The sequence below is a fragment of the Falco peregrinus genome, chromosome 7, assembly GCF_023634155.1.
Source record: "Falco peregrinus isolate bFalPer1 chromosome 7, bFalPer1.pri, whole genome shotgun sequence".
In the NCBI taxonomy this organism is placed as follows: Eukaryota; Metazoa; Chordata; class Aves; order Falconiformes; family Falconidae; genus Falco; species Falco peregrinus.
Window position 1 is genome coordinate 44,908,796 of NC_073727.1, and position 144,179 is coordinate 45,052,974.

Below are 144,179 nucleotides of genomic sequence, written 5' to 3' on the forward strand. Positions count from 1 at the left end.
GTAATGGTATTTCATTGGGCTTTCTTCCCTTGAAAAAAGTTCCTGTTGGTTCTACCAGAAACTCCAGGTGGACACACATGTGTGCTTCCAGTCCCAAGTCTGGTGGCTGCTACCAACTCTGACAGAAGAATTAAATTTATTTCAAAACTAACAATGAAAAGAAATGGGCTAATTTAATTACTCGACACAAAATTAATTTCTTCATATTACACTGAACACATTGCCTGTACTTATAAAAGAGAACAGATACTACCCAAACTCTTTCATGGTATAAAATACCCAAGTTTATTCCAGCACATCTACCTTGTTCTATATTTAGGTACAATTCCCCACCTGAAATATTTGCCTGTTTTAAAAGCTGGGTTTCTGTTCACCCATATTCTCTGGTTTCAGATGCTTAGAGGTTTTAAGTCTAACCATATCATTTTGAATTTTCACTATGGGAACTCTTATAGACACTGTTATGTTATGAGGTAGAGGGGCTTTGGGGCTTTTTACCTACTACTATTTGCATTCTGACCTTTAGCTTTGGCTTAATTAAGATTTTAATAGAAACATGAAGTAAACAAACTAAGAAAATCAGAATATATAAAGCACAAGTCTTTGTGCTTTCATTGTACCTTCAGCAAACTATATGAGATTATAAACTGTGTAAAACACAACAGAAAATACAAATTCCCACTTGAGAAAGTAATCAAGTATGTGTTATTCATATACAACTTCTTAAGAATGGAATTAACTATACATCTATACTTAAGTCCTACTACTGAGAGCAAGTATGTGTTTAAATGTTTTCTTGACTCAGGATCAAATTTTAAAAATACTACTATTTTTTTACTGAGACAGAACAAAGTTTTAGGGAAATGGCATTGTGATATGTCCCATGACTTTTAAGGGTAGTTAGGGGTGTCATCATTAAAGAGAAACATTGTAAAGTTTGTGGATCAGCAAGCTAACTAAAAACTAGTATTTCATTGTTGAACCTTAACCTTGGTAATTTATTGTTAACTTATCAAGACTCATAACCTTGGGATTATCATTCACTAGAAGCAGACAGGTTCAGAATACCACATACTTCTTGCCACCCAAACATCATTTTTTGGGGAGATATAAGTGGATTTTATGACTACTAGCCTTAAAAAATTCCTTACCACCTACCGGTCCTTTCTGTTCAATTCCTAAGGATCAGAAATGTTTCACTGCGGAGTGCTCAGATCAGCTGGTTACTGAAGTGAATCTCCATCTCCCACTCCCGTGCAATGAAACCTTTTAAAATCTATTTGCTCTAGCTGCTAAAGAAGGGGGATAAAATACATTTAGCTCCAGGAAAAGTGCTAGGAATCTTCATCTAGCTTGTGACAGAAGAATGCATTTGGTGAAATAGTAAAATGATAATACCAGTTTATTACTGATCTAGGATCAAGAGACCACCAGGGTAGCTCAAATCCATGGGAAGATCTCTCAAAGCACCAGAGCAATAGTTTGGTCTGATTTCATCTGTCTAGTGCCAGTGACATTCTTCTTCTCATTTGAGTCAATGGACTTTTGAGTTTTGGTGGCTGTTGGCACATAGTACCAGCTTTTGAAATACTGATTACTCAGCCAAAGTTAACAGAAACAGCTGCAAAACAAGATGTCATTATCTCTGGGTCTTGCTCTGAGTGAGCTACAAGTGCACTGCCATCTGCAAAGAGCAGTTCTTTAATAAGGGGACTTCTGAAGCCTTTGTTTCTGCATATAAACAAGCCAAATTATAAACGTTGCTTGGGGAAATCTGAAACTGGACTCTCAGAGATAGACTCTGTGTTTGTTCTATTTGTTGCTACTGCAAAAATAAATCTCTGTAACACTGAGATTCTGTAGCTCTAATCACATTTTGCAAGCCAGATTTCCATCCAAATAGCTAACTGAAGATGAGCACTTCTTCAACTAATTTGATCTGTGCCAAAAAGTTTGGGGATTTGGTATTTGGTTTCTTGGTTTGGGTTTTTGGGGTTTTTTGGGGGGTTGTTTTTGGGTTTGTTTTTTTTTTTGGGGGGGGGGGGCGTTGTAGTTATTTGGGGGGGGGTTAATTTTCATGGGTTTTTGCATAGCAGCATAGAAAGGTTTATTTAATTCTTTAAACTCTTCCTAATAGTGTCAAATAGCATTAGACAGCCTGGTAGTTATAAGCAGCCGTGGCTGTAAAAGAACCGTGGTATTGCACAATTATAGCTAAGAAAGATTCAAAAAAGTGTTTTGCATGATGCAGACCATAAATATACAGACATCTCCGTAAGTGCAGCACATTTTTCTGACCCATTCCCCAGTTGATGCTACAAATGTAAGTGCCTTTAAACTGCTGAATGCTGCTGCTTACAGAGGAAAAAATATGTATGACCAGTGGCTCAAACACATTTTAAATATTTCATTTTGTATCACATTGAAGCAATGCTGGGGGCATGAAAGAAGATCATGACTTTCTGATCAATTTGAGGAATTTGGCTATTGATTTGTTTTAATGATAGCCTTTGATTTTGTTTTATTTTTTAAGTTGAAGATAGGCAAAGGCTAATGTTACTTGAATGTAATCTTGAAGAGTCTATGACCATGACAGATGTTAAATGTTTTGTATTCTGCTGGTAAAATATGAAGTTGACTGAAATTACACAATCAACTAATAATTATGTAGACTTAATGCTGGAAAACAAGGAATGTAACTTCATGTCCATTGAAGCCAATAGGAATCCAGACATTAAAGATCACAAATTTGAAGTGAAATGATTTTATTAGATTTATATGGACCCTTTGTACCAGAAAGCTTTCTCACATACATGTTGTTCTAGATCTCCACAAGCCCATTTATAATGCATTCCTCCATCCATTTCTCTTTTTTCAAAACTCAGTGACTTTTCATTGGAAAAACAATGCTAACAGTTTTAATAGAAAAATAATGAATGTATGTTAATAAGAAAATTGTTTGGGTTAAGAAATGCAAAGAAGCATGGAACAAGACACATGATACAGGGAAAGAGGATAGAAAGGCCTGGAAGAAAAAGTCTTTGCGTGCAATTGCAGGGCTCTAAAATAGGCACAAGGATTAGGCAGTGGTCAGAGCAGAGCGCTGAACAGCTATTGAAAGAAAGTGGATTTATAAACAGAAGTTCAAGCAACAAGGAATGGCTTCAGTGGAGGAAACTATGGTAAATAGGAATGGCTGGGCTCATTCAGAGCTGTGGGAAACATTAACAGAGTCATAAACAGCTGAAGTCTTTTATTAATTTAAACTTTTTAAGCATAGCATTTTCAAACTTGTAAAATTTTGAAATCATATTATTCATTCTCTGGTATATGGATAAAACTATTTCCTTTCATTTCTACCCATTATTTAGTTCCCTTTTAGTCAGAACATCTGAGTATACTTTCTCTACACCTACCAAATCTCTAGAAGGAACTTGCTTTGATCAGTTTCACAGCTTCGGTCAGAGTTGAACTGTCTTCCTAATATTAAGCAGGTACTGAAGGCTTACTGTCTTCAGCATGGAGTCAATAAACTCCAACATTTGAGCTTGAAGTTAAACGAGTCTTAAGACTATTTCCTAAACATGGAGGCTTTTCTGAATTGAGGCCTTGAAATAGAGCCGATGCTCTTTCAAGCTGTAGAAAGATACCCAAGCAGTATTTTAAACATTGCAATTAACAAATAAAAACACTGTTAACACTTCATAAATACATTTTATCTTTTTTAATACTCTTTTGAGCACTGTTTCTAAAGAAAGGGATGTAAGCTCAGTTTCTATAAAGACTTCCAAATTGCAGTGTACTCAGATATTTAACTTGGAGTTACAGCTACGTCTTTATTTAGGTATCTAACTAAAACTGGCCTGATTTTCTGAGGGCAAGACTATGTGTAGGTAGCATTTTTATTCGGACACTGGGGATAGTTGGAAAAATATTTTTTGAGACCCTCAAGCTCTTCTTCAAGCCTTAAATGAAATCTTAAACATCATGCTAGGTATCAGTTGCTCTTAATTATTTTAAATTAGCTGAATAATTCGAGATAGGTCTGTTAGTGTACAGAAGGAGCAGAGAGGGATGTTTGCCAGGGAAAAAGTGATAAGGTAGGAGCAACTGTAAGAGGACACAGACTGCAAAGATTTTGCTTGGACAGAACGTGATATAAAATCAGTGATACAAGTGTCTTGGGTTAGCCAATAACCTTCAGTATCAAGAAGAGTTATGTCCTCAAGTTGTCAGACTTCTCCTCCATGACCATCAGGATCAGACCCAAATAGAAGTGATGGTTTCATGAGGAGTGACTTTCAGGGGGGTTAATACTCACCTTGGTCCTTATGATCCATACTTGGAAGCTTCTGTCCCAGAAGTCAAAAAGTAAGCCATGCAGCCGTGACTGCTACTGCCATGTTGTTAAATCAGTTATGTTCTGAATACAGGTTCCTGGGAGCTGAGATCGTTTTGATGTTCCTATGCTCTTACGGCTCTCATGCAAGTTAGCTGTTCTGGGCTGCTTCCAATCCTTTTAATTTCAGCCTTACTGACATACACACTGTTTTGGCTTTAGGGTTGGCAGCATTCCACTTTGAGATCTAGATGGGATACACAGGTATCTAGACCAGTTTTGTGAAGAGAATTAATACGGGTCATTGGCAAGGCACAGCACCACCTTAACCCAGCCTTGTGCCTTTTTGTACCACCTTGCCAGGTTGCTGTGGCGGAGTGGTAAATGCAGCGATGTGCTCTCTCTCTGGAGATACAAACATTTCTGGATTTGTGGCATGATTTGATGGGATCCGGATGCCAAATATGTATTTTTCCAGTGCCATAGCCTTGAGGTGGATTAGGCTCCAGATTTTTAAGGGGCAGCAGGGATGCTAAATAATGTTCTCTGTTGAGCCGAAATTTGGAAAGTGGAGTTTGGAAAGCTGGGACAAACTCGCTGGCAAGACCTGGCAGGATTTAGGATTCAGAGTCAGATTTTTAGAACATGCCGAGCTTGATTATTACGGTGGCAACCAACAGATCCATGCTGGTTCCTTACATTGGCATCCTGCCTCGGGTGCCCGATATCAAAAAGTTTGCTGGGCTGCTAAATCCCTGCGTCCTCTCGGCGGCAGGAGGACAACGAGGCGTTAGACAGTGGTTTATACACGTTTGGGGTTTTTTTTCCCTTTTTTTTTTTTTCTTCTATTTGGACATACCGATGTGGGGACGAGAATAAAAGCAAACAAGAGCCCAGCAATGCCGGCGTTTCGCTTCTGACGGCCGCGGCGCACCGCTCCTTCGGCTACACGCTCCCAGGCCACGGGCTCGGTGCTGCCGCACTGCCGCACGCCGCGGAGCAGCGCCCCGGGACCCCCGCCCGCCGCGGGGCAGCCCCTCCGCACCCCCACCCGCCGCGGGGCAGCGCCCCGGGACCCCCGCCCGCCGCGGGGCAGCCCCTCCGCACCCCCACCCGCCGCGGGGCAGCGCACCGGGACCCCCGCCCGCCGCGCCGGCGGGGACCCCGGGACCTGCGGCGCAGCCTGGCCGAGCCGCCTACCCGGGGAGCTCCGGGCCGGGGCGCGCCGTGACTCAACGGGCCCGGGCCGAGCGGGGAAACCCCCGCTGCCGCCGGGCTCCGCCGCCGCTGGCAGAGCGCATGTGCGAGGCTCCCGCCGCCGCGCCGCGCCTCGCACCCTCCCGCCCTCCCTTCTCTACCGCCCTCTCGCCCGCCCTGCCTCCCTCCCTGCCTCCCTCCCTCCCTGCCTCCCTGCCTGCCGCCGCCTCCCTCCGCCCGCCGGCTGGGTGCTGAAGTTGGGCGGATGGCAGCAGAGCAGCTCCGCTAGGGACGAGCCGCCGCAGCCCTTCCCGGGATCGCTCAGCGCCAACTGCACGCAGCCGGGCGGGGGTGGGTAAGGCGCTCCGCGGTTATTTCAGCCTGAACCGTGATAAACGGCATCAAAATGTCTGCTTTATAGTGATGCACGGGGTGGGGGGGTGGACGGACACGACACGGCGGGGGGGACACCAACCGAACGGGGGGAGGAAGAGGAAGAGGAGGTAGGCGGGAGGGAGGATGGATGGAGGGCGGTGGGGTGCCACAGAAAATGCATTCACCGGGGGGACGGGCCGTGTGTCAGCGTGTGTGCGCGCGTGTAACAACGGGCGGCTGCGGAGGCTGCAAGGGGCGTGTGTGTGCGTGTGTGCCCCTGTGTCCGTGTGCCCCTGTGTCCGTGTGCCCCTGTGTCTCCCTGCCTGCGGTCCACAAAGGGGTGGGGAGCGGTGCCGCCGCGCGCTGCCCGCCCGCGCCCTCCCCGCCCCCCGCGCTCCGTGCCGGGGGTGCCGCGGCTCAGCCGGGCGATGCCACGGGGCATCCGCCGCGCCGGGCGATGCTGCCCAGCCCGGGAGGGGGAGGGACCGGGCCGCCCCCGGGGAAGCATGGGCTGGCGGTGTGACAGCCGCCGGCTCGTAGATGAGGCAGCGCTCCCCCTGCCTTTCCTCTTGACCTTTCCCTCCCCGTAACGCGGGTCTACTCTGCGGGGGGGGGGGGGGGGGGGGGGGGGGGTGGATGTTGTAATTATTGTTGTTGTTATTATTTTAATTCGAGGAGCCGGCGGAAGGTGAGGGTGAACGAAGGAGTCGTTGCTCTAAGAGCGAGAGTTGCTTTTCTGTCCCTCGCTCCCCCCCTGCCCCCGGCCCCCTTTCTCGGCTACCCCCACCGGGCCGGGCCGGGGCCAGGGACCCCCCGCCGTGGCGGCCGGGGGAGGTGGCGGGGCCGCCCCCACCGCGAGCACCGGCGCACCCAGCCTCCCCCGCCCGCCGAGCCCTGCGGCACCGCCATCCCGCTGCCCCGGCCTCCTCCCACCCCTCCCCGGGAAATGCCGGCGGGGGGGCAGGTGGCCGGGCGGGTCCGGCGGGGCAGGGGCTGCCCCCGGTGCCGGTGCCGGTGCCGGGGGGCGCGGGACAGCGCGGCGCCGGGCCCCGAGCAGCGCGGGGCTTCCCTGAGCCCGGGGAAACACCCGCTGCCGCCGCCGCCGGTGCTGCGGGGATGCGGTAATGCTGCCCGGCGCCCGCAGCCCGCCGTGTGCGGCTCCTGCGGTTCTTCACCTCGCCTTGGGATGCACCCGCCGGCAGTTACAGAGGGGCTTGCCTGGCTGCTTCAGCTGTCAGCCCCGTGTTGCACAATTGACAGCTACCTCTTGTTGATTTAGGAGGAAACCTTACCCGCACGTCAGGCTTAGCACTGGCAGGGGTAAAATTGAGGATTTTCGGTATTTGGTTTCTTCAATCCTCTATCTGGATTTTCACCAATGTGTGTCATAGGTTTGCAGCCAGATGCTTTTGCAAAATGGATGAAATCTCGAATACCCTGCTAGGTAAATGTAAGCAAGTTACGTATCGTCTGGCAATACTGTTATGGGTAACAGGTGATAAATAGCTTTCTACAAATGTTATATTCATGCACTGCAAGTGTGGGGAGTTCTACAAAGGAAGTTAATTCTTTTTCATATCGGTGGATGCTGGTGTCATCATCCTTACGTAAATCAGTAGGGAATTTTCCTGTGGCACAAGCCATTAGGCAAACAAATTATTTAACCGTTACAGAGAAACAGTGTTACACATTGTTACCACTTTTGTCAAATGTGTAGATTTATTTTAGTTCATATCCACAATAAGCAAATCCTAATAAAATATACATGTGCCCCACCCCAATAAGTTTATGGCCTAAGATGCAAAGGCTATGATACGCACAAGTACTTACCTCCCTAAAATACACGAGCATTAGACATTTAAATGCCTTTTCCATCAGGGCCTTGGATCCTTTTAAGTAGCCAAAATAAGAACGTAATTTGATTAAAAGCATACGATCAAAAAATTTGCTATAGTGAGTTGAACATCTAGTCCAATATCCTGGCTCTGACTACAGTCATTAGCAGATGCTGAAGGGAGAAAAACGGAAGAAACAGGATTGGTATACAGCAATCTTTTCCTGGTATATCCTTTCAAGTTCCAGCAAACTGTAGTACAGGGATTTCTTAAACTGGGGTTTACTCCCAGATCATCATATTTAATAAGCCCTTGAATTTCTCTACTCCCTTTTTTTTTCATGCATTTATACCTTGGTCTCAACCACATTCTGTGGCAGTGAGCACCACGATTTAATTATGTTTTGTGTGAAAAAGTACTTCCTTTTGTTTGCTGTGAACCTGCTGCCTGATAATTTCATTCAGTGCTCCTTAGCTTTCTTATGTGACAAGGAGCACATACTGTGTCTGTACAAAGCACTCGGAGTGTCCTCTCACACCAGAGCAGGTACAGCACTGGCAGTTCAAGTCCCTTCATTTTATTTGTCACTGAGTTGAGAGTTCTGCCTAGGGGTGTAAAGCCATATGCACTCCTCGTTTTTTACATTGAAATCTACAGATAAGAATAGTCATGCTTTTTCTTATTATGCAACATGGATGTTTGTGCATAAAGAATTGCCCTGAACCCATGAACTCATTTCAAGAAGGCTACTGAAAAGCTGTCTGTTGAAAATTAACTCCCTGCTCTATTGATTTGAATTGAAATCTGACTGACAACTAGGTGAAAAATTCCCTATGCTAATACAGTTTTCTACCTACCCTGAAAAAAAGATGAAATGTTTTATTTTCAAACTGCAATTCTTCATTTCCAAGAAGTACACTAAATAAAAAGTGCAAGTTATATGTCAAGGGGCATATATCTATGAACTCGGTACCATTGAATTAGCATCACTTTTAATTGCTCTGTGTGATTGTTCATTATAAGGATGAGCATAGTTGCAAAAGTAAAGTTTAAATGCCCCATAAAATCTTAACTGATCTGGAAGGAGCTGTGACAGAAGTTCTTCTCCCCAAGAGTACTACTTAGTTCACATCATGCATGAGGAGCACTAGTACTGATCAGACCAACATTGCAGAAAGCTCCCCTGATCTCACCTCAGCCCTGCTTTGATTTCCTCACAAAAATAATAGAGGAATAAGAGACCAGAGAACCACAAAAGCACAGCCTGGACCCAAAGACCCAGAAGTTCTCAGAGTTTGAAATCAGCAGCAGACACAATTTGGAGCAATGCAATCCACAGCAGAATGTGGACAAGTGGAGAACAGTAGAAACCCACGTGAGTTGTGAAATCCTTCACAAAAAATAAAACGCTGGGAACCTCAGATGCAGTAATCAGCATCTCCCTAAAGACTAAAAGAAGAAGAGGCTGAGTGGTATCATTATGAAGACAGGATAGGAGGGACGTCAGCCAGTCTCAGACTTAAGCCAGTTTCAAACTAAATATGGGAATGATTTTCCACTTATGAGTGGCATATATGTGTTTATATATGTGTGTGTATATATATCTGTGGCAAACCATATATATATATATAATCTATAAAATTCCCTTCACAGAAAATATGTTAGCTTGAATAAATTTTACAATCCTAGTATCTTTTAAATAGCACTTTCTTTCTTGTATGCTTCACACGCTTGCCTGTAACTATGAAACATATGGAGGTACTTAGGACTGTGCTAGAAGTGTACTACGTGATACAGTATTAGCTCTTACAGAGATGTTCATCACAGTTCCATTAGCTTCCTCCTGATCATGTCTCCATGATGTCAGGTAGAGATTTATTTTGCACTTGTACCAAGGTCTCAGCTTCAGCTTTTTTAATGAAAAATACATCCTAACCATACTTGTAGTGCTTACTCTGTGCACACAGAACAAATTTTTTAAGAACGTAAAATTCATGTGCTAATTGGCTTGAGTTAAAATTAGTTAAAAAATAAATCCTTCAAGAAATTTGGCATTTCTGTTGGCTTATTCTTTCTCCTAAGTAGTCTTAATAATGAAGTAATGCAATCAAACTTTCCATATTGTTAAGTAATTAAAAGCTTGTGCGTAGGGTATAAAAACAAATGAATAGATGAAGTTGTAATTAAGTTTATCTATTAATGATTGTAGCTAATGTCTATAACTATACAGGCTGCAAGTAGGCTTGTGTGGGTAGTAGCTTCACTGCTGACTCCTGGGGGGCTTACTGCACCCTCCAAAGGAGCTCAGCCCTTCAGCTCAGCACCTCTTCAGGTCTTGGCTATAGTGGGTCTGAGACAGGGAGCTGCATGCACATCTGACTCCAGTCCTCCAGCAGGTTAACCAGTTCAGAGAGATCTTTTCTGCAAAGATTTTCTGTTTCAACTCAAAGTTGGGTATCTGCTCTCAGAAGGTTTCCCTTGGCGCTGCTGCTGTCTCTTAACATGCACAAAGGAAGCAGCCATGCAGTGTGATGGTGGCAAAAAACCTAGGGGAACGCTTAGAAGCACACAAACAGCTGAACTCGGGGCCTACACTGCTTCTCCTGCCCAGCCACCATCTAACTTGCGCCTTGAATAAACATGGGTCCTCCAAACCAACACAGGGGCTTGATTCCCTAGCATGCTTTATCTGTTTTGCACTGCTGCAGTGATGCAAAATAGATGTAAACTCATTTTAAATGATGGGTATGCTTTGAATAATTTGTGCTGTTCTGGTATATTAATGAATCTGGGCTTAAATTTTAAAAAAAGAATAAAAGTATTGCAAGGTTGATTCTGTCATATCTTCATGTAACTTTTGAGTGACAGCTTTGCCTTTAAGTTCCTTGTTTATAAAATATTAATTAAATGCTTCTTACCTTTCATACAATCGAATTTTTCATACATTATTTACTTTGTAAGCAAATGGTAGTATGTTCTTAGAAATCAGTACATTTCTAGACAGAATGTATGTGGGGAATAACAGGTGGGGAGGTGGAATAGAAACAAAAAATTAATAAAATCTTAAATCCTAAAGCCAAGCATTAAGTATTACTTAAAGACACTCAGACATCTTAAACACTACATCTGCACTGTATAATCTTTCTGCATGCAAAAATACTATACATCTAGCCTAGTTTCTTCAGTGAGAGAGGGAGTAAATTAGTGAGTGATGCATTAACACAGATATGCAGCTTCTGCTACCAAAGCAGCTTCACTTAAAGCAGCTTGGCTGCTCTCTCCAGTGATGCCAGCCCTGTGCTTGGTGAAATGCGAGAGAGATTGGAAGCTGGACCACTCTGTATAGCCCTAACTCTATACTTACAGACTAGCAGAGAGTATACTAGAGTGATGCTGCCTTTAAAGGAAGACTGCCGCTCTGTCACGGCTCCCTGCTGTAAAAGTCAACTGATTATGCCACCTTGCTCTGTAGTTTTAGTTAAGTGCGAGTCCAAGCAAGACTTGGTCTTACTGTTTTAGGAAGGCTGAATATGGCTTTGCTGTGCTGTTTTGCTGTGCTGTGGTATGCTGTAACAATGTCTTCATTTAAAAGCAACTCTTGTCAGTTACAGTAAAATAATCATATGAGATAAGGCAATTAAACCACAGGAATCATACATGAAAGCTCTCATGCTATCCTTGGCACAGCATTTTTATGCCTACTGTAGTTCAGACAGCTTTCAAACGAGAGAGCTCGAAACACTGGGCACCCCCAAGAGGCAATGTGTCCCAGGGATATCGCAGCCGCAGCAAGGAGCTGCAGGAAGTCCTTACCTTTCTCACAGTACCACTGGCCAGCTACTATCACTATATGCACACTGATGTCCTAAAAGCCTAAGTTAGAGGGAAATCATAGAATCATGGGATGATTTGGGTTGGAAGGGACCTTAAAGATCAGCTAGTTCCAACCCCCTGCCATGGGCAGGGACACCTCCCACTAGACCAGGTTGCTCAAAGCCCCATCCAGCCTGGCCTTGAACACTGCCAGGGATGGGGCATTCACAGCTGCTCTGGGAAACCTGTTCCAGTGCCTCACCACCCTTACAGAGAAGAAATATATAGTAAATTTTTAATACCATTGTTACTGTTTATCATATATATAATAAAGAACAACCTTCTGGAGTAAGGAATTTCTTATCCAATCCATCTTGTTATGACAGAACTTCAGGCAGTACATGCTCTCCGATACTCAAATTGCACCAGACCTTTGGGTAGTACAGATGCTGACTTGTCAGTGATTTGCATCATATGAAAATCAAGAACAGTGAGTAATAACTTCCTGTACAAGGGCTTCACAAGTAGCTTTCTTATAATGAATGTAGGTGGGAAGTGTGGTCCTAATTACTCAGTGTCCAAAAAGTACTTTTATGTCCCAGTCCTATTATCTTCAGAAATTACAAAGTCCTAAAATATTAATCAGGTACTTCATAGCTTTCAAGATGGGTCTGGGAAGAGAGGAGTGAGATGTATAAGTTATTTTATCATTCAGATAGAATGGTTTGAAAATATATCCAGAAATTATTTTGATGTTTAACTCTTAAACTAGTGTGTTGGCATGGAGTTGTCATATAATGGTCTGATAATCTAATCAATACAGATTGATATCTGATAATCTGGAGTCTAATTTGTAGCATTTTTTCACTATTTTATGTATGTGTCCAAATATTTGTATAAACCCTTGCTGATCTTCACAATGTAAAAACCCCAGATGATAATAATAATCAGAGTCTCAGCTGTATGGTAAGCATTGTGCTGACTGGAATAGACTATGATGTTTTCAAATTCATTCTGTGATTATTTGATATGTAAAATCAAGTCATAGACCCACCACAAAAAAATTTAGTACTGGTGTGGTGAGGGTCTTGAAAAGGATAGAGAGAATACTTCTATGTAATGAATGCAGCAACTTCATAAATTATGAGGTTATGAAAGAAGCAGCTTTGAGTTGATAGCTCATGTAGGACTGGGCATTGGCCAGTGACTCAGTATACAGTGATTCACTGTACAGAAATCTGACTGTTCATTGGATTTGTCCTGAGCTCCCTCTGCAGAAGAACCATCCCATATGGAGTATCTGTCTCAAAGCCTATGTCTGCACTGCAAATGGCAATGTAGGGTAGAGATACCTGACAGAGGTTGGACACTTGAAAAATCTAGTTAAAGCAGCACTGAGTCCTGTGCAAGAAAATGACCTTATTTTACCTCTACTGTCTGTATGTCATCTTGCATCCTGCAGTGTAGGCTACTGAGAAATAGAAATCCACTCCTGAAGTTTTTCTATTTTTAAGCTAGAGGGCTCCTGAAGGCACTTAACATGAAATATGTTCCATACTCCAACCGTTGCCTTAGCTGTTCTTAAACCTGCCTCAATTGATCAATAACCCTCTTCATCTGAGGACATCACAACTGTTGTTTCAATAGCAGTCAGTGAAAAATACAGAAGTAACATGGATTCCACATGGCTGTCTAATCTGTCTGAGATTTTGCCTTTATGTAGCCAAGGTAGCACAGCTCTTTTGGGTGCAGGATTGCACTGAGCACTTTGTTTACTTGCCGTGACTCTCAGCTGTTGTCAAAGAGTCCCAGGTTCTATCTCTGTAAAATAAAACCCTGAGCTTGTGCACCAGAACTTGATCATCTATGCACTAAATCATTAGAATGGCCCCAGACCTGGCTGGAAAACTACAACAGTCCAGGAACCATTCCCAATAAAATGCTTGTATGAGGCTGTCCTGTTACCCAGAGCCGGTCAGTCTAATTATATGAATATAACTAAATTGGCCATTTGGCATCAGAGCCAGAGAACAAGCCCTGGAATTGCTTAGCTTTCCAGTACAGATGCATCACATGTCTCCAGGATATCGTCTCCAGCCTCTGATTTTGGCCTGCATCCTTTCCTAGGTGTATGATATTAGATTCAACCAAAGTAAATCCATGTTTGCTGTGATTTACTTACCAATGGATCCAGATCACCTTAAGTCAGTGATTTACCCTTGATAGTTTATATTGTTCCCTTGATATTTGCCTACTACAAACAGTAGTGTTGGTGATTTTTTGTAGTTCTTTGTTTTGTTCATAGTAGAGGGGAAGGTTGTTAAGTAGTATAAAAGAACATATTCCTGAAGGATCCAGTTAGAAACACACCTGCTTAATAATTATTCCTCATTTTTAATTTCAGACCAAGATTTATCAGGTTTTAATACATTTAATGTTTATCATGTTGATTTTTGCCATGCTGATTCTACAATCACAATGTTGTGCGTACTAACAGAAGTCAACATATTTCAGTTAACAATATAGCCATCAACTTTAGCCATCAAATTGGTAATCTTGCATAAAATATTAATTTATAACCATCTCATACTGATCAAAAAAATATATAGTTTTAAATTTTGTATTTAGCATAACTCATATTGAATGGCTTTAATTATATTGAGTTCATTCAAGTCCTTCATGTGTTTATTATTATTAATAATCTGTCAAATCTGTGGGATGAGGTGGATATTATTTATGTTCAATTCATTTCTTTCATACATAACAGGAGAGAGAATTGTTTAAGCATATTAACTAAGAAAGTGTAAAGTTTAGGAAAGGGGAATGGCTCGTATTTCTATGTGCATGATATAATAGGAAAATTATATACCTTGTATGGCTTTGCTTCTACTGCTTTTCTTGGTCAGGCATATAACGCTGTGACAAATACTGTGACCTGGTTTCATACGATGTGTAAAAGCACGTGACATTTCAGGATTTTTTTAAGAAAATAGAGAATCCAGAAAGTTCAAAACAGTAGAGGAGGAGGTAACTATCTTTCATGTTATTATTATCTTGAGAATCTAGACAATTTAGTAAGCACTGAGATACAGAACACATTATGAAAAGGCTGCTACTAGCTTTCCAGATTTCTAGGATTTAGACCTAGTGTTTTAAGATAATTGTCCCATCATGCCATCTTTTCTACAAGCTCACTTTTCAATCACATCACCTCTGCGTGCTGGGACAACAGCACTGCTATATCACAGAAAAGAAATTCAGATACATATAAATTAAACAATTACAGGATCACACAGTAAAACAGTGGCAGATGCGGAAATCAAATATGAGGGGCAAAATTCCAAATTCTTGTTGATTTCAAGGGTCAAAATTTAATGTTAAGAATCTTGTGTCCCACTCCACTTGACAGCTTCCTTTTTACCAAAGTAATGCTGTTATATAAAACATCAGAGAGAGCTTAAGATCCAGAAAATCTCCAGATCCAGGAAGTCTCCAGGACAAAACTGGGAATTTGCAGCTGATCTTTTGAAAAGTCAGTCTTTTCAATCAAACATTCTTTGACATTCTGAAGATGACCAGAGCAAAACCCATCCAATATAATTACGCTGTTCCCTTGAACATGTAACATGAATATCAATATGAAAAGTATTAGTTATGGCCATATTAGGAAAAAAAATCCTCAGTAAGCAAAAAACTTCAAGAATATGAAGACTTTGGATAGTTGAGCAATGTAGCCCTACATTTAAAAAATGAGAAGGAGAAAATGGAAGCATGTAGCAGGTGGCATGATACCTTCTGCATGTATCTCCTGACATTCAGCTCATTGGTTCTTTAAAATAGTCGGGGATTTTTGTGATCCATTAAACCATTACCTGTAAATCTGCCATCCTCATAAAAGGAGGTAACTTCAATACAGTAAATAACAGATGTCCTAGCTTTACCAAATAAGGTGTAAAAAAATTCTATCTGCATTTCTTTTGGTTTGTTAGTTTTTATGATAAAAGATCCTGTAAGATCACAGTTATAATACACACACAACAAAATGTTTTTACAGGTAATAACAGAGTGGACTAACTAGTCAACTTATGCCTAATTCTAGTATAGAATGCAGAATACATTTTCTAACCCCAAATTACTCTGAATTTTAACAAGACTGCATTCTTGGGCTTGATCAGAGCTTGGTCTATGGGAGATGCTTTAATCAGTCTATATCAGCATATACTTTATATATGCTTATATATAGCTCTTTGTAATTTAGCCTGAGATACTTCGAATTAATTGTCTTCTGCTTACCATGGTGAGAGAACACATCCATGGGCTGTGGCATAAGTTACCACCAATCAACTTCTCCAGTAAATATCGGAAGTGTGCTGATGGCCCAAGTAAATGCAATGTAGTTTATTTCTTAATTAAAAGAGGTAAATTACTGTATGTCCCCCCCTTGGTTTTTTTTGTTTTGGTTGTGGTTTTTTTTTTGGGGGGGGGGGTCGTCTCTTCAAGTAAATGTGATCTAAAATAACTGTAATGTAAGAAGACTAAATTTGTCTGAAAGTGTAATTTATTGCAGACCCAGCTCTAGATGGGATTTGGTTGGTTTAAGGTTCCTAGAGGTTTCAAAACTCCAAATAATTTAATTGCTACTAATGTGTAAGGCATTTTTCCATTAACTTGAATGGAATTCTATGGCAGAAACTTCTAACATGCAATGCTTGCCATCAGTCATATTTCAAATGTGATTGCAAGGCTCTATTTAGGCTCTGTTAATTAGAAACTTCTGCCGGACTCTCAGATCGTACGCAACAAGGGGACTGAATGCCACAGCACCTTGACTTTGACTGCACCCCATGCTGTGAGGTACTAGCTGGGATCACCTAAAGACAGTATTTTATGTTTTAAAACTGAGTTGGATACTATTCATACAGCAGACTTTCTTTTTTTTTTTTTTTTTTTTTTTCCCTATGTTAAACCCCAAGCTATGTAGGTGAGAGACTGTTTTAAATTGTGCTGGAGCCCTGTCCTGTGAGGTACAGAGTGTATCCAGCCGAGTGCCAAGCAAATCAACTGCTATCAAACCAGGCTGGCAGTGTGCGCTCAGCAGCATTCTGGATTAGACTGCTTATCATTAGTATGGCCAATTCCAGCAGGTGGCTTAATAGTAGTTTTAGGAACACTGGAAAATAAGAACACAGGCTGGAGGGAACACCCTGGCTAATTGCATCCCATCTCCGGCTGTTTCCAGCAACTCGTTCTTACCTTTCCTTCCTTTTCTGGATCAAGTTAAGATTAAAAGCAGGAGGGTTTTTTTTACATCTATTCTTACTCAAAGGCTGTTCCAGAGCTCCTGTTGAAAACCTTTTCCTCACTTCCAGCTACATTTATTCAAAGACAGCTTATTCCCCATTTGTTCTGGTGCAATCATCCATATTAAATTGGCCTTCCTCCCTTCCATTTATCCACCTGACACACTTATCTCCCTCACCTTTAAGTATTTGTTCCAGTAATGCTCTTTAGATCAAACAGACATCAGAAGATGGAGGGAACACTCAGTATGCAAAATCTTTGTATCTTGTGAAGAAAGGGGTCTCAAATGCCATGGCAGCAGCACTCTTTCCCATCACAGAACCCCTCTCCAGATCTTCCCCTTCATAACTTCATCTGGAGCTCTCTGGAGTATGAATGCAGTAGGCTGTGTGACTACTTCATGAGCATCCTCTCACTCCTGTTTATGTAAAGGAGATCCCTTGCCAAGGAACATTCAAGGTTCCGCTAATATCTGAAGAAAACTGCCGCTTGAGTTTCAGTGCTGTGACGCAGTGCGATCCTTGCTGTGAATAGTGGCTGCAAAACGCATCAGAACATGTGTGTAAGGAAAGACTTACTGACATAAATTGGGGGGAGAGTGTGTGTGCGCGCTAAAAGTGTCTCAATTTTTTTCTCTTTCACCAAAATACATTTCCATGTTGATTTGGATACAAAAAAGCTTCAGTATCAGTATAATTTCTCTTTTCAGACAAAATGGCTTTTTCAGGAAACTCTTCTGTAAGTTACTTATAAGTGCTTCTCCATCTTGGCATCTTGTAGGACTAGATAAACAAACAAAATATTAATTTAGAAATTTAGCTATTAGTCTAGAAGAGCAGAGTTCCAACAGTAATAACTATGCAAATGTTTTGGTTCACCTACATGAGATTGCACAGGACAAACAAAAACGTCTATCGTTTTGATTTGTTGCTGCATGAGTCACCTTCAAAAGAAAAATCAAATCACACGAGAAAATTAAACATTTGTCAAGGAAATGAAGAATCTGGGCCACTAGGATGAATTGGCTGATGATTATTTTTAAGAGTTCAGTTCTGTTATGAACTAGGTGTTGATCCACTTGCAGACTTGTATGGAAACAGATCATGCTGCTTTATGAGGGTTTTGCACTCACATCTAAAAAGTTGGGTTTACACCCAAGAAGAGGTTTGAACTGACAATAAGCATGCTGTATTCTTTATTCTTCTTGCTATCATCCTACCTGTTACTATGCACTGAGAAAAATGCTTAGCCCTATCTCAGGACAGGGACCTCCCTAGGAAAAAAAATCTGTCTGTGCCCAAACTTATGGTGGCTGAACAATGACCAAACATCTGATGTGATCAGCAGGCAGATATGCTTGACCCAAAAATGCAGTTATAACATGTCCTCAGTTTACTTTTTACATTTTTTTTTTTTAAAAAGTATTGTTCAAACAAAGCCATTCGGAAACCATCTAAATTTGGCTTCCAGACTGTGTGAGATTTTGAATGCTTTGTCGCTACTTCTGAGCGATGTATAATGGAAATGTAAAGGTCGGTACTGTTAGCACATTGAAAACATTTCTATCCACATCTCCTTCCTAAGATGTTCATGGGTGACATAGCAGTGGGCAACGTGTTGTATTGTCTATGTGTGTCAGAAAACAGTTCCCTGATCAGAAAAGGCAGCTACCCCAAGGCTACCCCAAGGCTGTAGGTATGCATACACCATTTGTTAAAGGCCAGTCTGGAGCTCAGACCCTCCCAACAAACGTGGGGACAAGACTGAGCTGGTCTGGTGCCCAGGTGATAAGCACTTATTTTCTGAGCGTCCAGAGGATGGTTACTGCATCAGGCATTCCACATCCCACCCAGGCTGGAGTGCCTGAGCCTCCCTGGCTCTGCTGCTGTCATGGTGTCACACACAGGCACAAGAAATACTGTCATCTGGTTCGCAAGACAACGCTGTGGAAGGACCGTGGGGACTTGCCATGCTTACAGCTGGCAGGGACCTGTGGGTTTTATCCCCTTGTAAGCAAAGCTTCTCAAAGGCAGACAGAAAGTTTCCTGAGCATATGTTTATTCTTGCTAGGACTCTAATCTAATCTGCAACTTCCCAAAATCAAAATTTCAGATGTGGGTTTAGATGGAATATCGTTGGCAGGAATATCTAACCGTTGTCTTTTCCCAGAAGTAATTGGTCGTAGTACAATTATAGCAATAAGACTATAAGTTAGGGAGAAGCCAGAGAAAGAAAATTCGGGAAGTTTTGAGACATTCAGATTGTCTTTGAGAGGTATTTATAACTTTTTCCAAAATATTAATGAGAATGGGAATGTTAGAAGTAGATCTGCAGTGGTATAGAGGGTCAGTGACCAGGGATGATTTCTAACAATAAGAGCAGACACACTTTCTTAAGGTGTTTGGTGCTACTGCATTGTGAAAGAGGGAATAAAAAAATATTCTCCACAAAAGTATCATAGTGCTTGCCCACAGGTCTATCCCAGTGAGGAAATGTGTTAGTTCAAATCAATAATTAGAAGGAAAAAATCTTTCCTACATTTCCACACAACTGAATGATGAACATGAACACAGGCCTTCACCCTAGCAGAAAAATCTGAAAAATCTCACTTTGTGACCAAATGTGCAGGTGGTTCAGTTTAATTTTGACTAGTTCTTTTCACAAGACTACAAAAAAATTCCCTGCAGGAGGAAGTGCTTGTGTCAGCTCCACAGAAAACAGAAGTTTATCCTATTCACGTAAGTGGGCTGAATCTTCTATTGAGATGCTAAATAATGTTTCATTGCCTTCCATACAGCCCTTCCAAACTAACTTTTTTATGCCACGTTTAAATTCATTGTGAGCCTTTTGCCCCTGGCTCTCCAGCTGTTTCCCTGCTCACATCCTGAGTCAAGAGCTGCTGAAGTTGGGGAGCAGGAAGACCGAATTATTGACAGGGATGGTCTACAGAAAACTTTAGAGAGTGTGTACACCTCAGAATTGGCTATCCAGATCTTCCAGGAAAAGGAACAAATCTCAGGAGCAGAAGTAATAACCAGCACAGACTGAGAGAACACAGAGATGTTAAAAGGATCTTTAAAGCGTGAAAGGGCAATAAACAGGCATAATAGACATTGAAATTGTAATGGTAGAGAACAATGAAGGTACTGAAGTGAGAACATGAGTCTGGGTGCTAGTTAGTGAAGAAAAAAGGGGATTAGTGAAGAAAGGTGACTTAAATGGCTACAGTGATACAATCTTGGAAGTATGGAATAGGAGAGTAGGACGCTGAAAAGTAAAGGTCAGGGGGCAGAGAGAGGCTTTTTGCTATGGAAATAGTAAGGAGAGAGGGATTTTAGAGCTCAGAAAAATGAACAACAGTATTTCGCAACAGATAAGATGATAAATGAAGGAGAGAGGTGTTGATCATAACTGAAGTTTAAAAGGTTGGGAACAATGCGATCGGAAAGATTATGGTACAGAACAGAGAAGAAAATTTGGAGAGGAGATAAAGACTTTTCTGTCTATTCAACGAACTTAAATTGCCAGTGCAACATCAAGGAGAAGAAAGGCATTCACCAGTGGGCGAAAGGCTGAAAAGAACAGTATCTCACCAACAGTAAACTGCCTAGATGGGTGCCAGTGTAGACTTAAGGCAGTAGGGGAACATGTTGTGGGAAAAAGAAATCCATCATTAAAGATCTAGAAAAAGAAGCAGGAGATACTGAAGAATTTTCTAGTAAGGACTGAGGGGAATGGAAGAAATGCATTATAGTCACTTTTTAAAATAAAACCTGATTTCTAATGGCTTTTGATTATTAGAAGATGTTTGTAGCATCTGAGGTGTTTATAAGTACTTATAAGGAGATGTTTTTTCAGCCCAAATGTTAAGAAAGGTAATACCAAGTCCTGCTTTAGAATGAAGTGTTAAAAATTAAAATAATTTCTTTATGTGCAAGAAATAGTGACATATGGACAACAACAGAACAACAACAACAAAACCGCAAAAAACATGTTGAGTTTTCCTTTGCTATCCGCAACTAGAATTTCTTCCTAAGGCACTCAAAACTATGTGCCATTCAACTAAATCTCCTTGATCTGGAGCTAAGAAGAGATTCGAACTAACAATTAGATAACACTTCTATTCCCTTTCCTCCTTTCTGATCCTACCCCACACTCAAAACAGGTTAGACTCCTCTGACTAAGTAAGAACAGACAACCTTCCTGAATAGAAAGGAGATCAACTTTTCCAAAGCAGTGCTTTCTTTGGATCTGGAAAACTGCACATGAAGAGAAAGAAGGCAGAAAACTTTTGATAGCAATGAAAGCTCATGACATTCCTAGATTTGCTTTATGTGGCAAATCTACTGGAGACCTTTCTTACTGACAGCATGCTTTCTATTACAAGACCAAGGTGCTAAGGAAGAAGGTACTATTGAGCAAACTTCAAGTCTCCCAAAGGTTCTGTTGCTCTTACAGATAATTCAAAATTTCATTGTATCCTGATCAATGCCCTTAACATTTAAAAACCAATTTTGTTTCATTGTTTTTTAAAAAAATGCCATTTTCCACCATCTGAAATATCCGTAATATTATTTTTCATTAATTCTGTTTATGGAAGATGCATAAATATTATTGTAGCATAGTTATTGGCAACACTGGTGGCCTGAGTACAAAGTCTCTGATAAACAGAAAGTGGCCATTTCAATAATGTCTGAATGTACATTGTGGGATCAAATCTAAGTTCTCCAAATTTTTAGGGGCAGAGGCATTACTTATTGCCATTCGTCTTGAAGAAAACATAGTTTATAGACAGAAGGGAAACAAAAAATGTAATTAAAATATTTCACTTAATTTAAACATTTTCTAAAGCTCCATTTTACATGCAGCCTTCCAGGACAAGGTTGAACTACCCTAGCATAGAGGTAGCAAGGACAAGTTCATCTTCTTTACTCAAGCTGGGGTGACAGTGGATGCTGTGTGCATCTTGGCCCCAGTCTGCTACAGAGATTAGGCATCTAAACTAGGACTTAGTTGGCTTCAGTCATCTGTATCTAAGAACCCACAATAACCTATTCCCCTCACACCCTTAGGTACCCACATTTCCCCAGTCAAGTGCCTTGAGTTCCTAGTACTCATGTGTGCAACTGCTTCCAGCTAACCAAATCACAACCAGCTCTCATCAGAACGTTTTCTGCCTGAAATCCCAGAGGAGCTCAGTCCAGGAGACGTGCTGAGAGTATGCTTCTCATTTCCTGAAAGAGCTGAGCTGATAACAAAACACAAGACACAAATGAACTCTCGTTCCAAAACAACCAGAGAAGGAGGCTGGTCAGAAGGAAGTTTTGTGGTTGTTTCACCTTTCCTGCCCTCACCAAAACTGTTGCCATTTTCTCAATTTTTCTTTCATAAAATAAAGCAGGAGGGACTGCTCTGGCCAGGATGTGAGACACTTGGGTTCATCCCATGTGAATCTGAGGGAATTCAGACCTTCCCTTCCCCATCAGAGGAAGCCTGCTCTAATCACCAGGTTTGTGTCCTGAAGATATTCAAAGGGAGAAATGGTCTCCACTATTCCTATTGACACTATGCTGCTTTGCAAAATCCTACCCAAAACCCTGTAAAACAAATAAAGGGTAATTAGTCAGAGAGGCAGCAAAGTACCCACCATTACAATGTTCACCTGGGAGCAGCAACACCTTGATTTGTGCCCTGTTCTAAGCACTAAAGAGTGTGAGAGCCACATTACTTAATCTTTGCAATATTGAATAAAAGCAAGAAAGCAAATCCACGGTTTCCTTTTTCAAAGCACATCCTACCTAGTCCTTAATGTGTTTTTAAAAGGGATGAATCAGGGTCCTAAACCTAGGAGAGGGCCATGGCTGCAAATCTCAGTCATTCGGCAGTTCACACTGGGTTTCTCAGTCCCAGAAAGGAACAGGGTAAAGGACTGTCTTGATTACCAGGATTACAACTCCTGGTTGTGCAGCAGCTTACACCAGTCTAAGCCAAAACTACTGCTCCTCTCTCCTTGCCACATGTAAGTGGTCACAGTGAAGCAGTTCACAGAGTTAATCCACCTAACAGCTAATCATTTCTTTCTACAGAGTTCGTTTTCTACCCCAACACATACTTGATTTGGGTTACCACATGGTAGAAACACCTCACCAGAAAGCAGGAGTCAAAGGACCAATGTCATGGAATTAAGTTGACTAAAGCTGCCAAAGAGCCTCATACTTGGGGTGCTGCCTTTGGGAATTCATTCTGAGCTGTCTCATCCAGATGCCCATGTACTGCACACAAGGCTGTTCCCTTCCAGGAGGCAAAAAAAACCCGAACCCAAGGCTCATTGCCTCTTTGCAACCAGAGTTGTCTGCTCTGGTACCTGTAAGCCAACGGAGTGGGGACAGCTTTGGGGAACGCAGAGCTCCCCACAATGTACTAGAAGCAGAAGGAGCATCAGGCTGGTTTTCTTGTTTCCTCATCTCGTTAATAGTGCCCATGTGAACTGTGTGATTTTTTTTTCTTCTGATGTTCTAGTTGTATTGGGCTCCAGTTTTAACTTTGGGGGTTACACTTTTGTTTAATATTTTTTGTTACATTATGAAAATACAGTCATATGCAATAGGATTGACATATAACAAATAACTGAACAAAAAGCTAAAAAAGGTGGTTCAACTCATGAACTGTTGTTCAAACAAATGGGAAAATGTAATTAGGGAGCATATTAAAACCAACAAAGTCTGGGTGCCTACCTGGCACTGAGACTAAACCTACAGTAAATGTTACATGCAACAAATAGCCTTACAAGTTCTCTTCAGAGATCTGCAATTATTATTAAGTGGATGTTCAACCTAACCAGACATCCTAGAAGCTATTTATCCTTGCATAGAAGTTCTGCAGCTATGTGGTTATCCTAAACCCATAACAAGTAAATTCATTTCTCCTCTACCCCATAGTTTATCTCTTTTTTTCTATCTGCACTATAATCAAGTCTCCAGAAACTTCACCTGGTTGAAGATAATCACCGAACCTGGATGGAGAGTGCACTGAAGACAGACCTTTTCTAAGCATTTCTTCTGATACAGCATTTGGTCTGGGTGCAGATGAACTCTTTTGGGAGTTGTGTCAGACAACTTTGAAATTGTTGCTTTCTGAAAAGAGACTGTTTTTAATTTTGAAATGCCATGGGGATGTCAAAGAAGATTGTAAGGAAATGACTTCCTAGGGTCAGGACCCACGCTGATGGGGGCAGAATGTGGATGGATTTAGGAAATTCCGCTTGATGTTTCTGAATTGTCTGTCAGTCCCTGCTCCAGAGACTCGTGTAAGGGACAAGAGTCTGTATGTTTCCCTAGTTTGTGAAATTATTAGTATGACAGGGGTCATATATGTGAGATGAAAGCTGTTCTTTAAAAGTCATCACAGGACTGAAACAAATAACGTACAACACCTTTGGTAATTCCAGACAGGGCTCCCTTAATGCAGACAAGGCCACTGTTGTGGCCCCACACAGTAGCTTAGAGAAACGCAAATAGCAAATATTTACAAGTCAATTTTTTTCTTTGGTTATCTACATTTCTTATGTATCTCTCATTATCCTCTTGTCCAAGTGCTTCAGAATCTTAAAAATCCATGCCTCAAGTCCAAGCTCAACTTTTTGACTGTCTAGTCAAAAAGAAAAGACTCCTTTCTGCTCATCCAAAAGTCAATCACTTGTTCTTTCACCTGGACTCAGAAAGCAACGTTTAAGTTCACAATGAGCAGAAAAGGGACTTACACCTGCATCTCTTGCATCCCCTAGGTTTGTGTCTGCCAACAGTTACAGCCCCTTTGATGTGACCTGTGCACAAGTCTGGAGGTACTCAATTCAAAACGGGGAAGATTTTAAAATCATAGATCTCTTTCATGAAATGGAAAACTTATTTTTTAATGAATAACTGAAACACATCATTTCACAACCTGTAGTCTCCAACTCCTATTGAAAGAAGTAACTTACTAAGAGGCAATAAATACAATTTAGTTAGGCTTCTCAAATTTTAGGATAGCCCTCAAGCTACTGGATCATTTTTCCTCTCCGGTTTGTTGACTTGTCTCCGATCAGCTGGGTATGGTGCCTGACTTGGGCAAAAGTGGAACTTTATTAACTATTCATTAAAGTTGTGGTGAACAGCTGTTGTAGAAAGTTCAAAGCTTATGTTCTTTAGTGGAATCTGAACACTTAGTCTTAAAATGCCTCTTGCTCATCTACTGACACACTGCCAGATGTGAATCATAGCGGGGTTGCCTGCTGCCTTCTATGTAGAGTTGGGCACACTGAGAAAGTGTTCTCATCACCAGATTTTCTAATTAGTTAATGTAAACGTTAACTCTGCACTGCTGTTTTTTCCTGAAAGGACTGTTGTGCTTATACACTGTCAGATTTTAAGATACGAGGGAGCAGTGAAGCTGAACACTGGAAGACAAATCAGGTAAAGAACCAGTGTGGTCTGTTAGAGGAATCCAATCACTTACCGTAAGGGGACACTGTTAAACCCAAAGTGCAATAAGAGAGAGGGTTTTATGCTGAACTAAATTTTACCAGGATTGCACCTGGAGCACATAACACATTTCTTCAGTGAAAGAGCATGCTGGTATCTTTCTCTAAGACCAACAGACTAACCAACCTTTTTAAGCCTCCCATGAAAGTGACACAAATGCTCAGAAGTGGGAATAAATGAATAAATGGGGAAGCAACATTTCTATCCATTGCTGCAATAGCTTAGGTGGAAAAGGACACAGCATTAAAAGAGAAAAGGTGATAAAAGCATATCACTAAACTGCTAAGTTTGCCTTGTACTTTGCCATAAAAGCTGGGGATCATCAGGCTGAGTGTTCTGAAAGCTTCTCCATTCATCAGGACTCAAAAAACCAATTCCTACATTTTGTTATGAGTCAAGCCAGCAAGATGTTTTTAATGGGCTTTTGGGCTTGATTTTGGAAATATCATAGTGTCACTTATGGTAAAACTAGAACAAATAATAGCATCTGTCTTGAATATAGCCATCTCAGCCCCATTACACCATAGCAATGCCATTAGAAGCAAACCGGTTTTCCTGTCCTGCCTGTCTATTAAGTTATCTTACAGAGCAATAGCGTTCTTACCAGGAAAATTTGCCAAGCATGTCTGAAGAATGATTAACTGTTTATATATTACTTCAGCTTCTCCATCTATTGCAGTTTCTTATTTCATTTGGTTTATGTTTTGAGTATCAGATCAAAAAATTATAATCTCCATTTGATAAAAATAAGCTAATGTTCAGTTTGCATCTAGGTTAGTATAATGGTAGTTGGGGAATTATGGATTAGTTGCTCCAGATAATTTAGGTTTTCAAGAAGCTATGGTATCTGAGGTTCAGTGCTAGATTTGGGTGTTTGATGTTGCTTTTTCTTGCAAAAAACATTGTCCTGCCACCTTTCCCGAAGTAAGCTTACCAAAGTAACCCATGTAAACTGCAAGCTCATGGAGTAATTAATGTCAGCTGTCACTGAAGAAAATGTTTGATCAAGCAACGGTGTGCACTGTTTAGCATGGGATGGAAAACTGAATCTCTTTCACGTCATTCTGGTGACAGAATCTGACTTGGTGCTGAAGACCAAAGTATTATTCTCTTAACTGCAGCTTAGCCTCCATAAACTCACTTGAACTAATGGACTTTCAGAGCTAAGCTACTAGAAGGGCACAGCTACAGCAGGAAACTGGACTGAAGATTAGTCCTGAAATCTGAGGTCAGTCTGTTAAAACCTCACTGACTCAAGTTGCCATTTCCTGCCATGATAGAGCATAAACCATCTTTCTTTTTCCCAAGTGGCTATGGACTGCCACCAGAGACCTACAGTAGATATCTCTGCAGATGAAGCATAAGTACTGACTGAATGACAATGAAGCAGCATAAGGGAGGATGGAGCACAGAGGAAGGGAGCAGAAAAAGCTGAGACAGCTGACAAAACTGCTTTTGTAAAGGAAAACAAGGTGGGCACCTGCAAACTCCTGCATCATGGCATATGTCATCCTCTTGAGCAAGCAGAGTACACTGTCCTCTGCATTTGCCCGGGAGTAATCCTGACTCATTTAAGAAACGTAGTGTGTCCAAGCTATTGCCTGGCTTTTGATAGAAATAGTCGGTTTACTTCAGTTTGTTCTATAGCAATTTGACATCTCCATTCTCAGTATAAAGCTTCTTGACTATCAAGCAAATAAGGCAAAAATGAGTCCTATACCATTCCCTCATTCTTCATGGCAGCAAAAAATGCAAGTAAGAGATGCTATTCATTCTGTGTTAAGAACTTTGCCCTTCATTCCTCCCATCATAAAGAGAAAAGAGGGAAAAACAAACAAAAAAAGTAGCCCTTTCATTGTATCTAATATGAAATGTATACAATTCAAACTGGAGACATCTGGGGGATTCAAAAAAACCTTCTGCTCGAGATCCTCACTTGGTGATTTCCTGTATAACTGCAGAAAACCCCACCAAACCCTTATGCACTTGTTTTTATGTTTATATGACCAGTTATAGGAAACCAAAACTCATCTTCCTTTCAGGATTATTTGGGAACGTGATTCATATCTCAGGTGCTTGGAGGCTGATGGAAATTCTATGCAAGTGCATAAAGCTGCTTTCTTACCAAACTGTGGCTTTATGGTAGCTAAGATGGAGTTAAACCAGACATACATCTAGGCTACTTATTGGGTCACTGGTGAAATTGCCTACTCTTTGATGTACACTACAGCTGCTCAGTTTTGCCTCTTATCCAACAGCTCATGTAAAGCTTAATTCTCACTGTTCACTTTCTCATTTTAAAATACCAGTTTATATAGCTTTTCCAGTACAAGAGTAAATGGATGGTAAATGGTGACTAATAATTCCTAGATGTATTTATGATTCAACAACCCTAGAAAGCAGCTATGCAAATAATAGATACCTGTCTTGTGAAAGAAGTACCAGGAAAATTTCTTCATCTTTGAAGCAGAACTCTTCGGGCAGCAGGCACTCTGCATCACTCAGTTCTGCGTCCCTGACCCATCCAGTTGTCCAGACAGGAAACCTTCCAGACAGTTCATGTGCTGAGGTACAATCAGGGCTAAATACCTTGGTATAATATTCAGTAAACTTGATTGTGGTCACTCAGTCGCTGTAGGCACAGACAGGAGTAAATTATGTGGCAACTTACTGTTCTCATATACAAGATTTCTTTTTGGTTTACCTTAAACCTCAGCTTTTATAATATATACTCTGCATACTCCTTGACTGTTTGGCACTACTTGCCTGAGCGAAGCCCTAGCTCTTCTTCCCCATTATGCCTAGAGGATCCCATTCCTTCAGTTCAATCATCTACTTGTCTACTGGTGTACTCAAAAGGGAATGAGCTAATTAGGAGATGTAGCCTAGATGTCTGTAACAGAAGAGATTAAATTGTCAATATTTCTAAAAATTATTTTTTTCTTCTCATTGAGAGATCCTTAGAATAACCAACTTGCTTCTAGCTACCATATATTGCTTTAGAGAGAACAGTACAAACCAGTGCCTTTGTACATACTATTGCCATTCAAGTATATTTGTTTTATTAAGTGAAAAGCTTTGACAACCTAAAAAAGCTTCTGTTAAAATTTATTTTAAGTTAAATACATAAGTTGCTGTGAGGGAACACTTGTTTTCTGATGTAAAATAACCAGGTATACCCTACTGAATCAGCAGCAGTCAGCTAATTAGAGCCAAATTTAGGGTATTTGTTCACATCATAAAAAGCAGGCAAACATGGTTTGGGTACAAGAGGAACTCTGAGTGTATTCTCTAAATATTGGTTTGGGTTTTTTCCCAAGTATTTACACATTCTATAACTTGAGCTCTGATTTTTCCTCTGAATTGTTTTCCCATTTTTAGTAATACCACAGCAGTTTTCCCTATTCATGTGGAAGCACTCAGGGTTTTTTCAGCCCAACTGCTTGAAAACAAGATAAATTGGATACCAGAGGATAATACAGCTTTTAAATCTAGAAAATTAGTGATTTATAGGCAAGTGGGAAATCAGTATTATTATAAAAGGTTTGTATTCTTCTTTTAACTTGCTGGGGTCTCCAGGAACGAGTTCACAGAGAGTCCCGAACAGTTCCCAGCTAAAGGAAGAAAGAATTGTCCTGTTTGTGAGCATCTCTAACATTTTCAAAAATGTTCCTGTCCTGACTAGTGAAAAAATGTCTCTCAAATAATAACCCTTCCTAAATAGAAAATGTGAAAATTTGGTTGGATTAATTAAAACATCGGGGGTTTTGAATTCCTTTATTTCAATTCCCAATATAAATTGATTAATTTCAAATCAAAGGTTTCTTTAAATGAAAAATCAGCCTCCATTAATACAAAACAAAACAAAAAACAAAACAAAACAAAACAACACTTCAGTGCAATGCTTTGGCAACTCCCAAACTTTCTTTACAAGAATATTTTTTTTAAGAGGACGACTGTCAAAAACAATTGCTTCAGCAGTCAGTTTCAGTTTTGACAAATGTAGACTTTTCTAATTAATTTTTAATTGAAAAATTCCTGACCAGGCCTATTCTAGATTGGCATGGGACTTGACTAGCAGTTTGACACTGTGCAAAAGAAATACGATATTTTCACAGCCCAAGCAAGAAAAGCAGGCTGGGGAGTGAGGGCATAAAATTAAGGTGATGTTATATAAGGCAGCTTCTTTCCCAGCAAAATCTCAGTGAGCAGAAAGCGTTACTGACTTTGATCGCTGCAACAGCAAGGGGAACTAGTGTGGCCAAATTGGGATTGCTTAATGCCCTGGCTGTGGAAAGCATCCACACTTATTAATAGGCCCTCTGCGGGATGTAGAAGTAGTATATCAACATGCACTGTGCTAGTGGTTAAAAAGTTGAAAATTCACTGGAAATGGGTGTCATCAGCATCTCACTATGATGAAAAAAGGATTAATATCTAAATTTCCCTTTACTCCCTGGAGTAGCCTTTGTGACGGTGATACCCACTCAACAGCTTATGTTCTGCTAATTGCAGGGCTGCAGAAAACTGTGGAAGTGCACAGAGCTGCAACACTTCGTGTCCCTGTTGAAACACCTTAACAGAATAATTACTGTGCCAGTTACAAATTAGGCCTGCTTATAAAGCATCTTCACATTTTTAGGCTAAATTTTTGAGAAAAAAAATGACAATGGGGGTGTTCTTTGCCGCTGCTGCACCTCCTACCACCTCTGTTACTGCTGCTACTACCACAACTGCCTTGCTAGCAGAGGAGGTGGTAAGGTGCACGGAGCCAGCAGTGGTACTTGCAGCAGGAGCTGTACCTGTGGAGGTGCAAGAAGTGCAATAAGAGCAGTATCAAAAGAGTCAGGTACATGTAGGATGAGTGGGAATTTCTGGACTCCTAGGGAGAGGAAATGAAATGCTGAAGTGAGTTAAAAACCTTTTTATTCCTCCAAATCAAATCCTTTTCTGCTAGAACACAACAGGACAATAGTGATTACAGTCTCCCTGTGCAGTTCCAGCTTTCTAGCCACAGCCATTTTGGGGGCAGATATAATTAATCTTTTCCTCGTACACTTGAGAATGCATTGGGATACTCTCCAAGTCTCATGTTCAGCAGACACCTTTGTTCCCCAGGGGGGATTTATTCACTGCTACAAATCACTCACTTGGAACATCCTAATCAATATGTTTCAAGAGAGTTTGAATAAATGATGTTGGGAAGCTGTGGTGAATAATTCTTCATTTAGAAAGAAAACAAACTCTCCTTGAGAGAGAATGCACCATGTGTAATTTTGGAGCAGAACTGACAAAGTGGACAGAGACCCCCTAGGTACCTAATTGACTAAAGCCGCTGGTCTTCAGTGGGAATTTTAGGGAACAATAAAACAAAAAGATAGACAATACTCAGTTTTTTAGTGGCAGACGTTCTTCTTTCAACTGCAACAATAAAAATAGTCTCCTTTGCACAGGCCTCACTGACGTTAAAGCTCTACATGACCCAAGAGGACAACAGATCACTGTCTCAGCCTCAACAGGTAAATGAGCACGCTGGGTGTTACTACCCTCCTTCCCTGAGGGCTTGAGGACAGAAAGAGGAGATGAATGCCGCTGTTACAGGAATCCCTTGTAATACCCATATACTGATTAAAATTCTTCTTTACTTCATCATGTGTGTACTTGCGTGAGTAAGGAATGGGGAGGGGAAGGAAGAACATGGGAACTGTAGTGGCTATAAATTACTTGACTGAACTCCAGCTTGATTTATTTCAGCCTAGCAAAAGGCTCTCTGAAATGGAGACTGCGGTCTTCAACTGCTGAATTAGAAGCAGGTAGGCACAGAGGAGTCTTTAGAAGTACGAGAGTGGCTGGCGTTCCTGATTTGTGCAAGAAAACCCAGGCTCACCGACACCTCCGCAGAGGAAGAACACCTGCAACAGAGTCACCGGCGTAGCTGTATTTACCACCAAACAGATCAAAATTTGGCCTTTCATCACTAAAGCTGAAATTCATGAATACAAATAATAGTTTCAATGTAGTCAATTAAAATAATAAGTGATTTGAGTAGGAAAAGACCTACTCCAGCATTCTTCTGGATTAATTTGAATTTGAAAAGATGACGAAGCTGATAGAAGTGCCAGTGGAGTTTTTCAGCCCCTCTTCTGGCTGTAAAACAGATTAACTTGGGCAAAAATAAGAATATCAGTCCAATGGAAATCTGTATCATTTACATATTCGTACTCATCTCACTGAAATAACTGTGAAAAAATTCTGAACTTTGATTTAGAAATACCATAGCATCATTTGAATAATTCTGATCAAAGTATTTCAGGCCTTAATTGCAGAATAGCACCTTTCCATTGCATCAGGACTTCTCTACTCACCATTTTCTATGATGCACTTCCAGTAATGGGACTTCAGTGATACATCATGGGATTTAGGCAGTGAGGGGGAAATAGTGTATCATAGGAGATAATTCTAGCGGATGCTCCCAGCATTTGAGAAATTGATGAATCATGGCATCAGTGGCAGAAACAGTCTAATGTTGAACTGAACAAATCTGAAAGCGGGGGGATTCCCCCAACCAGAAACTTAGAACACAGCCAGCAAAATCCTTCCACCACTGCCACACCCCTGGAGACCTGTAATGTCGAAAAAATGTCGCTTTCCAGCAGTCACAAGAAAACTCTGGAAGCATCAGATTAAATGCTCAGTGGTTTGCTGCAAGACACATATTTTTGTGTTTTTTAAACTACATAACTGGAAAATAACTCTGAAAAGCTTTGTCTACTACTTGCTATCATCACCAGCATTTAATTCAAGTCTGTTTTTATCGAGGAAAAGTGCAATAATAGTTGTGAATACTACTGAGTAATTCACAAGTGTTTCAGGATAGAGCAGGTTATTTGGAAGTTTTGTTTATGGATAAATAAATCACAAGCAGGATACCTGGCAGCCTCACGAGAGCCTGAATGAGAGCAGCCAGCTACATCACCTACATAATTTTTTAGAAGCCATTTTTTGGTTCAGCTGAATTAGCTTTCATGTTGGAACACATAGCATAAATGGAGTACCCAACGTCTAGGTTCTCATCACTTTCATTAACTACATTGAGATTATTTGTAATGATTAACCAACTTGAAAAAAATTGCCTGGCAACATGCCTTTAACCAGTTCCTGCTTGTGTGTCATTAAAAGCACTGCCTTTGCATGGGAGGGAAGGGTGGCGGATGTATTTACACACAAATAGAAAAGAATCTCCCTCATGTTGCCTTCTGCAGTAAGAATTGCTTATGGAGTCGTTTCAGCCTGTATTGGGGGACCTTGTTCCTGCAGTTCCCTCTGTAGAACAGCATCCTTGGGAGAGCTGCAGCCAGAGATGGAGCTACACGCTCGGGTTTGGGGAGGGAGGTCATGCAAGTTTCAGACACACCTTCATTTTGGCAGGAGTCGGTGCTCTCCAAAAAAGATGGGCAGAAGCGTTCATGTTTCTTGAAGTAGGTGGTACTGAAGAATCTTATTTTTGCTAACTCGAGTAGAGGTGGTTAACCACCAGGCGATGTTCAAAGTATGAGCAATGCACAAAAATGAGCCCCAGAAATATGTTTTTTTAGCAAGATATTACATGCGAGTAAAAATGGGGTTAATGACTGGTCTAGCTTTCAGAGGTAATTTTGGGAAGGTGAGTTCAGGTACAAAACCCAGTTAGGACTGCAATTTGAGGCAAAGCCCTTGGCCTACTGAAAAATCCGGAATTAACTCTTAGCAATATGTTTATTGATGGGCAAAGGAAGTGCCCCTGCCTGAAGTTTTGAATGATAAACAGGACTTTGGTACTGTGGAAAATGAGGACAGACAAAAAACTCATTTAAAGTTAGACCTGAAGTAGAACGGCATTCAGAACTCAAAGTCCACCGCAGGCAGCACCCTGGAAACAACACAAGTACAGCTGCCCAGTGTGGAAAAACTGAAGGAAATGTGTTTGAATATGCCCTTAGGAAGACTCTGCAAACCTCAGGAAAGTCAGTGAACAGATAAATACTTCCAAAGAGTCTGAGACGGCCCTGGAATAAAAGATGACTGGATTAGTAACTGCAAATATATGAAATGCTCAGTTATCCAGCATTGAATGCTGATGCACAAGTTAGTACAGTGCTGGAAGTGCTGATAGTATCTCAGAAAGAGAAGCAACAGATAATAACAGGTAACCAGGAATAGGGTTTTCAAGGTAACTTTCCCCCCATGAGAGGACAGCTGAATAACAAAGGGAAAAGATAACGCCTGCAGTGCTGCTTGGGAAAAGTATTCCTGTTAGGGCTAATTTCTGTTAGTATCTTTTCTTCTTCTCTGTAAGCTGTCCTCCCTTCAGAAGAGGCTTCAGGTAGCCTCCAGTGCAATGGTAGTCCGGAGACCTGTCCCCACGTACTCTGTGGGTGCTGCAGGATGCCGGCCACATCAGCCTCCTTTGTGCCACATCTGCGAGCTCCTCTGGGCAGCACAGGGCAATTCTCCATCAGTTGTCTCCAAGCATAACTGAGTAACTCTGGGATTTTTTTTTATTCTTCTTGTGTGTAATGTGGAATGAAGTCACTCAAGAGATGTGTATTAGAACTAGCAAAGACTGGCATTAGGCATGCTGACTTGTGTCAAGTGTGCAGGGAAGAAACGCTGAGTTTTGCTTTTTCAGTTGTGTATTCACTGAATGTGCCAGAACTTTGCAAGAGGCATGAGTCAAATATAAAACATAACATGAAAGCATCATTTAGCTCTTGAAACAAAGCAGTGATCTCTTTTATTAAGAAATACTGTTTAATGTCCCTCTGTGAAGCCTCTGTTCTTACCATTGCACTTAGTTGCACACCATTCAGGTATCAACAAGGAAAGACATATAGCAGATCTCAGAGGTTGCACAGTGGTGTTAAATATTCATTTTTTTGCCTCAGAGGAAAAGGATTTATTTAGCTGTAGCAGGTGCAATTTTTTTTTTTTGCTTGAAAGAGCTAGAATGTCAGAGGAAACTCTGATCCACATGATGCAACCTTAGAAACTACTCGTATGAAGCAACCTTATGTCTAATACTTAAATCACAGAGAGGTTTCAGTAAATAAAATTAATTCCATGCAGTTTTCTGTGATTTATGCATTTTTTTTAAAGATTCTGTCCCCAAAATCTTTTCTACCTAAGAAGTTTTTAAGGGTAAAAATACTTCAGAGATGTTCACCTTCACCAGGGTGAGAGCTTCATCTTCACTTTGCCTCAAATTAGAGAAGTGTTTAAGAGCTGGTTGAGTGGATGAAGCATATTACAACCACTGGATGTTTTTTGAGAGTCCTGTCATACAGAACATGCTGTATTTTTCATAAGAGGAAAGATACGTCTTGGTCCATAACAAGCTCTGCTTGCTACTAGCATTATGCCCTGATTTCCAGTTTACTCCCTCAAAAAAGGCTTCATTATTCTTTTATTGTAAAGAGTCTCGGAAGAAAAGATATTATAAGTAACTGGTGTAGATATTTTAAAGCTACCGATTTATTTCTAATAACATGCAAGTATTATCGAATGACATATTTTACCCTTTGCCTCAATAGAATCAACTGAGGCAAATAAAAACAGGACATAAAAAATTTGACCTGAAATGGGAGCTAGTCCTTCAGCTGGAATATTTTGAATTTTTATGTCTTATGGTACAGGGGAAAAAAATATCTACAGAAACCTTCTTTCTGATTGTTGTCTTTTTAAAAAAGAGGCTGAAGTAGTTTCTAATAATAAACCACAGACTGCTGTGAAGCTTGGTAGCTTCAATCATACTTTCTAGTTTTATTGCATAACCTTTTTCCCCTCCCCAAAGCATGTGATGAAGCTGCAGATTTGGTGGGACTGGATTTGCCTAATAGTCCCAATAGGGAAAATAAAACCACAGTGGGGTCTGGCTCTGCTTTACTCAATGTAGCTGGGCTAGACAGCGAGCACTATTCTCTCCTTCCATGTCCTTCCCCAACAACACCCTTCACCCTTTGCCTCAGTGACTAGAAGTAGCTCCTCGATCACAGCTGTGGCTGGATGAATGGGAATTTATTATTCAGTGATGGGCTCTTCCAGGCCATACCGCTCAAAGCTCTTCACATTCATCTGATTTCTGACTTTTCATTTATGTTTCCTAAGCTGACAAGACTTGTGAGACCTTGCTGTAGCTGCCTGTCTATCCCCCTCCACCAACTTCATGTATGTATATGACCAAATGACAGGTCAAACTTTCAAAGACAATCTCAAAGACAGAAAATTAATCCAAGTGCATGGAAAAAGCCCCAGCAGCCAAGTGAAGGAAAGAGGTCCTGCTAAAGCTCTTGTGGAGAGAATATTTGGTCTGCAAGGTTAACCTTTACTGGCCAACATGGCCTTTGTATAAACCTCTGCTGCTGGAAGGGCTGCTGTGGGAGCTCACTGAGAAGGTCCTCAGAGAGAATCGGTGCATGAGGTCTCGGTACAATTTGGCCTTGTACCCAAGCTTGTTCCCAAGCTTCCCTTGTTCCCCATCCTCTTACAAATCTCACAGCAAGGTCCTACTTTCAAAGAGAGTTGGGGACAGAAATCAATGCCCGAGTCACAATGCAGCTGAATGGCTGGGAGAGGTCAAATTGTGGGGAAGGTGGAGCTGTGGACACCTGGCTGTGCCAGCTGTGCCCGTAGTTCTTTTTAATCCACTTAATGTCCTTTAACATACAGTCAACAGGCTGCCCAGAGCTCTTGTACCGTTCTTTTAAATTAAAACATTACCTTGTCCTCTTACCTTTATACACCTAACTTCCATAAAATTCAGCAAGAAAACTACCTAAGTATATTTCACTAGCTAGTGGAAACACAGCTTTTCATGCAAAGCTTGCTAATTTGTTTTAACATTATGAAAGACTGGATAAAAGGATGCTGATGAACTTCCCTCGTGGAGCCTATAGTCTGTGTGACAGTAAACAAGGACATCAGACAGACTGCACTGCCAGTGAGCAGAGCCTTTATAGGAAGAGGGGTGATAGACCAGGCAATCACATCAAGCTTCACTCAGTAATCTGTGAAGACAGTGTTCCAAGAGGTCTTGTCTGCTGATCTTCAGGGATCTATTTATCTAAATTAACTCAGTTCACTCTATCCCATTGCACGCTCAAGTGGAAGAGCTACTTTAATGCCTTGCTATCGGTAACATAGCTGGTGATTCTAAATCTGTGCTAATGCTCAACATAAGAGCAGAGAGCTTGTAAATGTGCAGACCTGACTGGACACGACACTTTCATATCAAAATTTGCATGTTTCCAGGTATTTCAAAGATTTCAAGCTTTCACAGCCTCTTTTAAGTCCCTTGTATCTTAGCAGTAGATTTTTTAGTATTGGTACAACAAATAGACTTGGACTTTGAAAAATCATGAAATTTATATTATGGGACAGTAGTTTCAAAACCCATCCTTTAAACCTTATAAAAATGAGGTGTTTAAAATTGATCTTTTATGGAAGACTTTTTTTTTTTAAAAAAAGTATTTCACTTATAAGTGGCCTTCAAAAGGTTTTTCTGCTTTTGGCTGTATTTTGGTCTTTTATGGACAGCAAATAATTTGCAGTTCCTTTTCTCTTCTTAAGCTTTGAAAAAAATGCATTAGCACCACAGCCTTCCCTAAGCACGTACTGCTTCAAGTATGCCATCACATAAAGAAAAGGGGGAAGAAATTAACTTCTGGAATATTATTTACTATTGGTATCTGCCCTCTAAAGTAAAATATCCTTTCCCAGGAAGAAAAATTTATTGTTTCTATGCAAATTTATATTTATTTTGTAGAAATTCTATAAGAGTTAATTCACATGCTTTATAGGGTTAAAGAGAAAAAAAAGGGAAAAAAATCTGCTATATTCTTTTTTAATATGCAAGTTTTCCATAACGCAGTAACTGTTGGATTCTGCAGGGAGACAGAATTTATTCTTTTCTGTTGGTGAATATGAAAGAATACATGTGCAGCATGCTATGAAAATTTGTTTACTGGCCTGGTTGGAAATCTATATTTTTAAAACTAACACATTGAAAAATGATCATGGGAGGAGAAAGGAGAGCAGAAGAAATCATAACTGTTTTTTTTTTTCTTTGAACTTCTGTACATCCCTTCCAACACACAACATGCTGACTAGTTTTAGGGACTCCTCATGCTAGTTTCAAATCATGTCAAGCCCTCTGCCTCCAAGTACTTTGGGAATCTCTATGAACTGAATACCACTTTGATTGTTAGGTATTTTCTGCATAATTTAGACATTTAGGGCTTTCTTTTGCTGCACACTTGCATCATACCTCCGTGTTTAGGGGAGAGAAACTGTGCTGCAAGTGTCCACTACCTCACATTATAAGGTACCAACAGCCACATAATGGTAGTTGGTAAGTGATCTGTGAGTAGCACTGGAGAAACCCACTCTTCAGGCAAGCTAACAAAAAAGACACTACTGAGGATTCAGGTAGATGAAGTGGATGCTCAGGTGCTGAGGTACACAAAGGAGGATGCAGCTTTCTACATGGGAATCCTTCCAGGAAGGGAAGGGATAAAACAAGGACAAGGGAAAGGAAAGAAAATTTTCTTTCTCTCATGAAAAGACAGTAAGTTCTAGAAAGCTCTTGTAATGGCTAGGGGATTTAACCTGGAAGTCTGATTTTTCTTTTTCTCTACAAATTTATTTTTATTTGCTGTGCTGCCTAGTGGCTTTGACAGATGAGTCGTAGCAAGCCTTGCTGCAGCAGCATTACAGACATGCACCCACCTGCCGTGTTGCTCTGCAGGTTATTGGTTTCACAGCAGGGCTGACAGACAGCTCGGCCAGGGAAAGCCAGTGACCTCAGGAGTGGGAAGAAAAGGAGGACATGGAAAGGGAGCTAGGCTAAGAGACTGGTGCAAATCAGGAGGAGGCAAATGGTCCCGTGAAGGTCTGTCACTGTTACTGGCTGAGTGCGTCCCATACCACTGCACCGGGCTGTTGCAGGTGAATCCAAATCAAAGCTCAAAGAGCACAGTGTCATCATTTTTCAAAGCTCTGTGATTCTTTATTCTGCTGTCAGGGCATCTTAGAAGAAAACAGCTTCAGGGTCTCATGCAGTGGCTTCTGCTGCCCAGAGGTGTGTTAGGCCTGGGGCATACCTCAACTTTTCCATGAGGTCTAGGTAGAATTTTTATATTTTGGACCAAAATAAATGTTTCTGGAATGTCTGCTTTGTTATCGTATGCATATATAGTTCAAGGCACCCATAAACTGAAAGACGTGTCTACTCTTCTACATCTCAAAAAAGCTTCCCATTAAAATTTTGAAGCTTTTCAAGCCACATAGCTTGCCACCTCTCTGACACCCACTCTAATTTCTTGCTCCAAAATGGTTCTAACCCAAGGTTTAGTCAGGTAAATCCGTTTTCTGTCTTCCATATTTGTTTGGCGTCTTCCCATTTTCCCCCTGTTGTCAGCTGCCCTTTTTATTTCATGCCTGTTTTTCCTGGTAACTTGCTGAATAGCAGAAAAGGATAAAAGAGCCCCTGATAGCTCCTCCCGTCCTGTGCCTGTGGCTGTGATCAGTGGCTCCCACCTCTGCCCGCACTAGTGAACCCTCAGCCAGGTCTCAAAACCAGCAGTGAGGGACATGGAGCCTGGGGAGGGGGAAACACCGGTTACAGGGATGTGATGAAGCCTTAAGGAAGCGTGTGGCCACAGTGCTCAGTACAGCACCTCTGCAAACCATTCTGCTACTGAAGAAAAAGGCCACTTTCATTTTGTAAGTGGGGAACTCTCTCAGGTGACACAGCATGAAGGACATGAAGCTTGGTAGCATCAGTTAGAGAAGTGAGTTGCTGCATGGGATGTGTGACTATCAGGTAGACAAAACAGCATCTAACACAGAACAAGCAAGTATCGTGGAAGAGTCAGACCAATGGAAGTGTGGGATTTCAGACAACAAACCTTCTCCAAGCATGGGAACAATAGCTGCTTCTGTAAGAAGAGATGAGAAAATGAAGGTAAAGCTTGGTTATGATGTGGGGAGGAAAAAGGGGAGATGGAAAGAGGTTAAGACAATGATGTCAGGAATAGTGCCTGGAACACAGAAACAGCAGATACTGAGTAACTGAAAAAAAAAGGAAGAGGTTAATTTTATTTTATTTTATTTTTTTTAACCTAACATCTAGGAGCATAGAAGGAACAGAGTTACGTGACAAGACTGGCATGATAACTTATGAGAACCTTGGTAATTCTGGAAATTACTCAAGATTCCATAATTCAACAACATACAACTGATTGCAATTTGTAGAAAAGATTAGGGTGGGGGTAGCAGATTTCATCCTAAAGCTACAGTCTAGAATGTTCATGGCAGCAGAACCATCCAGGGAATAATTAATATATCTGACTAAAGTGAAAATTAATGATCTGTATAGCCCTCATAAAAACATAGCAATTAAATAGAAAGAGATACCAAGGAAACTGCAGATAAACATGGAAGAAGTCAAGAACAAGCCTGTTTGCTTTTAGTTATATGAATGACCACATCACAAAACTGAGCTGACAATCTGGAAGATACTTGGGCAAAACTACGATTACAGGTTTGTTCTTTTCAAAGTAGTTGATACTTTATGCCATATGCATATGCTTTATACCAGATGCAATAATATTACTGCACCCATGGCATAGCATCACTCTTGGTACCAATGAGCACAAATTATTTTTACCGATAGTCAGGAAACAATGGAAAGATTTTGTCAACAGTAAAGGTAACCAAGAGATTGACAGAGGATAAAGAGTGGATGGAAAGAGATCCCTCCTGTGTCATGTTGAATCACTCCTTGTACCCTAACAGGTGCTAATTATACCCCTGCACAAACTGATAGGTAAAGTCCTGTCTGTTAAAGTCAAACATAGAGAAATGCTTGACATGACACAGACATCATTATAGGAATGCTAAGGAATAAAAGCGCCACAAATCTGAACCTTTGATGCAGGTGAGTAGATGGCCACCCGCAGCATAGGCAAGAAACCAAAACCCCAAGCTGTCACGGACTGCAGGTCACTTAAAGCAGCTACAGACTTGGGATGAGAGTGGAGGAGAGGAAACCAAAGGTAACTATGGAGTAGTAGTGGAAAGTGTCATACACACACAGAAATCCTGGGCAAAGTCTTGAAAGCCCTCAGTTAACAGTTAAGGAAGAAGTCAGAAGTGATAAGATAAATGTGTTGCTTGGAGCTACCCGCCAGGTAAATGAGCAGAGAAACAGCAAGGTGGAAGCAAGAACCTTGCCAACAGCACAGTGCACTAGAGTCGAGGTTTTAAACTAGCTGCTATCAATCCAAACACCAGCATGGTGGGAAAGAGCACATCCCTTGTCCAGAGTAGACACTGGTCTCCTCTCCCTCCCTCAGATAAGCAAGCATTAGCACTAACTAGAGGAGCAGAAATATCAGGAGCTTGCGATGAGTTTAACAGAAGTAGCATAGCTTGGGCGGGGGGGAAGTGGAAGTTCATTACCAAATGGTATGCACCCAGTCTGACCACTGTTTGTCAAGGGTAGATGTTCCTTTAGTTCTACAGTCATGAAGGTCATAGCTATTGTCATGTGAGCAGAGTGTGGTACCTGGATGATCCCTGCTCCTGCCTTTCTTACTGGAAGAAAGTTGGTTTTAGATCAAGCCTACCCACATGTAGTGCGTGCATTAACCTTCTCCCACTACTCCAAGCCATCTAGAAAGACCCTAAGCCTGTTTTTACCACATGCCACCTTCTGCTCCTCTCCCTTCAGTTACACTATGTTAATGAAATACCTTCTCCCTGCCACACTAACCTCCTCATTTTGCTTATTATACTACTATTATTTATTTTTCTTTTTCTTTTAACTTTTGAGGGTGGCTGCAGAAGGGAGGGATGGAACACACAGAGATCCTGTTAGAGGATGCCTCAGAAGTCAGTTAGTGAAACTAAAATCAGCATGATTTCCAAATATCCAGTTATTCCAAAAAGCCTATATAAAGGAAGCCTTTTTGAGTCTACTTCTGTCCACATTTCCAACTTCTATTTCCAGAGAGAATTTGAAATAATTAAGTGCCTTGGAAGTACAGGATGCAAGTCTTCATTTTACAGTGAAGAATGTAGATTCTGTCACTTCAAAGACTAGAACCATGTCTAAATTGATTTCAGAAATGCTATTGTCACACTAAAACAGTTTTTCTAATGCCTCCCTTTGTTTTTCAGCCTGTAGTAGCATGTGCACCATAAACCAAAGTTGTGTGCATTTATTTGAGTAAATGCTGCCATTTCTGCAGATGAAAATTTGCCAGGATGGTCTTACATGCAGTACAAGTAGTTCACCAACATTACAGCTTGTTTGATAGCTGAATTGCACTTGCAAATCTTTTTACCCTATGTTAGCTACAAATTCTTGTGCTGGCCCTATGATTTCTTCTTAATTTTTAGCTGAAATTTGTATAGAATCTGTGCAGTTCCCATAACCCCCAAATGACATCTGGCTTTTTACACAGAGAAATGGCTTTGACCACAGGGAAGCTTAGAAATTACAGTGATAATGCACGCAGTATAGCTCTCTATGTTCTCAAGAGTCTTCTTAGTGTCCACTTTATGGGGAATGTCATGGACTTTAACAAACACTTCTTTCCCGCAATACATCAAGATCTGTATTTTCCCCTTGTGAGGAAAGTATCTTTTCAGCTTTCTAAAGTGTAGTGGCATCATGTGTCTAAGTCAGCTGCAGCCATGTTAGCCACAGCAAATAGGTAGATAGAGGTAGTGTAAAATGGGATTCTAAGATGTTTTTCAAACACAGACTAATAAAAACAATACACTTAAAAAAGATGAAAGGTTTCCTGATGAATTTTACATTTTGCTTTTATAAAATGTTCCTGAAGACTGTAGAGTGTTCTTAATCATAATTTTAGTACAGATCCTTAAAAACTGCATGCAGGAAACTTTTCAATAATGCATTACTCTCCAGCTTAATGTTTTGTTACTGAGCAGTAATGCCTGATTCAGGAGTACAAATGCGTATCTACTGGATGATGCAGAGATTTAAGCAGGGCTTCCTCAGGATACTAAGTTCACCATAAAATAATAAAAATAAATCTCAGACATCCTTTATGAACACAGAAGCTGTCTGGCAAAGTCATAAAAATAATATTACTGTACACAAGGCAAGAATTTTATAATGTTCAGCCAAATTGCACAGTTTCAATTTAAATGAACATTGCCATAGCAGTGCTCTATCCTAATAAAACAATTTCTTCCAACTGTCTACACAATTTCTTTTTCTTCTTGTTCCATCAATGGACAGGATGTCCACTTTATGGCCTTCTCAGGGCTTGCTCTGAAAGACTTTAGAAAGAGTCAAACATCTCCAGAGCAGAAGACCTGACAGGAGAAAGGTGTCTGTGTGGCACAGGTGTACATCTTAAAACTCTTGAGTTGCAGTAACTAACAGAAGAGCAAGATGTTTTGCTGTAGACACTGAAAGCTTCAACTCGCCAAAAGCAAAATTCATTTGGTGCAATAGCCTGTTCTCTGAGCCAGAAAGTATTCAAAACCTACAATTTCAAAAGTTACTACCAAAAGGTGGTCTGCCTTTTATACAAGAAGAATCACAGAATGGAGGCCATGGGGTGTCTTGGGCACTTCAAGCTACTTAAGAGAATTAAATTCCTTCCATGGTTCTGCCACCTTGGTAATCAGTATGGGACCATCAGAGTTAAACACAATGGTTCATACAGCTTGATGTAGGCAGTCAGGCTTTTAATATTAAAAGCTGTAATATGTGGATGCCCTTTGTTGGCTGAACTCAGCGCACAGAACACAGAATCTGAGCACTGGCCTGTCTGGCACATCAACAGAGGGTATGTATGCAATATGAAAGTCTAGTTACACATACATGGGTCAACTTCTCTTTTGAATCAGACCTACTACTCTTCACAAATTTTTAGAACTTAGACGTGGTGCAAAATATAATTTCCAAAGAATGCAGAAAAGCAAATCTGTTAAAATTTGTAGTTATATTTCAAATTCTGACATGACTACTGTTAACCAGAGCAGTTTTTAGAAAGTGCCTTTTACATTGATTTTTCCTTCCAAACACAAATTCTTAAAAATGCAAACATTTCAAGCTTTCCATACTGCTGCAATTAATAGAACTTTTCTATGTAGCCTATATTTAAATCAAGGTGCAATCAAGGTTCCGTTGTTGCCAATAGCTTCTAATCTGTTATAGACTATAGATACATTGAAACAAGTAAATGGAGCCCAAAGTAACTCAATTACACTTCTTCTTCTTGTAGACTTATTCTTCTCCATTACTTTACCTGAATTTATTTGTGAAATACTGAATGGCTCTCAGGACTCAGTAGCAAAAGAGAGAATGTACCCATGTCAAGGTTTCTCTTAGGCAGAGTGACCAGTATGGATGCGTTGCTGTATGAAGATTCTGTGAGTGGTCAGTAGAGCTTAAAAGGGTGCCCATGGCTCTGCTGTCTTGATTTCATTACTTGCGCAGCATTGCAAGGGGTGTATGCAAATCTTTATAGCTAAGAGACATCTGAAAAAATCTCTTGCTCTGTCTTCATTTAGTTTGTGGTAGCCTTCAGACACTCGTTTAGATGAATGAAGACAGCACAAATAGAAGATCAGTGTCATGTTAGGGCTGTCTTTTCATTGCAAGAGCAGCACATGCATCTGTGAGATTACTTAACTGGCAGGTGCATCCAAGCTGTGTTGCGCTGTTCTGGTATGCTAGTAAGTGTGTCCTTAAAAAACCCGTGGCTTTAAAACAGATATCATATCACAGATCACTAGAAGAAACATATTGTGGCATTCTCTGAGGGTTTTTGCTTGGAGTTAAAAAGATGTCTTATATATTAAAAATTCAATAAAGTACTGAACTCTTCTGAAAAAAAAAATAGTATTTCAGGGATATCTCTGAGACTCTCCCATTGACTGTTTCAGGAAATCAAAACCCAACCAACCAATCAAAATCCTGTAAAGATCACTCCAATTATGCCCAAACAATTCATAAAAAAAATCAAAGAAATGTTAATATAACTCTGTTCTTATGAATGTTGAGATTTTCCAAATATGTGGAAAATCTAAAAAGACAGTTGGAAGTCTTGAATCCACATTATAAAAAGCTTTCCTCAGTGTACATTTATTTCTTACAATGAAGCCTGAATGGAGTCTTAAATGGGTAGTGTTCACAATAATGCTTGGGGCTTGAAGGCTTTCAACATCCCTAAACTTAAAAATAGTTTTTGGTAGGAATCTGCGTACCAAGTGAATGCCAGTTAAGATGGTGAAAACGTGGTGTACAGTTAAGAGGTCAATAGAGTCACATCTGGGACTGGTATAAACTGGTATAAGGTTTGAATTTATGTAAGCTATGCTGTTGAGGTTTTTTTCCTTTACTGGCAAAGTTAAAGGAAGCAAAGCAAAGCAGAAGAGCTGATGTGATAGGTCACTGGGAAAAAAAAAAAAAAAAAAGTTATTTTAAGGGCTAAGTTTCTTGCCTGCAGAGTAAATCACCCTTGATATTCTGAAGTCATTGACTGCTCCTTTCTGATGCAAGGTGTTCTTTCTTGCCTATTGCAGAAGTTTGAAAAAAACCCCAACAGATTACTCTAGCTGATTCTGCTCCTATTCTGTCCTGAAAACCAAGCCGTTCTGTGTCCTACCTGCAACAAAAGACAAAATGCCATTTGCCTGCTGTATAAGATGATGGTGTGTGTTTATCCTTCCCCTTATATGATATCTATCTTTCAAAACAGCCATTGGGGAATGGCTCCAGAAGATACGATAAAAAATTCTCAACCCCTAATTAGCAGAAAACCCTAATGGAGTTTCAAGATGTTTATATGAATTCCTAATACATGAGCTTCTCTGGGGAATGCCCTTTCAATCCTGAGAGGGGGACAGAAATGCTTGCAGGAGGGTAATGTGCCGGGGAAACTCCAAAATGAGCAGATGGGGCTGGATGGGACAGTGCCAAAAGCTCAGATAATTTGCAGGGTCGTAACAGCAGGCTTTTGAGGCTGGGGTCAAGGTGGACGGGGAAGCTTGCTCTTGCTTCATCAGAGAATAGGCATCGATAGAGCCACTGAAATGACTGAAATGATGCAGCCTGTGTTTTGTGCCATGTCCAATACCTTGGGAATCTCCAGGGAAAACACTCTAAAACCTTAGCTCAAGTCCTGCAGAAGGTGGAGAATCAGGGAGGTGCAGCTGTTCATAAATTACTTTCTTTTCATCTTCTAGAGGCACTCCATGGGATTTGAAATGACTGTAGTTGGTATTCAATAGGGCTGCCCAGGTATAAATGTAATAAACCAGATGATTCTTCCATCAGTTATTCCTTTTTGAGCTGTTTTCCCAAGATACTGCTCTGTGCACAAGGGGATTTCTGTAATAATTACCCCTGAGTACTCAGTGGAATAAGTGGTAATTACACTGTCTAAACATAGAAATAGATCCTTGTGCCATCGGTTCCAAAACTGACAAGGAAGCCTTGCTCCAAATTTCTAAGTATTTTTTAGTTTTTGTATTCTTCTAGCACTGCAAGATTGAAGATACACACAGGGCTGCACAGACTTTCTTGCTCTGAGCTTATATGAACTACCTGTCTCATAACTTTTATAATAAACAGTTGCTGTGCCCTTGGGTTCCTTTCCTCAGACACAGAGCAGGGACAGCAGATGTTCTGCAAAATGAAATCCTTCGTGATTATGGGATTGCTCAGAGGGCCATAATACCTACCCACCCCCAAGAGAATGAGTCAGTCAAACAAACTAGAATACTATCCCTTTTTCCTCTCAGCACAAATGGAAATCATAGCACTGTTAGTAAACCATGCCACCAAATGGAAACAAAGAACCAGATGCGAAACTGGCAGAAGAAACTTATACCTGTGTTGTGATGGTCTGAGAGATCATATAGAGTAGCAAGGACAAAAATTATTTAATTGGAAAAAGGCCCACCTTCACCACCCAGTATCTTTGCCAAGCTAGAAGGTCTTAGGAAGAATGAAATGTTGAAAAAGCTAAAAGGGGAACTGAGATCTTGGAGAGAGTATGTGCAATTTGTACCACTATGCTAGAAGGTCTGTTCAACATCAGTTCACAGTATTCTACTCCTTCAGAATTATGTAGTAACTTTCACACTTATTTGCAGGAAAAGAATGTATCTCATCAGACTGACTTGCTGAATTAAAGATTCTAAATTTCTTTTTTTTTTGCTTTGGACCAAGGCACCAAATATAAACCCTCTGTCTACAGTTCAGTCTCTAAATATAGCTGAGAATTAAGATATTCCTGCTTCTGCATCCTAAATAATCTAATGGATCAATTACAGTTTTGCTTAGATGACATCTGGTATTTGCAAATATAACATGAAACACAAAATCCAACCAAAATAAGCATGAAACTAAAGTTTCCACCCATTCTACTTCATCCTCAATAAGCATATTATTGTTTTCAATCACGGGGTAGATTTTTCATCTTTCTTATAGACTTCAGCTTAGAAGCTCTCCAAGAGAATGTAACACAAGCAGAAGAAAAGGGCTGATAAATTTGGCTTCAGCCAGTGGTTAAGCCAGATGAGTGAATATCGTTCATGCATTCACTGAGAACACTGTCCCACTGCTTGAATTTTCAGCCTTGCACTTTTATTGATCAATGTGCCAGTCATGCCAAGCTAAATAACAGTTTGCATAGTCGGATGCAGCAAGGTTCGAAGTGAACACCAACATTAGCTGTGGTAGGGACAGAATCTGAAATGGATTAAATAGAACTCTGTCCCACTGCACCAGTAAGATCTTTGCCTATTATGTTTGGAAGCTACTGATAGTCCCACTAGACAGTATCCATGTTATCAACCCATTTCAAGAGATAGCCCCTTGGAGCCCTTTCCTAGCATTGTAAATAATGTCGTATCCTCAAATAGCCTAACATACTGTATTAGGGCTAGAATGCAAACTATCCCTGTATTTAAGTACACAGGATTGTGGAGGGGGGATTTTTTATCTTTTTTTTTTCTTTTCCTTTTCTTTTTCCTTTTCTTTCAAATGCAGCCTAAATAGATAAATATAACTGCACCTGCAATCAGAGACTTCCCTTTTCCTCCTCCAAATAATGCATGGTCAGGAAAGCGATGGGTTATCTGTACTCCTGAGCAGTCAGCGCACAGCAAAGCAAGCAGTCCCACTCTAAAGACTGGCTAGCTTGTGGGCTCTGAGCAGCCTTGGAGGAAACCATGCCTCCTGAAATGCTCTACAATGAAGACCCATGTTTTCTCACAACTCCTACCACATACTGCCAGACTTGAAAACCTCCAAAACTACTGGCCATGGCAATCCATACTGAAAGGTGAATGATGGAGAATTTTCAATGGCAGAGGTTGCTGGGCAGGGTTGAGGACATGAACCATTCCTGTGAAACCGTACTTCTGACCCTTCCTCCTGGCCGTGCCATGTGCTGTGTGTTGGGAATTACAGTTGCAGGTTTTGCCTTTCTGCAGCTGCACAGCTCCCATCCGTTCCACCATCACTTCCCGACAGTGTGAGCAGGGGTGGAAGGAAGTTGTCCTCACACTCCCCTCACCTCCCTGATGTTCTTTCTCCTCCCTTGCTCTGGCCCAAGTGCTCACGTCTTCCCAAGGTGAACGAGACTGGGACTTGAAACAAGTTGAAACTATATTTTTTCCCCCCTTCTGGATTAATTTTAAATCACGCCTACTCTTTTATCCAGTTCACCAATGCACAAATGCTACTGCCAGCACAAAGAAGGGGATGGCTCAGCTGAGGGAGTGAGGGACTCTCAGCTGTGCAGGAGGAAAGGGAGAGACATTTATTTTAGTGGCAGTGGCAGCTTGTGCTGTGTTAAAGTTATTGTGAAACTACAGCAAAGTCACCAACTGTCATCATCATGTCTGAATGGATAACCTTCATCCTGCCCCCTTGTATTTATAGTGCAACAGATTCTAGCCATAGTCCATTTTATATATATATACAGCTAAAATTGTGTAAAAAATGCATGGCTTTAGGTATGTGGATGGAATGCGTGGGATGTTTTCATTCCAAGATTACAGCCCTACAAATACCTAAATATGGGTAATTTGACTGGTTTCTGAAACTAATACATTTTGTGGGTTTATGTTTCTAGAATCTCTATCTTACAAGAAACAAACGCTCCCTGTGATAATATCTGGCTTTAATTCCTTTAACCATAGTCATTGCACTTTGCTGAAGCAAGTACCATTCACAGCATGACACAGCTATCTATGAAATAATTTAACTGCATCATGCACAGTCAGCAGAAGTTCAGTGCTGTAATTGGAGAAAGTGACTCCATAGTGTCACTCACTATCTGAGCTAAATATTATGCTGCAACACTTTTCATTTCCTTCCTATCTATCGTAAAAATTTGGGCAATTTATCAATTATGTCAAAGCACCCTGGTTAAAAACTCATGTTCACATTTGATAAAAAAATGGTGTGGGTTTTTTTTTAGTATGTCATTTTAATCCTTACGGGTTCAGCAACCATAAACCTTAAGTAATATAAATAGCATAAGCAGGTGCACTCACCAGAGGTAGTTAAATGGTTCTTCATTGTTTAATTTGACCAAATACTTCAGAAATTACTTGATTCTGCTCATTGACAGTGTACGTGGAAAAGTTAGGCATGCAAGAAGCTGAAATAGCCACCAACCTTGAGTTTTGCAGCATGAGTTTGAGTTTCGAAGCTTAGTATCCTTGCTACACATTGTTGTGTGTAAACTGTCTAGAAGGACACTATTACAGAAGAAGAACTTGAGGAGTTTTAGCAACCATATAAATGCAAACTCTCACAGCTTCTGCTTGAATGCACGTAGACGGAGCAGCGCATCTCTCAGTTGTCTGTGCATGATGCACCCAGGTGGCAAATGAACCAGAGTCTGCCTTTCCCCAGCACTCCTGGCTGCAGCAGGATGCTCCAGGGGGTGTGGGGCACAGCACATGCTGCTCACACCAGGCCATCTTCTACCTGCTTCTGTCTTAAACCAGGCTCCTCCCCACAGAAACCTGTTTGTAGTTTTTCAAAGTCAAAAGTACTAAACTTACTCTACTTTATATATGCTTGTAATAGCCATTACTCTGGGAAATTTCCAGTTGTTGTACAAAGATGTGAACCATTAGAAGAATCGTGACATCTAAACCTTCCTAAATAACATAACTTAGCAAATAATGTTTTAAGTTCTTTTGAAAACCAAGTAATGCACGGAATATTACTTCCAGCTCCATATTGCAAGTGACTGGAAATAAAAGTATCTTGGCCTAACAAAATCTAGGAAAGACTGGCAGTGAGCAAAAGAAAATCTTCTATGACCAGAAAATAGTTCCAAAGTTGGAAAAGTATTTTGGAAATACATATTTGTTATTCATTTTATTTACAGATAATAACTCTTAAGTAGCAAACCTCCCAGTTACGACACAATAATTTGGGCTCTTAACAGACAGCTATTAGTGCCTGTGATATAATATCACTTACATCAATTTCAGTGGTCCAGCATTGACCAGAGAAGTAAAAAAGTAAAAAAGATCAGTTTCCAGCTCATGTTTAAAGTGAATAACCATCCCGCTGTATTTTTAGTACAATGGAAAGAGCTGTGATAGTCGCATGGTAAGGAACAACTCGGTCTCTACCAAGTGCTACGCAAGCTGTGTAGCTTGCTCTTCAAAAGGGTAATAAACAGTCCTTTTAGTCTGCCCAAAGCAATAAGAATAGAAGTGATTCAACAGCACGGTAGCCTAAGCGTGTCACTAAAATGTGGTCTTCTGGAAACTGCTTTTAACACAATAGGACTATTACTTGACCAGCACAGTTGATAGCCACATACTTTTGTTGCCATGAGCTGTGAGAATCAATAGAATCAGAGATTGCTGTAGAAATGTGAATGTACTTTATGATGGTCTGTAGTAATTCTGTACATCTCTTATGTCTGTGTTCTTATAGCCACTTGGGCACTGAAGTAGCTGAAATGAGAAAGAGGCAGCAGTCACAAAATGAAGGAGCATCAGCTGTGTCTCAAGCACCTGGAAACCAAAGGCCCAACAACACATGTTGCTTTTGTTGGTGCTGTTGCTGCAGCTGTTCATGGTATGTCCTGTAGTATATTTGGTTCCATATCTGCCACAGGTAAACGATGACAATGGAAAGTGCCAGGCACTGGGAACATGCAAAATTCTGGGAGAGGATTGCTGCCAAGCGGCACAATTTAATATGTCACTTAAAAATTTGATTAAACAATTCCCTGATTTGGTTGGACATCTTGTGAGGGGGAAGAGGAGAGAATAGTAAATTGAAGCTATATTTACCCTACTTAAACCATAACTAAATGAGGAAATTTCAGTTGTAAAACTAGTATGTATGAATGAGACTTGATATGGTTGTTTTGTAATTTGCATTCAAAGGGGTTTTTTTCTGCTTGTACTTTTGATATTGCAGTTCTCTGCATTCAGGGTGGTAAATGGGAGATGGTCATAAATGTGAATATATGGTGACCTGTTTTACTACTTAGTTGTTGCACAATATATATTCTGTAAATCCAAAAATGCAAGCCTTAAATTCCACTTTATCTTTTAACTGGTGTGGCATAATTTTAGTGGGAAAAAAGCTCAAAAATTGTGGCTGCTTGTCTTTTCCTAAACAAAGAGTTCACTTGGAAAGTCAAAGAATTAAAACCAGTTTCAGAAATAGCTTTACATTCACAGTGTCTTGAGATGCATCAGTTTTTATTTCTCTTTTTCATGAACATAGTTAGTGTTGAAATATAAAGTAATTGACGTGCAGTATTGTTCAGAGCCTGTGCATCCTATTACATACACAGTTCAGTCTTTTTGGAGTGACCATTCCTCTGTGTATCTCTGTTTTCACTTGAATCAGCCATCTGGACCCAATCTAAAATCTGAGGCTATTTGCCCCCAGTATATTAAAAAATACATAGCAGCACGTATGCACCAGGCATCACATGGGACAGCTTTTTACAAAATACCGCACCGTGGAGGCAGTACCAGGGTGGACCTGCCTTGGCTGTTACTTCCAATTTCACCTGAAGGCAGAGGATATTTGGAGCAAGGATGAGTGAGACCTCATGCTTTTATGAAGTTACTTTGCAATGTGTTCAATCCGTACAGCAGAGACATGGAAATGTATTAAGTGGGAAGAAAAAGGGAGAATGTTTTGCCATTGTTATCACTGCTTTGTGACAAGGGCACAATGTAAGATTAGTTGTACTGTTACAGACCAGAGAGGTCCATTTAGCTCAGTATCCTATTTCAGGCAGTGACCTGTAGCAGATGCCACAAGGAAAGGATAAAACAAGTGGACATGTACCTCCTCAACCTGCCCACAGCAAAACTCCTCACAGCTTCTGCCAGTCTCCAGCTCAGGGACTTCCTGGCCCACAGGTTATTTCTGTGTGTTTTATAGCCCTTGATGGAATTTTCTTTCATTAATTTGTCCAACCATTTTCTGAAGTGACTTCCTGAACTCATCTAAACTTTTGGCATCCAGAGTTTCCTGTAGCAATAAATTCTACAACGGACCTGTGCCCCCTGTGAACTATTACTCCCTTGTAATTATTTTAACCTACTAGATGTTAATTTCACTTGATGCTTCCTTGTCCTTATGACTGTGAGGAACAGTGAATAATTGTTCCCAGGATGATCAAGATTTTATAGGGTTCTCTCATATCCCCCTTCAGCTGTCTTTTCTTAGTCTTCTCTGTTTTTATCTCTGTGATACAGAAACTGACCCAGATCATGGTTTATTCTTATCTCTCTTCTGTCTATCCACCAACCTTGTGTCTCCCTCTGTACCTTTCCTATTCTACTGTCTCCTGTCTAACATGTGTGACTAGATCTGCTGCAGTAAAGACATGGGTGCACCACGTTTCATGTTTGTTCTTGGTTTTTCAGGAATTCCTAGCACTCTGCTTGCTTTTAACTAACCCCTGAAAAGATGTTTTCATAGAATTATCCACCATGACTACAACATCTCTTTGCTGAATGAAAATAAAGCTTGTCGTAGTACATGTACAGCTAGGGTTGGCTTTTACCTTGCATACTGCAACATGAATGGCCATAAAAGTATCAGTCTAATTTCTAAAACTTATAGAGAACCGATTTTATTTTTTTAGCATGCTATAGCTCAAGAAGTCTAATTTGACAACTATATTTTGAAGCTTTCACGAGCTTTATGACTCCTAGTGCCTCCACTCCTCAGAGTGCAATACTGTTATATATTTGAACAGTTGTGCATATGAAATCTAAATTAGGACAATTATTGCTTTAAAATGTAGGATGTCCCTTCAGCTGCTTTAGTAACTCATTATTTTTTTTCTTTTCTGTTAATATCCTGCTTTTCTGGGGTTTTGGGGTTTTGAGGGTTGGGGTTTTTTAGAAAGTAGATTAGACTGAGCATGGAGAAATCCTGTCAGTTTAAGCCAGTTTTCAGGATTAAGTCAAAGAATGGGTCAAAGAGGATAGTGACTTCATTTGCATTTTGTAAAATCAGAAAGGGAGAACAGATGATGTAGTAAGTCTTTTCCAGCTCTATCTTCTGTGATTCCACAGTGGAAACTCCATTAGAGGAGAGATGGGGCAAAACTTTGAAAAAGCCAATATGAAATGTTTCAGAATCTCATTTAAAATGAATTAATTGGTTCTGGTGCCAAATTTGTTTGGTAACTTTGAACTGTCCAGGTACAGTACGGATTACTGTTCTTGCCTCAGTTGTGTACCCTAAAAAACTAGTTTTGAAAAAAAATACATAACAAACTTTACTAGTCACTCATTATATAGGGGTTTATAGGTAGGTAATTCTCTAGAGCAGTTCTCTGTATCAGGAAAGCCTAATCGACAGTTGTAACAGGTTCTCTGGACCTAACATAATGACATGCTTTCCCTAGTTCCACAGGTCTTTGTATTTGAGTAACTTGAATTTCTCAAGAGATACCTGCCTGGAAGTGTTTCTGGATTTATTCATGGTGATGACAATGCTTTAACTGTCAATATTAAGATCAGGAGACTTTTATTCTGTTTTTCTACCAGCCTGTGTGGCTGAGGACAGGTCTTACATCTTAACTTCTTAGTGCCTCGGCTTCCTCACCATTCACAGAAATGGTGGAGGTATATGCAGCTTTTAATAAGAAGCTTTCACTTTTATCTGTTTGAAGAGTTAATTAAATAGTTCATATATCCAAACAAATCATTAGAATTCTAAAAATATCTTTTGTGAATCATGTGATGTTTGTTTTCTGCTGTTCCACCCTGTGTTACAATCAGAATAGGCATTAAGTCTTCTGTTTGCTTAACAGCATAGGCAAATATTCACATCTTTGTTTGGGAAATAGTACTTTGCCTAACAGAGGCTTGTTAACAGCAAAAAGTTAGATCAAAAATTTATTCAATACATCTTATTACAAACATTATTTTTTTTAAGTCTCTAATAATTCTATCTTACAGGTAACAAATATTTGGAGTACTTCTCTGCTGTTGTTGGATAACTGGTAGGCAGCTCAGCCCCACGCAGCCACTTGCTCACTCCTGCCCCATGGGATGAAGGAGAGAATCAGAAGGGTGAAAGTGACAAAACTCCCAGGCTCAGAAAAAGACAGTTCCATAGATAAAGCAAAGCTGTATGCACAAGTAAAGCAAAATAAGGAATTAATTCACTGCTTCCCCTGGGCAGGCAGGTGTTCAGCCACTTCCAGGAAAGCAGGGCTCCATCGCATGTTAACAGTTACTCGGGAAGGCAGACACTACAGCTCTGAACCCCCCTCTTTCCTCCTTCTTCCCCCAGCTTTTATTGCTGAGCACACTGTCAGATCCCTTTGGTCAGCTGGGGTCGGCTGTCCTGGCTGTGTCCCCTCCCAGCCTCGGGTGCAGTGCCAGCCTGTTCGCTAACAGGGCAGCATGAGAAACAGAGGAATCCTTGATGCTGTTCAGCAACAGCTACAGCACTGGTGTGTTATCAGCACTGTTTTGGTCACAAAGCACAGCACCATATGGGCTGCTATGAAGAAAATTAACTCCATCCCAGCCAGACCTGCTACATCTATTGGCACTGATAACTGTCAGGACAGTAAATTGCTCAGTTTACAAGAGTAAAGCAGGGCTGATTACCAAGGTGTGATCAGATTGGAAAAGATAGAGGTAAGCAGACTCCTTACATTGGCCAGTTTATTGTAATAGGTATGGTGGTATGGTCAGGGTGTTGCCCAGCTAGCTTGAGCCCTGAGCTGGTACCTGAGCATCAATAGTGCAGGAAGCAGTCCTCCCAAGTGGAGAAAATAAAGTGTTTCTGAGGTTCCCAACAGGAAAAGCTTGTCCACCGACTGCAGAGGCAGATGATATATCCCTCTGGAGATCTTCTAATAGGACCTTCCTCTCTCCACTGGCCATATACAGGCCTTAGGTGCTTACTTGAGGAAGACTGCCTCACTAAAGCATCTAACAGATAAGTACCAGCCAGCTACCTAAGGTGCTGGAGTGAATCTCACCCTGTGTCTTAAGTTTCCACAAAACACTGTTCCCATAAAGGACAGAAGAAAAGGCTTTCTTACTAGGTGTAATTTCAATTACTTGGGTAGCCTGAGAGTTGCAAAATTTGCAGTAAGACCCCTGACAGTCTATAATTTCCTCAATTACACTTTCTCCAGAGCGCTGCACATCTAGTATTTAGTGCTGTGGCTTTAGAGTTTTGAGCTCAGCTTGGCGAGGTAGGGGTAGAAGCCTGCTGTTTCACCTCCCCAACCTGATTTAGCAATCCATTACTCCAGCTTTACGAGCAGACATGAAGTCAGTCATTCTCTTTGCAAACACCTGTAAGTCACATTCTTCAAAAAAAACCCTCACAAGATGCTATCACAGGGATGTTGGTTCTTCTGCCAATTTGATTTTGCTTCCTCTTTTTCCCCCCTCCCAGAGCAGGAGTCATACATTTAATCCTTTCTTCCTTTCGTAAGGTGCTCAGTGAATTTTAAAGCTGAGGGACACTCTGATGCCTGATAATCCCTCTCCTCTTACAACACACAGAAGGCTCAGAAGGCATCTAACATCTGCCCTGCAAGAGACCGTAGCAGTACGGGAGCCTGGGGAATGGGACAAGGCTCCCAGGGGATAAGTGAAGATGATCACACAGCTTCACTTGGTTCTGTAGTTCAATTCAAATGTGCGAGCTGGAAGACCTTTACCTTAAAGGGAACCATTAAAACAACTGCTGAAGACTCTTGTGAAAGAGGGAAAGGGACTCGCATGTCCAGCAGCTCTGAGCTGTCTTGTAAAAAGCTATGCCTGCCATTTGATTTCTTGTGACCCTTCCATGACTAGTTTCCCACACCCAGGAGATGCCAAGGAAGATAGGGTGTTTGCCAGCTTGGCAGTAAACAACAGTTGCTCTTGGCAAGAAACCTTTCTCCTCCAGTTCTTATAACTTGCCTATGACTGCTGTGAGTTACATCTGAAACTTCTTCCTGATGACCTTGTTACACAAATATTTTTCTTTATTAAAGGGAACATTTTTCTTGCATGGGTTTAGCAGTTGACTTGGGTCTACAAGAAGATATTTCTGTAACTTGCACCATGAATATGAAATGACAGATACAGTTCTAAGGACAATTTTAAATTACTTTTTTTTTTTCTCTATGGGGTTCAACATTTTCCTCCTCCTAACAAACAGATAGTACTCTAAATGAAAAACACAAACCCAAACAATATTTTTTTGCACTTCTCACCTTTCCAGTACTTTGAGATGAATATTTTTTTCTGGTGTATTCAGTGTGAATTTGCCATTCAAAAATTGTGTCTAAACTTTGCATGACTACACAAGATAATCCCTAGGGGTTATAGTCATGGCTGCATTATCTTATTTAACTACGGTAGAAAGTTTGGAGAAGAGGGAAGCAAAGACAGGATAGAAACAAAAAACAATTTAACGCAACGAATTATAGCCACATGTTCTGAAATACATGGAAAACAAAATCCATGTTCTTCCTATACTTGTCTGCAGCAGATCTTTTATACTAGGAGTAGACTAGATGGTACAAAAAGAGTCATGCAGGCTCCAGAATTTTGTTAAAGCTTTCAGAAAGAAAATTAAATTAAATCTTTGCCTTTGAAACAAAAGCACTCATTTTAAAAAATATTTTTGGGTTTCAATTTTATTTTTTATTACAAACCTATTTTTTAAATTTTTCTTTTCCTCCCTGAACACATAGGACAATGCATCTGAAACAGATGTACTCAACTCTCTGCATTTTACCTTTTTGAAACATCACACCCGAGAAAAGCAAATATGGAAAAGTGCATCAGGAATTGTTGTACTCTACTGCAGGCTACTGTACTCTATTTTATTGAAATAGAAACTGATATTTTTAAATATTTAATGGGAAAAGATGTTTCATTCTGAGCCTTTTTACACTTTAAACTACTTTAAAGACACAGGATTTCCATATGTCTTTATCATTTGCTGTTGCAGAGGTCAAAGATGAAAACATTCTCTGTCTTTCCTGGAAAATAATTTATTCTGAGGGATAGTAGGCTTAGCTAGCACAGGAACTCATGCTTTATGCATCTATAGGACAGTATCATCTGTATCCTCACAGTGCAATGAGCAGCACTGGTGCTTTCTTCGGAATGGAGCACCAGTTCTTCTGACAGGTAGAATTTAAAGCTGGATAAAATCCATTTTATGACCTGTCACGCAACCTACCAAATGTGATATTCTAGTAACTCTAGTAAATCAGTCTGAACTCACCTTGCCTTTAAGTCCACATATCCTCAGTGCTGAGGCCATGAGAGAAAGCTGCCTGGCAGGCATTCCTGCTGTCACTGGAATGCACCATGGGGTGAGTGTGGGGTAAGGATTTACTTAGTCCTCAGAAATGGGCCTTTCAAGGTTCCCTGAGCTACTTAAAATAAGAAATTTAAATTCTCAGCATTTGGAAAAACAAGCAGAAGACACTCTAAAAATAAATAGCTTGTCAAATATTTTTTTTTATACTTTAGTAAGTTATGTTAACAGCACTTATTAAATAATACCCAAGTAAAGTATTTCTTTTTGCTTTAAAGCCAGAGAAAGGGATGATCTCTAAAGTTAAAAAACTCAGAAGGGAGAAGCATGTCTTCCTAATGGGTATGATATTTAATAGGCTCACTCTGCTTTATGATTCAGACAGTGCAAGTGTTTTTGCAGTAGTTTTATGGATGTTTAGCTCCTCAGGGCAGGCTGGGGACAGGTGGCTCTGTGCATGCTTGTTTACACAACTCTCCCAGGGCATCACAGCCTGACTTGCTAACCTCTGGGCTTGTGCCCTTCTGTGGCACTGAGCCAGATTGTCAGTGTTAGCCTAATAATTCCTGGAAGTCTCCTCTCTCCTTGAGACAGAGCACAGATATACCTCAGATGTGATTCCACACACAGCTTATCCCAGAGCTCCAGAGGTGGTGAGTAAAGGCAGCTTTGACCGCTTCCTGCACCTCCCTGTGAAGCAGATGTGAAATGCTGTTTGAAAGAGGGGAGCACGTTTATTCTACATAAATGATGACACAAGGTGCAAAGGTATGCTAGATGAGGTCTCAGGTGTGCTAACTGCAGCAAGCTACTTCTCCATAATTTTTCCTGCATCTACTCTGAAGAGTAAGATGTGAATGCAGGAAATCAAAATGTTACCAGCAAACCAAAAGAACTATAGAAATAAAATCTACAAAAACCAAAATTTAATGTAAAAACAACTAAAGAAAGCTTAAAATTAACCTGTTTAATCTCATGAGAGCCTACCTCGGTCACTGTGGAGCCCTGTTCTAAATTAATCAAACACATCTCATCTCCCGTTGTGAAAAAGCAGCCAGGAAATCCCTATTTCCAAGGTCATCCAGCACCTTTTATCTTCCTCTTTTTTTCTTCTCAGCCCCCTGCCACCTGCCTCCACAGCCCTGTGGAAGCACAAGCCCTTGCACAGCCACGGAGCAGGGGCAGGGGATGTGCACCAGCCAGCTCCTGCAGAAGCAGCTTTGGTGCAGGTCATTGCTTTGTGGGACGTGCAAAGTAAATCAAAATCATGCAGTTCTCTAGGAGAAATCTGTAAGCTACACACTGCATTTATTGCGGCAAGTGTCTGCCAAGGAGCAGTCACTAAGGTGCTGCTGGCCTACCATGAAATTGTGGTGGAAGCACAAAGACACACAAGACGTATCAGCCATCCAGCATACATAATTCATTTTAAATTCCTTTTCAACCAAGAATTCTGGTTTAAAAAAACCTTGAAAAAACTGTAAACTGAGACTAACTGCATGTAAACTGATAGATGTTTCTATTTTCAAAGGTATGGGGTAAACTTGTTCCTCCCCATAATAAAATAGAAGTCTAATGCAAAGAGTGGAGAAATAGCTTCTCAGGCAGCCGGTCTGTTAACTTTGATCACAAGCCAGTCGTAGAATCCTCATTAACATCAAAACCAGCCCTGGGCTCTCTGGGCCAAGCTTTATTAGTATCAGGATTTTATCCTTAATATTTTAAACTTTGAAAGTTCATTTCATTTTGAGGAACAGATGGAGACTCATGTGTTTACTGACATTTTTACCCATCTGTGATAACATAAGCAGGTTAGAGAATGGGTAGAACATAAACATATTAGCAAAATTTTAATAAATGTTTCTGAAGCTTCACAAACCAAATGCATAGATCCCTCTGTGTGTAATACTACTGAGATAAGAATCCCGCATCGGTCTAACTGCAGAAAATAGTCCTATTTCAAGCAAACAATTCTGTAAAGAAAATTGGAATGCAAAAAAAATAAATAAATCAGAACGGCAATCCTACTAAATTGAAGAATAAATACATGCTCAGAGGGGATTTGGGATAACACAAGGCTCATTATAATTCAGCTGCACAGAAGATACTGACAGTAGCTCCTTAGAAGGAGATAGCAGACTAAGTCTAGTTAAGTTTAGAAAATTATCTTGATTCTGCCCTGGCGCAGCACACAGAGTGTATTCAGGGACAGCTGCTCTTGAGGAGGCTAGGGGGAGAGAAAGCAATAGCAGAATCACCTCCACTGGGGTAAAGCAGCTTGATGTCTCCTCAGAGGCCGTTTAAGAGATGGATTGCTTCAGAGCATCAGCATCTTGGCTCTCCCTTGCCACTCCTGCCTGTTTCCCAACTGCCTGTGCCAAAATGCTATTCAGTTTGGTGTCTGTGGAACAGTGGCTGAAGGAAGATTTGTATTGTCATGACAGATTTTCTGTCACCAGCGCACAGCTTGACTGTTGCTGTGGAAAAAAAGGAAAAACAAAAAACCCAAGAGTGCCGAGGATGCCTGAGTCCAGTTTATGTTGTGATTTTCAGCTGTTGGGTGTTTGGAGCCCTTGAAATCTCCCCTGATAGGATTTGGGCTGGTTTTTTGCTTCCTTATTGCAAATTTGGCAGTTAGGTATTTACACAAAGATGTGTTAACTCAGGAGTCCATGGAAAACCACAGAAATGGAGAAGTGTGTGAAAGGTCAAAATGGGTCTAAGATCAGAATATAAGCTGAAATAAGGCATGTTAATATATGGTGTCCTTTTAAAGGTGCCAAGGTGGCCTTGCAAATCCTCCAAACTTTGTTCATCATGGAGTATAATAAAATCCTAAACATTTAACATGCAAAACCAACAAAAAAAAGTCTTATCCAAATTAAATACACTGATTGTTTCTATACTAGTGAACTAAGCAGGGCCAGGGTCAAATACAGGCTCAAGCAATCATCTGTATGTACAGTGAAATTGTTAGCAAGTGTTAACCCCCTTGCAGAGTGCAGGCAATGACCTGTCACAGGTGCAGAAGCCCTGTTTTAGGTATTGGCTTTACAAACAGGGGCTACGTGGTGCCTTGTCAGGCCAGAGAACTCTCCCAGCTGGTTTTATTTGCAAGAATAAAGGTAGTCTGTAGTTCCAAGCTAAAAGGGAAAAAAATTAGGCTACTTAAATCTGTTAGCGGGAAAATTTCCATCTTACAAAGGTTTATTTTTTAACCGTGTATCATTCCAAATCGGTTTAAAATGTCAGTTAAAACAGGAATAAATGTCTAGCCCTTTTAAGAGAAAAAATGAGAGAATGTATCATGGAAATGAGTTGACACCCCAGTAGATAACACTTGTAAGATGGAGATCCTCTCACCAGAAAAGTGGGTCAAACATTCATTATGTGAGGCAGAAAGGCAAGGGAGATATGAATCTTGTCTAGTCACTCTTAATAATTCCATACGTAGACACATATTTGTCTAGATGGCAAATGTCTGGCTCTTTTGAAGTAGCTGATTGAGGGCCTGGCACCAGCAGAGGCTAAGCACCCATTACAGGGCAATGGATACCTTCGGTTCCTGTTGGCATCCGTGCCGAAAGTGCTTCCCAGCTCAGGGCCTTGTCTAACAGAAAGTGCGAAAACCAACAGTTAACATCCATCAAAACAGATGCCTGTAATGTATACAGTCTGGCATGGTGGTTCTCACTCCTGTTTGTTACTTGGACAGATGTTCTGTGTAAGATCCCCCATCTCATTTGATTGTAATGTGGACAAACGTAAACTAGTTTGGTCCAGGCTAATTTCATAAAATACGCTGTTCGTAAACATCATGGTAGGAATTATACTTTACAAATACATACAGCCCTCTTTAATTGAAGAACTTTACAACACCTTATGAAAAGAAAATTTAGTATGAATTTAGTATGAAATGCTCCCAGGCGTTTCTTCCCATTTGGAAACAATCTATGGAATCAAAGGAGTGACCCTAATCAGGCTCAATTCTTTACTGTTGCTGCTATTTTCATCTCTGCAAACCAATAATAAATAAAAAAAAAAAGCCACTACAGTAAGTGAGACAAGGCCCATTTGTCAGAATTAATTGAGACCATTAGGCTTGCTTGCTAGTGGATTGGAGGGCTTCTATTCATCAAGTTACCCTTTCAAAGAATACAATTTCTATTTCTTTGAACACTAGACAACTGCCACTTTTAATTATCTCAAATGTATGAAGGAATTGGTTGCAAAATAGCTGTAGCTAGGAGTAAAGACATGGCAAACTGTCTAGTAATTAGATGTATCCATTGTACAAGATGGAATAAGAACAGTAATATTATTCTGAAGGAAGGAATGAAGCTGACAGCCAGACTAGTCATCTGTTGGGTGACCTGACAAGAGAAATACACCCTTGAGTTGAATCTTGCCTAAAGCAGAAACCAGCTCTACAGCAATGAAAGCCAGAGTAACTTCATTAGGAATTATTAGCAAGCAAACTTTGGCAAGCCATGGATTTCTTAACTATACAGAAATTACATTCCACATCTGAGAACAGAAACTTCAAAAATTTATCCTAGAAAAGACTAAAAGTTTCCAAAAGTTGTAATAGCTTCTGGTGTGGCTATCATTATGTAAAAGTGATATAATCTCTAAAGTAGAATCCAGCAGAAAGAATTTTTCTTACAGATTTTCAGAAGAAAAAATAGATCTGAGGTAAAAAGGAGAGTTTAGGAAAGTCAGATTGCTTTAAATCACTGGTTCTTTCCTCCCTTGCATAGTTACAACTTTTGCTCAATACTAGTCTGAGAGGGAGCGTCCTTTATTTCAGAAGTTCAAGTACAGTGCACACTGGTAGTTTCCATCTGCCTTTGGATGCCTGCTGAGCTGCAGTATCTGTAGGTAGGTAGTTTAAATCAGTCACACAGGAGCAGAGAGGAAAGCAAGTTCAGCAAGGCTGTCCATTAAAAGGACTGGTCTCCTTCCACATACCTTTCAGCCTGCATTGACCTTGAGAGCATTTCCCTCCTTTACCATGAAGTCACCCTGTAGTGTAAATTTCATTATATTTTTTTAAGTAGCCCCAAAAATGTTCTTTAAATGACTTTCTTTAAATATGATCATTGTAAATGTGTTGGTTGTGGCACTGGTGGTGACACCTGGAGTACTGTCTCCAATTCTGGGCTCTTCATTGCAAGAGACCTGGACATCCTGGAGACAGTCCAGCAAAGGGCCACTAAAATTATTATGGGACTGCAGTACCTTTCCTGTGAGGAAAGGCTGGGAGAGCTGGGAACGTTCAGCCTGGAGGAGAGAAGGCCCAGGGGTGTCTTATCAATGTGTATAAATACCTGAAGGTAGGGTGTAAAGAAGACAGAGCCAGGCACTTTTGAGTGATGCCCAGTGAGGGGACCAGAGACAGTGGGCACAAACTGAAACACAGGAGGTTCCCTCTGAACATCAGGAAACAGGGTTTTACTGTGAGGGTGACTGAGCACTGACATAGCTTGCCCAGAGAGGATACAGAGTTTCCATCCAGTCTCTCCCCAGTTCAAGAGAGACAGTGAACTACTGGAAAGGGTCCAGTGGAGGGCTACAAAGATGATGAGGGGCCTGGAGCATCTCCCTTGTGAGGAAAGGCTGAGAGAGCTGGGCCTGTTTAGCCTGGAGAAGACTGCAAGGGGGTCTTATCAATGTCTACACATATCTTAAGGAAGAGTGTCAAGAGGATGGGCGAGGCTCTGTTCAGTGGTGCCCAGTGACAGGACAAGGGGCAACGGGCACAAACTGGAACACAGGAATTTCCATCTGAATATGATGAAAAATTCCTTACTATGAGGGTGACAGAGCACAGGAACAAGCTGCCCAGAGAGGTTGTTGGGTCTCCTCTGAAGACATTCAAAACCTGCCTGGACATGATCCTGTGCAACCTGCTGTAGGTGGCCCTGCTTTAGCAGGGGGTTGGACTAGATATCTCCAGAGGTCCCTTCCAATCCTGACCGTGCTGTGGTTCTCTGACTGTTCTGTGATCCTTGGAAATATTCAAAACCCACCTGGAGATGATCCTAGGCAGCCTACTCTAGGTGGCTCTGCTTGAGTAGGAGGGGTGGACAAGATGGCCTTCAGAGGTCTGTCCCTTCCAATCTCAATTTTTTTGTGATTCTGTTCAGCTTGGCAAAGACTACTCTCAGATCTTAAAGGTTTGCAAAACATTTCTAGATATATTTTTTGGTATTTAGGGGAATGACCCTTCTGTCAGGGGGTCTCCAGCAGGTTAGTTTTTTCCACTACCAAACCACTTTTGAACATTTTCTAAAAGAAGAAAGGATCAGTATAAAAATTATGTCAAATATCCCACTGCAAATAGTGATCTATGATGGAAGATGTATTGACACATGGATTTTTAATTCTACAAGGCTCTTCTTTCAAATTCTTCATGGGGTCCTAAGGGACAACGCAGTTTGGACAAATTTGAAAGCTTGTCTGCCAAATTTACACTGAATTCAACTTTCACAGAAAATACAGCAGGAGAATATAACTCCTGGCTTTAAAAAGAGCCTGTTAGTCTGACTGCCCCTTATGAACAGAAAAGGTTACCAGACTTTAGATCTATTCCATTTTGCATCATTAAATATGCAGGAAGGGGAACAGAGCGGAACACTGCAGATTTGCTAAAACCTTTTCAGGTACTTGCTTTACTGAGCATATCCCTCTATGACTTACTTTAGCTTAGCATTCATATTTCAGTAAGGATGATCTACCTTCACAGTGGCATGTGGGATGCAATTTAATAACCTTATATAATGATCTTACATAAACTCCAGAATCTTGGCCAAGACTTCCAATTAACAAAGAGATGATTATACTCTTAAGCACTAGATCACTTGGGTTCAATTCTGCTTTTACTCAAGCTGAGGAGTAGCACAAGATAAGTAAGACTATCAGGACAGAGCTAAAAATCTTAACTAATTAGACCTTAATAGCCTCAGATGCTCCAGATATCTTAAACCTTATTTTCCACCAATCTCCTTTTTCTTTTACGATTTATAGTTGAATCTGTAATGACTTTGACCAATTATGCTGAATCCAGCACAGTATTAAGGAAGCACTGCAATTGAAAAGCAGTAAGAGGTAAAGCCTGCTCTCCCCCACCTTCAAAGTATGGCAGAAACACACAATCTCTGATGAACTGAGAAGTTTCCTATTTTTCATCAGGAAGCTCACAGCTCTGAACCATGATGACCTTATCATAAGCCTCAGAAGAAAAGAATTCACAGACCTTATCCAGGTTTTCACAAGAAGAAAGGAAGGACCCTGTTCATCTGTAATGTTTTGAAGTGTACTTCCTTCTAAACTCTCAAATATTGCACAGGGCTAAAAGCTATTCCTTCATACAGAAAAGTGTAAATAGCACTGTAAAAGCAGCACTACAGAACAAAGACAGGAAAATTGTCAGCGATTCCTTCAGTCACCCCTGGCTTGCTGCTACAGCGCGGGTTTCAGAAATAATGACGGTGAACGGGCCAACATACTTGTGTGCAGGCATAAGGCTTTAGACCACATCTCTGTTCCTATGTCCGTACACTCCACATCAATGCCACTCTTCTAAAAATCTCAAAACAACCCCAAAAAACTTAACTTCAAAATAACCCAAAAAAACAAATGCAGGTTTTACTGTGTTTTGGGATTTTGATACTATAAGACATTGATCTTCAAGCTGCTCGCCACAGTTCTTAGTATAAACATGGTTCTGAGTGAAAGGTGGGGCTGCCAACTGTTTGCAGGACTCTGAGAGATGAGGTTCTAATAAACTCCATATATCATAAATTTAACATATATAGCTGCTGGATTTCCTGATGAACTGTTTTCTTACTAGAAAGTCTCAGTAATCAGAAAGCTTACTGAGATATGACAGAACAGAATTTTTCTACAGAGCTTTTCAAAGTTAGGCACAATATTCCATTTAAATCTATGATTTGATTACATTAACTAGAATTACTTATGAAAGACTAGTTAGAATAAGTCACCAACAATGAATGAGACCAAGGCACCTGATTATTTCATTTAAAAATGTAATTATAATTATTTGAAAAACCATCAAAACAAATTAGGAAATTTCATTAATTTTAAACTTTCCTACAAACACTGTTTTGTGGAAAAACCAATTCAGAAGTAAGTTATCTTTTAACTGTCAAATCTGTGCAGAACACAAACTCAGTTCCAGCCAGCTGCATTCTCTATAAAACCCCAGTGGAAGGGCCTATGAAGCAGTTTCTGCATCCATCGCAGGTAGCAAAAATCAGACCAGAATGTTTCCACCTTGAGCTCCTCCTTGGCCCACAGGATTTATGGTATGCAGAAAGGTGCATATGGGAGCCAGAAGTCTGACTGCATTTCCTATTACTGGATCCTGAGCAAAGCATCTAGGCTTTTCAGTTGAAAGCACATTCACGGCACACACAAGTGCCCAGCCGTCTGTTACAGACTGTTTCTCAGCTGCATGCTCTTCAAACAAAGAGATGGGGAAAAAGGAAAAAATCTGAAGTACAGCACACTACAACACAGCAAAATGAACTGAGGGGGGAAAAATACCACCAAGGAAAATTGCAAAGGAGGAAATTGAATGTTTTCTAGCTGTTGGAAGAGACAAAGCATCTGTGTTTATCATTTGTTTCATTTTTATTTTACTTTTTGTGACCTATCATGGTGGCTTTTATGGTTACAGGTCAAAATGATGAGACCACAGTGTAAGCTGAAAAAAGAGCTGGGAAGTTTGTGACTCCACATTCCTCCATCTGAATCTTTGAAATATTGGAGGATTTTCAGCTGTAATACAAAATCTCCAGGATGCTAGCCGTGCAAATACTTGCATTATTTAAAAGAAACCAACACAGAATATTTGTTTGGGTTTTTTTTTTTCTTACAGGAGGTAAGTCTTGCAGAATGAGACCTCAAATTTATAAATCCTCCTTGCAAACACATTTTTTTTTTCACTCTAAAACAGCTGAATCCAAGCTGGAGTCTATGCTTGTTTGGGTCTTTTTCTTTTAAAACCCATTTGGATTATACAGGTCTCTTGCACCATCTTTTCACCTAAGGCAAATGTAACTCTGGCACTCAGAAAACTTAGCACCACAGGTACCTGCAGTCTTTGAAAGGAGTTTATAGTTTCAGTGGACACTGCCAAGTAGGCTGATTATAGCCTTATGGTAATTGTTGGCTTCTCCCCAACAGATTGCCTTCCTGTGTCAGTTCGCTAAACACCATCTCCATCATTTAGTTTTAAGCACAAGACAATTCCTTTTTCACTCAGAGAAGGATGTAGCTTTTTTTCATTAAAGTCTTTTTTTCAGTAAAAAATTTTACATCCTACATTTCTTTACTGAATTCAGTGAAAATCTGTAAATCTTATCTCATTAAAGAACTATGATGGACACTAAAAAAAAAAAAAAAAGAAAAAGAAAAAGAAAAAAAGGTTCACATTTATGTTGATGTTTCTTCTTTGGAACGAAATTATCATGTTCTGCTGACTGAGTTAAGACCAGATTCTGATCAATTTGAGTAAATGACTCGAAAGGCTCTTGACCACCATTCCTCTTCGAAGTTTCTCATGGACAACCAATGCAGACATATGGAAATACCAAGTCTGCAATTTTTACTGTTTCACATCTTTCTGTGGATGAACTGCAGGTCACTTATGCTGGCCTTGCAGACCTGCAGGGGTCCACACAAGCCTCCACTCCAGAAATCATTTAGTGACACTTATTTGGCCAAAGTTTGCTCTACATTTTATGCTTTGCATATACTAGTATTATTACAATGGTCTTGAGTGCTTAAGTCTGCTATTCTTACAAGGAGATAAATTCTCAGAGGTTAGAGATAGGAGACCACAACACATGGCTTTGATGACTGATGCATCCCCTTTCTAATACAGCCAGGGGCCTGAAGGATATAATGCAAGTTCATCTGAGCCTATGAAAATATCTAGTGCAAAGCATCACTTCTTCATAAAAATAATAAATCTAGCTCTAGCTTTTCTGAGAATAATTATTCTGGATGTTACTCACTTATTCTAACAAAAAGTGAATTGTTTTCCTCACTTTGATAGAAGCAGGGGTTTAGCCATTCATTCAGCTTAAAAAAAAAAGTTATCCTGGGATAATATTGTCTATCTAACATTTCATTCTCATGGATACCTATTTTTGTGCTATTAAAATGGGGAGACAAGATAGCATTACTGACTAGACTCTAAGTGATTTTGAGATTAACATAGCTGTGTTGTTCTTTATTAATAGATCATGATAATATTGCAGTTATTTTTCATTATTACTGCTTTACAGTTAGCAAAACCATTATGCTCCTCTGTTCATAAACAAACAGCCCTGACTAGTTTTCACTGCCATAAGACTTAAGTATTCCAGCTGTCAGGAAAAACAAGGTGTCAGAAAAAAAAAACTTTGGTTTCATAGAAGAAATTGAAGAGTGACAATATAGTTGTCTATTGCATGATCATACAGCATACAGGGACCACATCCATCTCTGACTTCTATCAGAGCCTGCTTCAGCATGTAGGAGTAAGCTTGTGAACAGAGCTGTGCAAACAGTTGTTTTTCGAAGACTGACTTGAACCACAGAACTGAAGACAGTCTAGTCAGATTGAACCATAATCAAAAATTAAAAAAGATGCTGGCATGCACTTTTTCTGTATCTGAATTAAAACCAGAAAAATCACATTTGTGTTCATATAGCATGTTTTAAGCCAGCCACTTATAATATAAATAAAGGCATCAAAGAGCTTGGAGACGGGCAGGGGCACAACTACTCTGCGTTGAAGAGTGAAGGTATTTATCCAGCTGGTGAAAGATACAGGGTTGGTGCCCATCTTTGTCTCAGGTGGTTTTCAAAACTGGCTTCCCCTTACTTTAGGAAAATGCACTGATCTTATCATCTTGTTTTCAGGCTCTGCCCTCAATGATGTGTTTTATATAAAATGCTTAAAAGTATTCATTACATGATGATTTGCCAGTAAGTTAAGAGTTGCCCATTTCTGCCTTGAGTTTTCTGTTATTTTCGTCGAACTGGAATAGCTTCATCAGAATAGCTTGAAAGACATCTACCCCACCGCATTCCCACAGGAACGGTTCTTTCAAATCCCGAACGAGTGCACTAACCTGCTTGTTTAAAGGAGGGGATTTCCTCCTCCAAATGACCCTGTTTGGTAAATTCAGCCTGTGTTTGTCAACACTTTAGGTGAATGGCCATTTTACATCATCTTCCAGTGGAATTTTAAAATCACAATGAAATCTTGATCTCTTGTGGTTTTTGAGAGGGTGGGAATTGTGGTTTTTTAAGAAAGCCTCCACTTAATCTGCATCTACTAAATCACCATTATTTAAGTTATGGCAGTCCTGCCTGTAGCTCTCTTGCACTGGAAGCTGGATGCAAGCATCAAAAAAATGCTTCTTGGCTTTTGGACCTCTGCCTTAAAAATATTTTGTCTCTTGGTCTGTTGATAATAAAAATTCCTAGGAGTAGGATAAGGTGAAGAGCAGTGCCAGTGTGATACACTCTTTCAAAGGGTAGATCAGTGAAAGAAACATGTCAGAACATCTATTATCCAGAGGATCTTAGATTGATTTTAATCTGAAAACCGAATCCTGCCTTTAGATTATGTATGTGCAACTGACTTCACGTGGCCTTTGGGCTGGAATAGGGAAGGTTTTTGTGTTACAGTGGTGGCTGAAGGGCTCATGGCCCTACTGTGTGACATACACCGATTCAGCCTAAAATGTAATCTTTGCCCTGCAGGGCCTAGCATCTACAAACTTCAGCCAAGAAGTAGGAATTGAGCACAGATCTGAATGGCAACCCAGTAGCCTACCAACTAGTTCAGAGCATCCCAGTTTGATTTCTACTCCTTACCTTCATAGTAGCACAAAAAACACACGTAAGGCAAGACGCTTTAATTCTCAGATTGTCTTCAATGCCAGACATAATTGCAAAATACTGTGATGATATATGGCATATGATGCACATAACTGAGAAAATACCTGAGTGAATAGTAACTGGTGTTAGTCTTGTATGGGCAGAATATTAATCTTAGCACCTGCCACATCGGCATAGTTTTCTTGCCATAGTGATAACAGGAATTTCACCGATTCACCTGATTTAGGCTACTGATACATGAAAATCTGACCCTTGGAAAGCAATTAAAGACTATTTGATTACTGGATATACAGAGAATGAAAGATCAGCTCCAAGCTCTATATTATTTTCAGTTTCTTAATGGCAGTAGAAAGTAGGGATGCTATGCAACATTTTTAAAAAGGCTAAAACCACTGGCTGGAAACACCTGGAGGAAAAGTCAGTGAGATTTTTGCTCTTAAGTAGTCCAACTCTCTTGATGATTTTATCCAGTTACCTTGGCTTTTTTACCATGCACCACTGCCCTGCAATACTGATTTAGTTAAGTAATTACTCAACGGGACAATTATTTAATTGCTGAACATGAATATTAACAGCTGAATAATAGTGGCTAAATAAATAAAGATTGGTTTTCTGAATCCCAGTAGATCCTCCAAAAACACATCAGCTAGGAACCTGGAACAGTTTAACCTTATATGTGGTAATGTGTTGAATTTGTATACTTCTTCAAGTAGTCATTAGCATTACTCCCTGGTCATTAGCATTTTTACTTTAAAAGTCTGTGAAGTTGCAAAGTAGAAATGCACTAACTCCAAACAGAAACTAGCCATAATAATACTATTACAGTAGTTACAGAAACAATAGTTTTTGTAGAAGTCAGGAACAAGATATGTGTGAAAGGTACATCAAGCTCAGGCCACCTGGGTTTACTGAAGTACTTTTTACCATACCCTCCAGAGCAATAAAATCAGCATAAAAATAGGCAGAACTAACTTTCCATGGGAACAGAAAACAAACCAGTGCTTGTGCTTTCCACTTAAACTCTCTCTTTTTCAAAGCATTAGAACTTTTGTTGGTTTTGCTTTTATCATCGGTAATTTATGTCTCTAAATTTTAAAGATATCTGCAGGAGGTACTCCAGCTAATAAATAATAATGGTACCATATATGTTACTTTACATCAAATGTCTCTCCAGAATACCTCCCTTTCATTCAACTACTTTTTGATAAGGCATGTCAGCCATTTCCTCTTCTTAAAGACTTAACTAAGTAAAGATCATTTTGTTAATCTTTATCCTGTTACTTTTCCTCTGTTTAGCTTTACACTATACAGCATAATTGTTTTGACATAATCAGCTAGCTTCCACGATGGAATTATATGTCAAGGACACCAACTTCAGATGTGCAGAGTGCTTTTGCTGCTGAGGGCTGCTTGAATTCCACTGAGAAATGTGAGCAGACAGGGTATTTTCAACTGAAGATAGCAACATAGTAAATAGCAATGCAGTGTGGTCATCTTGAGGTAAAAGGTAGCAATCTGTTATTGTGATCAGTTATTTAAAGGCTGCTTTCAAATTAGCTTTGCAGTCACAAATGTGCAAATATTTAAATTTTTTTCTAAGTAAACATGAACCAGTTCCTTGAGTGAAAACAGAATATGTCTGAATTGGATGTACTTCTGTATAAAAATGATGGTTTCTTTCACAGCAAAAACATATCAGAAGTAATGTATCCAATGGAACTCCAGCTTTGACAGATGCAGATAAATAAAAGTTGAAATGTAGTGCTAGTGTTTATCACTGGAAACATAATGCAGAATTTAGGCCAAGATGTATTATAAATTTAGCACAGTTTTAAATACAATATCCAAAATTGAGAAATTGTTCCAACCAAGTATAACACTTCTTTCTTTAGAGTCTTCCCTGTTTTGCAACTCTGACTAACTTCAGCCATTGAACTCCAGCTATGAATGGTGAGATGAAGAAATTAGGGTCAAGTGTGTGCCTTGCATTATCAGTCTGATATAGGTACCAGAAAACTGCACGCTACACTCTGGGACCACCAGCTGAACTTTTTGCTGAGATGTAGTCTTGTAGGAAATCAAATGCATAGGGCCTATCTGTTGCTCCTTTGATATAAAAGTACAATGAAGTTAACCTGACTTTCTTTTCATTTTCCTGTTTCTCTTTCTTACTTACCACACACTGCTTAGGTTCCACCTTCATCAGCCCATGTTTGTTTTCCTAAGTTTAGCAGAGATTTTGCATGAGCAAAACAAACAGTATTTGATCCCAGACATCAAATTAAATTAGCAGTGTAGATTAGCTGCTCTCAGATGAGTCACTTTCTACTTCCAGTAAGGCTCTGCATCCAAATCTTGGATGTCTACTGCCCAACAAGCAAATTACCTCGGTGCATTTTAACTGTTGTTCATGTGATGGAGGAAAGAAAATGGGCAGCTTCATTCTCTTTTGGACAGTCTCAGGTGAACACCCTGTTACATTCCAACCTACACAAGCCATTTCCTCCTTCCATGGCGTTACTCTTCCATGGAACCAAAAGACACTCAGGTCTCCACATCCAGCAGAGAAGACAAATGCTGCTCTCCCTATGGACTGCAAAGGAGGGAGGGAGGGAGAAAGAGAAGTTTTGTGCCTTCCCTGCTTCTCCCTCACCCCAACTTTGTGCTCCAGCCATATTCAATGTGATCCTAAGCAGTTACATGTGTGGACTTAAAGATTACAAGACAGAAAGTGGATGGTCCTTTTTTTTTCTCCTCCTGTATACGGAACTCCCACTGGCTTTCCTGGGAGCTCCCTCTATAGACTGACAAGCAACAGGTCAGAGGAGATGGAAAGGCTTTTTACCTGCCAACCCCAGAGTTCAGGATGTGTTGTTTCTCCTGCAGCGGTTGATGACACCCTAACACCTTAGCAGCACTGGAGCTGCATTCCTACGCTGTAACAGGGGAAGCAGGACCAAGGGCCTGAACTAAGGTCTTGGCAGGTAAGTGAAGGAGCAACCAGTATCAAACAGCTTCATTTGAAAGTGTACGTCTTTGTAATGTTTAAGTCTTAATATGTGCTCTGCTTTACCTGGGAGCTTAAACTTCCACTTCTCAGAGAGTATTTGAGATCACCTCTTAACTCAGCCAAATGCTTGAAAAAATGTTGAAGAAACTCATAAATGCAGAGGGGCTAGAAAGAAAGGTTACTTGTGCTAAAAACACCTCGAAGCTAGGATTTCTTCTTAGATCTGAGCAGAAGTAATTCAGGTTAGTGGGGGAGGGAGAAGCTTCATGCTACCAACACGTTTTTGTATATTGCTGCTGAGGATGATTGAAAGCATCATTGTATGGTCCTCAATATTCAAAATATGAGCTCTCCTGAGACTGGGAGGGGGGAACTTTGCTTGGTTGCTTGTCTTCTCTCAATTGGACACATAGGTAACACCTGATAAAGGGAGATCTCCATCTCCTTACTATGTTCCACTTCTTAATTATTGGAACGAAGTTTCTAATATGAATACTTATGTCATTCAAAAGGTGATTTATTACATTAGTTATCAGGAATTGTGTTCTTGCTGACAATACCATGTTCCAGAAAATTCACAAGGAGCACACACAGAGGAATTCACTACCACTAAAGCAAATTCAATTAAAAAGGTATTTGCATAAAAATGTGTGATGGTAGTTACCAGCTCAAAAAAAGAAGGGAAAAAAAATTAAAAACATCCTTACATAAAGGAAGTCTTTCTTTTTCTGGCTTGTGGTAAGATGAGGGTAATGGACACCTTTCTGTTGAGAGGCCAGTAAGTTTTACTTTTTGGAACGAAAAGCAAATTTAGATCAGAGGAGGAAATCATAAGAGGCAGCCTCACACTGCGTTCTGTATCTGAGCCATCTACTGCCACCATATCCAGGAGACAAAAAAGGGAACGTTCATAAAGAATGAACAACCATCCAGAACTGGTGGGGCACCAAAGCCTCATCAATTTCCAGTTCAGATATTCTCATCCCTTCTACCTTTATTCTTACTAGTATTCTCAATTTACTAAGTCAAATCACTCAAAAAGTGACCTCTAAGTTTGTGTCCATCTTTCAGTGGATAAACTGTGAGCTTGTAAGAAATTACACATACTAATAGCACCTGTTAATTAATATTCATCAGAATTAAAGGGAAAGCCATTATCAAAAATTTCTTTCCACAATTTTATGGGCAAGAGTGCAAAATGAATGTTTCAATATTTTTATAACTTTTAGAAGTTTACAATTACTATAGTCATTGTTTTAAATTAACTTTCTCTAGACAAAATAAAGTGTTGTACTACATTGCAGCCTCACTGTTAGGAATGAAGATAGAGGAGACAGTGCAGGAAGGCCAACACATACGACCAAAATGGAGAGTATCCAAGTCATAGAAGAATGGTAAGTTGGTCAAACTATTGTCTAGTAAATGTTTTTAATTTGCCTATAAGTAATAGCAAGAATTGTCTTGGGTTTTATGCTTTGGAAATGTCCTTTTGACTACTTTTCCTCAAAAAAAATCTACACAAAAGGAAGCAAAATCTGTCCTGACAATGCAATGCCAGCAGAGACATTCAGAAGGCAGGCTCACTTACAGTTTCTTATTTGTGGGGAAGAACTGTGGGGAGGAATGGGAGGTGCATGAGTGGTTCCACAGACCTGTAAGAAGCCTCTGCTACCTGTGGAATCATTTTCTTCTGTTTATCCAGACAAGAAGAAAAACTAATGGTCACAAGGGTACTTCACAGTCAGATTTTTAACATGGCTACCTTTCATAAAACAGCTTGGAGTATGGTTTCACTGGAATTAACCAAGGAAACACATACCTTGAAAAACTAAAAGTCTGAGCTTCTGTTTCTGTCTGAAACTTGGGCCCCTGTTTATTGAGTTGAGAAAAACACTAATCTATTATCAGTGTCCTTGAATTCTCTAATTCCGTAAAAAGTGAATGAAAATGTAACTCTAGGGGATATGATTGAAGGTATGATCAACCCAAACAACTTATTGTCTTCTTTCCTATTCATGGTCATTTATGAAAGGACAATGTCAGAAATTTCCACAAAATACTGTAGTGAAGATTGCTTCCCAATAGACAATGAGGGACCACAGGTGGCTTGTTGGCTCCATCCACCTCAGCAGGTTCTTTTCACCCTCCTTAGAGAGAGGACTTTTCACCTTCAAATCATACTTTTTGCTTCAGATTACAATTATTTTGCTGGATATTTTAAAGACATTCTTATTTGTTATGCCTTTTGGACTGCTGAAAAGCTATCACAAAGAGCCTCCCATCATCCAGTCTGCCTTGCATGCAGAGTAAGAATTGATAAATGGACTTGAAGAGAAATCATATAGACAAACATCATTTACTGTGCAACATGATTACAGAGAAGCTATTAAGAACAGCTAGTAAAGCTCTTGTGTTGGATCCTATCAGGAAGGGGAGAGTTAGTGCTCAGAATTAAGTTTGAAACCATATTTAATTGTTGTTAAGTAATTTGGAGTATTACCTTCTGAAGCTATTCATTGGTACATTAATGGATTAGTGACGCAAGTTAGTCTTCTGTTCACTTATCTAGTGCGTCCACTCTTACAACCCATGAATACTTCCCAGCAGAAAATGGGAATAAGGACTTTTTCCCATTTCTTCTCTTTCCAGTTTTGCCAGCCACGTCCATCACATCTCATGCCAATAGATCATAATTCAGGTCAATAGCACTAAGCAGAGGGAAACTTAGCAACCCTTGTGTACAAGCACAGAGAAATATGCTAATTTAAAAGCTCTCTGAATTACTATTTTGTTGGGCCTCATTAGTATGCTCTTGGCTGCCAAGAGCCTTTTGTTTTTCTTGTCCTTCCTGAACCAAATCATGTGGCAGCCAGTGATTGGCCAAACACCATCAGAAGCAGGCAGGGACATCAGGTGTCACCTAACCCCCCCATGAAGGGGAGTCTATTGCCAGCTCCCTGAAATCACATCTCCTTTAACTGCAGATGCAAGAATTCAATGCTGTTGTGGGATTTTGCCTTTGAGTCTGATGGCTAAAAACATTCGTAAAAAAACTTGTAGAAAGCCAGGCACATGTCTTATAACATTGAACATGTTCAGTAGGCTATCGAGATAATGAATGCACAAGTGAACACTGAACAAAATTCCCCTGTCACTGCTGAAGCCTTTTTGCTTCCAGTTTTCAATCTGGACTAAAGTGCAGTTGAAAGGAGAATTTTTGGATGAATGTATGAAAACACTGTTAAAAAAATAGAAGCATATTTGTAATGATACTTTGCTTTTGCAGCCAAAACCCTACTGCAGATGAAATTTTGTCTTGGTCTCAGAATTTTGACAAGATGATGAAAACACCAGCTGGGAGGAACCTTTTCAGAGAGTTTCTTCGAACAGAGTATAGTGAGGAGAACCTGCTTTTCTGGCTTGCGTGTGAAGATCTAAAGAAGGAACAGAACAAGAAAGTTATTGAAGAAAAAGCAAGACTTATATATGAAGATTACATTTCTATACTATCACCAAAAGAGGTAAAGCTGTAAATGCTACATTTGCATTTTCTGTTAAAGCAGAAATGTTATACCCTGGATTGCCAGATGGGGGTCTCAAAGTCTGCCTGATTTGTCAGATGAAAGTCTAGTATGGACATTAAATCAGGAAAGGAAGGGACAGAAAAAGCAGAGACACAGGTGCTGGGTCATTTAGCATCATTGACCACACCACCTCAAATTTCTATGTAAGGCTCAAGAGACTCCAGTAAGAGAAGGCTGAGAAATAGGTATAGAATCATAGGATGGTTTGGGTTGGAAGAGACCTCAAAGATCATCTAGTTCCAAACCCCCTGCCATGGGAAGGGACAACTTCCACTAGACCAAGTTGCTCAAAGAGAGTTGCTCTTTTGCACCTCTTTTTTGCACCTGTGAGAGGTGCTCCAGCTCTCTGATCATCTTTGTGTCCCTCCTCTGGACTTATTCCAACATGTCCATCATGTTCTTCTTATGTATGCTTCTTCAGTAATGCTACATGCCTGCCAGAGAGAGGGAGTAAGTAATGCAAATGGATTTCTGGAGAAAAGACAGCAAAACTAAGGAATTTAAATCAGAATCATTACAGATTTATCTTTTGCAACAGCTGTCTCGGAGAAAGTCCAAATTTGCACTGGTTATTCCTATGTGAGAATCCAGGAATGGAGACCATGTATTTTCTCTAATGAAAGGTATGATAATATCTGGGAAATTATGTAAGATTGTCTATAATCCTTAAACTGAAATAGGCAAATTCTGAAATTATCTTCACCTGGAGTAAAGAAAAAGCATCCCCTATCAAACCATGTCTTGGAATAGTGAGATACATAAATATATAAGCACTATAGAAGAGTCTTTTTTTAGGCCATGTCACGTACCTTTAGCTCCTTTCCCTTGATTTCGTGCATTGCATCCGACTACCTACTCAATGATGTTATGCTACTTTATACTCACTGTGGACCTTGCTTCCTACATTTTACTTCTGTGCTGCACTCAGTAATAATTTGCCACTTCATTCATATGAATGAAACCAACAGCAATTTACAGCTCCATTATCTTCTCTTGTGCTATAGTGTATACTTTTGCTCCGGAGTGAGAAAACCAGCAGTACAGCAAGCTAATAATGAGATTTTCTTATAATATCTCTAGTACATATATATGTGCTGAATGCTCAGTTGTCTTTTTAAGCTAAGATCAACCAGCAGTTAAAATTCAACCACTAAGTGTTGTTTGGCTTAGATTTAACAAAACCACTCACAAACTTGATGCACTGGACGTGTGCAGATGTCATCAATCCAGTTGTCCCTGCTCCTACTGGAAATCTTAAGAGGCAAACAAGAACTGTTTGCAATGCTTTAGATCAGCACAGGAGCTGAAAAGCTCTTGTTCATTCAGGCATCCCGTTCCAGATTTTATCTTTTAGCATACAAGCTGAAATATGTAGCATCACTTGTTCAGTGATGAAGTTATTGAGGCAGAAGGTCTTAGTGTTCTAAACACATACCCTGTGTTCATCTGCTTAGCAAGGAAATACCTTTAGTAATTCCAACTAGTTTTGCCATCTGGCTTTAATGACTCACTGAGTAACTACAGTGTAAATTAATAGTTCCATAATTAATTTTATTTTTCATTCTATAAATGCAATTAACTTGTACTGTATTCAATGGCACAAAGCCCCACCATCCTGCCAAATTCGAGTTGTTAATCCCAGCAATAATATTTGATAATGAAGAACCAATTAGCTAGCTGCACAGACTGTTTTTGCTAAGATACATGCATGTGCATGTGTGTCAGGGAGAGAATTGCTTAAATCTTAGTGTGTCATTTCTGTGCTACAGAAATGCAATGCTCTAGGACTGAAATCTATTCAATAAATTCTGAAGACACACGGCTGCAACACTGCTTCTCAAAACTACCATAACACTACACCCCTGCACGCTGTTGTGTCTGTAGGCAGGTGGTCACTGGCTGAGCAGCCTCACCAGTCTGTTCATTCCTGCTGCGCAGTCTGGCCTGCTCGCACAGCTACATCAGTTAGACAATGAAAAATGCCTGGGTTGAAAAGCAGCATAGAAAAGAAATGCCACTTTCAGATAGATCAATTCCTTAACTCAGCTAGCTGTGGGGCTGCCCAGACAGCAGTGCCAGCGCAAGGGAGAGGAAGAGCCAGGGTGGGAAAGGCTGTTCATGGCAGCTCATGCAGCACTGCTGCCCATCCGTAAGGCGGGCGCACAGCCCCGGCGTGCTGCCTGCAAGCCTAAATGAGTGCTTGGGTGGAGAGTGTGCATTAGGCAGCCATAACGGTTATTCTGCAGAGACAGCGTACTGGAGTAATAGGTACGGTTTGCTAGCATGAATCGGCAACAGTTTACCCACAGTTAGGCTGCATCACAGTTGTGCTTTGTAACTGATACAAGTAACAGCAAATACTGGAGGAGAAAGAGCTGTGTGAGGAGAAAGCCTGCTGTGGCAGCAACATACTCCAATATGCCAACGAACCGACAATGACAGATTCTACAGTTGGTACTGAAGATATAATGAAAATCTATATTTACTCCTCCATACTATACCATACCACTGTATTTCAAAGACTTTGCTTTACCACATATAAAAACCCACAAGCTCATACATCCACACATGTTCTGAGTTTTCATCTCAGTTAGCATCCCTCACATACCAAGGTATCATGGTTCATGGAGCTTTCCAGGGCTGAATTCAATCCTTCAGACAACATCAATATGTATTTATAGGGTTACAGAGTAGTAGGGTCAGACTGCAACCTGGTGTAAATCACAGTAGCTTAACTAATGTGTGCTTGGTATTTCTCTACTCAGAGTTTTAGCCTTTTTCTTCTTAGCTGAGTAAACCCTTGCTAGCCCCAGTGGGCTTTCCAGCTACTGCAATTTCATTTAATCCGGAAGGCATTAATTTTACTGGTTTTACAGCATTTTGTGGATAAACTGTCCATTCACTCAAATTTCTAAATGATATTCTAAAATCCTCTGAGTATTCATCCCAAATGTAATGTGGCCTTTTTGGAGTTCGTTACAAATGGAAAGAAAGTAAATGAGAAGCTAAAATTGAAACTTGCTAACCACTTCAATATGGACATATGATATCCTGAAAGTACAAATTATCAGATGTTAAAGTCTTGAAAAGAAGAACAAATCTGAAATAGTTAATATTAATGGGGAGATTAACATGATAAAAATTATAAAAAACTGTGGGTAATTTGTGAGTAATAAGTGCGGTGCCTGAAAAAAAAAAAAAAAGAAAAAGAAAAAAAATGTGTAAGGCAGCCAGATGAGAATGTTGAATAGAAAGCTTCTAAAGATTTAACCACATATGGTCAGGAAAAAAATCTCTCTGAATTTCAGCTCTCTGAATGAGAGTCATTCAACATTCTTTTCAGAGAAATAAATATGGGAAAAAAAAAATGAGGTAGTATAACATAATTTTTGGGAATCCAGGTTACTGCAGAGCTTTATTTAGCTGTACTGTATTTATTCTGTTATACAGCTGTATTTCATCTCACAGATCTTAGGATGGATGCAGAGATCACATCAAAACTGAAGTAGAGTCAACGGTCTTAGTCTGTAATTGTGTGGTGGCTCTGATAAACTCACACGTTCAATGGAGGCCTGAGTAATAACGATATAACATATAACAATCTTTCTGACATTATTGTTCAAGATTAGTCTTTTCTTATCTTTTTCAGGTTAGTCTTGATTCCCGGGTGAGAGAAGTGATCAACAGAAACTTGCTGGATCCCAGCCCTCACATGTATGAAGATGCCCAACTCCAGATATACACCCTAATGCACAGAGACTCTTTTCCAAGGTTTTTGAACTCTCAGATTTATAAGTCTCTTGTTGAAAGTATTACAGGCTCTACTTCTGAAACTTAGTTTTAATTTTCAAACAAAATAACTTGATTTTTTTGGGGTGGGTGGGATGGAAGAAAAGTAGTTTAATAACATCTGGAGCTGGGTTCCTGGAGAACTACAGTTTAGCACTACTCAGGCTACTGTGAAGAAAACAAATACATATTATGGTCTCTGTCTACATTTTTACCAAGGTCCTCCTTGCTTGAGATGGCATGGGAGGGGAGCAATGGATTTGCCAAAATACATTTGTTTCACACTCCTTTCACCCTACTGGAGTCAAGATTGCAATGATGTATTTGTAGTTTTATGAACAGTCTCCTTGTGTATCCTCACACTGCATGTGCAAGGTAAAACTGCTTCACTTATCACTTAGTTGTTGCAATATTTAATCCAATAACATAAATTATATCTGTATTTAAGAACTTTTTTTGTGCAATACAGTCTTATGGTACATAGAAACAATTGCAGCAAACCAGAAAGAGGCTTGCATTTTTTAACATCACTAACTGAAAAAAGCCAATTTTTAAGGTGTAGCATTACTAAACATGCTCTACTGAGTACAATACACTGACTTTTTGAAGCCAATATTTCTGTACAGAAAAGAAGAGCTATTTATCACTGTTTATTTAAAACAAATCAAGCAGAGGATTCCTCTGGTTGTTCACTGCCAAAACTGTGGCATTTTCATTACAAAGTTTGCAATGTCAAAAAAAAAGAAAGAAAAAAAAAGAAGAAAAAAAAAAGCACAAACCACTTAAAGGGATCCATATCTGGGTGACACAGTCTATGCGCTGATATTGTTTAATTGTTAAAAGAACAAAGATTTTCAATGTACATTTCAGATGTCAGATACTGTAATTGATTTATTAAAGACTGGCTATCCAGTTCTAACACTGTTGTATAATGTTATGTAGTTCAGAAAAAAAAAAACAACAAAAAAACACAAAAACCACGAAAACAAAAAGAAAAAACAAAAAGCTTGATAATTTAGTTTTTTGAATAAAGGAATTTAATAAAAGATTGCCTACATGTAGCATTTTAGAGCATTTTAGAACATTTTGATGAATTGCATCTGTCCTGTAAGATTATTTTTTTTCCTGAAAGCTAAATCCGGTAAAAAATGTTTTTAAACAAAGTAATGTTTTACGAGGTGGCGGGTTAAAGAAGGCTTATCTTAGCTTCTAGCCTCATTGATTTTGAGTAACTCCTTGAAAACAAGGGGTTTCAAGAGTAATATTAAACCAAACTTCAAGGGCTCCTAAACCCACAGTCCTTACCCAAGCAAAATGCCTATGGAAACGCAACGGGTGTCTTTCCTGGGTAAAGAATCCTGTACTGAGCCCTTAATCAGAGCTAAGGCAGCACAGTACTCCCATTGCTTGGCTGCCATGGTGTTTTTAATAGGTGTTTGCTTGGCCTTTTTGTCAAAAATGTCCAATTTCAGGATGCATTTTGATGTTTAAAGAGACAGTGACTTGGAACTTAAAAAAAACCATCTTCATAGCTACCATATACAAGCAAAATGAGCATTAGCATCCTTCACAAACTGCTATAGATATACCAAGAAATGGCTTTGAATACTTGTTAAAAATATATATATATACATGTATGTATGTATGTATGTGTGTATATATATATTTAATACTAACAGCTCTGGTCTTATACTAAGACTTAAGAGGCAAGGTTCTTCTCGCTTACATAGGACTAAACATGGCATAAGCCCATTGCTTTCAATGGTGACCAGAAGGTCTGGCAGTTGTGTCCGTGAGTTGAATCTAGCCCCAACACACTTGGCTCCAACCACCCAGTTACTCCTTGCAGGCAGCCTCCGGTGCCAGCTTTCGCTGGAGCCGCTGCTGCCCAGGCGGATCTGCTGCTATACAGTAACTGGTAGGACGCAGGTCTTCGTTTATCTTCTGGGGCTTATTTTTTTCCTTTGTTTTACTACCTCTCATTTTTTTAATTTATTGAACATGCTTCAAATAGCAAGTCTGGGGAATTTTTTAATCATTCTTTTTACTTGAAACCTGTGTGCTTTTTTTGGATATATATATACAAAAAATTTAACGAACTGTTTCTTAAACTCATTTGGTTTTGTAATTTATATAGAATTCAGGAGATGATTAAAAGGGCTATTCTCTATTCCCTATGCAAATATTTTAACTGTTGTAGTGTTTGACAAAATGGGATCTAAAAAAAAAATCTGCAAAGTGGAAAACAAATCTGTTTACAGTGGCGTTGCTGACTATCCTACCATATTCAGCACTTTTAAATATTGTTATTTATGAAAATGTAGTTTAAAATGCAAGACAAAATATTTATAAATGTTTCTTTTAATAAATACCTGTTTTGTCTGAAAGTGTTATTGTGTTATGACAACTTTATTCATGTTGGTTAGCTACTTACCATTATGAATAAAACATTCAATTATTATACTGGTAGAATAATAGCTATATTGTTTACAAATCCTGAGGGGGGGGGATTCAGTAAGAAAGGACTGCCTCCTTCAGCTGTGAAATACTGTTAGAAACAATGACTTTTTCTGGGTTTTTTCTTAATTGGAATTTAACTATGGTCCTACATATGTCTAGTATCATTTGATTACAGTTATATTTACTGTGGTACTAAACATACAGCATCATATATGTATATATTTACATAGTGTAATTTCAAGCTTGTTGATGTTTGAGGCACAATACATCTAGTCCACACATCTAAACAAGGTGTAAGAGACAAAACTGCATGCATAAGTCTTTACAAATGTAGACTTGAATATTCTTAATGTTACTATTTGATGGTGACCTGATAGTCATAAGCTATCTTTATAAGATATTTCACACAGGTAGAAGTTCTTGTCAACATTGACAAGTCATCCTTTCAAGGACAGTTTTAAAGCTAAATGTATGGGCCCTAAAATATTATCTCGCTTTCTAGCATAAGATTCCAAAATCTGTCTTCGGAAACTGTTCCATCATTTTGAAAAATATTACACCAGTCTTCAGTGTAATACTGCAATGAAATCACGTTCAAAATTTCTTGTCTTAAATCCCCTATTTGGAGGGATTTAAAAAAATGAACATAACACGTGAAGTTTCTTTCTTGGAGCAAATGCTCATATTAAAATGTTTAATATACATTTCATCTATCAGTTTGGGTTTCCCAAATTTTTTTATGAAAAAATGGATATGGTCCAAATGGACAACAAGTCGTGCTGTAACATGATCTCATTGCCTATCATACAGTTCTTTGAACACAAATTGTAAAACAGTCAAGCTATTAAACTGATTTATTGTGCATGCAGTGTACAATACACTTTGAAAAACTGCCTAAATACACTTATTCTATAGCCTGGAATAAAATAAGTATGTATTTAACTTGTATTTCAGTTTTTCATGAGAATGTATATAGCAAGAGAACTACAGAAAGTGAGTTATGTTTTTGTGACTTGCCCAGTGTTTAATCTTTTCTGTCAAATACAGCCTAATGCCAAATAGCCACAAATAAGCAGAGCATTTGTGTACACTCCTGACCTTTAGGTTTCAAAGAAACTGAATATATATTGTATTATGCATGTGTTCAACTTAGCTGTTCACAGTCAGCTTTCGTATAACTGAGCTGAAAGTAGTCTGGAGCACCCAGGATAAAACAAAACCAACCCAAAAACCCCACAGATAGGATCAAGGGTATTTAAATTAGACTGAAGGCACATATGGTATGAAGGAGATTAAAGGTGTGATGGACAAAAGACAGGTCAGTTACACACGTGGCTAGGCTGCGTGTTAACCAGCTGAGTCCAGGCAGCAACATACCATGGAAGTATGGCCATAGTGCTTCCAGGTCCACAGTTCGTCCACAAGTTGCTTGAGCACCTCTGGAGTCCACATAATCCATTTGCAGGACAACAGAGTGGACAAAAACCAGACTTAAGCTAGTAATAGCTCTGCTTAAAACTAAAAGCATGCTAAAGTGTCTGCTAGGCTGTGGGCTAAACCAAGCAAATAAAGGAGACCTACATTCTACCTTTATCAGCCAGGGTTTAAGCTGTCACCTGATGCCAAACTTGCTCCCTTAGGCAGCAAATTTGACCACAAGGAGCATCTGCCTGTGGAACTAGTATCTTTAAAAAAGGTGGGGAGCTCTTTTGGTGAGAGCAGCTTGCTGGACTGACCACTCCATGAGCCTGCTCAGGAACCGGCAGCTTCTTCGTGCAGTAAGTGCTTGCGAAAGTCACTTAACATAAGTATTCCACAATGCAAATTCAAAAGCAAAGCTGATACAAGAAATTCTCTGAACTTCAGAGACTCTTTACACCACAAGGAGTAAAGCTCACACCTCTGTGTCACAATGTCTGTCAGCCTGCTCCCAGCAGTCTTAACCCAGCCAACAACAACCCAAGTCCTTATCAAATCCAACAATGCAAAAATTTATGGTTGCATGTAGACAGACAGCTGCAATGTCTGCTCCAAGTTGATTTGAACCATGTCTAACTACCAAGTCCAAACAGGGTTTTTCTTAGCCCATAACGCTGTTCATTTTTGGGGAGACCCAAGAGTAGCACTGTAGCACATTCTGGCACATGGCTGCAGTGACAAAGGTCTAGTCCTGTTCACCAATACCCTGAGTACATTTGCAGTGACAAAACATCAGCCCCATTCACATAGGTCCTGAATACTTCTGCCAGCAGCAGAAGTGACGTTTGTGGAATGAACGAACAAAGCAACAATGGTGCCAAAGTCAGCGGGGAAAAAACCTGACATAAACATTGTCTGCATATTACTTTAATGTTACACCAAAAGCCAGATTTTGCCCCTTCCTTCATCCTCACTTTGTGGAAATCCATCCTTCCAATTTAAAACAGGGATACAATGCAGGTGATTCAAAGACTGACCATCAGTCATTGACTCACACAACCTGTTTTTATCTTCTTACAAGCTTTACATTATATCACCCCTTACTCTAAATGTCCTGAGTTCTGCATCCTGCTCTCACAAATGGGGTTCACACAGCTGTTAGACTCTTATAATTTCTTTTATTATTACAGAACACCAAAATATTTGGTCTATTAAATGCATAAATATTTCCTTTACCCTACTGAAAGAAGGCTTCAGGAACCTTCATGGGCAGGCAGTAGTGAATGTAAGGGAAGCTTTTGGTGGGTGAGATTTCATAAGCAACAGCCTGGGCTGTTTATCAGCGCCAGACCAGCCACACAGACTGTACATTCTCCACAAAGCTCTTTGAATGTGATTTTACTTATAAATTATTGCTACAGTGTATTCTGCCAATAAACCTTATTCAAAGTGGTGCATTTACAATCATAGGGAAAAGTTTTTATCCAACCATTTATTTTAATTGAACATTAAACATATTCCAAATAACAAATTCTCCCATTGACCATATTGCCTTTGGATTTCCACAATGGAACAAAACTTCCAAATTTTCATTTCTGACTACCAAAACTACTTAGGTGTGCAAGCATTACTCTTGCTTTTGTTACTACATTCATGAAAATAACAATTTACTAATAGCATATATCATATGGAAGTTACTGTTATTCCACTGGTGTAATTTAGTTATAAAGTATGATTACCTAGTTTTGTTAAGACATGAACAAGGACAGAAGAATGGCAAAGACCACTTTGACTCCTCCAATTATTGCAAGATAAAATACTGCCCAATAACATTATAGGGATAGTTGCACATTTTTATAATAAAGTATATTCTTCAAACTGTCTTGAGTGTAGCCAAGAATCTCATTAATGATGCTATCTGAAAGAAGGTTACTATGCCACGCTGTCTGCATACTTGAGGGGATTTGCCACAACACCCATCACATCACATTTACTCAGTGACTGCATCTTCACAGCCTTCCAGTCTAAAACTTTGATGTAAGACACTGTACTCGGTAAATGGGCAGTCTTTTAGTTTCCTCCACTAATCCCTGAGGTAAAGGCTCCTTCAATCACCCTTTTTTCTTCTGACAATGCATTTGTTTTCCTCTAAACGCTTAATTTTGCACCTGCTTTTACTGTGGAGGTATACTTCCACATACATTTATGACTTCGTCCTCCTCGGGGTATTTTAATTCTCAGAATTTCTTCTGGAGTGACAGGAGACAACCTGTAAGTGACCTGGACACCCCCACCCCCAGTCGAGGCTTCCCACTTCCCCTTCACATGAGCAGCCCTGGAGGCTGGCTGCAGCGTTGGACACTAAACGGCCCCAGAACCTGGCTTTAAACTTGCGGTATGGAGGATTTGGCAAGGTCTGGGGCTTGGTTTGTTTTGGGTTTGTTTTTTTTCTTGTCAGGATGAATAAAAACCCCACGCCAGCACAGCCTCCCGCCCCGGCCTGCGGGGAGGCACGGGCAGGAGCCTGACCCGCCCGGCTCCCGCCGAGCCCTCAGCCCGCCCCGCCAGCGCTGGCCCTCCAGAGCGCGCCCGGCCCAGGGCGCCGCCCCGCGGAACGAAGGGAGCCGAACTCCTTCGTCCCTTTCCGCCAGCAAGCGCCGATAATTTCCGACTGCCCCCCAAATCGGCGCCGAACCTCTTCGGCAGCTTCCGGAATCCCCGGAAGGGAGGCGGGCGAGGGCGTTCGGGTGTCTCCGGCACGGGCAGGGCTGGCGAAGGAAGAGCGCCCGAGCTCCCACCCCGGCCGGGCATGCGGCTGCTCTCGCGAGCTCTCCGCGCCGCGCAAGGCTGCCGGGCCGCCGCGCCAATCCCTCGGAGCCGCCGGGCAGCGCCGGGCGGGAGCTGCGCGGCGGTGACATGGCAGCAGCAGCCGCGCCGGGGGCTGAGCGCCCGGCCCAGCTTGGCCGACCTGTTCGCCGCCCCGTCCTTACGGCGGCTGCTGGAGGCGCGGGGCGGGGCCGGGGCGGGGCCGGAGCTGGCGGTGCGGATCCAGCAGCTGCGCGACAAGGAGCAGGAGCTGCGCGACACGCTGGAGCTGGCGCGGCAAGGTGCGGGGCGGGGCGGGGCGGCCGCGATTTGCATATGCCGATGCCATTGGGCGAGCGCCCCCAGGCTGTGGGTGGAGGCGGGCGGTAGCGGATGCCGGCCGTGCGTGCCGGCGCGGTGGCGCGCCGCGGTGGCGGGAGGGCGGTGGGCTGGTGGCTGGGGTCGTCCCGGGCGGTGTCTCCGTGCTGGCCGCTGCCGAAGGCCAGCAGGCCTCCTGAACGGAGGTCAGGGCACGGGTGAGCGGGAAAGGCTTAGCCCTGAGCGTGGGAGCCGCTGGAACTTGAAGGAAGAGCAGCGCGGTACTGTATTTCATATAAAATAAAGGCAATTAATCAGGGGTAGAATATTGTTCCTTTTTTCTTTTCTTTTTTTAATTATTTTTTCCTTGCTGTCAGAACAGACCAGTCTGCCTGCCTGCATCCGTTTCAGCAGTCACAGTGCTGCTTCGGCGCTGTGGTGGAGCTGGATGGCGTCAGAAGCCACACACCTTCGGTGTTGCCGAAGAGTATTTCCTACCCTGAATCAAACTTTTGATAGCAGTTACCTTGTATCAAAATTTTGATAGCAGTTAGAAACCAAAATGCAGAAAAGGAGTACTATAAGATCAGTAAACGTTCACTAGATCATGAAACTTTCCCTTTAGTAGTTACTACTTTGCTATATACAGATTAAAGTGCTAACTGCAGTCAGCTCTTCTAACAGAGGTGGCAAATACTGTCTAAAAGCACATTTGGGTTCTTTTCTGTTCATTCTTGTCCCACTTCGGATTGAAAAAAGGAGAAATTGTTCCTGTGAACAAACTAGTCATTGACCCAAACTTAACTGAATGAAATGAAATGGAAGATATTTCCTCAGCTTTCAAAACCTGCTAAAAAAAACAGTGTCATCAAAACCAGGCTTAGAACTTCAGCAAAATGAACACAAGGACTTAGTAACTTTGAGAACTTCTGTAGTTCATACGTAAAAATATCTGTACATATTATTTTAAACTGATTTTAGAGGCTATATTATGTTTGCATCTTAAGGTATGCAACTGCTATTAATTTTTGTTATATTATTTTCTTTTTTTGCATAATAATAGCATTATCAATAGCTGGTTTTACTCTTAACACACCTGTAATTCCTTAATTCTTATCCTTCCTTCTGCTGGCCTTAATGACTAGCCCTTATCAGTCAGTAGTTGTTGTAAAGAAAGGTAGATAGTTGGAGATGATCAAGGTTACATGTTTAAAGAGTTACAGTCAACCGTGCGTGCTCTAAGCCAGCTGTAGGTAAAACATGCTTGTTGTTCAAACCAATTTACGCATGATTATCTTTTTAACTTCCTTTTTACAGAAGTGATGGGGGCAGGGTGATAGTAAATCACTAATATTTAACCTAAATTGTGAAGTGAAAAAGTTTCATTTAAAATTGTGCTGGTGACTCAATGCAGTTACAGTGTTGAAAGGGTTTGGCTTCATTGTAAGTGTGCATCTCCCGCCTCAGCTGGATGCATTTAAAAGCTTGCTGCACACAGAAAAAAGAAGTCTAGCATCTTTTTCATCTCTTGCTGCTGAATGTGTCCCTGTGCCCACCCCAATTCCACCTTTTTCATCGTGTGTACCATTTTCTCCTTTTTTGGCGTAATATTTTTTTTCTTCTGGGCGAGTGAGCTGAATCAGTGTAGATCAGAGGCTGCTTAAGGCGTTGATTTTTTTTTTTTTTTTTAATTTTATGTGTGTGTAAAGTTTGATACTGACCAGAAAAAAGGGAACATTTTAACATATCGGAACTGTAGTACAGAAAAACAAGTCTTAGTTGTAAAGCATTAGTGTTGATCATCAAGTAACACTTGGAAATTACAAGTTCCTCTTATTATGCAAGACTTCTTCCATACCTTTTTTTTTCATGATGTGTTAGAAGTTTTGCAGCTGTTCTGAAATAAATTTACAGAGATAAAATACTTGAAATTACTGCTATTATCTTCAAATTTTTGTATACAATGATAGGGGTAGTAGTCCGTTTAATGAAGAGTGTCAGTTGTGGAGCTGCTGTGCTCTCTAAATCCTTAATGTTCATGTCACATTGAAATACAGAAAGTAATTTTAGAATCACAGAATGATTGAAGCAGGAAGGGGCCTCTGGAGTCTTCTTGTATTTCAGATTTTCCCATGTCTCATACCTGAACAATATCAGATAACACTTAATATCTACTGTGCATCTTTGTTCCAGACTGTATTATTAATCTAATTTTCTGACATATCTAGTATTTTGGAGGGGGGCGGGGGGCTTGTGTGATGGTTTGTTAGTTGTTTGTGTTTTGGGGTTTTTTTTGTAGAGTAAGTTCTTCATGTGGTTATTTTTTTGAAGGTTTTCTGAGACTGGCACTGATGTAAGTCTGAGGATTAACCATGCTCAAATATTTCAGATGAGAGTGAAGATTTCCAGAAACTCGCAGAAAGGGAAATTGCCTCCTGTGAAGAAGAGATAGCTGAACTGAAACACCAGGTTAGATCCCTTTAAAAGCCCCTATTTCCTTCCCATTCTTAAATTTACAAATTCAGATTGTCCTTTTATCAAAATAAGATGTACATGATAAAACTTCTCTTCCTCTCCCTCCCAATTGTAGTCCTCAACTGTCTGTTATCTAAGGAAAATGGAAAATGCAGGTGGTATAGACACAGCCTGCAAGGGCCTGCTTGTACCTGAAATTGTTTGAATCAGTACATCTTTATAAGTAGTTTTGTCTTGTTTGGGTGTACCCTCATGGATGTCCAGCTTTTTACCTACTGGAAACATTAAATTTGTATAGTATCACACATACCAGTGGTTTTTTGGGGAAAAAAAATAAATTAGCTTAATACTATGTAACTACTTCAGACTATTACCTTGTGTAGATTCTACATCTTATGTTGCTTTTATGTTACTTTTCTATGTTACTTTTTGGTCTATGTACATTTTATGTTACTTAACAGGAAAATAATGATCTTTACATAGACACACTGTTACATATTCTTAATGTTACTGGTGAAGTAGAAGCTGGTATAGTGGCATTGTTTATTCCTCCCACAAGAATACAACAGTCACTTTATATTTTTGTCAATACTTAGAACTTTTCCAAAAGAGGAAGTAGTCTGTGGAGGGAAGCATCACCAAATGCTAAAGAGGGTGATTGAGAAGCATTTGCAAATCATCCCGAGTTTTGATCCAGCCTGCAAAATTGTGATACAGTTGGTTTGGTTGTAGTGTACCTTTCTTCTGCAGATCAGTATAAGGCTGGCTCTCTCTTTTTAAATAAATAAATGAATAATACAGCTGGATTGTTGTTGAAGGACTGTCCTCCTGAACATCTATACCTTCTTAGTGCTGCAACTGAGACCAGGTTAAAAGGGAATCTGATGGGAAGGGAGGTGCTCAGTTGTCTTGCAAGAACCAGCCTGTATCCTGTGGTATCCAACCATCGCAGTGCTCCTGATGCGTGAAAACTTCTGAGAAGTTTCATAGGTCTTGAGAGAGACCTTTGTAGCTCCTGCAACTGTGAGCAGACCCAGGGAGCCTTCCTGCAGTGGAACATCCCCCCCACCTCCTCCTGACTGCTGTTGCTTCACTGCAAGAGGCATGAGAAGCCTGTCCTCAGGGCAGCCAAGGAGTTAGTGCAGGAGAACGCAACCTAGATTGATTACAGAGGACTTGCTTGGCATTTTATACTATCTCAGCTGGGGACAGCAGTGTCAGAGGGAAGTCTTAGCAGGCTGTTTTTGTATTCACAGATACTGTTGCTTTTGATTCCTTCAGAAGAAACAGACAAGAGTGATCTTGTCATGGAAGTAACCGCTGGAGTTGGAGGGCAGGAAGCCATGCTGTTCACCTCGGAGATATTTGATATGTATCAACGATATGCTGCCTATAAAAAGTGGAAATTTGAAATATTAGAATACTTTCCCAGTGAAATAGGTCAGTAATGAAAATACTTCATCTTTGTAACTTTTTAAGTTAACACACTCATTCATATGACACTTGAATTTCCTGACTACAGGAAGCTAATTTGCACTAACTTAATTTTAGAAGTGGAAGATTGCTTGAATGTCTTGAGTACAATTTCCCTTAGCTTTTGTGTTTGAGAATGAAATTCCATTTCAGTAGTATTATTAAAATACTAAAGTCATTAAGCAATTATACTTGTCTTTCAGTAGTTTCAAAAAGTAGAAATGAAACTAAGTGTTTGGCAGAAGAAAATTTAGAAAGTGATGAAGATATGTTGTTTTAGCTTTATTTATTACCAATACAGACTACATAGACTTCTCACTTGTATATGCTGTTAGACTTAGTTACTTAGTGTTTCTAGTGTTTATAGATCAGTTTGGCAGGTTGAAAGTCTGTTTATAATTATGAATCCCTTGGTGGAGAGGGATCAGTATAATTCAAACTATTCTTGAAGTTTAATCTCAAACATCTTGAATTTGTCTGAAATAACGTCATCTGAGGATTTATGTAAAGAAATGAGATGTTTGGATATAGCTCATCTGTAACAGCTAATGGATGAGCAAAGTGGGGGAATTGTTGAGACTTTGAGGGGAGAGATAAGAGATCTAATTATTTCTAAGTCTTCAACTAAAATGTCACAGGTAATCAGTTTAACAGCTTAATGCCTGTTTCTCCTTTCTTTCCTCTTCCTTATCCTCCCTTCCTGTCTGAGCAGTCCTACCTTTTTTTCATTTCTTTTTTTTTTTTTTTTTTAATTGTCTGGTTTGGTGTCCTTTCACTTAAACTGGTGAAGACTTTGCTTTTTACAACTGGGATAGTTTTTTGCCTAGTTAATGTGTTAAGTCAGTTCTCATGAGCCTGAGGGCTAGCATAAGATAAGCAGAAGATGGGACTGAATGCAAGGAGTGGAAAAACTGGATCTTCTGGTGATGATGAGCTGTGAATTCAGTTCACTGCATCTCATAGAACACTGTCTCTGCAAAGATGAAGACTGGTAGGTTTACACAACAAACTGAGGCAGTAACACATGTTAGTTAATTTTAGCTGAATCCAGTTTACTGTGTAAGTTGTTTCACAAGGATCAGGCTGCTGTCTCCGTGTTGCTGCTGACTTCTTTGCACTGGCCCTCATGGTGATCCCTCTTCACAGAGTCTCATCACCAAGCCAATCCAACTGAAAAACAGTGTGCACACACACCCCGCTCCCCAATTAGTTTTCAGGTAATCCAGCACAAGAGAAGAGAAGAAACGCTCATGGAGGTGGTGGAGGCAGGAGCATGTGGCTACCAACGGTGCAGTGAGAAAACCAGGACCTCCTTCCAGCAGCAAGAGGTTCAGTCAGCATAAGCCAGTGGTGAAACTGCAATCCAAAACATGGCCAGCCAGTGGCAGGGATTTTAGGTTTTGATGGACAGATTGCTAGTCACATTTCTCAGCAGGCTAGACTTGCTAAGTCTGTGTCTGTTAATGGATCTGCAGGTTTACTGTTACCCATGCTGCTGCAAGTAAAGCTAGCACATTTTGCTTGCTTACGTATTGCCGTAGAGGTAACGTGTTACTATAGTTGGTACGAATCAGTAGGTGCGCACTTGTGCAGCTTGCTACTTCTAGTTCAGCTGGGTTATGAAAATTTGCCTGTGTTCATACTTTCTTCAGCATTTTTTTTCTTTTTGAGTGAAACTTGAAGAATAAATGAGAAAAACTGGGATGTTAGGATATGTAATCTGTCAGAAAACTGATCTTTTTTCAGTCAACACATAATATAATTGCAGAGGAATTTGTAGCAAGCTTTAAGAAATGTGAAGCATCTTCTAACACTACTTCTGTTTACTTATGCCTTATTTTGTACTCAGTGATATTTTTGAGTATTATCAAGTACACCCTTTCTGTGTCAACTGTGCAGAAATTCACAAAAAATAAATATCCACAGCTCTCCTAATTGAGCTTTTCATGTCAGTGAGCTACTTTTCCCTTCTAATGAGGGTTTCTCTGTGCCCTAAGACCCTTCTTGCATAACTACAGTTTTTGATTCACTGTTCTATATTGAGGGATTAAAACAAGGTTAAAAAATTGAACGCCATGGAAGAAATACAGTTGGACATCACAAACAGGGGAGTTGAAAATCTAGGTACAGGGTTGATTTGTTGTCTGTATTCATACCTCAAAAAAAGGGGGCCCATGTCTGCACCTTCAGGATATGGAGATACAATTTAGCTTTCTATGGATTTTGCTTGTACTTCTGTGTTCTTAAAATCTTTAATAGAATTTGATTTTTAGAAGTGTTATATCTGTAAAATGTTCTAAAAACTTTCTTTAGAGTTCTTAGCAGGTGTCTTAGCAGGTGTCTTAGCAGGTGTTCAAGTTGATGAACATGAACTCAGGTTTTCACAGTATCAGAATCTCCTTCTAGAGTGGCTGTTGTGGATTCAATTAGTAAATATACATTTTTTTAATTCAATGACACTGGAATTCACTATTGTCTGTTACCTAGATTTGTTACTATTTATAAACTTTTTTTTATGGTCAAGAGGCCGTTTGTCAAGTAAACTATTTGCACAGTTCAAGTGAAGGTAGGAGCAAGAAGAAGCTTCATGTACAATGCAGGTTGTTGCTGAAAGAGGAAAGTCATGTTTATCCCCATTCATGACCAGGCAAACACTTTGCCAGGAGCTGAACCAGTTCAGCCTTCAAAGCTGACAGAAATTACTGGGTTTTTTTAAATAAATGGGATCAACATGGTGCAGGCTAGATGGGTGTAAACAGAATGGGGGAAGCATCTGGGTTGTCTTTATTTTATATACCAGGGGATGGGGAGAGTTGCCCTTTCCATTGAGATAAAGACTTAGATGGGGTAAACCCCAGCAGTCACAGACAATTTCACCTTCAGAGCACAGTTTCACAGTCAGCTTCAACCAGGGCTGTCCCACCTTCCAGCCAGCTGCCAGCCATATGGTCTTTCTTTCTCAGCTCCAGTAATTTTGAGGTCATAGTGCTAATTGGATTAGTCCACTGATTTGGGTTAAAAATTCTGTATTGGATAGTCTTAAGTCAGGTCTGACTCAGCTTGCAGTCCTGTGGTTGGAAGAGAAAGGGAGTTGTGCTTGGCTACACTTTTGGTGAAAGCTCAGTCCTTGGACAAGGAGCCCACACCCTCAGAGGCACCGTCTGTAATGCCTTAGGATGGGAAACTGAGTTAATACATTTAGTATACATCTACCTGTATTTTCTCTTTGAAACTGCTAGGTTTTCAATAGCTATTTATTTTAAACTCTCTTGTCTTGCTGAGGGCTTGCCTGTGCACTGAAATGAGTGTTCAGGATGGTAGGTTGCAGCCGTAGCCTTTGTCAGCCTCTTGTAGTGTATTTTCTGATCTTACTTGTATGACCAGGTTGGATGGGGCTTTGAGCAACCTGGTCTAGTGGAAGGTGTCCCTGCCCACAGCAGGAGGATTGGAACAGGATGATCTTTAAGGTCCTTTCCAACCCAAACCATTCTGTGATTCTATGACCACATATCAAAACTGAGTAGCTAGAAATCATTTGGGAGGTAGGGATGCTATGCCACCTAAAGGCATGTTTAAACCCTTAGGTTCAAAGTGTCTGTGCTGTGCTGAGTAAGAATGGAGTTAAGGATGCTTGCTGATGACACAAGCCCGTTGCATCCCATCCGCACTCTGTTTTTGCAGACTGCATGAGCAAAAAGCAAGGTCCTACATTAAAACATCAAACTCCCTCCTTTCAGAGAGCTCCAGAATTTGGCTGAAGTCTGAATGTTAGCATGTGTGAATAAAGTGAATATTAAACAAAGCTGCAATTAAGAATTGGTTTCAGTCCACTCTTAACTGGCTTTATTGACCTACCCTAAGGGATGCCACTGTAAAAACAGCGCATTCAAGATTTAGCGCGCACATTAAAGCACAAACCCACATGTCATTATTTATGCATGGCCTCTCACCCTGTAGTGGCAGGCAGAGACAGATACGGGACTTTGTCTCAATCTGGCTATAAGATGCCACATAAAGAAAGAGCACAAACTCGCACCCTTGTTTTGCGCACATCAGCTTTCAGGATAGAGAGGGACATTTTATTTGAATAGGATCAAGCACATAGTAAAAGCTAACTACATTTGACAGGCCCATGACAAGTCTGCCAGGGTAAGGTGTTTGTTGACATTTCATTGGATTTGGCTGTATTTCATATTAACCTGTGTTGGTAATACCCAATTTGAAGCAGTATGACCTAAATACTTATCTTCTGAACCAGTGTCTTGGTCATCTCTTGTTAAGCACTGTGGTGCCACTAGCACGCTGTTATCACTACAATCTTAAACTCTCTTGAACATGTCACAGATGTGGCCTCAACTCACACAGATGGACTGTGCCTGTGGTATTTATAGTAATGCCAGAAGTGGGAGAAAAGACAGAACATTACCTTTTGCAATGAACTGCTGATCATGTAATTAATATTTGTCATCGGTACTGTAACCTTGTGGACATTCATGTTATTTTTACTCCTGATGTAGCCTGGCTTCTTCCTCATGTGCAGAGGTTGCTTATGATTTTTTTAGTAGTTGCTTTTATCCGCAAAGGAGTGAATGAGTTTTATTACTCAAATACATAAATTATTTTAGGTTATATAAGACTCTTTTAGAGTAAAGAATGAATCTTTTGTTCATTTGAATAGTGTTTGCATAGCAGTAGAAAGATTTCACACTCCCTGTTAGAATGAACCTTACTGATCTAAACTGAAGATTTTGAGAGAGATTCTTATTTGTTAAACTATATGCTTTATGGTCAGATTTATTCTATACAGGATGGATTTATCTTATGGAATTGATAATAGATAATGTAAATTAAATCAGTGAAGCACTAGGTGTGTTGAACAGTGCATTTGAATCAAAGTGGTACAGATGTGTACAAATAGGAGAAAAAAATTAAAAGTCAGAAGGACAAAACTGAGATGAAAGACAAAGGAAGAAGCAGTTTAGGCTATTTTCCGCAAAGGTGACTGTAAAAGGAAATACATTTTACTAAACTTGAGGGAATGTTAAATTTCTGTAGAATAAAAACATTTGCAAACCTTCTCAGTAGAGGTGAAAAACCCGCCCTTCATTCTGGCTAATGTTTTTTTTCCTGCTGTGTAGGCCATTTTCAGATTCTACATTGTCTTCATTTTCCTTTTTTTCAAAAGCTGCTGTCTTGTTTCTGTGGTTGATTTCCTTAGTCTAGAGATAGCTAAAACTATTTCTGCGAAGTATGTGCCTCTTCCTTGCTGTGGTTTCATGTTGCAAGACTTCAACAGCAATACTCTTTCAAGACCACCTATGTCCTCTTTAATCGTTCCCTTGGCACACCACCCACTGTGCTGACAATGGCATCAGGGAACTGAGCAGGATTAGAATCCCAAACAGGTGAAAAATCACATTCATTTATAGCGTCATCACTTCTCTGATCCTTCAAATAGTTGTACTGGCGTGGCCAAAGGCTTTGCACACTAACAAACAAGGAAGAGCAAAAATGCCATGAACTGGTATTGCAACAAACTGTCACGAAACCATGATGGTATTGGACTTTACTTCCAAGTTCCAAGCTGTTCAATGCTAGTTTTTAGCACATTGCTGTCAAGTGTTTTGCTGGATGTATTGGTAAGAGGGGCAGAAGCTGGAGTTCTGCTCACTCCAAGGGAGCAAAAGATCAAAATGAAAGAGCGAAGATAAGACCTGGGTAGGATGCATAGAGGACAAGGGGCAAAAATAACACACATCCTTTAGTTAAAGAGTTGGGGTTTTCCCCATTGAATGATAAGGTTCTAAACTAACAAAAAAACCTGATGTAATTTCTGAATGTGGTTTTCAAAATCTGATCTTTATGTAAACTTACTTTTGGTACTAGAGTTCTACTGTTGTTTATGATCGTATGTGTACATGTATGTACGTGGCTCATAGACAATCTTTATATGTATATAAAAATTAAATCTATAAAAAAGAATTTGACAGTTTTTCTTACAGGTTTACAACTATTTTTCTTCTCTGTTTAAGGTGGCCTAAGACATGCAGTTGCCAGTATAGCTGGTCTTGAGGCTTATAAGTACATGAAATTTGAAGGAGGGGTGCACCGTGTCCAGCGGGTACCAAAGACAGAAAAGCAAGGGCGCATTCACACCAGCACAATGACTGTTGCAATATTACCCCAACCCACCGAGGTAATATTTTTATCTTTTAGTATAACAGACTTTACCATGAGCAATGTTTTTACATGCCGTATTGCTGATACTTGAGAAATATCAAGAGATATTTCTGTCTCTCTTGTTATTCTCTCTTAATGACTTTTTTATTAGTAGTAGTATTATTAGTTTTAAACTAAGTCACATTGTTTGTTTATTTTTGTCTAGGTGAGCGAAATAAAGACTTTCTGGATTTCCTCATAATCCTAATCTGAAGAAAGTCACTGGCAGTTTACTTGTGTTACTCATTCCTGTTCTGTCCCAAAATTGTCTTGCTCCTTTCTCCCAGAGACCATCTATCCATTCCCAGAGCCAGCAAAAGAAACGTGTTCCATTTTATCTAAAAACCACTTATTCAAGCTCAAATACAGTTTGACTGCCAGAAGAGGGTGCAGAGCTTTCAGAGGAGGAGGGAGATTAGTGCTAAGGGATGGTTACACCTTAAATTACTATTTGTCTGATTTCCTGGCTTCCATGATGTTGCATTCCATGATGTTGCATTCCAGTCTGGCTAGAAGGATTTGTTAATATGTTTGTAAGTGGATGTGAGCTGCCACTCATAAACAAAGCTTGATCTTGCCAGAATGTACCTTGTAAAGTAAACCAACTGTGCATATTTGACATCTGTCTAGAAAGAAACAACTTAAACGTGTTATTTTATTTTTTTTCTTCTTGTCTTCATGTCTCCCATGACAGACAAGGCTGGAAATTAATCCGAAAGACCTACGGATAGAAACAAAGCGAGCTAGTGGAGCTGGAGGCCAGCATGTCAATACCACAGACAGTGCTGTACGGATAGTTCATATTCCAACAGGTGCTTAATTTTTTTCCTTAGTACAACATCTACATTGCAAAACTGCTGTCAGAATTTCTTTTGGAAGTGTGGTTTTATTTTCAAACCTAGACAACAGTAGAGCAGAGTTTTCGTAGAGTTTTTTTCACTGTGTGTGTAGTACTCTAAATGCACCATCTTGTGCCCGCTCCGGTTTGTAATAGTGAGGTCTACTGGCTTCAGTAGGCAAGCTATTCATTGTGCCATTAAGCATGATACTCTAAAAACATCCAAATCAATTTATATGAAAAAGTTATATTTAAGCTTTCAAATAACGGAAAAGAAATTGAAAAACAGAATAGGTTAAAATCTGATGATGTGGCTTTTCATGACTAGTCTCCAAAAGAGAGATTGCTCTGTTTGCATATTAAAATGTTGCTTTTAATTGCAGAGTCTACTCAGGATGCCAGCTTCCATTTGTCTGCTGGCTCCTTTCCCACAGATTACAAAAATAATTAGGAGGCCCATCCCCAGGGCTCAGGTTAGGAAACGTGGGAAGGATAAGATACACCCTCAAATGCTACCTGATTTTAGCTGTCATCTCTTTTTTTTTTTTTTTTTATTTTTTTATTGCCATTCCTAAGCTTTTTACTTCCCTTTGAGCAATCCACAACAGCTGCCTTGACTTTCATTGCTTTTTAACTTTTCCTCTTCTCTACCACAAACATTAGTCAGGCTTTACAGCCTCAGGGTAATCCCAAATGCTCTTTATCTTCAGGTATCCAGATTTTTGCCACCCATTTCTTCATAGTTATTAAGGCATGAATCCATTCTGCACTTGTGACATCACCTCAGTAAAGCAGAAGGTAAACAGTGGAGAGGATAGTGATATGGTGACAAAAAGGTCCTACAGATCCAAAAAGTTTTGGATTGCCTACATGTTTGGAAAGAAATCCCACAAACTAAAACCAGCAAATGATCTGAGTTTTCGCTAAAGGCAGTTATGTTTGTTAGAGAAATGTCAAAATGTATTACAATTTTTTTTGTGGTTATGCACTAGACATGGTAAATGGGGGGGTTTATATCTCACCTTATCTCCTGACTTCTTGTTCCACCTTTCCCTTCTTCATTCCTCCTGATCTCTTTCTTTACAATTGTCCTGTTACTACTTCTATTTCTCTCATCCTAAGTCTTTTTATAAACCTTCATTGTGATCCAAAAACTTGTTTTTAAACAAGTCTTTTATAAAGTAATACTACATAATCTTATAAAAGCATACTGTATTCTTACCATTACTTAAAATAAATCCAAACAACAGCATAGCTTGTTCTGTCCTCTTCCTATATTTCTTCTCCCTACTCCTTTCTTAGGCTGTTCACTTCTCATCACACTTAACTTGAGCTGCATGTTCTGGGAGGAGAAACCACACCTTTTTATTAAGAAAATAGTGGCCACTTTTGCATATTCCGATCATATTCTATATACTCACTATCTCATGTAGTATACTGCTCCTTACATCCTAAATTTCCTGAAACTGTGGTCAAAAATTACAAGCATTAAAAGCGTCTTTTGTAAGTCAGATTACACGACATAGCTTTTACTTCATTATCCACCTGTTGTCCAATGTATCAAATTAAATTTCTTATCTTATGGCTTAAAACACTTGTACAACTCAGACTGCACTTCTCTCCCCAAATATATCAGTAGATATTAATAAGCCTGGATTTTCATGTTCCCAGCCTAAAATTTGTATTGAAGAAAGAAACATCTTATTGTAACTTAATAAAAATCTAGCAACTGCAAAGCTCCCTTAGTGTGTGTTACTGTTAAGTGTTAAATGTCATGATATTTTTGGCAGGGATAATGTCTGAATGTCAGCAAGAAAGATCTCAAATTAGAAACAAAGAGAAGGCTATGCAAATGCTATGTGCCAAACTATACAACGCCAAACTGGAAGAAGAAACCAAAAAGAGAAACAATGTTCGAAAGATTCAAGTAAGATTCACTTAGTAAATATATAATTATGTATGGGCTTGGGGCAACTCCTGTACTGAACTGAAAATAGTAAATGGCCATACAGAGGAACAAGAGCCCAGGAAGAACTTACGCAATGCAAAAAAAATACATTCTACTTCAGCAATAAAGGTTGTATATTAGCCAGACTCAAAATTTCAGTAGTGTGTACATTCTAGAGATGTAGTGAAACAATCTGGATTACAATGTGAAGAACTGGAATAGTATTAGAAAAAGATACAGTAAAATTGTGCTTTTACATGTTTGAGAATGATTACTGCAACAACTGCAACTACTGAACTGGTCCGAGTACTATGTAATTATAACAAATTTTGCATAATTGTGCGAGGCAGAAGAAGCTTTTGCTTTACATGCTTAATCAATATGTCACCCTTTTTATAAAAAGACAATGTTGGTAAACTGATTCTTTTTGTTCGATAGATTGGGACTAAAGGAAGATCAGAGAAGATCAGAACATACAACTTTCCACAGGACCGGGTTACTGACCACAGGATTAGCAGATCAGTGCATCATATTGAGTGTTTCATGCTAGGGGAAGAAATGCTAGATGAAATGATACAAACTTTGAGTGAATATGATGATTATGAATCTTTAATGGAAATTATTTCAGAAAATGAAAAAAAGCATCTTTCCTGAACAATGCTTTTTTTCAGCCCATTACAGAAGATGTAGACACTTGTCTGCAAAGGAGCTTCTTGGAGCAACACCCAGAAAATGCAACTGCTTTTCAGATCATGAAAGACACCACAGCTTGTTTCCTCGTGACTGATAAACAGTGTTCTCACTTGCCAAGTGAGATGGGCTTGATGTAGCAGTCCACTTAAATAGTAAATTGGACTGGGTCAGAAGTAACTGCAATTTTTAACTTTCTCCACTGAGAAGATAAAGATACACCACTATTGAAAGGTATGTATTAAAAAATGAGCTATTTCTAGTCACAGTTTTCATTTAAACAGTAGTTTAAACATCACTAGTGTCAAATAGCATACTTGAGAGAACAAAAAGTCGTATTTTGTTTGAGTGATTGGAAGCAAGTGATAAATAAATGACCCCATTGCTAATCTGCATATTTGTTTATCACTAATACATGGCATGTGGGAGGGCTTCCTTTATGTTTGCATGGCCTTCTGGCCCTTATTAATAAACACAAAAAGTTGTTTAGGAACATCCCTTGTTCAAAAAAAAAAAAAAAAAAGCTGTGGAAGTCAAGGGACGAGTTATATGAATTGTTTCTGAAACGGATGTTTCTGTTCCTGAGTCAAAAGTGCAAAGAATTGTTACAATATTGTTTGGCTGATATTTCAGTCTCCATTTGGCTTCGGTTTCTCCTTTATGTTTTTAATTGTCTCTCCAGTTTATTGACTTTCTGAATGTTACGTGTTATATATGTGGTTCTTGTCTATTTATTTAACAACATCTTAAAACATTTGATCTGTGAAAGCAAAGTAAGACTTTTGCCTTTTTAATCTACTGACACATGTGCACATGTTTATATCTGTGGGTAAAGACAACTTTTAACCTTTATTTTAGACTACATTTTACAGTCCCAAATGCATAAAGCAACACAAAACCTGCTGTTCCCATGCCACATTATCCCATTATGCATTGTACATATGCATGTGTGTATACACACAGAGAATGTATTTGAAATGTAAATACCAGTAAATAAGAAAATTGGAACCTAAGGAAAAATGTTACCATGAATATAGGGGTGGTTTGCTTTTAGATATCTAGTGTAAGAAATTAAAATAGAAACAAAGTAGGTTTGCTGCGCATAGCTTGTAGAAATGTATTATTTAACTATCCTACATAAGAATTAACTGATTTTTATCAGTTCGTTATCTTCTTTTATTACATTTGAGACTGCAATTTGAACCAGCTTTGTTTTCTAAGATCGTGACTGCATGGTAACTATGATTAAGTTCAAAATCTTTTAATTAAAGTTGCATACATTAACTTCAGATGTAGGTGTGCCTGTATGCATAAGGCGCAACAAGATACATATATCCTGTTGGTAAGCGTGAGACGTAGATCTAGATTTACTAGCAGATTCACAGCTCTGAACTGGCACGTAAGAAAGTAAAAATTAACGTTGAAGCATTTTGTGCGTGAAATAATTGGATATTGATGGGATTAGAAACAAGGACTGAAGTCCTTATTCCTGCCCGGTCAGTCTATAAAGGGAAGAGTACAGAGCACTTGTGACAGTCTTCTTGATGTCGTTTAAAGGCAGGCTAGCTGATGCCGAGGGACGGATGGAGGCTGCAATGCCTTCTCTCCAACTTCAGCTTCATACTCCTCCAGACCAATAAGGGCCATCAGCCAGGTCAGGGCACCGGGCTCCTGTAGGAAACGTGTGAGAGCGCCGGGGTCACTGTCGCCTTGGTCCTTCCCTGCCGTCCCAGAGTGGCCCGGCTGCCTGGCCGGCAGCCTCCCCGCTGCCTCGCGGGCGCTGGCTGCCGTGTGGCCCCGCAAGCGGCCGGGCGCCGATCGGCGGGCGGGAGGCGGGGAGGGCCAGGCTGCCCTGCGCCGTGCCTCCTCAGCCTGCCGCGGCCGGCGTCGCGGCGTGAGAGCTTCGAGCCCCTCTCCTGCTCCGTGCCGAGGGGGGGCGGCCGGGCAGGGCCGCGGGAGGCTGTAGCGCCAGCAGCGGCGGGTCCCCGGCGCCGGTGCGCGGCCTGCCTGCCCCCCAGCGCCGCCACTCCCAGCTCTGCCAGCTAGCGACAGCCCTGATTACGCTTTAAAATAAGCCGTTCTTCCCCGGGGGGAGCCGCGCTGTGAGATCCACCGCCCGGCGAAGCCGCTCTGAGAGCCCCGGGCGCGTGCGGGCGGCGGGGCAGTCCCGGCTGCGGCCGCAGGTGCCGGGGAGCGGGGCAGCGCGTGCCACCCCGCGGCGCGTTCGCCGGGGGCGGGAAAGGGCCCCCCACGAGCCCCGGCTCCCGCGCTCCGCCCACCGCGAGGCGCGCGCACCACCTCCCCGCCACTCGCCTAGCTCCTTGCCGGCCTAGGAGGGAAAATGTGAGCCGAGCCGGCCCCGCCCCCGGCGCCTCGGATTGGCCCCCGCCTTCTGCCCCTCTCCCATTGGTCGCGCCGCCTCTGCCAGCGGCGTTCGACTGGCCGGCGCGGTTTTGGATACCAAATTCAAAGTTTTTAAAAGTACCCGGCGAGGGCGGCCGCGCACTCGCTAGCCGCGGCGGCGCAGCCCTGCAGGTGAGCGCGGGACGGCGGGCGTGCTCCGCGGGGATGGCCGGACCCGGCGGCGGAGAGAGCTCCGCGGGGATGGCCGGACCCGGCGGCGGGGAGAGCTCCGCGGGGATGGCCGGACCCGGCGGCGGGGAGAGCTCCGCGGGGATGGCCGGACCCGGCGGCGGGGGCTGCTGGTGTACTTGGTGGCGGGACTGGCGGCGCTGCGAGGGGGGGCGGGTGGTCCGGGAACGGGGCTCCGCAGTGGCTGCCCGGCCCGCCGCCCTCCCCAGCCTTACCCCCTAGCTATCCCGCCGTTGGGACAGGGTGGGATGGGATGGGACGAGGCGGGACGGCGGCGCATGGGCGGCTACGGAGCGCTCCGGTCCCGCCACCGAGCTGCGCATGGGGCCGGGCCGGGGTGGGGTGGCGAGCGCAGCGCAGCTCCCGCCGGCGGGCAGGGGCGGGCGGGGAGGTCCCGCGCCGCGCTGGCTCCCGCCCGCCGGGCCACGCCGCCGTTGGGGGGCATCACCCCGGCGCGCTCCTGCCTGCCCCGCCGCCACCATCTTAGGGGGTATCCTCCAACGCAGGGAAAGCGGAGACCCCCGAGGACGCAGGGTGCGGTTCGCGGGGCCCGGCGGAGCCGGGAGCCGGGCTACCTGCCGCCGACCCGAGCCATCTTTAGAGCTGGGCGGGAGCAGCCTGACAGAGCTGCGGGGGCCCGCGGCTGAGCCCACTCCGCCGGGGGGTCGGGGTCGGCCCTGGCGCCCCGAAGCACGACAGGCGCATGTCCCGGTTCTGCAGGGTTTCAGCCCAAAAGCTCTGCTGGCTCGCGGCGCGCGGGTTGGGGGGAAGGGGAGGAGGGGGCTTAGCGAGGGCTTGCTTCTCCCCAGCTCACACTGTACAAAGCCATGAGCGTATTTGCTCCTTTCTTCCACCAAAGGTAGATACGAAGAAGGGACTTTTCCTCTGAAACGTTCGCGAAAGGCGGGTTTTAAATACTTGTTTCCAAAACTGCTGGAAGTGTTTAAATCCCTTCAAATACCTGTTCAAATGGTGGAGCTTATTTTTCCTACAGATTGCAAGGCACGCTGAAAATTATTTTCCCCTTAGATTTAGCAGGACAGAGATGGCTTCCTTCTCCCCGTCAGCCCTTGCCCATCCCCCTGCAACTGCTAATATAGATAGCACCACGCTTCGGGGGGAGGGGAAAGAAACAGGGCAAGAAAAGCTCAATTTCCCCATACTGTCTATCGACCTCCCGCCCTCTTAAAATAATGCTTGTAAGTAACCTTTATTTCATTTCCACTGCTGTTCAAGGGTCACTGCTTCCCACTGTAGTTGGCGCATGCATGTGAGCAGTCGGGCCCTTCCTGTGCCCCGGAACCACCTCCTCTTGCAAAAAAAACCCAGGTGCCAAGTGGCACCCGCAGCATTGCCTCTGGCCTTGGATGCAAACTTCAGGCTGCTCTGGCCTGGCTATACCCCTGCATGGGCCAGCTGTCACTCACGGACCCTCTGCCATGGTGTCCCTTGCAGGGACTGCAAGTGTCCTGAGTATCATGCGTTTCCAGTACGAGGTGTGTCTAAGAGCAGACTATACTGGTTGAATGGCAAAGTGAATCACCCAGTCAGTTTTCTCACCCTCCCAGTTATATGCAGCATAAAGCTCTAATTTTGAGAAGATCTTTCCTGGATTTAGCAAGTGGCTGTTCAGATCCTTAGTTCTGCTAGTTGTCTGTGTTTCAGACACCAGAGCGTGAGTTAGATAAAAGCTTAAAATTTGTAACACGGGAGGAAGGCATGATCATCTTGGTAAGAAAAAGAATTTGTGATGTAGTTTATGCTGGGTTGTAATACTGCCCTTATTGTTTCTTGCAGGATACAAAATAGCGATATTAAACCTTAACCACTCTTTTAAAATGAAATGTGGTTTTGATTGTACGTCTGTTTGCACTGGATTTGCACCATTGAAATCTGCAGAAAAAACAAGATTGGAAGAATCCTGCCCCTCCAATTATGAGGAAGGCTTTTGTCAAAGCTGGGACGAAGAGCCCCAGCAGATACTCCTCAGTGACTCACACCATGTGGCCACCAGAAATCTAGATCTTGAAGATGAAGGAAGACCTGTACACAACAAAGAAAACAAACAAGTAATCCAGAGGCTTGATGAAGGCATCTATGAAACGGAGGCACTGGAAAACAGTAAATTTAATGAGGACAGTGGTTATTCTTCTATGTTAAGTAATCAATACGCTGATGCAATAGAACATGAGGATAGCATACCTCTGGCTGGGAATCTCTGTGGCACACCAAAGCATTGTCTCATGAAGAACCAAAACCAAGCACAGTTTTCAAAGAAGACTTTGTTGCCAGTAATCCATTATGAAGAAATGATTTGCTCAACTTTGAAAAAAAGTGGTAAAAGGAATCTCAAGTCTTGGGCTGCAGTAGACAGAATTGTTTTTAGGGGAAACGTTGAACTTTGTAACTTAATCGGAAAGAAAATGGGATTAGATAAAATAGACTTTCTTGCTGAACTCTTCAAAAAGAACCTGAAGCATATATTAGCAAACATTTTAAAGCATCTTGGAGAGATGGATTTAATAAAGTAAGTATATTGATCTCAATGTGTTTCCTTGGGAAAGAAAACAACCTAATCAGATGTCTTAAGAATCTTTTAGATGTGAGGGTTGTGAAATTTAAAGAATGGGTAGTATTATGTATTGTAGTAATATGTATATACATTAAAACATGAACTGTCAAAGTAAGCCACGATATACGTGGAGAATGTATCTTTTCCCTAGAAGGCTGATTAAAGACTGAAACTGTGACCATATCCCATCTTCTACTTGAACGGAAGTGATTACATAGTTATTCCCACTATTAAAGAAAAGGTTTTATCCATTCCTCAGAGGTAACTGATATGTTTCTCTTGTCATTGCAGTTTTGCCAAAGTCAGTACAACATGGCGGAAGATTCTGCAAGAAGATAAATGGAGTTTAGAAATTTATAATAGAGCCATGGAAAACCTTTCTGTAAGTTTATGTGCTTGTTAGCTATTTGAAGCCTAAACTAGCAGTGCCTTTCTGCTATTTTAGGATTCCTCCCAACCTTAAGAGATCACAGAATTGCTTCTTAGGTTGAAGACATTGTCACTGGAGTGCCTGACCTTGTCCTGTTAGCATGCCCTGTCTCAAGTGTTGCTAGTCACTTCACTGTCCTTGGAGCCCAAGGAAGATTGACCGAGAATGTTACTCGGAGAGATGCAGGTGTTCTTAGGAGCTCCCACATGTCCTGTGTTAGGAGGAGGGCAGGAAGGAGAGGGTCAGTTCCAGCACTGCCCACTGGGCAAGCGGTGGAGGCTCTCAGCAGAGACTAGCTGACTTCAGCATCTCCACTGATCCAGAAGGGAGATGGGCTGAGAGAAACCTTTCAGCTGACTCTGCAACTCAGCTTCTCTGCATACGCTTTCTAGCAACAGTCTCTGAAGTGCAACATGCTGGCTACATAAAAACAAAAAGCTTTTTGTACTGTGAGCTATTCCTAATGCCTGCTTGTCCTGTGAAATAAAAAAAATACAAGATCCAACCACATTAGCATTGCACCTTACCAAGGCAGGACTCTTAAAATGCTAGGGGTGTTTTTCTTCTTTGAAAGATGGAAAGGCAATGAAACAAGGCTTAGGACTTGCCACAGAATAAGGTAGTCAATTAGTTCGAATTTTGTGTAGTGTTTTATGGTGCTAGCCTGTTGGGGTGAAACAGTTGGACACCACAGTACTTCACCCCATAAAGTTTGATTTCCTCCCTGCCATTATATGCCTTTTTTTAATCTGAACTGCAAATGTAGAAAATTGGTAGCAGGAGTTTACTACTTGGAAGGAAAACTTCAAGCACCCTTGTTCACTGTGAAAAATTAGAAATATTACTTTATGCTTTAAAACATTGCAGTGACTAGGTTACATGCTCTGCCTAAATAATTATGATGTCTTAATATAAAAGTATGTTGCATTATGTAATAGAAGATGGTTGAATTTGATGGTCTGAACTAGGGGTCTGTTCTACACATTGGTAACAGTAGTGACTGAGAAAGCTAAGGTAAAATTAGTAGTATCCTACTTGGTAAGATACTTTATTGTTGGAAACCTAGCCAGGAGGAAGGATCAAAAATAAGTTGTTGGATTCTATTTAACAAGTCTGTGTCAACATGTATCTTCTCAAATTTTATTCTTGTTTTTCTTTTCATTAGAATGGCACCAAGGCATCAGAGCAGGCTGCAACAAGGGAGTATGTTCTCTACCGAACAGCTTTATCTTCCATTCAGAAAGCAGCCCCACCAAACAACTTGACTAAAAAGGGCACCAGATCCAAAGCATCTAAGAATCACAGCAGGCTCATGGAGTTTTCAGAGGTAAATGGTTTCCATTCATCTTTAATTTCTCACATCTTGTCTGACACACAATCAGCTTGTAAAGCGTATTTCTTCTGCAAGTAGTCTTTCCAATTTGAAGTGCTTGTAACTCTTACTAGTACAGCTGCCAGATTTTGCTTATTGAGCCTATTTTAAGCCAACGTCAGAAATTAGGTGGAGAATATTGATACACTGAGACATTCATTGTCTTTTTCTCCCTCCTCCCCAAGTGTCTAGGAACCCTCAAAATTGTTTAGTGATTATTTTTTTTAGCTTAAATTTTGGATTGGGTCAGACGTGAACAAGTTTAGTCATTTCTTCTCAATTTCCATGGGCTTACAATGAATCGCATGTTTTTCAGATGAGCAGTCCCACAAAACCTGCTAATTGTGCTTCAACACTGAGCAATTAAAAAGAAACAAAAAGCCAAAGACAGCATCGTTCTTATTTTAAAAAAAAATGAACAAATTAATATTTCTCCTGTTCATTCTATGTTTTGTTTTGGCTTTTTCTCCAACTAATTAACATTAAAATAGCTTTTTTTAACTACATATTCATAGTGTATCATACATTTGGAGTTGTCAACAGCTGCCAACAGCCTAAGTTTCCCTTCACCTTGTTATTTTTCTTAAACTTTTTTCCCCCTACATATAGGAGCAGGTCTACATTGCAAGTGTCTTGTAAGACTTAAAGCACTTATTGAAAGTCATTGTTTGTTAATAAACAACAAATTTTCCTAACTAAAAAAAGTTTTTATACTCAAGCTCAAAAGTCTTATCCTGCAAATTGGTGCAGTAAGAGAAGAAGATATAATCACACTGGAAAGTATGATCAAATTGCTTTAATACTACTATATGGTACTTTGTAGCATTAGGAATCTAAAAGTTCAACTGAAGTGGCAGTCTTACATTTTTATCCTTGATAAACATATATGTCTGTACACAGACATTTAGATTATAAAAACATTTTGCTTTTAACAATTTAGTTATGTAAGGTGTTATACAGGTCTATAGTTTTTCTGATGCTGAATGATTTTGAATGGTGGTTCTGGTTTTGTGTCAAAAATCAATCCATTGGAGATATGTAGGAATTGCTTCTATTTGGTGTCTCAAGCGGAGTGCCCCACAGCTGAGATTTCTGAACACGTTGCTCAATTTTTAAGAATGTTAATGATTTAAACAGAATTCAGGTTTATTTTCCGTTTTAAAACTGAAGTTACTTAAATCACCGTCATTAGTTTGGAGGATTTAGGAGGGCAGGTTTTCTTACTGCTTTGCATTTAGCCTGCCTGTCCTTTAAATTTAAAATTGAAAGAATTTTCAATTGGCTACTTCTATTCCAGTCCAAAGTACCTGCAGTTGTAAACTGATTATTCCTGTTCAATCTCCATTAGAATTTAATACAACCAAGATTAAGCTAAGTTTGAAATTTATTTCTCTAGAGTAGAAGTTATATGTGTTGTGGCACTTGGATAACATCAGGCAATGTTTGGGGTGTGTATTTACCCTTCACTTACGATTTTCTCTATATGCTTTTTCCAATAGGCTGCCAAGACCTTGAGAAACACTGAAAGCCTTAAAGTCTGCCATCGCTGTGGCTCACCTGCAAAGTATGACTCCTATCTACAAAGAGCAATGTGCAATCGTGAAAGCTGTGGCTTTGACTTTTGCACAAGGTGCCTGTGCAGCTACCACAGCTCCAGTGTCTGTATGAGCGGCAAATCGGTGAAACCCAGGTCGAAGCTAGAGCCGCTTCCTGGGACTAAGAAAAGCAAACAGAATCTACAGAGATTGTGATCCATCCATCCCAGTACAGATTGTCAGATGTCCCATAAAAGTTATTTTAGGATATGAAGTTATCCATAAAGAAAATCAAACAAGAAAATGCTTTTTGCTATTATATTTGAAAAAAAAAAAAAGGTTAATTTTATTATTCCTGTCTAATATTTGGTCATGTTGAAATTCCTAGGAATAATCACAAATACCTATTTTTTAAAGACTTACTAATCTATACATGTAAAAGAAAATTCTGGATATGAATTCTAATATTTTATATATTGTCCTGACAATTTGTCTATTGTGTTCCAGTCTTCGCAACACCCTACAACAATATTGAATGAAACAAAAAAACTTTGGCAAGTAGCATTCCGTGTGTAACCCTAGCAATTCTTAAATGCCAGAAGGGGCAAGTGTAAACTGTGTTTTATTGAAATGTTTGCTCTTGTTCAAAAGGCTTTTAAAGACATCTGTAGCGAGAATGTCAAGTGAGATGAGTGAAGTCCCTTTTAGCATGAAATTGAGGAGTCTAGATGTTATGATTTTTCTCAAAGCTTTGCTTAATTTTAAAATGTGAAAGCTCCTAATACCATTTTCTTTAATGGCTTGCCTTATGTGAATCTGAAATTGTTGCTCTTCCTTCATTCAGAAACTGCACGTTTTTCTTGAACTGAGGTTGTACCCTTTCCAACTTAAAAAGTACTGTATCTTTACTATTCTGCTAGAAAAATTCTTTGCCAGTTTTTTCTAAATCATGAGATCATTTTTAATATTTGTATATATTTGTAAATACTACTATAAATATTATTTGTGTTTGTAAATGTGAAAATAAATTACTGTATTCAGTAACTTGGTTGGAAAATATGTACCTTCTATTTATCATCTTAAAACATTACTTTTCAGACTCATTTGTCAAGTTTTCTAGTATGTGCTTCTTAAAAATGTTGTTTTAACAAAGACCAAATCTCCTGGGTTTGTGTAAAAGGCACTGAATCCATTCTTATGCTGTGTTACTGCAGTTTATCCAAAGACTTAGCAATAATTGCTGATAGTTTCTGAACAAACATTCTATGGAAATTTGTCTATTAGCTGAATTTATGCTGCTGTTGCAGAAGCAGCTCACTGTCATTAAAGTCTTTGTGTTTCCACAGCAAAGAAAGGCACGCTTTCAAGAAAAGGACTGATTGTTTTCTTGGAAATGTCTGGGGTTTGGATGTGTTTCCTGTTAGTACATAGACAACAGGCTGGGAAGGCAGCATTGTAGGCCCTGTTCCTTGAACTGGGCTGTCAGTACTGCATGGCAACTTTTTCTGCACTTGTTAATTTTTAATTTGTGACAGCAACAGTCAAAATAGTTGAGCAGGACCTCTAACATTCTGCTTTTGTGGTGAGCTTAATCTCATAACCTAAACCTGAGACTTAAAAGCGAGTTATATCAAGAACCTCCATTCCATAATTCTTTTGTCTGTTTAGGTCCACTTACGGATATGTTCAAGGTCTGAGACTGAAAGGTAGAAGTCTCCCATCCTATTATAATGTTCTGGTAACTGGACCTTACCAACCAGTCCTGGAGGCTGGCAGAAGAATCGCATGATGTTGGTGTCTCCAGCATTGTTTCTGAGGCATGGAAAAGGCAATGGCCAAGGACTTGCTATGCATTTAACCACAGTGAGTCTGTTAGGCTGTAGGCTGAGCACCGCAGATAGATAAGGAATATTGTAAGCAAAAGTTTGTTAAAAAGATCTGTCTCCTGAAATTCCTGTGTCCTGAGTAGCATAGATGTCTTAATGTGGTCTCTGAACAGACTGTGCTTTCATGTATTGATTTTGAGAAGTGTGGCACAGGCATCCAGACTCAGACAGGCGTTGCAGAGTATGATACATCTTGAATTAAGGTTTGTGTGTCTTTTTTGGAGCTGAATATGGATGTTACAAACATAATTAAACAAAAGGTTTTGAGCTTACTAAGGGGAGCTATCCACTGTCTAGTAAGCCTAATGAAGAAGAGCTGCTTGTTTGTTTTGTTTTCTGTAGAAATTTATCTACTCACAGAATTTTGATGAAGATTTCTTGTTACATCCAGATAAGGGGAAAGAATTGGACTACGTGGCTTCAGTGGTTACAACTGGAGAAGAATAATGTGAAGAAACAGACAGTTTTTCACTGAGTCATAAGAGGCAACTTCCTTCTACCTGAAACCTTGTTGGAAAGGTTATTTGACTTCTTACAAAGCTTTGATCAGCCTGTAATGGGTCTGCTGCAAACCAGTGGGGCTCTTTCTTTCCTCTTGTCCAACCATTTTTGTCTTGTCCTGATCCTCAGACCCTTGCTTACTAGCTTTAGTGTTAATAATCAGAATAGATGTTCAAGACTGCAGCCTTCAACAGCTGGGTGACAGCTCCTTAGAGACCTTGACCTGTTACCAATGCTTGCAGTTTTTTTACACAAAGTTTCTAAGAGAAGCACACGGATCTGTGGTGGTCACACAGCTCTTTCTTCCTTTATGGTAATCCTGCTGAGCAGTTGAAACCTTGCCCAGCAATGCTGAGCACTGAACCTGTATAAAAAAATATGCATCTTACTGAAAAGAACTCATGATTGTTGGTCTCCTTGTCAATAGCTTCAGTGAATGGTGTATGGCGAAAAAAACAATGGGCAATTGTTAATCAATGGACAATCAGTCCCCTCCCAGGCATGCAGGCATCTACTGCTGAGCAAGAAAGCAGCTCGTCATAGAGAGTGAGGACGTTGGGTGTTAGAACTAGTAGGTGCCCCAACCAGTGCTGAGTCTTATATGTTCCAAAAGTAGGAACAAAGTAGTAGATGCAGATTGTTGCTGATGTCTATTGCTGAGCCTGTCTGGAACCAGCCTTTGATATGTAATCAATGTGAGAGTCCCGTCTAGCGCAAGGGCATAGCAGTTGCTATATGCTACAGCTGTGTGGTCAAAACTACTTTAAGACTCGATATTTGGCAGCTTCTTACCCACATTACATACACCTTCCAGATTTACAGAGTGAGAAGTACCTGCAGCCTCACCCTGAACACAGATTTCTCCCAGGTGGTTATCTCTAGGCATGGCTGCGCGTGGTGAGGAGGGGCAGGATGTCTCTCTGCTCTGTAAATTGCCGTGATTAGCAGCTGTTCCCCCAGACCTGAACAACTATGGGTCCAGAACTTTCCTTAACTTCATCTTGACCCTAGCTGGGAGGCAGGCAGAGACAGGGGTTTAGGACTTTCTGAAATCAGTATTAAATATCCATATTTTGCAGCTCGTCTCTCTTGCAGTTATAATGCTGTCCTGAAAATAACAAGGAAATGCTTGAGCTGCTTACATCGTTCTGCAAAACATTAAAGGCAATCTCAGCTGTCCCACAACAGCAACCAGAGAAGCTGGAGAGAAGTCTCAGATAATGATGATTAATCTGATGATATAAGCAGTTGTAAAACCAAGGACGAGTTTGTATGCACTTATCAGTGTAATTTATCTTCCAGCACCAGCCTTTGTGCTTTGAGCACTGTGGGACATGGAAACATCAAAACAGACCCCCACACACCTCTTCAGCTCTGCAACAGCACATAGCTTAGCCGTTCACCTTGGAGGCTGATTTCTAATGCATGGCAAAATTACAGCATGTCAGATATGCCATCACTAGCCAAAGGCTCAGCTTCATAGAAGCGACATTTTAGCATGTCGAATGTTTTGTTTGACAAAAAAAGTTTTAAACTCGAAGTTCTGGCAGTGATCGCTCTCAAAAAAACCCTCAGAATATTTAGTGGTAAAAATAATAAATCCGCCTTGACTCACACAGAGTTTAAAAAAAGGAATCTAGATTAAGATCGTGATAAGAGTTCCCTCCCACCTCCCAAAATATCTACTCCTAAAGCCAAGGGCTGACAACCGTTTTAAGGCTGGAGCATGGAGATCTGTAAAAAATAAAGTATCTTCTGGTTAGGGAAAACCACAAGATGGTGCTCTTGAAACACTGCATGAAGCCAGTTTCGGTGAGTTCCTTCTTGCCGCGGTTATGGAGAGTGTAATTTACTTCACCTCCGCTGACTGTAGGGGTCTATCTAGTTACTATGCTCACAGGTAATCACATGAAATCTGTGATTAAAAGATCAAAACCCAAACCTTAAATTCAATTACTGATTTTAACATTTGTTTGAAACATATTTGTGCGGGATATGTACATATTTGCTAAACTGAAAAAAATACAGGTGCCTTCCATAAGGCATTTATCCTGTTGCTATGCCTGCATGTTGCACATGCCTTCTTCAAGGAGTGATAAAAAAGAGCCCCAAAACCATAATATTTATTTTGCCTGCTTTGTGCCCCTGTAGTAGCAAGTGGAGAACAAAGCCACCGCTTCAAAGCAGTGGGTGCAAGCCATGGCTGCAAAGCAAGCATCAAGCCCTCAGCATGGATCTGGAGCAAGAAGCGAACAGAGCTTTGCCTGGGATCAGACGTCGTGCTCCTGATCAGCTGAGGTTTGGTGAATACCTCAGCTGTGTGACTGCTGTAGCATGGCCTGGACATGTATTCTGGCAGAAGCTTATGGAACCAACTTGCAAAGTATCTATAAAGCATAGCATGAATATGTAAGGCAACTTCTCGTACAGTCCCACCGCTGTGGTTAGGAGGAGCTGGTGTCTTGAGCTAAAATGCCATTACATGAATGCAAGGATGGACCAGGCAATTACTGTGGTGGATGCTTGATTTTGGAATATGCTTACCATGATAGAAAAGATGCCTCCTCTGATACATGTAAACTTCAGAGTAGAGGATGAGGAGTTACAGAGATGAACAAATGCTGGAATGTGAGCCTACCTGAGGATGAACAAATTGTTGTATCAAGTCCACTCATTTTAACGTTACCTTGTTGGAGTGGTTTCTCCTCTGAAGGAGTCCAGGGGAACATAAAGAGAGAGGGAAAAGCATAGTGATGACATTCCTAGCACAAAATAAAAGCAGCAAGGGTCTCCTTGAGGCTGCAGGCACATGCAGAAATAGTTGCAAGGTTCAGATGAAAGAACAGACATTCTTGTAGTGGCCGCTGAAATGGTTCAGCAGTGGAGGGTTTATCCCTTAAATTTTAGTATTGCTGTGCTTTTCGCATTCAGAATTGCCCTCATGATACTTCAGTACAGCACTCAAACAAGCCAAGGGCTTGGGAGATATTTCGAGAAATTAAGATACAAAAAAATGCAATTTGCTATGTTAGCTGACTGCTCTGTAGGTTTCAGTTTGCTGCTGGAGGGATATGAAAAGCCCCCCACAACCCTCAGCCAGCTACAGCATCAGGGCCTCTCCATGGCCCCAGGGACAGCCCTAAGGATGTCCCCCGGCTGAGCGGGAGCATGGCTGGGGAGAAGGAGGGAAACTGCTCCTCCTCTGCCCTATTTTCCACTTCCTAAGTGCTGATCTAACTTTCAGGAGGCACCAGAAGCGCTGCTGCCCTTTGCTGGTGCAGCTGTGCCTGGCAAGAGGGAGCAGAAAGGCTGCCTTGTAGTCAGACCAGGAGAGTAATGGCGAATGCTGGTGTTGCATTGAATGGCCCAGTTACTCTGGCTTCTTCAGCCCATGTTGAAGCCACACCAACAGCATGAAGGCCAGAGCTGGCTCTCATCGAAAGTATTGGCTGTGGGCATATAAAGTTCAGGCAGTCCTCAGCTACTGAGCTGGAAAGACACTCCTGCATGTTGCAGGAGGTGGTATAGCTCTTCCAGGGCTAACGCATGGTGGCTACAGCTTCACCTGAGAGTCTTAGGATGGGTACAGCTACGATGGTGTTTCACCGGTTCCCACCTCCTCCAACTCCCGTTTGGTTTGCCCACCAGAGAGCGCAGTGCCCCTTCGCAGCCGTGACGAGGGCTCCTTCCAGGGGCTTCCCTGCTAGCTGGCTCATGCATGGATCATAGTGCAAGCACGATGACACAAGACCTCGGAGACGTACCTCTTATGTTCAGTGTCATTTTATGAGGGTCTACCTCGATTCAGTTAATTACATTGTACAACAGATTTTTGTCAGTCATATGTAGATCTAATTTTCAATATTGTCCCTGGATACCAAATTAGTAGAGAAGACATCAATTGCAATTTGCTTACAAACATACTTCAAACACCAGCTGCTTGTAAAAATACACATAATGTTTTTAAATTAAAAAGCTCTCTGTTGCCTTAAAAACACTTACAACAGGCAGCACAATAAGACATTTACTCTCTGCAATGCATTTACTTATGTACCCCTAGATAAAAAAGTCCGCGTGTCAGTCTGAAACCCAGAAAGTCTGTGAGTTGCTCCATGACCCTGTCATTCATTAAGGCATATTGCAGTTGTGTAATAAGTCATCATGTTAAACTATAGTACAAAAAGCCCACTGGAGCAGGGTAAAAGCACACATAATGTCATATATTAAAGGTAAGTAAATCAGTAAGAATACTGCAGGACTTCCAGTCTCACTGTATACATTTTAGAAAGAGTTTTGGAAAAGTAAACAGTTCATATTTGTTCTGGTCTCCTCACCTCTGTTAAATAGCAGTTATATTCTTAGTATTTATACATTATATACAGATGTAAAATATATAAAACAAGACATCTTGGCATCCTACACCACCGCCACAGTCCCACCACTCTGCTATGAATTAACCATGAAGTAGGTAAGTAGTACACTGTTTAACATTTCTGTTTATACTCTTAGTAGCATGTTAATATTCACAGTACTTACTCTCTTGCCAGTACTAATATTCTACAGTGTTGTCAGCGCTCTTGTAAATAGATTATGCACTGAAAGGTGACTTTCTTAACTAGATGAAAACAACCCTGTCACTATTTTGCATATCACAACAGAAGAAAGTTCTTTTCCCTTTGAAGTTTCTATCAAGAACAAGGTTTTCATTGTTTATACAGAACAGTTTTATCCTCACTATAGCAAGGGTTTCACAAAGTTTCTGGAGTAGACAGTAATTCAGTATGTTGCTTTATGTTTACATAACCATTTTGAATATGATTAAAATACTTTCAGATTTTCTACCCATACATATTGCCACTGAAGCAAAATAAATGCCTGTAATTATTCTTTTCCATATAATTTTTTTATATTTTGATGACCAGAATCAAAGGTACTGGTTGTGCATGTTTTAGAAGTTATAGCATATGTGCTCCTTTGGAAATACTCAAAGAAAAAGAAACTGTTATAATATATGAAGCAATATTATTGAAAAACACTGACTTGCGGGGCAGCTAATGGTAACTCTTGCACTAAGAACAACTTGATTTCTGGAAGATGTTGCTCTTCAATCTGCAGGCTCATTTTTTTGCCAATGCATGATGTGAGAAAAATAGTATTTAGGAACTCCATTATTTTTTTCTTGAAGGTGGTAGCTGGATCTTCATGAAACATTTTTCTCCTGAGCATTCACACTAAGCAAAACAAATTCATGACCAGCACAACATTTTTCAGAGATAATTTTCAGAATTATCTTGGATTATTGGAACATGAACCAGACAAGTATAGATTTTTATTTGATAAGTTTCAGTTTTGAAAGTGATGTTAGCCTCTTTTTTTTTTTTTTTTTTTTGTTTTTCTCCTTACCTCAGACCCCTTCAGAAAAAGGGAGAGGAGAAATATTATGTCAGATCTCTGTTAAATCCATCTTCCATTTTTATTAGAATTTAACAGAAATTTCTTTGGGAACCACATGGAAAGCACATCTGTTGTATAAACTTGTGGCCAGAAAATGATGAAAAAATGAAAAATTATATATGCTATGTCTTTGCTTCTAGTAAAGAACGAACAAACTCAAAATAATGTGAAAAAAAAACCTTCAGGGTGTGATCTGAGCTCCTAGTTACAGGGAACATATGTAGTTATTCTTTACTATGCAGCCTACAATAGTTGGGGAAATGTTTAATCCAGTATGATGAAAAGTAGCTGCTTTAAAAATTCCTATTTTAAACTGGTGCATAAGTGAAAGGAGAGTGTTCTCTTTCAGGTCACCACAAGTATCCCTGGTAGCAGGGATATAGCTGGTAGCAAGCTGTATACCTGGTAGTAAAAGTTTGAAGGATTAGAAATTAAAAGAAGTCAGAATCTGTTTTGGTTGCTATTTTTAAGACTTGCTCAAACCCAGCAAGAGACCCCGTCATTTTCAAAGTTAACATGGCAGGAAACACAATCCAAAAGGCTTCTCCTTAAGCTTGCCCTTAAGGGCATGAAAGAAGCTCAATACAGGACTGTGATACACAGCCTGTGGGCAAGAAATTGATCCACAAATCTTTATAAATTAAGCCAGTATTTGTGTTCCTGAAAAATGGATTTAATCTGCTGGTGAACTCAGAACACTCAATGGCACTATATATTCTTTATATGAATTTGGTTTAGAGATGTTGCTGTATTGCTATAGCAGCTGTTGCAGAACTGCAAAAAAAAATATATACTTCTCTGATTGTATTTTCGTTGTCCTAGTCTGGATGTGTTTTGCAGGTAATAAATATAAACTCTGAAGAGAATGAAAAAGCATCATCATTTTTGTATTAAACCTCAGTTAGCAACAGTTCATTTTGAAATCACAGTAGTAGCATGTAGATTTTTTATTTATGCTAAAATGGAAACAACATGAAAGGAACATAGAATATATCATTTGGTAGATCTGAGAGCTCATAGAATTTAGTTCAGTGAGTGGAGAACACGCTTTTAATGAGACTTCCTGGTCTTCTTCATGTGCTCCGTGTAATTTTAAAATTGCTCATTTAAAACATCATGCAATTTTAATATAGTCTTTTGCTTAATAATTCTTGATTTCCGTCATCTTCTTCCTGCAATGATAATGACAAATCTAAACTCTTTCAAGAATATTTCACTATCTTTCAAACTAAGACTTTCTGAGTAAACAGACTGAACTTTTCACCAGGTCCTTTTACTCAATGACCACTGGGAAAAAATTACAATGGAAAAAACCTAATTTGCAACAGCACAGAAAAGATTTAGTAAACCTTTCTGCACCCCAGAGAGTGCAGATGAAATTGAACAAAAGTTGCAACCAAGAAGCTTGGTATTTGCTACTGGTCATCTGTCACTATCATTTCCACATCATGCACACTTGTGATGTTAAACACAGTATCACTCGAAAGAGGCCTGAGTCAAGGTCTGATCCCTCTTTAATTAGTAAGTGACTGTCCAAGAGAATCTTTATGCTTGTAAAACTAGTCCTCATGTAGCCCTTTTACCTTCAGCATGAGTATGAGATGAGGGCATGTCTGTAGAGCCTTTCTCTTTTTATTTGTTGAGATGGACTTGTGATTTCTCTGCCCATGCTCTGAACTAGCAGGAAGCATGACAGCTCCTGTCCAAAACCAGGCATGTAACTGAGTTAGCACCGTCCTGAATGCATGCTGGTGAGCTCAGGATTGCCCCTTGCTTTTCCTCGTTAGTAAGACTACAGTGACATCCATGAACACATGTATCACGTGCACTCCCTGTCTTGTTCCTGTCCCATCATTCGCACATATAGGCACTGAATAGACAAGTCTCCTGCTCTCATCTTGCAGCACTCCCCACAAAGTTCACAGCAGGAATGCTGAACATCACTTAGTAGTCTCATCTAAGACCAAGAGTGATAGGAGACTTGGTTCCGCTCTTGGACTGGATCATGTTTGGGGCAAACAAAGGCTGAGCTTGAAAAGAAAATTTTAAGTACCGTTGTACTCCCCCATTTGTGGCCACCCTGAGGGAGACAGGAGCAGGCTGGCAGGGGATGGTGCCACTTTCCGGGGCCAGACCTGCAGCAGTGCTTCCCCACTCCAGCCACTTTCTCCCCAGTGGCGATGGAAGTGCAACCGCCCACCTTCACACCAGTGGAACCATGCTGTCCACCCCATCTTCTGAAGCTGCTGGAGACTACTCTTTTGAAAGGCTTTTTATTTGAAGATAATTTGTGCAGATACTTTTTTTAAAAAGCCCAGTCAACACTTTAACATCAAAGCAGAGAAGACAGACCTATCTTCCTACCTGCTGTCTGAAGGAATTTAAAATAAGCGCATGCATGTATGGTTATGGATCTTTGGCCAGGGCCAGAGGAGAGTTTGAAGTTGGTGATTTCAGCTGATGATTGTGTAGACCTTCCTTGTGGAAACTCTCACTTATACAATCTTATAGAAAACATTACCCTAACTCAGTTATACTGGAGCTTTTTCTTTCCTCTGACAAGGTTTGGTGTAAAAAGCATTAGAGTTCATGTCATTGGTGCCACTTCACGTACTTGGTACTGAACTTGGCCCTGATTTCAAGTTTGCTATCATATTAATTCAGCCATCTAACTTGTGGCTATCTTTGTATCTATGTTTGGGTTTTTTTTTTCACTGCTGTAAGTACCTATAAAATCAGATCTAATCTCAGTAACTTGATTGTTTCTGTGATGCCAACAGCAATACCAGTACCCACACATGCATTGAAAGTAAAGGTCCTCTGCTAAAGAGGAGGAAAGCAAAGAAAAGGTTTTGGAATAAAGTAAGTACCAAGGATTTTTACTTTTAATTAAATACTTGTCATGCATAAAGATTTCAACTCCTATTCTGCAGTAAATTCCAGCACAGTGTTCCTATATTGTTGATAATCATTAATTTCTAAAAGTAATTTGGAAAAGATATCAGGGTTCAACATGAGAAAATAGAATTGAATTTGTCTGTTTATTGATGATTCATGAGTGCTTTTTAAACACACTTTTCTTGAATTGCTACCTTGTTTTATAGCCAATACTGTTTAGTTTAAATTATTGTTTCACTGAAGTTATTTTTGACAGTGTTTGAATTTCTGGTGCTTTGTGTCTTATTAAAAATGTAAGCCATTGCTCAGGATATAGCCTTGCAGGCATGATGAGCTAGGTTCAAAGTTAATGAATCTTCCTCTTAATTTTAACCCCTGGATATAGCCATGACCTTCTCTTCCTACCGTGTTGAATTACAATGAGGTTGGGATGATTTAATCTATTGATCCAGTTGTCCATGATGGCACTGCTATATTATTAACTGCAGGCACAGACTACATGTGCATACTCATCCCTTTACTTAAAGGAGAGATACTTTTCAAGCTTTATGTAACAGCCATGCTCGTAGCTTCTAACTGTCCCAGCTTAGGCTTTCAAACTAAAGTATGTGCTTAATTTGTCATGAAATAACAGACACCATAACAGTAATATGTAATGCACTACAAGGCATTCATAACAGGCTATATTTTAGGTGTCAGATGTATGAGTATGTTACAGAGGTTTTATTTGGTATCTGCTCAGCATGGTAACAGTCACAGCATCATAGAATCATGGGATGATTTGGGTTGGAAAGGAAGTTAAAGATCAGCTAATTCCACCTCCCCTGCCACAGGCAGGGACACCTTCCACTCGATCACATTGCTCAAAGCTCCATTCAACCTGGCCTTGAACGCTTCCAGGGATGGGGCATCCCCAGCTTCTCTGGGCAACCTGTTCCAGTGCCTCACCACACTCATAGTAAAGAATTTCTTCCTTCTATTTAATCTAAATCTACCCTCTATCAGTTTAAAACCATTTCTGCTTGTCCTGTTGCTACATGCCCTTGCAAAAAGTTGCTCTGCAGCTTTCTTGTAGGCCCCTTTTGGGTACTGGAAGGTTGTTATGAGGTGTCCCTGGAACCTGCACTTCTCCAGGCTGAATAACCAGGACTCAGTGTTAGTCCTGGTTTTCATGATGCACCTTAGCTTAATGGCCATCCAGTGATGTTTAGAGTAATTTTTTTATGCTTTGTAATATGAGTGGGCTAAGAGCATACACACAGTTATAAGCCATGTTTAAGCTGGCAAAATAAGTGTCCAGAAATGTTTATAATAATTGACGCTGAGTGGTACAGAACAGCCCATGTTTATGCTGATAAATCCCCTGAGCCTCTGAAAGAGGTTGGCTATGTGCACATGGCCTCTTTGTGGTAATCTCAGTCCAGTGTTAACTTTTGAACTGTACCCAGAATTATTTGGGAAAAAGTTAGTTGGTACAGGCTAATGACATGGCTCTAATACCACAAGGCAGAGTGTTCCAGTGCCCAGATAATTTCTCAGGTAACTTATCATTTGTTTGTATAAAGGCAGCCACAGTGGACCAGCTAAGCTGCTTCAACACCATCGGCTGAGCTTTGAGAGTAGAGGATGATCTTTACTGAAACTATGACATTTTAAAAATGGTTGGAGTTTGGCCCACGCTCTTAATTACATTTATGGCAGAGAGACAATTTGTTGGATAATAATCAGTTCCAATTCAGATCTTTAACCAAAGGGGTAAAGTTTAGGAAAACCTCTGGAACTCAAGCAAGATACTGGAGAGAATTCCAGGTCGGGGTGTCAAGACATCTTGTGGCAGTGTGTGGCAAACTACCTACTTTTATTCCTGTTTCCAGTGACTGAATCCTGTTTAAGAGAGTAGTGAAAGTGCATTATGCACATTCTTAATGTTGTAAGCAATGTATGTAATTTCTGTAGCTTCCCAAGAGATAGTATACCTACTTGCCAGATAGATGGATTGTAGGAATTTAAAAAGCAATTCTGGAGAATAAAATACCATATATGTATAGATCTGACTCACCTCTCATGAAGAATGCAGATCCCTAACAATGCCATGGAAGAAAAGTACTGGAATGATACACAACCTCAGATAACTAGCTGAGTGCAAGGGAATGTTCTGCTTTGCCCCAGACACTTTGAAAGAAAGGATTTTGTCCTTTCTTGGAAGGAGGAAACAGAGAGGTAAAAGGGTTGTATACCATGATGGGAAGGCAGGGAGAAAAGGCTTTCAGTCCTGAGTGATGCCAAGCAAGTGGAAATTGCCCCTTTTCTGAAATCCCTGCTGCAAGTTTCAAAGAGAAGGAGATGGCTGAGAGCTGAAAGTATGGCTCTACTTACTGGTCTCTTGCATTAGCTATGCCTGAGTATAATCTCCAATATTCAGCAACTAAAGATTTTGACTGATGATACACAGACTCTGCATGTGAAAACAGCACAAAGATTCTATATCAGCTGAAGCTTCCCAGGAGTTTACCTTTCAGGTGAAGCCTGTAATTTATTTTTGGTGGGATCGATGTTTCAGCTGTTTTAAATGAAAACATCTGTGCAATTCACAGCATATGAGGATCCAGACCAAACCGTGTACAGATAATTTCTGTTATACGAGAAGGATTCCTGGGCCTGTTGTTCTTGTGATTTCTGCCAGCATTATTTTGGAATAACTGCAGTGAACATAAAAGTATTTCACCATTGAGTGAGAGGTGAACTAGCTCCAACACGTGCATTGCGAAGATGTAAATGCCAGGTCATGTTGTGTTTCTTGCTATCCTTGTCAAGTTTAAAACCCAGCAGACATCTATTTAGGTCCATGATACTCATGTTAAATTGAGCCCATCATAGTGTTAAACATACAATAAATTTGTGGCTAAATCATAATAAATTATGTTGATTCTGTCTTTTTGGTGCTCTTCCAGAGAAAAAGAAAGATTGTACAATTGATGATGCTGAAATATTGAGAATATTATTGAAAGTTACAGACCTTTTTCAAGCAGAAAAGAAAAGCAAGTTAGCACATGTAGTATTCTTAAAAATATGCTGAGGTGTTATCATTTTGAATAAATCAGCAAGGAGTTGTCATCAGATCTGTGGAAGATTTTTATGAGATGGTTCCTTAATAGCAGTGTGTTATTAAGAACTGGAGTTCCCCTGCAGAGGATTTTTTGCAACTATTGTACTGCTGACAGCTAGCATTTCTGCCTTTATGAGGTGAAAAAATTTTCTAGAGCAGCATGTCCAGCTGGTGACATGTAAACCAGATTTAGACTCCAGGATACTCCTGCCTGGCTCTTCAGCCTTTTCTCAAAGGAGTGGTTATTCAAGTAATGCAGATAGTCCTAGAAGTCCACCCAACAGTGCCTCAGTGCAGCAAGACGAGAGGGCAAGCCTCCATCACCATATCCCTGTGGGAGGACAGGCAGGGAGGGAGCAGGTGCTGAACTGCACCTCCATGTGCTCCACCATGTAGACTTGCTTCTGGAGCAAGCCAGCCCAGAGAGACATCCTCAGCTGGGATATGGCTCTAGCGCTGATGAATTTCAGGCTACTCTGAAATTTAATTCCTTTTAATGTGTGCAGCTGAGAGCCTGGGAGAAGACACTTTGTTGCTTTTCAAGATGCTTGTGAGGTGCTGGCATGAGAAATCAGACCCAATAAAAAGAAAAGGGAAAGGCTAAAATAGAAGTAACAGTCATTTATTAGCCATTCATGGAAGGTGCTGGTCCTGGTACGTGCTAAGTGGTGATAATGATGTGGTGTGATGGTGTGGTGACTCAGAGCTGACTCTTCTCAGAAGGCTGCAGCTGGCTGCTGGGCTCCCAGCCGTCCTTTTCCCCACTGCTCTGGGGAGCACAGCAGCCTGGGAAGTGGTTAATTGTCCATGCTGCCTAAAACAGAAGCCTGGAAGCTGGGGAGGAAACAAAGATGTTCAGGACTGCCTTATTTCATTCCTCTTCACCCCTCATGGCAGTAACTCCCTCCAGTGACTGGAGGAGCAAAGGCAATGGGGACGTTTCTATAGGAGGCCACCTTCGGTATCGGGATTGAGCCTGGGGCACCTGTAGGAAATGGTCACCCTTCCCTTACCCATGACCTAGCAGCTGGTGGCTTGACCAAACCGCTCACCCTTCCACCACAGGCAAACCACAGAGGTCTCAGTAGCCTCAGGGGTTCATGGCCAGCAGTAAGATCTGGTGCCCCAGGATTTTATTAGGTGCTGTCATTCACCGTAAGGTTGGGTCTAGTTTAACATGTGACAGGCAGTTCTTTCAAAACACCCGGAGGTGGAGAGGAAGGTGGGGGAGTGCAGGATTAGCTTCTTTCTTCAACAGGTAGGGAGAGGGAGTAGGGAGGTGTGTGACACTGAATCATATCCACACTTTTTTTATAGTGAAAAATAGGCTGAGGAGAGGCTGCGCTCCTGACGCAGGCCTGCCAGCAGGCACCTGCAGCTGCTCGGAGCCCGTGAAACCGCTTTACACAGCTTGCTGCTGTCAGGGCCCTCATGTGAAGCATTTCTTGCTAGGTATGTCTGTGTTATGTCTTTTTATTTGTTTATTTCAGTTTTAGAAACTGCACTTTAATAGGCCTGGGGTACATAGGGCTGCTGCGCTGCTTTGGAGCGCAGCACCTCTGAACGGCAGTGGCCCTGGAGCAGCGCTCTTCCCCACTCTTCTTCCCAAACCTTTTTGATTTGGTCACCTCTTCTATCCCTTTTTTCCTTTCTGTAGAGACGGTTATGTGCCAACTCAATGTTATGCCTAATGCTGCTGACTTGCTGTTGTAGGTACCTATCATCTTGTTCCTGCCCTTGTGCCACGCCCCTCCCCCCCCCAGCCTGACCCCGAGCTTTACTGGTGTTGCTGCGGGTGCTGTACACCTCCTGTGTAGTAAATACTCAAAGGGTTTTGGGGTGCCAGGGGAAAATCATTAACATCCTCTTGTGAATTGTTTTTGATGGTGCAAGAGATGCGTTGCTGAAAGGAGTGATGGTTCAGTTTCGATCGCCCAGCCACACCTGACTGGAGACAGTATGTGCTCATACTATTTACAGCATGCTGCTAAATAGTGTTGGCCTTTGTGGGGACACAAGGTTTTCTGTTGATGGTATTTAGCACTAGGCTGACGTATTCACTGTCACTGTTTCATCTCAGGGAGATCTTTACATTTACTAATTATTTGGCATAGAAATCTTCAACAAAAAAAAAACCAAAACAAACTTTTTTGTGTATTGTCGACTAATGTAAACTCATACTGAAAAGGTCTTTCAGAGTGAAGTGCTGCAGTCACTAGTTTGCAGATGACAACTAAGCTCAAGCTACATGTGAATTTATATTGTATAAAGACAACCTGAGAAAACATCTCTCACTGTAGCCCCTGGATGCTGCCTATTAAACCTCTGTAATTGTCTGGGGAAAGCTTACAGTGCTTGATTCCTTTGCAAGACACAACAGCAAGTGACCAGAAGCCATTCTGGGTGGTGCTGTGGTTGAAGTGGACATGGATAGCCTAAAACTTGCTGCAGAATCAAGAGAAGTGGTTACATTGCTGAAATCACAACAGACATTTTTCCTCAGGAGCTCTGTACTGGAAGGAATTAAATCATTGATGCCACCTAAATCCTGCACTTCCGAGAGCTTGCCTGTGCAATTATATTTCTTGTTACATTCTTTGATGGATACATTCTGAGCTTATATTAACTTAGGAGTCTTAAAGCACTGTATAATCATACTAACTGTCACAAACTTATAATCTATTTACATTTCGCATGTGAAGAATCAGAAGCAAGAACTTGTAACTAGCCAACTGCTCATTTCAAACTGTTTTCAGAGCCAGGGTTATGATGTAGGAATGCTTGACTCCTACCCTCATATTGGTCATTATACAGCTCCATTCCCTTTATTTTCATCTTTTCTTCCTGGAGACTAAAATACTACTTCATAAGGGCTCTGAAAATTTACAAAGCTTAAATCAAGACACAATGAACAAAGTAACTTCTGATTGTGGAAAAGAGTTCTCCATGCCCACTAACTCTAGCAAATGTTTTGGTTATTTTAATGACTTACAGGCTTAAAAATTACTCAGCCAATCTATTTTAGATTTTTAGTAAGAAAGTAGAAACTAAGACAATCTGCAAGAAATTAGATAATTTCCTACTTCGAAACCTCCTGTTCCAAGTTGCTTTACTGACTCTGCTTCAGATTTCCTGAAGAAAGTTATATTCATTACATAAGCCAAAATTTCAGGCAGATACTTTTTTTGTTGAGGGAAATGAAGTTTAGGAAAAGCTTGTTTGTATCTGTATTGAAAGGGACCTAGAATGATGCATTTGTGGATAATAAAGAATACTCATCCAAACATTTAGAATCAACAAATTTTTGTTCAAAGTAAGAAAATGTAATTTCTTTTTTTTTTCCCCAGATTAATTCTGGAATTAATCTAGTTTACAGTTAGCTAAAATCAGAAAGAACCACATGCCCCTTTCTAACTCTTGATTCTTTCTTTTCTGATACTTGATTCTCACACTATTTTTTAGTGTATATTGAGGATGAAGGAGCTCTGTTGCAGTGTTTGAAAAATTCTGTCCAACCTCTGCTGTTTGTCTGAAAGCTTGTTGAATACAGCCCTGCAATGTCAAGCATCTTTGATTTGATTTGGACCGGACCAGATGTCAACAAATTGGAATTTAATGTTGTTGAGACAGATGACAATGTAGGAAGCATAGAGTGATTCATTACAAATTAGAATTAAAGAAAACATTCAGATGCAGTTGCACAGTTTTCATTCACCACAAGTTAGATCAATTTGAAAAAAATCAGAAATTCTATTTTTCTCTTATTCCCTGGGAAGAAGTGAATGAGAATTTAGGACTTACATTGTAAGGCACCAGTATGCTTTTCTTTTTTTTTACATCAGAACCTGTATTTTTCAAATAATGAACAGTTCGTGGTATACATGGTGACATTCATCCTCTTTTTAAAATGTATACAGTATGATCTGCCTGGCAAAATATAAAGCAGAAACTTAAGAAAAGCCCAGTGTTAAGGAACAAAACCCCAACCTTTTAAAAGAGTTTTTATCTACAGTAAAAAAAGAGATTTATCTATAGTAGTATAGGTACATAAACTTGGTAAGGATCTTTGCTTTCTTCATGTTGACATCATCAAATATGCAAACAATGGCATTTTATGTACAGATCTAAAGTCAGAAATGCCCAGAAAATCAAGCTGCCTGTATGAGCATTTGTCAGACGATGATTAACTGTTGCTTAACTATCTAGCTGAAGCTACAGAGGAACAACAGAGACTCTCCCTGAGGTGGGAGAGTTTCCTCTGCAGCATGACATCTGCCTCTCTGTGGGAGAAAGCATCTTTCCTCCGGGGTCTCAGAGGTGGCACGGAGGCTTCTTTCTCCAGCCTTGGCTTGTCAGTCAGCAGCACACCTTGCTGGGACTTCAGAGATACCTTTCCTCTGCCTGCCAGCTCGGCCCTCAGATTTTCTTTAGGAAAGCAAGCAGTCTGGCTTCCAGGGGAATGGTTGCAATAGTACTGACTGGTAAAGCTTGGAAAATTCAAAGGAGTCAGAGAGGGACTGGGAGAAGTTTTCCCCAGTCCTGAACAAAGTCACATCCCCTTTCTGATACAGGCAGTGTGGTAAGAATTGGCAGACCTAGATGGAAGAACAAAATAGCTCCGCAGGGCATAGGTTTCTAATTTCCCTTTAGCACTCAGGTAAGGGCTGTCTGAAAGAAATGGATCTGGTTCCACCTAGTCCCTATTCCTATTCTGGGCAATCCTGATGCACAAGAGGATAGGGTCACTTGGGGTGTGCAAAGATCTGGGGTTTTTTTTCCTTGTTTTACACATGCAGGTGTCACAGCCTTGTCTAAATAAAGACTGAATGAAACCTGAGTAGCAGCTGAGGGTTTAACTTGAGGCTTGCCTGAAAGGTTACCATTCTTCCAGAATAGCATTTATAATTTTTTTTTTTTTCATCATGAAGGACAAGGAATTTGTGTCTTGTGGCCATTGTATCTATAAGGACTGAAATATGGGTACCTTGGAAAGGTCCATCAATTTTTCTCTCTTGATATAGTATGTCTTTCCATGAAAAATCATGATTGTTCTTCTGAAAAATGTTATTGGAATTATATAGTGTACCTATATACAATGTGTATAAAAATATGCATTGATCTTTGCAGAATACAGACTCTATGTAGAAAATGGTTTTTAAGAGATGTTACAGTGTTAGGTTAAAAGAGTAATTGTTGAATTATTTTTTTTTCTGCCCTTTCCACCTTACGAAATGCACACATAATTTGTCGTTCTTGGTCCCAGTTTCATCTGCAACTGTATAAGTATTTCCAGATTTTTTTGACTTTTTTTTTTTTTCCTGTAAGGCTGTACACAAATTAGATTGCATTAGCTCTGCATACTGTATTAGATGTCCAAGGTTCAATTGAGTATTTTTGCTGAATTCAGACCTGAAACTTTATAGAGTCTAACTTTAGAAAAATCAGAAATTCATAGGATTACCCACACTGTTCCCCATTGTTACTCATCAAGGCTATAGGAAATAATGTTTCTTGATTTCATAGAGGTCTCTTCCTCCTCTCTTCCAGGAAGAGATACTTCCTAGCATGTCTTCAAGAAAACTGTGTTACTGAAAAAGCACTTAACTCTTGCCCTTTTTCTTTCAAATGAATGAAAAAAGACATTGGTCAATTATACTTTTAATCTTCACTCACCCTGTAGTTTTAAATAAAGGTTGCAAAGCAGCTGACAAACTTTAACAATTTTGTCAAGAACACAAAAGTATGTCTAAGAGTGGTGTCCACAGTGTTTTTATGTGAAGTAAAGGATAAGTAAGATTAAATAGTAAGTACAAATCTCCCTTGTTTCCATAGAGTGCCCATTTATCAAGAGTGGGTTTTTCTCTACAGGCATTCTAGCTAGCTCTTCTGTTATCTAGAAATACAAATCTGGTCTGAGAACAATCTTGAAATTCAATTAGAATCATAAAAGGACCTATTAAATGTCTCTGCTTTTGTGGAATCCAGTAAAGATTGACTTAACAGACATAAGTGATAAAATCAGCATTTCTGAGATTAAACCTGTTGAAGTGCATGACTTTATTCAGTGACTGTAATCCTAAATTTAGGAGCTGCAATACTTATGCTTGAATTTACAAGAAAACAGTTCTTTCTGATGACCCACAGCTAATTTTATTCCTTCTCATTTTTTGATATTATGATAAATATAACAGAAGTGTCTATGTTGTTGTAACTATTTTTATAGACATTTTTGAAATTATTTAAAGCATATTCTGTCAGTACCAAGGTACAACAGCACTACAACTGTCCTTGTGAATTAAAATAAAGCTTGAATTTTTTTCGGACTCCCCTTTTTTCTTTACCCACCTTTTATCACACTTCCGATGTTTTACAGTCAAATAAAAGATTGTATTATTGTTATTAGCTCAAATGTCTGGAGGAACAAGCAAGGACATAAAATACCAGAAAGAAAGCACAAAGAAAGAGACAGAAAACTATGATAATGAGGCTTTTTATGTACTCCAGAATAGGGAGTAGCTAAGCAATATAATTTGAAAGGAGGAACACATGGTAGTTGAATCTATTACTACACTTTAAGGCTATTCCTTCTCATGACTGAAGCAAAGGGAAGGCTACTCTCTTTTCTGCAAGAATCTTGCAAGCCTGCTCCTCTTTATTCATCCCAGGATGATTTCGCTGTTTTGGCACCAGCAAAATGTTGTTAACTCATGTTAGCTGTGATCCTTTCTACTCTTAGGCGGTTTTTCTGGGAACATATAGAATCACAACACAAATCAGGCTGGAAGGGACATTGAGGCATGCATGTCTAGTCCAACCTCCTACTCAAGGCAGGGTCAACTGTGTGCTCAAACTAGGTTGCTCAGGCTTATCTCTGCCCATTACATCTCATCCTCCTGGAGTGCCCTGCTGTGAAGAGCCTGGCTCCATCTTCTTCCTGATCTTCTCAGAGGTGCCGGGGAGCTGCTGATAGGTAGCCCAAAAGCCATCACTGCACCAGGCTGAACCAGCCCTGGTTTCTCAGTTTCTCTTCACAGGGTGAGGGCTCCTGCCCCTGACTGTTTTGGTGGCCCTCCACTAAACTGACTCTAGTTTATTGATGCCTTTCCTGTATTGGGGAGCCCCAAATGGAACACAATACTGTAGAAGCAGTCTGAGGAGTGATGAGTAAAAGGTGATTATTACTTTGCTGATTATTACTGGCTGTTTTTCTAGTCACACAGTCCAGGATGTGGTTGGCCCTCTTTGCTGCCAGAGGACATTGCTGGCTCATACTCATTCCCTGTCTGCCAACACCCCCAGAACCTTTTCAGAAAAGCTGCTCCCTGCAGTCAAGCCCAGCCAGCACCACTGCTGGGAGCTCCTCCTTTCCAGGTGCAGGACCTTGAACTTGCCCTGTTACATCAATGGGTCTTCAGTCTGTGCTGAATTCCAGGGTGTTTATAAACTACTCCTGCACGACTCAAGAAGCACTTCCTCCAGACTACAGAGCCTTCGTAGAATTGATTTGTTCAAAGGACTTTCGAACTGAGGGCCATGCTTTTTTTTTTAATTCTCTCTAAGGAGTAATAACCTATTGTGGGGTTTGGAGAAACAGAAATACAGCTTTAGGGAGCTGCACATGTATCCTTCAATTAGTAAACCAAATGTTTTTCTTTCTGTCAACTTCCTCAGAACAAAATATATGGAGCAGTCAAAATATTTGAAGCAAAAAATGTTTCACCTTTGAAATACAGTTCTCAATTGAAAGAATCTTTTCTTTCCGTGGTTGATGTAAAACCATTATTACCTTCCTGGTAACACTTCCTGGATTACTACAGACTACTAGATCAGAATATGCATACCCCAAATCTGAGCATTGCCTACAATCACTGCTAAGAAATGAGATCTAGCAAAAAAGGCCAGACAAACCCACATGAGCATCTTTCCTTCTATTGCAGAAGTCATCATTAACTCCAAAATGTAATGCAAGTCTATAACACTCTACTGATGTGTAAATTCAGTTCTCTAACTGATGCATGGCTTCTTTAACAGTACCTTGAAGTTATTCACAAACTAGCAAGTATGTTGTGATAACATGAACTTTCCTTGGAGAATTTTGTTTTGCCTCTTCATGCCTACAGTTTTGCTGAGGTTTGGAAACTGAAATTTACCAAATTGTCTAGTTTATTAATCTCTTTGTACCATGCTCATCACCATGGTTTCTGAACATTTCTCTGGTTATTAAAGCTTTATTATGTTTTACCAGTCTATGATAGGAAGAAAACAAGAGTTACTTCTTATTATCCAAGCTTTAATCTTCAAACAGAATACTAAAACAGGCAAACTGCCTATTACCTATCATCTCAAACAAGTACTATATAATGGCACTTCAGCTCTCACACCTTTATGCAGTGTAATTATAATTATATTACTGGAACCTGCACAAGTGCATTCTAACCCGCCCAAGGTAACAAAAGCTTTAATCTTCAATTATTATTTCCTGTGCTTGTTGCCTTCATGTTCCTTCTAAAGTACATTAGATCATTCCATCATGAAATTAATCTCTTGAAGAAGATAAATCACTTTTTACTTTCTGGTTGAAATATGTTCTTGCTTTGCTATTCATGAACACTTTATTTTAAAGAGGTATATTTTTGTAGAATGACTGCAAAGCTTGAACATTTTCAGATAGCTGCCCTTTATGCAGACATGTTGGATTAAACCTGCTTTCACTGGACCTGCTTTGAGTAAGAAATAGGAGTAGATCATGGCGCAGATCTCCATCAAAGGAGATTTCATTTTATTTTCAACTTCCAGATATCCAATAGATCTCTGTGATAGCAGAGGAATAATCTTGATTATGAAATCACAGGATCATCTCCTTGTTAGACTTTAAATTCCTGAAGTCTACAGCAGACTTTCAGAAAATACTGGGAAACATTTGAAAAAGGAGATTAAAAAATCAAATCTAGGAACTGCAATTTCATTTTTGACTTAGTATTTTCAGACTATCACATACGACGTAGAAGTTTTTTCTTCTGACTGATAAAAAATTGAAAATATGAATGGATACAGACCTTCATATTTGTTCTCTTATGGACAATCTAATAAATTTTTTGTTTCACTTTTTTTGTCAGCCAGGATCAGATAGTTAAGAAAAGAAAACCACTGACATAGTTTTGTTTGTCTTGTTGTTAATCAGTAGTATCATAATAACAGTTCAAAAGAAGCCAGTGAGAGCTCAGTGAGAGTTATGTCTGCTCTTATTCTGGAGGTTACAGGAATCCAAAAGCTATTATGTTGAAGCTTTTCTTGTTAATTAATAGAAATAGTTGTGGGGATTTTTTTAAAATGGTTTCTAGTCTTCATGGCTAGCTTCTGGGAACAAACAGATTTTTAAATTTTGATTTAAAATGCAAGAGAAAGATAAAACATTAATATTTAATGTTGATGGGTTAAATCTCTGGTAACCTTAGTAGGTAGTGACCTGTAAGTTCAAATGTTATTATAACAAAAAGTAAAGAAAGTTTTCATGTATTTGTCTCAAAGTATGTCCCTCCCATCTTTCCTCATCTCTCCCCTGACTAGCAGACAGAATAGGTTTCCAAATACTGATAGGTATAGCAGCTCATAAAGTATAAGGTTTCCTACAGAAATTACAGTTGAAGGTATTTTTTCTTATTTTCTTCACATTGCATGTTTGCTTTGGCATATCCCTATTAAGTTTTAATAATTTACCACTGGTTTTATAGTTTTTAAACCTGTTTTTTAACCAAGTATTTCCTAATGCTCTGCTGTGCAAACAAAAGTCTAAGAGAAAGGAAATCAAAGCCACTAAAAAGCTAATATGGTAGTGGCACAGAAGCTGGGAAAAGCATATCCAAATTGTTTTAAAACATAGCTGATCATTGTTTAAAGTGTAATTTATTGCATGGCTTCAGAGGAGGTTGCAAAAGCCTGATTTCAAAATATGTGATACGTATAGCAAGAGCTGTTAGGCAACATTTTAGCACCACCTGTGAGGCTCCAGGGTATCTCACCCAGGGCTCTGAGGAGACCCATGTCCTTCTCATGCAGTGGCTGGAGGGATGGGAGGATGTGCCAGGCAGTGCCAAATAACTGCCTCTCTGGGTGTAACTACATGGGGCTGTGCTGGCTTTCAGCTTATTCCCTGTAGGGAATTCCCTCTAAGACACTGTCAGTGTCCCAGATGTGCATGGGGCTGGCAGATCCCTGGGAGAGATGTGCTGTTCTGTAGCGGCATCTAGGCAGCAAGTAGGGTATCATGAAGTAACTGAATAGGCACTAAATTACTGTGTCTGAACACCTGGATTTCACCCCAAGTGCACATGCAGATGGATGAAACCTACTCATTAATTCAATCTGCTCTTTAATGCAGAAAAAACTGTGTAACTCACTTATTATACCTCTGTGTTAAATTAGGATTTCCCATAAACTAATTTTGTTTCTGTGTATTCAGTAGTTTCTTGACAATGGCTTTTTGCAGTATGGAATTAAAAAAATAACAGACAGATATTCACCTGGTTTATTTTCATGTTACCAAAGCAGACCCACCTGCACTTAAATTTTTCCTGATAGACGTTTGTTGTCATAATCCTTTAAATGGTGGAGATGCTGCAGTTCCCATAGACTATTTATTTTATTAGAAAGCTGAATCTCTCCCACTACAATTTAAACACATTATTTACGCTACTCAGAGCAAATAAAAAAAACCCAAACAATTTATTCCTTTCTTTTTTGAACCACTGGTCTAAATACTTGAAAATCTTTCTTCATAAAGGCATCTTCCAGATGTTTTATTCTTTTCAGCTGGTCACATCTTTCAATACAGCAAAAATATTCACTGCATAAAAGCTTTTCTCCCCCAGTCTCCTATCTCATTAAAGAAAGACCTTTATGATCGTGATGGTGAGTATTGAATCAGAGATCATTTACATGTGGTATATATGCTTGTTGTCTGCCTTTGCTTTTGAGGAATATTCACTGAGATTAATTCCTGAGCCCCCTTCAAACTTCTCATAGCAGTAATTTGTAGTGTGCTAGGCCTTGGTTGTCTGAGAGGACATCTTTTTCCTGAGGTAGCAATGGTGCAGCCAGAGTTTTCACGTTTATGCCTTGCCTATGATTTAAGTAGGACTGGATGATATTTTGTTTGAAACCATTAGTTCTGGAGGTGCCCTAAGTGGGGGCAGTGAGGGAGCAGCAGACTGAAACACAAGACCTTTGTAAATGTTAAGTAGGTCACCAACAATTTCCTAGGTTTAACCTGTCTCTATTCAACGTATATAAAAGATAAATTGACTTGCCTATACTGTTGTTGACTTGCCTATACTGCTCTTAAACAACAAATTAATTAGGAATTTAATAAAAGTACTCTTCCAACTAAATAACTACCTACCAGTGCACCATCCAGAGAAATGTGAGGCAGCAGGGGAGCTCGGAAGTCAAATACAAAAAATTTTATCAAGTCCTGCAGAAAATTCTACTTGTGCTTCCCTGGAGGTGGGAGGCACAAGACTTTTGGCATGGGTGAGTGTCAGTAAGGTGCTGTAGCTTTATCTGGACAGCAACTCAGGGTGAGCTTCCCTGACTGATGGGGACATTCGCTGATTATACCAGCCAGCTAACCGCCTGTCTCTTCGTGCCTAGAAAACCATTTCAAAGAATTCTACTCACACTTTTCACAGCTACTTTTTAAAAAAGTTTTTCAGTCATTGGAGCTTAATGCAGAGAGTAGAAGAAAACAGTGGTAGAACATGACTTCAGGCACACACAGATTGGGGGAATCTTGGCTGCAGGGATATTGTTTGTCACTACTTTTAAACTGGTCAGATTTTGTCACTACTTCTAAACAGGCCAGGTTTCAGATTATGGTGTCACTTTAATGGTTAAACAAGAGATAAATGTAGTTGGTGATTGGGTGAAGCACTGAATTAATTTGGTGAGCCTGGAATATATAAATCACAAGGAAAATAGACACTTAAAATAGTTTGTCAAATTATGGATGAACATCAGATGAAAGAAATAAAAAATAGAAACAGAACAGCCTTTGGGACGTCAGTGGGATCCATCAAAGTCTAATCATTATACAGCTCTGGCATTTTATTTCAGTGTAGGGGGTCCCCCAAGCACTTCTGGTTGGTGGCTTGCTGAGTAAATGTCAGTTTAATGCTGTTTTCCTGTTTTTGTGAAAAACTCCTGTAGGGTCTCTCATCAGCTAAGCAGTTTTATTACGTCCTCACTGCCTCTAGTCAAGCATAAATGTTACTCCTATATGCAGCTGCTTTCTTATTTGGTTTCTTTTCACTAGGTGACGTGAGGCTTTTTAGCCGTTGAAGGTCTAAAACCAGCTATTTTTGAACCATGAACTATTGGTAACTTTGATGCTTCCTGCAAATCACATCCTTGGGTGCATGTCACTGAATTTGACATGCACACGGTTATGACAGTTACTTTAAAGTTATTAGTTCCACTTTAAATGTGATCCATAGATAATGCAGCCCAGTGAGTGCACAGGAAATAGGTTCAGTTCTGCTTCTTTGTCATGAGCACCAACAAATAAAAAAGCTTGTGTCTGTTGTGTTACATATAGCGTGTGTGGGGAAGTCACTTGTCACTTTTCTGTTTGCAGGGTATATGCCTGACCACAATTGCATGCTATACTTTAAGCTTATCTCTTCATTTAAACATGCTTCACACAAAATAGGGAGGAAGTATTTTGCATGAGTATTAGTTAATTTAGGAAAATCATTATCATGTAATAATAAACTAGTCATGCAGTTTACTGCTTTTATGCAATTCTGTTCTAAACCCTGTAAGTGTCCATACAGTAATTTAAAATGTGCCATACAAAGAACATAATCCCTGCATTACCAGGACATCTGTCCAAATGCATGAGCAGGCACAGTATAGTGAACCTTCTTTGTACACATATTTCATGGATGCTTAATTACCAACATATTTATTATATTAAAAAATATAGAACAAATAATTGCATTAGAGATAAGAGAAACCAGTGGAGGGGGATGATTTACTGACCTTCTGATACAATTACTATTTAATTTGGGATCAGAATAGGAAATTTTTCATGGGGTAGAGCAGCTTTCTCTGGGATATGACCTTAAGAGTGAAAAGAGTTTGAGTAATGCTGTCAGATCTGGTTGAAGAAGTTACAGGCTAACCTTCTTCATGCTCTGGTTTTTGTGTGTGTTTGTTTGGTTTTTTTTTTTTTCTTACGGCCCTTGCTAAGGCAAGAGGCAGACATGGCCATGCTTCAACTCACCTGGCTGTTCTCTGAATATCTCCCTGTAGGGTGCTGCAAAAGTTTGAACTGTAAAGCTCTGGGTTTGTGTCCATCTCTAAGTCACAGTGGAAGCAGAAGCTCTGTGATTACACAAATACCAGATTAGAAGTTTGTTTTTTCACAGGAGATCAACTCACATGGTTCTGCTAATAGTCGACAGAAGCTAAGAAGTTCCCATGAAATCTCTCCCTATGCCAAAGAGTGAATCTGTGATAAAGTGAGAGAGCAGCCATGTGTTTTAATTTGCAGTCTCATGCTCTCACCTGTAGATAACAATTTCTTAGTAGAAAAGAGTAAGATTTTTTAAAATGAGAAAGCATCATTACTTTGAATAACTTCGGTTTAGTTAAAGTCAGGTTCTTACAATTTTTTATGCTGGGATTTTTGCACATAAAATATAAATGAAAGCATCTATTAAGATTCCGCCTTTTTTCTGCATCATAATGTGCTGCTATTTTTAAATAATCACTCTTTAATGCATCACATGGTTCATTTTCATTAAATAAAGATTTTAAATGTGTAAAAGCCATATTCATTAATAGTTTTGGAAAAAAAAATCTAAGTCGATGGTTATGGCTCCCTATGAATAACTGATATTTGTTTTATCTCCTGTTTCATGTAAAGAATTAGTTAAATTAAAATGATGCTTTTTCTCATTTGTTTAATTATTCTTCCTTTTAATCTTCCATTTATGTTAAAGTAATTCAAATACACTTTGTCTCATTTGCTCTGTTCCCTCTTGACTTTAAGGCTCCAACTCCAATGAGCCAAGAAGCTGCCACCATCTACACAAATTCTGTCACAAATATACACTTGCTATATATTCCACTTCAGCTTTGCTAAGTATGCATCCTCTGCACTTTTCTTTCTTTATGGTACAAGAATTCATCAAACCCAGGCTACTTTTCAGTTTCTGAGGTTCTCTAAAACATGTCCATCAATAGCGTGCTGCCCTTAGGTCTGAGCCAGATGCCACTGTAGTTGGTGGAAAGGCAACAGGAGTTGTACAAAACCCCTCCAAGTCAAGCTTCACACATTTGTTCTCAACTGTGTTACTTGACACCTGTTTGTCCACACTATGCACAGCTCCTTTCACTGGCTTTATGCCCATTTCTGTCCTAGGAATCCTCCCCCAAGACCTTCACCCCTTGGCATTTGTTTCTGATCTCCATGTTGCTGAAATTACAGGTAACTTTGAACTTCTCAGGTTTTTTTCTTTTTCTCAGTCAGCTTCTACTGTGTGTAACTGGTGGTTTGCAAATCACCCTGTGTCTCTCCTCAAATCCCACCTTAGCGTCCAGAAAAGAGTGCTCTTTTTTATTTGGCCCTGTGACTCCAGTCCACTCTGTAATATAAAAATTAAATCCTGCTCTCTAAATTTCACCATTTTTATACATTCAGTCATTCTGCATGAAATCAATCCATTATAATAGCATTCAGCTTTAAAATAATTTACTGTGCATTGCTTATGTTGTACATGTGTAGGCCTTAATCAGTTCTATTCTGTTGAAAAAAATCTATTCCAGACATAGAAAGACAGAATATTTTGTAAGAATACATATGACTTGTTAATCAGAACAGGTACATATTCACTGAGGAGATGCTAAAACATACTTTTTACCAAGATTAAGGTGAGTCTAGTATGGAATAGTTCTGTTACTTATCCTGCTGGAGTTGTTTCATTGCATTTGTACCTCGGAACTTAAAAAAAAGTGTATTTGTGGAGACAGCAGCAGTCTGGGATGCTTAATAGCTGGATCCTTATCCCTCCCTTATCCCAGCCTTAAAGTATCCTTAAGCAAGCTGTTGTCTTTCTACATGTTTCAGTTTAGTCTCTGTAAAAGGAAATCAGTCATTTCAAATGGCTTCAGATCTTCTGGGGAAAACTGCTACATAAAAGCTAAATGCTGCTGTACCAGTCAGTCATCATCTTGGTAATGTAGTTATTCCAACCTACCACCCTCAGTAAAAGAAATCATTTTAACTGCTCTTCATACCTGTTTGTTCTTCAGAGGCAGGACACCAAAGCAAGGATGCACAAAAGTCAGCTCCAGCCTGTGTTTTGTTTGAATTCCCATGTAATTAAATGACAATTTATCAAACCGAGAAGAAAATGGGGTAAGTAACAGGTATATTTGTGATACAGCACACACAATGGAAATGCTACTCCTGGACTAGCACATGGCCAGTGGTAATGGCTATTTGAGTAACGACAGTAGGTAGGAGAGAGGAAGATGGAAGATTTCAATGTCTCAGACAAAGATTAAACTATTAAAGCAAGTACATTACTTTTCTAAAAAAAAAAATAATATTCATATGTAAAAGACCAAGCTGGCAAATATAGAATCCTATTTTTGAAATTCCTGTGTTGAGAATTATGAATAGCTGTAGCTTGTTTTTACTTTTGTCTTCCACCCACTATTAACTTCTTGGCAGGAAGAAGTTTCCTCAGCCCACACAGGCACATCAGCTACTGCCATCAGCAAGTGGTAGTTCTTCAGATAAGGAACAGGTTAGAAGATCTGGGTTTCTAAAGTGAAGAACATGGTGGGTTTGCTGACTGTGGAGCTGAGTTTCTACTGAGCCTTGATTGCTGTCAGATAATCACTGGTGTTCAATACCTCACTGTATTAGATGCCTCAAGAAAGGGTCTTTGCAGAATCACCATACATGAGGAAGGAGGGATAATGTTACCAGCTGTTGCTGCAAAGAATGTCTCTTAATGGATCTTTTTTTTGAACTCCAGGTCCCGCTGTGTGGTGGTGTTTCTTTTGCTGGAAGAAAATGCCAAAAAGTCACCGTCATATGCCAGAGGCAACCGCATGAGAGAGAGACTTAATAAGACGCATATATGAAGCAGAAGCACACTGTTTAAAACCAGATTTTAGGCACATGAGATGTCAGACATAATGGTTTATATCTTCTATAAAATAGGTTTTCAAATAATAGCTAATGAAAAAAAGCTTAGCCTTTCATATTCAGGCTGATTATATGTATAAATGGCTTCTTAAGCTACTCTGTAGATGAGATCAGGTAATTCTCCTTTTTCCTTTCTCCCAGTCTCTGAACAGCCTGGTAGACTTGGATTCTGCCCTACTGAAGCGTTAAACACTGGGTATGGTTTTGCGGTTATGTGCTTCTTATATTTATGTCTGAATTTGCCCTCTAGGGTATTACAGCTTGGCTGCAACCAGGGATTTTAGCTATTAATTGAGCCTTGTGTCTTCTACGTGCTAATCTCTCATCTTTCCTCTGACAATTTGATGCATATTGACAAACATTGCTTTTGTCTCATTAAAGTAAATACTTAAGTCACCAGACATCATAATTGTTTCCATAATAATTTTCTTGCTAATGGGCTAGGCTTATTAAGTGTCTTCTTTTACAAAGAATCACAGACTGGTTGAGGTGGGAAGGGACCTCTGGAGATTGTCCAGTCCAGCTCCCTGCTCAAGCAGGGTCACCTACACCAGGTTGCTCAGGGTTGTGTCCAATCAGGGTCTGAATATCTCTTAAGGACAGAGACTCTACAACCTGTCTGGGCAACCTGTACCACTGTTTGACCATCATCATGGTACAATTTTTTTTTTCCACACATTTATACAGAATTTCCTGTATTTCAGAGACCATTGCCTCTGGTTCTGTCACTGGGCACCGCTGGAAAGAGGCTGGCTCCATCCTCTTTAGACCATTCCTTCAGGTATTTATGCACACTGACAAAATACCCCTTGAGCCTTCTCCAGGCCGAACAGTCCCAGCTCTCTCAGCCATTTCTCACAGGAGAGATGCTCTTGTCTCTTCATCATCTTTGTGGCCCTTCAGTGGATTCTCTCCATTATGTCTGTGCCTCCCATACTGGGAAGTCCAGCACTGAACCCAGCACTCCAAGTGTGGCTTTACCAAGGCTGCATGAAGAGGAATGATCAACTCCTTGACCTGCTGGCAAAACTTCTACTGCAGCCCAGGAGGCTGTTGACCTCCTTTGCTGCAAGGGTGCATTGCTGAGTCATGATCACCTTGTTTTTCAGCAGCACCGCTTGATTCTCTCAGTACAGCTGCTTACCATTCAGTTAGCCTCCAGCATATACTGGTTCTTAGTGTTATTCCCCTCTATGAGCAGGGCTTTGAATTTCCCCTTGTGAACTTCATGAGGTCTTGCCAGCTCATTTCTTCAGCCTGTTGAGGTCCCTCTAAACGGCAGCACAACATTCTTATGTATCTAACTATGGTGTTTTAACCTTGACTGAATGCCAGGTTCCCACCAAAGCCACTCTATCACTCCCCTCCGCAACTTGACAGGGGAGAGAAAATAGAACGAAAAACTCATGGGTCAAGATAAGGACAGGGAGATCCCTCAGCAACTGCTATCACAGGCAAAACAGTCTCGACTTGGGGAAATTAATTTATTACCATTTAAATCAGAGCAGGACAGTGAGAACTAAACCCAAAACTTAAAACCACCTTCTCTCTACCCCTCCCTTCTTCCTGGGCTCAACTTCACTCCCAATTTCTTTACCTCCTCCCCTGAGTGGCACAGGGACATAGGGAAATGGGGGTTGCCATCAATTCATCACATGCTGTCTCTGCCACTCCTTCCTCCTCCCACTTTCCCCCTGCCCTAGTGTGAGGTCTGTCCATGGGAGACAGTTCTCCCTGAACTTCTGCAATGTGAATTTTCCAAGGGCTGCAGTTCCTCATAAACTGCTCCATACTGGTCTCTTCCACAGGGTGCAGCCCTTCAGTAGCAGTTTGCTCCAGTGTGGGTCCCCCATGGGGTCACAAGTCCTGCCAGCAAACCTGCTCCAGCCTGGGCTCCTCTCTCCATGCATCCACAGGTCCTGCCAGGAGCCTGCTCCAGTGTGGGCTTGCCACAGGGTCACAGCCTCCTTCAGGCATCCACCTGCTCTGGCGTGGGGTTCTCCATGGGCCGCAGGTGGATAACTGCTCCACCATGGACCTCCATAGCCTGCAGGGGCACAGCCTGCCTCACCGTGGTCTTCACCACAGGCTGCAGGGGAAACTCTGCTCTGGCTCTTGAAGCACCTTCTCACCCTCCTTCTTCATTGACTTTGGTGTCTGCAGAGTTGTTGTTCTCACATATTCTCACTCCTTTCTTCCACCACAGTTTGTTGCACAGATTTTTTTCTCCCCCTTTCTTTAATATTTTATCCCAGAGGTGCTACCACTGTCACTGACAGGCTCGGCCTTGGCCAATGATGGGTCTGTCTTGAAGTCATCTGGAATTGGCTCCATTAGACATAGGGGAAGCTTCTTGCAGGTTCTCACATAAGCCACCCTTGTAGCCCCCTCTGCTACCAAAATCTTGCCACAAACCCAATACAGATGCTGCCCCTTTTTCATAACATCTGCAGACTTGCTAAAGGTGCACTCTGTCCCACCATCCAGGTCATTAATAAAGTTTTTAAACAGCATGGGTTGTAGTATAGACTACTGGAGATGCCTTCTCTCAGGATCCTGAAGTCCTCCTGTTCATGGTTGCTGCAGCTAAGGCTGCCCTGCCCTTCACATCTCTGACTTATTCTTCTTGGTCTTATGAGTAACATATCCAGCAGAGCAACTTCCCTCATCGGCTCCTCAATGACTTGGTCACCTGATCACCTCTCCAGCTGATTCATGTGATAACTATGGTTAAGTAGAAAGTGTATGAAGGGGTGAATGTTCAGTATCAGTAGATGGAAGTTCTTATCATAGGCTCACAATACATTCTTAAGCACGCTTCTTGTCTATTCTACATTTCAAGAGGTCCAGCTACACAACAGAAATTATGGACATGATTAGAGTTTATTGGAATTTTCATTCAAGATTGTTTTAATAAAAATACGTATTTCACTTTCTTAATGTTTTAGATTAACATTTCTCACTTTCGGAAACCAAAACTAATAGAAGTTCTTCCTGTTGTTTTCTCCTGTATTAATAGCAAAATAGAAGAAGAAAAAGGAGAGAGAAGAAGAAAAGTCCCAGGAACGGTTTTCACATCAATATATTTGGCTTAATTATGTTTTTTTAGTTAAATTTCAAAGAAACATTTTTTTTCAATATTTGTCTCCTTACTTCAGTTCTGATATTTGTCTTCCTTTGTAATGTACAGATGGAAATTACCAAATCACAAGAAAGTAGGCTGTAGACTGGAGAAACAGGTAGAAATGCAATATTGTGTTTTCTCATACCCTTGCAATAAACAAGACTATTTTGAAAGGCAGAATAAACACCACTTGGATTTGAATGACTGATGATAGAAATGAATGTTGTAGAGATCAGTGACAGATAGTGTACTCTGACAGAATTCTGTGTCTAAATGTACACATCAAATGATTCCAAATTATTAGTACTACTACTATGTTGAAGTCTCATGGTTTCCGCACTAGCACTACTTTGATGGCTTCTCCATCGTCGCAGAGCAGGGTGGAAGTGGTCTCATTTTGCCTCTGCTCTTTTAAAAGTGAAGTTTATCCTTTCTGCTTTGGGAAGTGATGGGGCAGACCAGAAAAGAAGTGTTTAAATTCCAGGGAATCCTAAGAAAGCAGTGATTGTGCTGGGATGCGACTCAGCAGGGAGGGGCAGGTCTGCACCCATTGCAGTCTTCTGTTTACTCCTCCAGCACAGGATGAATAGCTCCTGGGACACATGCCAGCTCTCTAGTGATGTTGGTGTGGCTAGAGAGCAGACATTTGTAAAGGGAGAGAAAGAGAAAACCCCAGAAGCAGCCTCTTCTAAGTCTTTTCTCAAAAACATTGAATAGATGCTTTTAGTATCTTCATGGAGAAAGTTTGAAATGGTAACACTTATCTCTGGCACTAGGACAGATTTTCCTAGAAAAAATTCAATCAAATATGGGAATGTGGCTGTGGTCTATCAGAGACACAAACAAAAAATATGCTTGTATTCCATTCACTTGTTTTTCCAACTGTTGTAACTGGTCAAATGGTGAAGAAACACCACTTAAAACATAAGCAGGTTAAATACAAGTCCTCTGATGAAAAAAGGATCAGAACTTACAAATGTTTTGAATTAATTTGTTCTTGCCATAGTACCACTTTTCTTCAGGCGTTTGGGAAGCTTAGTTACTGAATAGAAAGAAATATAATGAATGTGCTTAACAGCGGATTAGATCAGAGATTGAATTTTGGCTACTTCTGAATAATTATGAGATCTGATATATATGTGTATTATCATCCACTCTTTCCTCAGTACACCTATTCAAAATACCACAATATCCCAAAATAATAAAAACATAAATCTGTGATCACACCTGCCAAATAGTTAAAATCCCAGGTGTGGCCCAGGCTTCACAGATTCCTTGCAAGAAATGTGTTAGTGTAGTAGGTAACAAAAGGAACTGGCAGTCATGGGAATTAGGGTAGGTTCAGTTCACAAGTTGTCCATTGAAGCAGTGGAGGATGCATTCTGCAGGGTTTGGGTGTAATTTGGAGTAACAAAACTTTGCTCATTAGAAGCTAAATGTGATGGCAATGTTCTCTATAGCCATAGCTACAGGAGATGTTTATATAAGCCACCAGCAACCAGAGGAAAAAACAGGAATTGAAGTAGTGGTTATAGCTTGTGTGTGAAAGAAAACAATTTTATTCACCCCCTATGTAAAAAAGACCAAATAATCACTTCCTTTTAATTCCCTTTAACTTCCCTGCATAATGTTTTCAAGGATGGCAAACATTATTGAGAGACAGATCATTACTACTGTAGTATTTTTATTTTATTTTATTTTATTTTTTGTTCTGGAGCTAACCCTAGCATTATACATTCTTCTTTTTCCTCTTCAGATTTATTACCATTGTGTATATGAAGTTCTTGAAACTATTTTTTGTAATCCTGGGGACAGACAGACACCCAGACCTCTGAAATGAGAACAGTGACTCTCAATGGAAGACTGACTGGGAATTAGCCTAGGAGATTGGAAGCCCTGGGCTCTAAGATTAAATCTTTCTAATTTCTGATTAGCTTTGAGCAACTCACTTCGCTTCTTTATATTTTAATTTGTCCATCAAGTGTATACTTAACCATTAAACTAAAGATCCTTTTTCCTATTAGGGCAGTGGTTGTAATAAATTAACTGTGACTTGTTATGCTTATTTTCCTTTGAATAATTGCAATTCTTTTTATTTGTGTGAGTGTATGTGCAGTAATAAAAAAGTCCCCTCGTATATTGTCCTATTGAACTCTGGGTAAAATAATGAATGAACAACAAACAGTTGTTTCTGATCCTAATCAATATACTTAAAGGCAGAGAATCTTTTATGAAAATGTTTCAAACTCTGAAAAAATCTTTTTCCAGTTTGTAGGAATATTTTTTAAAATTCCTTTGGTTTGATACCTCTT

At 40.3% G+C, this 144,179-nt stretch overlaps 3 protein-coding genes across 5 annotated transcripts; all 3 read left to right on the forward strand.

The window, feature by feature from the left end:
• The first annotated feature begins 5,749 nt into the window (after nucleotides 1-5,749).
• Nucleotides 5,750-81,996, forward strand: RGS17 (regulator of G protein signaling 17). Of its 2 annotated transcripts, none has more exons than XM_027796908.2 (5): nucleotides 5,750-5,887; nucleotides 50,383-50,526; nucleotides 73,462-73,551; nucleotides 75,444-75,678; nucleotides 79,391-81,996. In XM_027796908.2, exons 2-5 carry the CDS (start codon nucleotides 50,408-50,410, stop codon nucleotides 79,577-79,579), a joined length of 633 nt encoding a protein of 210 aa, XP_027652709.1. In that variant the 5' UTR covers nucleotides 5,750-5,887; nucleotides 50,383-50,407; the 3' UTR covers nucleotides 79,580-81,996. The 2 variants fall into 2 exon arrangements, with proteins under 2 accessions (XP_027652709.1, XP_027652710.1); XM_027796909.2 differs by having other exon boundaries at nucleotides 73,474-73,551.
• A 3,884-nt stretch (nucleotides 81,997-85,880) lies between these two features.
• MTRF1L (mitochondrial translation release factor 1 like) lies at nucleotides 85,881-100,570 on the forward strand. 2 transcript variants are annotated; one of them, XM_055810926.1, is made up of 7 exons: nucleotides 85,881-86,516; nucleotides 88,922-89,001; nucleotides 90,264-90,447; nucleotides 96,513-96,676; nucleotides 97,394-97,511; nucleotides 99,328-99,464; nucleotides 99,924-100,570. In XM_055810926.1, the coding sequence occupies exons 1-7, from the start codon at nucleotides 86,219-86,221 to the stop codon at nucleotides 100,137-100,139; spliced, it is 1,197 nt and encodes a 398-aa protein (XP_055666901.1). In that variant the 5' UTR covers nucleotides 85,881-86,218; the 3' UTR covers nucleotides 100,140-100,570. The 2 variants fall into 2 exon arrangements, with proteins under 2 accessions (XP_055666901.1, XP_013160183.1); XM_013304729.3 differs by lacking the exon at nucleotides 85,881-86,516 and adding an exon at nucleotides 86,658-86,813.
• A 2,066-nt stretch (nucleotides 100,571-102,636) lies between these two features.
• FBXO5 (F-box protein 5) lies at nucleotides 102,637-109,396 on the forward strand. The gene is made up of 5 exons (XM_055811120.1): nucleotides 102,637-102,710; nucleotides 104,565-105,294; nucleotides 105,631-105,721; nucleotides 106,935-107,096; nucleotides 108,641-109,396. The coding sequence occupies exons 2-5, from the start codon at nucleotides 104,606-104,608 to the stop codon at nucleotides 108,890-108,892; spliced, it is 1,194 nt and encodes a 397-aa protein (XP_055667095.1). The 5' UTR covers nucleotides 102,637-102,710; nucleotides 104,565-104,605; the 3' UTR covers nucleotides 108,893-109,396.
• The last annotated feature ends 34,783 nt before the right edge of the window (nucleotides 109,397-144,179 follow it).

Excerpts from the sequence above, each read along its gene's own strand:
- RGS17 (XM_027796908.2), top strand. The coding sequence starts at position 50,408 with ATGAGAAAGAGGCAGCAGTCACAAAATGAAGGAGCATCAGCTGTGTCT. Across the intron at positions 50,527-73,461 it reads TGTTGCTGCAGCTGTTCATG|CCTCACTGTTAGGAATGAAG; the intron begins GTATGTCCTGTA and ends ACTACATTGCAG. Across the intron at positions 73,552-75,443 it reads ATCCAAGTCATAGAAGAATG|CCAAAACCCTACTGCAGATG; the intron begins GTAAGTTGGTCA and ends TTGCTTTTGCAG.
- MTRF1L (XM_055810926.1), top strand. The coding sequence starts at position 86,219 with ATGCGGCTGCTCTCGCGAGCTCTCCGCGCCGCGCAAGGCTGCCGGGCC. Across the intron at positions 86,517-88,921 it reads GCTGGAGCTGGCGCGGCAAG|ATGAGAGTGAAGATTTCCAG; the intron begins GTGCGGGGCGGG and ends CAAATATTTCAG. Across the intron at positions 97,512-99,327 it reads GATAGTTCATATTCCAACAG|GGATAATGTCTGAATGTCAG; the intron begins GTGCTTAATTTT and ends TATTTTTGGCAG.
- FBXO5 (XM_055811120.1), top strand. The coding sequence starts at position 104,606 with ATGAAATGTGGTTTTGATTGTACGTCTGTTTGCACTGGATTTGCACCA. Across the intron at positions 105,295-105,630 it reads GGAGAGATGGATTTAATAAA|TTTTGCCAAAGTCAGTACAA; the intron begins GTAAGTATATTG and ends TTGTCATTGCAG. Across the intron at positions 105,722-106,934 it reads GAGCCATGGAAAACCTTTCT|AATGGCACCAAGGCATCAGA; the intron begins GTAAGTTTATGT and ends TCTTTTCATTAG.